Below are 119,881 nucleotides of genomic sequence, written 5' to 3'. Positions count from 1 at the left end.
GAAAAGTATCTAAAATATTAATTTGATTTATAAATAAGAAAAATTGATAGATTAAAAAAAAAAAACAATAAATATCATTAGCAGTCTGGGAAGAGGATAGAGAATTTTGCCAGAGAAACCTATTTATCCCTCTATTGTTGGATAAATTTCAATGAATAAAACTCAAGTTGCTTCCTATACTTATTGGAGGTTAGCTTAGCTTATTTTTAATTTTTAGTTCAATTGACATGCCATTTATTAAACATTTAATATTTTTATTTTTTAAAATCAACATATTATCTTTATAATTTTTAATTAAATTAAATTAAAATATAAAAATATGATTTTTATTGTTAAATATTACTAATAAAAATGAAATATGAAAAAATTATTTGTGTTTCCAATTAATTAATTAAAAATAAAAATTATGATTATAATAAATTTAATTATTTAAATTAAAAAAATTACTTTATATTTACATGATTTTAATTAAAATTATAATTAAATAAAATTAAATATATAAAAACATTATTTTTATATTTCCCTATAAATACTTAATATAAAAATAAAATATAATAAAATTAACTAATTATAATTATTAAATTAATATCAAAAAATAATTAATTATGTTAAAAAAATAAAATATAATTAATTAAGTAATTAATATTAAAAAATAATTAAAAAAAACAACTCACGGTGGCTGAGTGAGTTGCATATTCTTTAATTTTGGATTAAATTAAACTTATCTAATAACCATAAAGATTAAACTAAATTTTATTTTAAATTTTAACAATTATTATTAAATTTATATGATTATAACGCTCTAATTTATTAATTTAAAAATATAATATCAAATTTTTTTAATTTTTAAATTTTATATAATAAATATCAATATTTTAAAAGCCACCTGACAACTTGGCCAATCAAATATATGATATACCCATTAAGTCAAAAATTGACTATAAAACAATTTCAAGATCCAATTGTAGAAAGCATTTGTCAACTTGGGTCTGGCTAAGAGAATCATATTCACATCACATATACGAACTTGCTTCTCTACCGTTGGATTTCTTTTATTATAGAGACTAGTGCAGCCTCCTTTTTTAGCTTTAATATATTTCTTTTTCTTCTTTTACCCTCATTCAACCCATCTTTATTTCCTTTTCTCTTTATAATTTAAATTTTTCTTAATTTTAATATTATCATAAATTAATTTAAAATATAAAATTTTATTAAAAATATATCAAAATATTACTTAATATTTATTAAATAATTTAAACTAATAAGTATATTAAAATTTATAAATTAATTTGACTTGACGGCAACGTTTTACACTTTAATTAAAAGAAAACACGTTTAATTTGACCTGCCGAACTGTCCACCGCGTTTTACCATGCAAATCCAGAATGGACTGATTAAAAACCTGCCGACAATCACGGTTGTTGTCCCACCTGTCAGAAAGAGCCAAGTAGCAGATAACGCCACCTCCGCAGCAATAATTTTTCCCCTTTGTTCACGGTCTTCTACTGTTAATCCACCCTCTGGGTGGGCCCATCACATGACTGTCCCCCATATCACGGACTCCGATGGAACCACCGCTTCCTTCTTTAATTAATTATATTTTACTTGATACAAAAACCTTATTTAATTTTCAACGTACTCCCAACAGACAAACCTCTCCCTGTTCATAAAGCAGCCAAATATCATTATTCGTCCACTCACATCGCCACTTGTCACACATGCAAAGCCTTTACAGCTCATAATCAACCTTCATACCATCATTATCCTTGCATTTTCAAATAATTTACTATACATGCCATTATGCGGCTCAACATCCACCAGTACAATTATATTTAATTTAATGACCCTACCACACAAGAGTTACTTGTAATTTATTTAGATGGGCCTCACTTAAGCCCACCTTTCATTTTCGTTCCTTTTATAATTCATTCTAAGAATAAGAATTCTACTATAGCCAATCACCTTCTTTACCAGGGATAAAAAGGTCATTTTAATGACCAATCCAACACTACTATTAACACTTATTGCTCGAGAACCCGACTCGATTATTAGCCAGGTCAAAGCTCACACGTGTGCCCTGCTGTTGCACGTTTCCTATAATCGATAAAGACGACGTCGTTGGAGCAAATGCGAAACAGTATGTGCCGTCTGAGTCCACCGGGATCAGATAATTCGCCGCCGGTAAGTTCCACGACTTTCCTTCTGAGAAATGGAACGACACCGTAGGTACCTTGACACTGGTTTGCCCTGACAGATCATAACAAGTATCGAACAAAGCCACACCGCCAGTGGGTTTCAAGTTTTGTGTCATGCTCACGAACGCGTCTCGCAGTGAGTTGTATGCCTGGCTCTGCAACCGAGTTATTGCTGTTCCGCAGTCGACGATGATCCCGCCGTTACCCGAGTCGTCCATCTGGAAAACGGATTGTGGAATGGAAAGCAACCGGCCGCCGACACTCAACCCGGTGAGTCCAACATAGTAAAATGTGTCGATTTTGTTGCTTCTCAATAAGGGAGCTATGACTGCATCGCTGACTAGGCCCGAGTTAAAGTCCAGAGTGGAAGATCCAGTTGAGTCACGATTCACTAGACAATAAGAAAACGACGACGCTTTGAGCTGTGATGTGAGTGAGAGAGGGCCACCCCCCAGTCCGAGCAGCCCAGCAGCGCCGACAAATAATCCTTCATTGTCATGACCGCAGCCTAAAGCAACTTTGTTGACGGTCCCGGAGCTCCCAAACGACAACGTCTCGGTGACGAAGTCGCCCATGGTGAAGGATCCATCGCCGTAATTGACCTGGTAAAGACACTGGTCGCTCCGGCACATAGACATTTGAAGAGAGTTGCACTGCGCAGAATTACAAGATATTGGGGCGTAGCTAGACGACGCCGTTGGGTTAAAGATGGGATCCGCTTGCTGGTAGCAATCGGAGCAGGGCTGGCATTGAAGCCAGTTCACATCACTTCCAGTATCCAAAACCATGTAGTAGGACTTTGCCGGGTTCCCGACTCCGACCCGAGAGAAATACTCGCCACTTCCATGGCTGGTGCCGGAAGTAACCGGAGTTGATAAATCCTGGGGCTGGATCTCAGCGTCCAAGGGCTTGAGATCAGATTTGGATATACCATTGAGGGCGAGTTCTACCCTGGTGATGATGGCTTTCACTCGGGAAGAGTCTCGATCGAGTCGAGACATGACCAAGCTTTTATAGTCCTTGTGTTGGGTTTTATGGATGGTTTCACGAGATTGAAGCTGAAGCGAAAATGAAAATGTAGAATTGGCAAATGAGGGAACAGTCTGCTGCTGCTGAGAGAAGGGGTTTGTGGTTTGTGGGTCAAAAGAGAGGATGCTCAAAGCCTGTTGGAGAGATGACGACACATCGAGGATTGTGGTCACAGTGCGAGAAGCGGTAATCTCTGGTATGTCACGAGAGAGGGTGAAGGGAAAGAGATGGAAGGAAAAGGAAAGAAAAACAGTGAAGAACAAGAACAGGTTGGGAGCTGCCATTTTCTCTCTCACTCTCTCCTCTGGTTTACAAACGGTGTAGTGAGCTTTAAAAGAAGAAAAAAGATGTGGAAGTAAGGGAGTGTGGAATTGGCTTTATCTAGATAGGAGTGCTCGAGAGAGACAGAGTTAATGGGAAAGTAATAAAACGGAGAGGATAACGTCACGGTTGTTCAAAATAAAAGGAAAATTGAAAGCGTTACGAGCGGTGTCTAATCACTGTAGAGTTGTGGGGTCTGCGATTTCGGTCTTAGTTCGGGTCAATTGAAATTTTGGTATGTTTTTTCTTTTATTTTTTATTATTTTAATTTTTTAATTTTAATTTAATTTTTAATTTTTAAATAATTTTATTTTATAAAAAAATATATTATTAATATATAATATATGTACTTTTTAACTAAATAAAAACTTATTAAGAGTTAATGACTCAAATCATGGGATATATTTTAAATGTTTATGGAGACTTTGTGAATATTATTATATGTATATATAAAAAGGTATATTTTTAATTATTTTTAAATTATATAATTTTTTATTATAAAATATATATGGTAAATAATATTATATAATATATTTTTTAATTATTTTTAATTATAAAATATAAATATAATTATGAATTAAATATATATATTATAATAATAAATTATAATTAAAAATTATAAAGTAATTTAATATTTTTATAATTAAAATTATAAAAAAATAAATATAATTTTAGATTATATTTAATTTATTATTATATATATAATTACATTAAAAGTATTTATTTATAAATTTAATTTTTAATTTAATTTTAATTTAATATAATTTTGATATAATTTTTAATAAATGATTAAAATTAAATTAAAATATTAAAATAAATTTAATTTAGTGCGATTTTTTCAATCATTCGGCTCGAGTTATCAAAGAATCGCGTACAGTGATAGAGCAATTTGCAAACAAGTAGATGGGCTTTCATAAATAAAAGTGGTTCCATTTGTGGTTCTTGTAATTGGGGAGGTTGCTGAGAGCATTAACACCCATTTCAAAGTTTGGTGAAATAATTCAATTTTTGTGTGTATTCTCGTTCGCTTTGATTATTTATTTCTTAAATTAAATTTATCTAAAATTTCGTATAAATATAAGGGAAGTACGCTTAAACTTTGCATACATTTAGAAAATAGGCAAATATCTTCATTATTTTTTGTTCCATTGGGAGAGGTTGTAGAGAGCATTAAATTAAAAGTTTACTATTTCGACGCAGGGGAGAGCAGTTTTCGGTTTAAATCAAAAAATCAAACAGAATCGATTTGATTCGATTCAATCGTTTTGATTTTAAAATTCAATCGATTCAGTTCGGTTATTTTCATAAAAAATAAAAAAATCGAACCTAATAGAACTGAAATTATTAATATATATAGGAAATTAAAGAAAATCGAATCGAATCAAATTGAATCGAACCAAAATCAAAGAAAACCGAACCGAACCTTAAGATTTTTTAGTTTTGATTTCTTTTTTTTTTGTTTTTATGTTTTATTATTTAGATTTAATATTAAAAATATGAAATTTTATCAATTTCGGTTTGATTGATTTAAAACTGACTCAAACCTATATTTATCAATTCGATTCGGTTTGATTTTCTCTTATTAATCGATTTGGTTCAATTTTTAAAATTTTTTATTTTTAATTTTCGGTTTTATTGGTTCGGTTCGAAACAGAACTGACTATAAAAACTCCAACTCATATAATATAATTTTTTTTTTACCCTTTATGAAATTTATTGATCATTGAAGTCGATTTTGTAATTTAAATTTTAAATATTAAATTTAAAACTTAAAATTTATAAATTTAAAAATATATTATTTTGCTAAATAAAAAGAATTTCAAACTTAAATTTAAATTAGAGTTGAATATCCATTGAAAATTTATTAATTTAAATATAAATTTTAAATAATACTCCTATTTCAAATCTTTACTTTTTAATTTTTTATATTTATTTTGAATTTAACAAAATTTAAATTTATTTTTTAGAAATTTTTTAAAATAAAATAAATTTGATGCCATCCTCATTGCAGTATAGCACCAATTATGTTAGGGATTTTTTTAATTATTTTAATTTGAGTGTTTTTAATATAAATTTGAATTTATATAAAAATTGAGTATTAATAATAATAATAATAATAATAATAATAATAATAATAATTATTATTATTATTATTATTATTATTATTATTATTATTATTATTATTATTATTATTATTATTAAAGAATGGATAAGATTTTCGATAATAGGTAGATGTAAGGTCTATTTAATATTGTTCTTCAAATTATTATTAAAAAAATTATTATTTTTAATATATTAATTGAATATTATTAAAAAATAATTTAAAATAAAATTTAATAAGTTATAATTATAAAAATATTAAAATAATAAATAAAATTTTTTAAGTAATTTTTTTTAATAATATCTAAAATAATATTTTTATTCAAAAAAATAATTTAGATCATAAATTCAATGTCAAACAGACACATAATATTTTAAAGAAAATTCATATTTAAAAAAAAAATCATATGGCAAGAATAACGTAATCCTTTTGAAACCCGATCGATATATTTTATTATAAGTAAATTATAATTTAAGTTATGAGATTTTAGTAAAATTTATAAATTAATTTTTATTTTTTAAAATTTATTTATTTAGTTTTTTTTAACATTTTAATAAATTTGTAAATTAATTTATGCTGTTAAAATAATTATTAAAAAATTATTAATTTTAATAAAAATAATTAAAATACTCTTTATAATAATCTTTACCTTAAATAATTTAATCTTCAAAGTTTGGCCAAAAGCCTACGGATTAGTTTTTGATATTTTAAAAAACATATATATTACTCCACCATTCAATTTTTTATCCAAATTGCTGTTATTTTAAAAAAATCAAAATACCCTTTATTTATGAATTTTAATATGAAATAAAATAGCTTTAAGGCTTTGATTTAATAACAAAATAATTCTTTATGTGAAAATTAAAAAGTTGAATTGTTTTCATTTTTAATTTTGCATATTAAAAAATTGTTACATGTTTAAATTTTTAACATAATTAATACAAAATAACTATTAATTAATAGGATGAAATTTTACAAAATTAACAATTATATTATATTTATGTTTTATATTATATTGTTAAAATGTGAGGATGAATTTATAATAAATAAGGATCTCAAAGTAACTAATTCATACTTTAATACTTATAACTATTTACAAATTAATCCTTATATGTTAAATAATTACAAAAATATAAAGACTTATTTGTAAATAGTTATAATATATAGTAATCATTTTGTAAAATAAATTAATGTTTTTGTAATTAATCAAAATTTTAAGAAAATTAAAGTAATTAATTCATATTTTTATAATATACATAAATTAAATTATTTCATATAGAAAATATAATAAGTGATATTTTAGTTATGTTTACTAAAATTAATGGGACTTAATTGTAATTCTACCTGTACGAACTAATACGTAGATTTACTAAAATATAAAGGATTTAATAGGTAGATTTTAAAAATACAGGAACTAAATGTAGGTTTTACCAAATCTCATATATTAAATTGTAATTTATTTTTTATTAATTATAATATTCTAAATTTTTAGTTGGTTATATTTAAAAGTGTTATGATTATTAATTTATGAATAATATTTTTATTATTTAACTTGTTTTTAACGTTGATTTCATGTTATGCGCAATAAATATTCAATTATTGTTAATAATTAATCACGTAATAAATAACTAATAAGCTTTATTGAATTAATAATATAATGATTGAACACTAAATTACTATGACATAGAAAATTAAAACTTTAGTAGCTTATTTTAAAGGGTTAATTGCCAAAAAAATAATGTTAAAGTTTGTCAATTTTTATAATTAAATTATGAAGTTTGCATAATTATTAATTAAACATTCATATCAGATTGATCTCTCAAATCAAATTTAATTATCCAAAAAATAATGAAATTTGTTAATTTTTGCAATTAAATCTTAAAGTTTGCATAATTATCAATTAAATACTCATGTTTGATTAATGTTTCAAATTTACCTGACCATCAATTAACCATTAGTATATGATACTTAGCATGTAATTATAATAAACTATTTTGGTTGGGAGCTGTACTTTATAAATTTATTGATAACTGACGTTAGTGAATAATTGATTCAGGGGAATGATTATTTTTTCTTCTAGTGGTTTGACCCACATTGCAACGGTCAAAAGAAAATGATACTTACACATTTATTTCGACAAAAAATGCTTTTAAGAAAAAAGTTATAGAGTTATATGAGATTTACAATAAAATCACTAAAAAATAAATGTAACTCAGTAAAAAATGTAGTCAAAATGGTATATTAATTAATGATATACAAAGTAGAGTTGAAGTGTTTACAAATACCAAAAATAAAAAATAAAGGATGAAATTGTTTATTTAAAGAAATAGTTGACTGTGCATAGGAATAGTATTTTGATTTTGTTTTATTTTATTTTGTTTCTAAGATTGAACTATACTTATAATTTATTATCGGACAGGTTAATTTAAAATATCAAAAAAATATAAAAATTTAATTGGTAATTATGCAAACTTCAGAGTTTAATTGCAAAATTTGATAAACTTTATGGTTTTATTAGCAATTAATACAAATTTAAAATTTCTGATGTGACTTTTCTAATGATGATATGGCAGTTGAGATAGAACTTCGCTAAATATACTAATAAGTTTTTGACGGTCGGGGTCAATTTGAAATATCAATTAAAAATGAGAGCTTAATTGGTAATCATGTAAATGTCAGGGTTTAATTAGGGGTGAGCATTATTTGATTCAAACTGAATAAACCGAACCGAACTACTTTAATTCAGTAATTCGGTTTGATTTTTAAGATAATTTAGTTCGGTTCGATTTTATATTATAAAAATTTTAGTTATTTTGGTTCAGTTCAGTTTTGAAGAGAAAAAAATCGATTAAACTGAACTAAACTAAATAGTTTTATTAATTTTTGAATTGATTTTTTTTATGGAGAATTTATGAATTATATGTAATTTTATATACATAAATTGTTTAATTTTATTGATTAATGGTTATTAGGTTAAAACTAATGTCAAAATCAAACCAAATAACTTGAAAATCAAGTTTAAATTAAAAAAAATAAAAAATAAAACTGATCGATTTGAATCGAACCAAACTAAAATAGAGTGGTTTGATTCGATTCGATTTTTCATTCATTTCGGTTTGGTTCGGTTTCTAAAATATATAAATCGATTTTTATGAGTTGATTCGGTTCGGTTTGAATCAAATACTCAACCCTATGTTTAATTACAAAAATTACTAAACTTTAGAGTTTTTTTACAATTAACCCTATTTTAAAAAAGCAATGAGATTCAAAAATGCCAATATGAAGGGCTTTTTTGTATTCAAAAATATATTGGGATATAAATAAAATATTTATTTCACATTAAATAATAAAAATTTAATTTAGCATAAATTTAATTTTAAATATGTTTTAATTATTATATAAATAAAATATATTTTATAAATTTATTCAAATTTTGACAAATTATTATATAAATATATTGTAATGATTCAAACCCTAAATCAAACTAGAATTGATCCAATCAAATAAACCAATAAATTTGAAATTGAGTGTAATCCTTTTTCCTTCTCATCCATCCTAATTTTCCCTTTGTATTTAGCTTAAAATCAGGCTGACCTGGTGATAGGGAAAGAATTTGTTTGGATGGAGTAGTACTATTCCAAAGTAATCACTTTAAATATCTCGGCTCAATCCTTCAAGTAGATTGGGGATGTGAGAAGGTGTTAGTCATAGATTAAAGCCAGATGGTTGGAAGTGAAGAAGTGTTACAGGAGTTTTATGTGATCGCAATATTCCCAATAAGTTGAAAAGGAAAATTTTATCGTACAGTAATACGACCGGTCATATTATATGGTAGTAAGTGTTGGGCACTGAAAGAGTCGTATGTGTCTAAGATGAGAGTTGCGAAGATAAAAATGTTAAGGTGAATTAGTAGTCATACTATATTAGATAAAATTCGTAATTAGAGTCTTAGAGAAAAGGTAGGAGTGGTGCCAATTGAGGATAAGTTGAGAGAATGAAGATTAAAGTGGTTTGGTCATGTGAAGCGTAGATATATGGAGGCTCCAGTTAGACAAGTAGAGCACATTAGGTTAGATGATAGAAAGAAAAGAAGGGGTTGACATAAACTGACTTGGAGGAAAGTAGTGCAACATGATATATAAGTATTATATATTTTCGATGATTGAACCCAAAATCATATAGAATAGAGAAAGATAAATTATATAGCTGACCCCAAATTCATGGGATAAAAGTTTAATTGAGTTAAGTTGAGTTGATTTAGCTTAAAATCAATTATCCAAATAAAAAATTAAAAATTTCAATATTTTCAGGCAATTATTATCTACACATCATATTTATTAAGATCACAACTAATATAATATATAAATATTATATAAATTAATATATTATTTTTATAAACATTAGCCCTGTTCGGCAACATTATCTGTTACAGTAGCTATTAGTTATTCTAATAACTGTCACTTATTTTACTAGCTGTTGGATATTAATTGTTAATGGTTAACTATTTATATAGCGATTTAAAGCAGCTAAATATTCGGTAAAAATAATTGTTAGATTAATTGTTAAATGTAAAAATAATAGTATTATTTTATTGATCATAGTTAAAATGCTCCATCAACATTTAAAAATTATGAAGGGTAACTATTAATAAACCATTATCTTAATTTTTAAATACTAATATAAATATTATGCAATAAAGCAATGTAAATAAGGGATAGTATTTTAATCAAATGCTATCTTAAAAGTTATTACTGACCAGACCATTATCTCATATTTCATTTAAAAAATATTTCACATTTATAATAAGAAAAAAAAAGAAAAAAAAACACTTCAAACTTAAAAAGAAAAAAAAAAGACCCATCAAATAAGATAATCTCACTAAGGATTTTTCTTTCTATACCTGATCTATCATGTATTCAAAATATATAATATATAATGGAACCAACCAATTAAATATATGAGTGCACGTATTTGTATGTTAAATTCATGATGATCAGTCTAAATAAGAATTTTCCATCCCACCAAATCAATCAAACTTTCCATTCTAACTAATATCATTGCTCTCTTACCATTTTGGCGATGACTACTACAATGATTAGATTATCACGGGTAAGCAAATTTTACTTTTGATGTGTCTCCCATTCTTATCCTTAACTAGAGTTTCTTGCAATAGTCGGGTGAATTTTGATGGATATTCCACTCATCCAAATTCCAATAAAACCGGTTTAGGTAATTTTTAAACGAGTTTGGACATGCCATGGGCTTAAGTTGACCATTCGAATATTAGCTATTCGAATAAATTTAGTTGGTAGGATAATAAATTTAGCTAAGCGGGTGGATACCCAACATTTATTACCCATTAATAATGATTTTGTGAGTGATTTTAATGGGACTTAAACCTTATATATCAAAATGATTACAGCACAAAGTTTATCACTAGACTAGGAACTTGCTTTAAATATTATTGTACAATCAGAGTGTAAATGAACCAAACCACTCGTGACCCACTCGAGATTCGGCTCAATAAAAGTTCAACTCAGTTCAGTTCGATTTCTAAACGAGCCGAACTCGAGCACGAATTTTAAGTTCGTTTAATAAACGAGCCAAGTTCGAGCTCTGCAGTATTCGACTTGAATTCAAATTCGAGCTCGGCTTGTTTATAAGTTTGCAAGTTGGCTAGTCGAACAGGCTCGTGAGCTATTGAACAGGCTCGTGAGTAAACTCGTTTATAAAAATATTTATATTAATTATTATAATTTTATAATATTATAAATATATTTATTTTGTTTATAATTATTTTTAAAGTAATATATTATTTAAAAATATGATACAAACAATATATAAAATATATTTATAATTATATAGTTATTTATGCTTTAGATTTATTTAAAAAAAATAAGTTAATTTTTATATGAGAATAAATTTAGAATATTAGATAATAAACACATAAAAATTATTGTAAATTATTTTATCTATATTAAATTACTAAATAAATTAAAATTACATACTTTTGACGTTAGTGTGATTTCAAACATGAAACATATCTCTCTCCCTCTCTTCATTCTCTATTAAAATTTTCAACTTTTAAAAGATTAAGTTTCAAAATTAACATTAATATATCTAGCAATTATTATTAGTTTTTTTCTATATACAGTATAACTTTCAATCTCTGTGATTAGTTTTCTCTTATGTGAAATTTAAACTTTTAAAAGATTAATATTCAATTTTAATAATAAACTATTTATATTATTATTTTTATTCTCTCTCTCTAAGTACTTTTTTGTTATGCATCCTTTAAAAATTTCTCTCTCCTATATATTTTCCTACTTAATATTGTCCACTTATTCCCTAAAAATTAAATTGTTAATATGTTAAATTTAAATCACAATACTATTGAGTTTAGTTAAGAGCCATAAAATTAAATTATATGTGTGTGCGTTTGTGTATGTATATATGTATACATACACACACATTTATGTAATTGAGTTTATTATAATTATCATTAATATATTGATATCATATAATATATTGTATTTATATCACATGGTAATCTTTTAAATTAAATCATAATACTATTGAGTTTGGTTAGGTGTTATGAGATTAGAATGTGTGTGTATGCATATACACATGTAATTGAGTTGATTATAATTATAATTAATATATTGATACTATATAATATCTTAAATTTGTATCACATGGTAATTTTTTTAATTAAATCACAATACTATTGAGTTTAGTTAAGAGTCAATAAATTATATTAAATGTGTGTATAATGTAAATATGATTTTTAATTAAATTTAAATCTTAAAAATTTATAAATGTAATAATAAATATGATAAAATTTTAATTATACATTATGCTATTAGGCTTTTATTGTAATAAATTATTTATATAAAATAAAAGTAAGTTAAAATTTAGAAATAAAACCTAATAAATTAAAAAAAAATGCTCCTTAGTTTTTTTTAGTTTTAAATTTATTTTAATTAAGATTAAATATATTTTTAATTATAATTAATTTAATTTTTAATTTACTTTTATTTTAATTAAATTTTATGTTAATATAATAATATTAATGAGTTCGAGTCGAGCTCGAATTCAAGCTTAAGTTTAATTTATAAACGAGCTGAGCTCAAATTTGGTTCGTTTAAATTATAAATAAATTTGATACGAGTAGAGCTCGGGCTTGAATATTAAAGTTCGAATCGAGCTCGAGCTTGGAAAAAAATATAACGAGCTGAGCTTAAACTATTCAAAGCTCGGCTCAGTTCGGTTTGGTTACACTGCTATATACAATGTTTATATATTTAATTTTCATACTAATTATCAATTATTTATATATTTTGAACTTTAAATATTATATTTCTAATGTTAAAATATTACATTAAAATAAAAATTATTTTTATATTTTTACATATTAGTGATATTTTTAATATGATTTGAACTTTAATAAATTAAAATAAAATATTTAATCTATCATCCTTAACTTTTTTTTTAAAATTTCCTTTGTGATTTTTCTATCGGTGTTTAATATTTGAATGTTAATTGGCAAATAAATAATAAAAGAGATTTTGTTGCAAACAAAATAAATAAATAAATTATAAAAATTTAAAAACATGTCTATGAAATGTCTGTCAATTTGTCTTTATATATATATATATATATATATATATATATCTTTTTCTTCATATTTATTGAATTTTGAGATGAGGCTATGAGGGTGGGGGGAAGGGGACCATGAGATTAGGAAAGGAAGAGGAGAGGCGAGGCGATGGTAGTAGTTGGTGGTAATTGGCAAATGTAGGGTACAAAGGAGAAGGAGAAGGAGGGGTTGGGCAAATTATTCACAATAAATAGAAAACAGGGAATAAGAGGTGAGCGATAGAGAGAAGACAAGAGTACCTGATAGGGAGAAGGCGTGAGATGAGTTTATTAACAGTAATTGCTCAATTTATTTCATGAAAAATGATTTATATATGAAAAATATTTTTAAAAAATATAAAAAATAATTTTTAATTATTTTATTATAATATTAAATTAATAATATATATTTATTTCACATATATAAATATTTTTATATTTCAATAAAAAAAAATATTTTTTTAAAAGATAATTTAATTTTTCTTTTAATCAGAAAAATATTTTATATTGACTCTTTTTTTTTAGTGTCCTAAATGATAAAAAATACGAAAAAGTAAAATATTTTTTGAATTAAATGGATTCTAAATGTGAATATATATATATATATATATATATATATATATATATATATATATATATATATATGAACTACTTAATAAATGAAAAAAAATTAGTTGATGTAATTATCAAGATCCAAATATCCACTAATAATTATTTTAAAAAAATTTAGAAATGAGTGTAAATAAATACCTCAATTTTTTTATTGAGGTCAAAATAAATTCAATTTTATTTTTTTTTTAAAAACTTAGAATTTGCATTTAAGTTCAAATAAATTCTAACTCAATAAAATATTATTTTTAATAATAAATATTATTTTATGTAATTTTTAAATGTTAAAATTATATACTACTAATATTTTTAATTAAAATATAAATTAAAAAAAAATTAAGAACACCAAACCTAAAAATTTAAGAATACAATCTAGAAATTGAAACCCAAAAATTAACAACTATCAAGCCCATAAATTCAAGCTCTGAAATTCAGAAATTCAAACTCAAAAATTCAAACACAAACCCAACTCCTTCCCCTTCGTAGCCGCACGACAACTACCCGAAACTCATTTCCCCATCTAAATCCCGCTTCATAACCTTCTCTGCAGAGCCCACCGTGTTGGTGGCTGAAAACCTTGGAGAAGTGGGCCTTAAACTCATAAAAGAATTTGCTAAGATGGATTGCTCTAATAATTTCTCGCATGAGGAGCTTTGCACAAAGATCTCGCTTTTTGCAATGCTCTGATTGGTAGGACCGTGATGAAAGTGAAATTGCAAGGTGTTTGAATCTTCTGGCGGGAGATTGAAAGTTTTTAGAAGAGCTGGTGTGGGAATTGACGATGTGCATCTAGTTGTTTGCGATGGAGCATCGCCGCCTGCTTGGTCCAATACAGAAATATAAATAATTAATTAAATATAAAATATATATTTTATAAAATTATTAAAATTTTAAATTATAAATTATTAATAAAAATGTTTTTATGTAAATTTTTAATTAAAATATATAAAATTAAATAAATTTGTGTATTATTTAAATAATAATAATAATAATAATAATAATAAAATTTATAATGAATTCGGTTAATTAAATATAAATTTAAATTAAATTTGAGATTTTCCATTACTATTCATAAAAAAAGACGAGGGCTGTTGATATGTCTAATTTGGTTTTAGATTTTAAGCATTTTTTCTTATTTTTTTAAATAACAGATAATTGTTAATATTTAATGTTATAAAATTAATATTTAATTATTAAAAATAAGAAAAATCATTATTTTTTTTTACTAATTTTGAATTAATTTAAACTTAAATAAAAAATTTATGATTAATTTAGATAAAAGGGTTTAAAATTGCATTATTTGAATTTATTGGATCTTAGAGCAGTTAAGGTTGGCAGGCGCAGGGTTAATTTTTTTGTGGACAGTAAAATGGGACCCAAAAACTAATATGGGCCTCAAAAACCCGACCCAAAGTCCAAACTCCCGTACCTTGCAGTCACTGTGCTCAATCCCGCCAGTCCGAGACATCGTCTTCTAAAACCCTAACAACAGCTTTTGATTTCTGGAGAAACCTCTCTGAAAAAAAGGTGCAATCATGTACGGAGGTGGTGAGTGCAAAATCTTTCGAAGTCTCTCGCAACGATTTTTGAACTGTAATTTTGTTTCCTCGCGTGAGTAATTTGTGTAATCTTCTGTATCAAACGCAGATGAAGTGTCAGCTATAGTGATTGACCTGGGCTCCCACACTTGCAAAGCTGGTTACGCTGGCGAGGATGCACCTAAGGCCGTCTTTCCTTCGGTTAGTCTCTCTTATTTCACCTACATTTAGTTGCATTGTCAATTTCTCCTGCAATATTGTTGTTGCACAGTTGTTCTTTTGATTTTTCTGGGAAAAGGAAGTTAATTGGGTTTTGCTAACTTCAAATTTTGCTTAGTCTCATCTTTTCACTGATAAGAACTGTTAATTTGGCAAAAAGGGTGATTCTTGTTTGCTGAGTTTTACAATTCAAGTATTGTTGTGTAGATGGTCTACCTATGGAAATACAATTGTCTGCTAATATCATAAAAGAAGGATAATTTTTATTGGGTAGAGATATTTATACGGTTTGGTGTTACTGAAATTTGTTGGAGTCCCACATTGGAAAATAACAAGAAATTGAAAGTGAATATACATAGCAAAGGGGAGACAAGCCAAATTGGCTTAAGCCATTTTGGTAGAGGCAACTGGAGCTCAAATAACTAAACCATGCTAACAGTGTTCAGTACTCTCTGGGTCACACAAAATTTCACGAAATCTGGAAGGGTTGACTTTGGTTGGGTTCAAAAAGCCTTTTTCCAGACCAGAGGCACTCTGATGCCCAAGCCAGTGAAATGAGATAGTTAACAACTTCAGTGAATGTGCACATTGGTGTTTTAATGAGATTAGTGAATCTTAACTCTGCTGTTGATCAGTGGCAAAGCTAAGATTTTGAGTTAAAGGTGGGCAAAATAATAAAACTTTTCTATAAATAAAAACAAATGATGTGAATAAGCTTCATATGTAAAATGATTTCTAATAGCCATTTATCGATATTATTTGTAATATATACAAAAAAAAACAATTTTTTTCAATGAGTCTTTTTTATATGTTGATTGAAAATGAGACATGGTAGTTTTATTGTTAATTAAAATTAAATATATGTTTCTCAATACATGTGATAAAGCAATAAAAGTTTTAATTTTAATTCAAATGTTTGAACATTTTTATTATGTTGGAATGTTATAACATTACATAGAAAAAAAAAATAAATTTCACAATATCAGTATTTTTACGAAAAAGATATGACCTATAATAATTTTAAGAACAAAACATAACAAGAATAATCTACCAAATTATAGGAATTCTAAAATCTAAAGATTAGGATACAAATTGTCAATTTTTTGTTTCGTTAGTTTGCAATAAAAGTTATTATAAACCCTCTCAAAGCCCTAGAGGTTATAGGTTTGAGCCACGAAAACAGCCTCTATGCAAAAGTAGGGGGAAGGCTGGTACATCAACCCTTCCTAGAGCCACAAGTGTGGGGGTGCTTCGTGCATTGGGTCACCCTTTTTAGTTTATAATGAAAAAATTTAAATTAGGAGTAGATATTATGAAACAAAATATTGTATTATTCAGAAGATGGCAAAACTAAATTACTTATCTTATTCCTGAGTATCATAATTAAATTTTTTATTTTTTTCCTTGACTCTCTAACCATATTTCACAATTAAATTTGTATTTTGTTCATTTTTATTTGCCTTTCCTCCATTTTTTGTATGCATTTCATATTTTGTGATTCAAAAGGTCGGTATATATATTGTAGAAAGAGATGATTCTTATTGATTACAATTAATCTGTACATGGGTATATATATACAATTGATTCCTATAATTGTGTTCTACTAATTAGGAAGAAATCCTAAATAAGAAATCCTAAATAGGAATACAGAATACAAAATATACAGAAAAATAACATAGTGATTGACTTTCCATAACATAGTGATTGACTTTCCATAACACTCCCCTTCAAGTTGGAGCATAGATGTTAATCATGCCCAACTTGTTACAAATGTAGTCAATCCTAGCTCCATTCAGAGCTTTTGTGAAAATATCTCCTAACTGCTCTCCAGTTTTGATGTGTCCTGTTGAGATGATCTGTCGTTGAATATTTTCACGAATAAAGTGACAATCAATCTCAATATGTTTGGTTCGCTCATGAAACACCGGATTAGAAGCAATATGAAGACCAGCTTGATTATCACACTACAATTTCACAAGCAGGGAGGTCTTAAAACCTGTCTCATCTAGTAATTGAAGTATCCACATTACCTCACATACTGATTGTGCCATGGCTCTGTATTCGGATTCAGCACTAGATCGAGAAACTACACTCTGCTTCTTGCTTCTCCAAGACACCAAATTTCCTCCAATAAAAACGCAATATCCGATGGTTGACCTCCTGTCAACCTTAGATCCAGCCCAGTCGGCATCTGAAAAACATTCAACATTCAAATGCCCATGATTACCATATAGCAAACCTCTTCCTGGAGCGCCCTTCAGATAACACAAGATTTGTTCCAAGGCTTCCCAATGAGCAATAGTTGGGGAAGACATAAACTGACTTACCACACTAACGGCATAAGCAATGTCAGGACGAGTGACTGTAAGGTAGTTCAATTTTCCTACCAATTTCCTGTATCTCTCTGGATCTTCAAACAACTCACTATCCCCTGCTAACAGTTGTAAAGTTGGAGTCATTGGTGCGCTACAAGGCTTAGTACATTGGGAAGCCTTGGAACAAATCTTGTGTTATCTGAAGGGCGCTTCAGGAAGAGGTTTGCTATATGGTAATCTTGGGCATTTGAATGTTGAATGTTTTTCAGATGCCGACTGGGCTGGATCTAAGGTTGACAGGAGGTCAACTACTGGATATTGCGTTTTTATTGGAGGAAGGTTTTAAGAGATGAAATACCTGCAGAGTCACTCCCAGTGATGACAATGTCATCCACATAAACTACCAAGAGAATTATACCAGCCTCAGATTGCCTATAAAATACTGAGTGATCACACTTACTCTTTTGCATACCAAATTCCTGTACTGCTTCACTGAATCTCCCAAACCATGCCCTAGGACTTTGTTTCAAGCCATAAAGAGACTTTCGAAGCCTACAAACTTTACCCAACTCCCCCTGAGCAACAAACCCAGGTTGTTGCTCCATATACACCTCCTCCTGAAGATCACCATGAAGGAAAGCATTCTTGATATCCAATTGATGCAGGGGCCAATCATATGTAGCTGCTAAAGAGATAAACAAGCGAATAGAAGTAAGTTTAGCTACAGGAGAAAAAGTATCAGAGTAATCAACCCCATATGTCTGAGCATATCCTTTTGCTACAAGGCGTGCTTTTAACCTAGCCACAGAACCATCGATTTACCTCATCAGATATACCCATTTACAATCAATAGCTTTCTTACCAAGGGTAAAGGCAATAGTTCCCATGTACCATTAGCATCTAAAGCCTCCATTTCCTCTTTCATAGCATCACACCGGCCAGATGAGACAAAGGCCTCATTAATGTGATTAGGGATAGTAACAGAGTCTAAAGAAGTAACAAAACACCGAGAACAAGAAGACAATTGATTATAAGAAACAAAAGAAGAGATAGGGTAAGTACATGAACGCGTTTACCTTTACGAAGAGCAATGGGTAAGTCTAGATCGAATCATGATCGATGAGGTACAGGATCTCCCAACGAAGTAGCCGGTGGAGGATCCGAGTCGGGAATCTCCAATCTCCGGAATAAACATGAACAACGGGAGGTCGAGTAGGTCTAGAGACGAAGGAACAGTGTGGGAGAGTACTAGACATTGGTTGGACAAGATATATTAAGAGATCATCCTCCTCCCCGACTCTCATACAGATGATGGAGGAAAAAATGGAGTGGACTCAAAAATGTGACATCTGCAGAAACAAGATAACGATTAAGAGTAGGAGAGAAACAACTGCATTCTTTTGGGGTAGGAGTACCCAAGGAAGACACATTTGAGAGATTTTGGATCCAATTTAGTAACCTGTGGACGAACATCACGCACAAAACAGGTATAACAAAAAATACGGGGTTCAATAGGGAACAAAGATTTTGTAGGAAACAAAGTAGTATAAGGAATATCCCCATTAAGGATAGAAGACGGCATACGATTGATAAAAAAATATGCCGTGGAAACTGCATCCGCCCAAAAGTGTTTAGTTACTTTCATCTGAAAAAGAAGAGCACGAGTTACCTCAAGAAGATGACGATTTTTTCTTTCGGCCACGCCATTTTGGGATGGGGTATCCACACAGAAGATCGATGAAGAATGCCATTTTGTGTCATATAAAGGTGAAATTGTCTTTGAAAAGTATTCTTTGGCATTGTCACTTCTTAATATGCGCACAGAAATATTAAATTGAGTTTTGATTTCATTACAAAAGGCACAAAAGATAGAAAACAACTCAGAACGATTTTTCATTAAATATAACCAGGTAACACGAGAGTAATCATCAACAAAAGTAACAAAATAACGAAATCCAGTTTTAGATGTAACAAAACAAGGACCCCAAACATCAGAATGAACTACCTCAAAAGGAGATGAAGCCCGTTTATTGACTCTAGACACAGAAGGCAAACGATGATGTTTTGCAAACTGACACGACTCACATTCTAGTACTGATAAAGACTGAAATTGAGGACACAGCTTCTTCATGGTAGACAAAGAAGGATGACCCAATCTACAATGAGCTTCAAGAGTGTTAAGGTACTGGAGCAAACAAGCGACCGCGGTACATGATTTTCCAGAATGTAGAGACCACCTGTCTCGCGTCCTTTACCAATAATCTGCTTTGTCGTAAGATCCTGAAACAAACACTGGTCAGGAAAAAAGGAAACAGAACAATTTAAGGTACGAGTAAGTTTACTAACAGAAAGTAGATTAAAAGAGAATTTTGGTAGACACAAAACAGAAGACAAAGAAATTGACGAAGTCGGGTTCGCAGCCTGCAACCCATGACACAAGAAGTAGAACCATCACCTAAAGTAATGAGAGGAAGTGAGATTAGACCAAAAGCAGATAGAAGACTAGAATTACCTGTCATGTGATCTGTCGCACCAGAATTAATAACCCATTTGGATGAAGAAGACACAAGGCATGTAGTAGATTTACCTGACTTAGCGATCGCAGTGACAGGGGAACTGGTAGGCTTTAGAGATGCCTGATACTGGGAAAATTGTGCAAAATCCTCTGCAGATACCAAAATAGTTTTCTCAGAGGAAGATATCAGAGAATTCTCACGCCATATTTGCCATCTGTGATCGCCGATTTTTTCTCCGAAGTTGCGGACAATTATATTTTGTATGGCTGTGCTCATGGCAATAATAACAAATGACTCCTCTTGAGTCCCGATTAGAACTAGCCTCTCCATTACTGATTACATTTGCTGTAATTCCTCCTCTACTTCCTCTTCTATTACCCTGTTGTCCATTTGGATTACGGCTAATAAGAGCACTACTGACAGGTTGTGAAGGTTGAGTACTCTCTGTACGAAGGACCCGTGTGAACGTTTCATGCAAAGAGGAAATCTCAAGATCTTGGAGAGAATCGAGATTTAGCGCCTCATACTCAAGGAAGGCCTGCAAGAAAACTCATAATGACGATTGCTCCGTTGGGCTGCTGAACTTTCACATCGTGACTAAAAGGCAACAATACATTAAGTTCCTCATATACCCGCTTAAAATCCATAAAATAAGCCGTGAGAGACTTATCCTCTTTCTCAAAGACGGTAGAATGCCTTACAAACATCATAAATACGGGAGATATTCCCTTTACCAGAATACAGAAAATCTAAGTAATCCATCAATTCCTTAACAAATTCACAGCGATTAATTAAACTAATTACCTCACTATGAATCGAGTTCCGAAGTTGCAAAAACAATCGAGCATCCTCCCTTAGCCAAGTTTGTCGTGTATCATCAGTGGGTGGATTTTTAGTAAGGTGATCATCCTTATCAATGCTACGCAAATAGACCCTAATGATCTTACTCCACCTGTAATTCGAACCATTAAGTTTGTGTTCCGTGATCTTAGTCATCACCGGAATCACATCAGAAATAATATTCTTATTGTCGGCCATTTGTTGAGACAAAGAAAACTAACCGAAACGCTAATCCAAAGTGCTTATAGCAGCAAAATAACCCAAAATCACAAATCAAGCAAATACCGAAATAGGATCTGAGAGCCAAACCTCAGAAGTCCTTTAATGGTTATACTGGATCAGGCAACAGCACACGGTGGTGGAATGAGGGGGTTGAGACGACGCCGGCAATGTTGATCGGGGTTGAAACGGCCGGTCGGCAACCAAGGTCTCTCCTGAGCTGGGTAGTGAGAACAAATAGTCACCCTAGATTGATGACCTGCTCTGATACCATGTAGAAAGAGATGATTCTTATTGATTACAATTAATCTGTACATGGGTATATATATACAATTGATTCCTATAATTGTGTTCTACTAATTAGGAAGAAATCCTAAATAAGAAATCCTAAATAGGAATACAAAATACAAAATATACAGAAAAATAATATAGTGATTGACTTTCCATAACATAGTGATTGACTTTCCATAACATATATATAAGGGAAACATTTGATTTTTGATATAATATTTATTACTAATATTTTTATTTTTAGAAAACAAGGGCATGATTGCCCTTCTTCTCTTTGACATGGCTTTGCCACCATCGTTGATGGGAGTTCCTTTCATGTGGGAGGTTAGTTGCCTGGTTATGTTGAAAAGGATGTATCAGTTAATGAGCTTGAAAAGTTTGGTTTCCAGTCCTGTCTTACAGGGAAACATATTCATGTAGTGCTATTGCATTCACTGCTCATGGTATAACTGTTGGTTACAGATGGGCCAGACTGTTTCTTTTTTGAAGGTTGTGCTTAAGATAGGACTGGATGTGTGGTGCAGAAAGCGGTGATAACTGGGGTCCACTGTGCTGACATAGCATTCCTATATCACTATGCGTGACTTAATAAGGCTGCTGGAATTTTATATTGAGTGCAGATCCTTGGGCCCTTCTGGGACAGTTATAGAAATGATTCTTCAAGTATTGAGAATCTCCATTTTGGTCCTAAGTTGGTTCCCTTTCAGTTCAGTTTTTGGCCCAGCAGATATTTTAGATGTGATACTTTAGTTTTTATTTCAGAGCTTTTCCCTTGTATACTTTCAATTTACTAGTTATTTGCAATTGCGTTGCTATAGTCACAGTGATGTTTTCCTGATTGTCTGTGCACAATAAGAAGTTGCAGTTTTGGACTTATAAATAGAAGAATTATGGTGTGATATGCAATATTCTCTATTCAGTTTTGTGTAACTATAATTTGATTTCCATTGTTATTAATTGATAAATTTAATTGGGATCCCTTTTTTGGCTTTTGCTCTATGACAGAAAGGACAGTGATCAAACTTTTATTTTGATACATGCTTATGACTTCTCAGGTTGTTGGATCAATTGATCAAATGGATATTGATGACACTGCTAATAATGAGAAGAGCTCTTCCGTAGATTCTAAGAACAATATCAAAGATTCTGAAAAAGGCAAGGGCAAACGCAAATTATATGTAGGATCTCAAGCTGTAGGATTTCGTCGGGACTATATGGAGGTCAGTTTTCTAAATACTATGGGGAAGACTGTTCAGGAAATCTGTATACTGTAATATTCAGCATTTTACTTTGTTTTTCTGCTGGTTCACCAGGTTCTGTCACCCATAAAAGATGGAGTTGTTGTTGACTGGGATATTGTGGATAGCATTTGGGACCATGCTTTAAGGTAACAGCTGATTATCAAGATTGTAAATCTTTTTTTTTTTGGGTATCATTTAATAAAAAAATGTTACTATCTTTAGGGAATGTCTATTGGTTGATCCTAAGGAGCATCCAATGCTGCTTGCAGAACCTTCATCCAACGCTCAACAGCAGAGAGAAAGGTGATCTGTCAACATGCTACGTTTGTTAGTGGATGTAATAAATCTTTTTTTGTCAATGGCAATTGCCAGAATTTATATTTTTTGTGATTCATGATGTAACATAGATACTTGAAGGTCCTGAAGGATTGACTTAAAAGGTTGCTTTCTGATGCACTTGCACTACAGCTTATGTTACCTTGTTTTTCATTGGCATATTTTACTATTAGGCAAATAATGAAGTGTATAATATTTTTATTATAGTGGTTTGTTGTTAAGTATTCCTTCTGTGCTGCCACCTAGTCATGAGGGGCTCTTTGTTATCTTGTTTTTAGCCTAGTTGTTATACTTATGCAATATCTCTTTTTCCCCTCTCCTAGTAACTGGAAATTAAATTAAATAATTGAACTTGGATGTTCTTACCATGTGGCAATGACAATTGAAAATGCAATTCAGACTGAAAATATTCCATATGGTGTAGCAACTGTCTGTTTCAGGGGATGTTTTCTATTCATTATTTATTCACTTATTTAAGTTTTGTTCTTTTGTAATTTGGTTCGACATCATTTATTTGCTTAAATAGATCTTATAATTACTTAATTGGCAGAAGTTATGCTGGATAAAAGATAGCTACAAGCAATCCAAAAAATGGCCTTTTTGCTTTAATTGATGAAGAGTGTCTGAATGCATTCTTGAGTTACAGTGCTTTCATCCTATCTACAGGCTATGGCTCGGCATTTTTTTCTTTGCTTAAAAAAGAATAATTTTTAAGGTTTTGACTTCAAATTATTATACTTAAACTAGCTCAATTAAGTCTTTTCTTACATTGATAATAAACTTATATATTAGACCAACATATTTAAAAGAGATTTTTTTTTTTTTTGGGGGGTGGTGGTGGTGGTTTCTGTTGCATCATATGGCTGTAGTACTTGCTGATGATGTTTGACTTGTTACATTTCTGACAGGACAGCGGAGCTTATGTTTGAAAAGTACAATGTTCCAGCATTATTTTTGGCCAAGAATGCTGTATGCCCTTTGACCATCCAGTGCTTATATCTCCAACTTGTTTCACTATCTTTTAAACACAATTGATGAGAATCTTATTTAATTTTTGCTCTTACTCCTCTCCTTAAGATAGCATGGTATTTATTTGTCAAATTGAAGAGTTTCTCAATGTCAGGTTCTCACATCTTTTGCGTCAGGACGTCCAACCTCTCTAGTTGTTGACAGGTACAAATTTAAAATATATTTTTTTTCTTTTTTTGTATTTTCTTGGGCTTAATGTTATTTATGTTAGACATATCAAACCATCTATTCCAATGATGCTATATTGCTCATAATATTGGCTAAAGCTTTGAAGATTGCTTTTGGAGATTGGAACTATTTCGTTTTCAATAAAATGTCTTGTGCCATTGGTTTCACTTAGATCCTATTAGTGTATTAGATACTTTTTGTTAAATGATAAGTAACTTTGATAAATTGGTACTGTTTCTAGTGGTGGAGGATCAACTACAGTTGCTCCTGTGCATGATGGTTATGTTCTTCAAAAGGTATTTCATCTTTTACATTTTAGTGTAATATATGACTTGCCAAATAATTATAATTTGGATAATAGTGGTTAAGTTTAAAATTTTCAACAATAAGTTAAACTCAGTTTTAGACCTTGCCATTTTAACTTGTGTTCTTGATATTTGACTGAGCTGTACTCAACTCAACTCAATTCAACTCAACTAAGCCTTTATCCCAAAAATTTGGGGTCGGCTATATGGATTCGCTTTCTCCACTCTAAACGATTTTGGGTTAAATCCTCAGAAATTTGTAATACTTCTAGGTCATGTTGTACTACTGTCCTCCAAGTCAATTTAGGTCTATCCCTTTTTTCTTTCTATCCTCTAACCTAATGTGCTCTACTTGTCTAACTGAAGCCTCCGTATGTCTACGCTTCACATGACCAAACCACCTTAATCTCCCTTCTTTCAACTTATCCTCAATTGGTACCACTCCTACCTTTTCTCTAATACTCTCATTACGGACTTTATCTAGTCTAGTATGGTCACCCATTCACTTTAACATTCTCATCTCTGCAACTCTTATATTAGACGCATACGACTCCTTCAATGCCCAACACTCACTATCATATAACACAGCCGGTCGTATGGCTGTACGGTAAAATTTTTCCTTTCAACTTATTGGGAATCTTACGATCACATAAAACTCCCGTGGCACATCTTCATTTCAACAATCCGGCTTTAATCCTATGACTAACATCCTCCTCACATCCCCCATCTACTTGAAGGACTGAGCCAAGATATTTAAAGTGATTATTTTGGGACAGTACCACTCCATCCAAACTAACTTCTTCCCTATCACCAGTTTGGCCTTCACTTAACTTGCAATGCATGTATTCTGTCTTCATTCTACTTAACTTAAAGCTCTTTGACTCTAGAGTACTTCTCCAAACCTCTAGCTTTTTATTGACTCATTCTCGCATCTCATCTATCAGAACAATATCATCCGCAAACATCATGCACCAACTATGTAGCACGGAAACAGAAACGGAAACGCGGACACGGGGAAACGCGAAAATGGACACGGGGAAACGGCATTTTAAAAAACATAGGAAACGGAAACGTGGGGGAAACGTGTGAATATAAAAAATATAGGGGTATATTTATAAATAAATAAATAAATATATATATATATCATGAAAGATGTTTAATAATAAATAAAGTTCAAATCAACATTTAAATTCAACTATAAAAATACATATTTAGAAGTTTCATACTTATAAGAAATAAATATTAACTACAACACATTTAAATGTTAAAAAAGAAAAGATAATGAAATTTATAACATTTCCTCAACTTCACTGTCTTTCTCATTCTCCTTCTCCATGCTTGTAGTTGCATTTTCATCAAACAAAACAGACTCTAACTCTGGTTTATCCAATGAGAGGTTGGCAAATTCAAGAACTCCCACATCTTCCATACTCCCAAATTGATCACCACCAACATCCCACAATTTTGTCTTCTCATCATAATATTGGGAGGAGTTTCTCGACAGAAAACGAAGATTATTATGGATAAAAACCAAGTCCTCTGCACGTTTTGGAGTTAATTTATTCCTTCTGCATGAATGAATGAAGGAATAAATACTCCAATTTTTTTCACAACAAGAGGAGGAAGTAGGTTGTCCAAGCACCTTAAAAGCCAACCTTTGAAGTAAAGATGCATTAGAACCAAAACATGCCCACCATTTCCTAGGATCTGTAACATACATACTTCCAATAGAATCAGGATCAGCAAAAGGTCCACTTTTCAAAGAAAAATTTGCAAATTCATCATTTGCTCTAATTCGCTCATCTTCATTAGAAAAAAAATCCTCCTAAAGCATTTAATTCTCTCAGTTGATACTTCTCCATCCATATGAGGAGGCACTCTACCTTCTCCCTCTTGAAGCCATTTTTCACTATAAAATCTTCAAAAATAAGAAAACAAATTCAGAAAATAGTAATAAAAAAAAATTATAACAAGAAGATGAGTATGTAAGTTAGAAATTTACCTTGGATTTAATGAAAGGGCTAAACAATGAAGGGGAGTGTTGCTCTTTGCCCAACGATCAACAAGAATTCGATGAACCACATAATAAAAAGGAGAAAACTCATCTGCTTCCTTTCCTTCATGATCAAAAATAACTTGCTTCACCTTTTCAATCATAGAATACCACAACTCATAAACCAAATGAAGGCACGGTTTGTCTGTGTCACAAACTCTGATCATGTCATAAATGGGCCCAGTAAAAGCAATGATGTAATCAACCTTTTCCCACCAATTCTCATCTACCACTTTATCACGAACAAATCTAGCTTTGCCTTGGTCATCTTCTCGGTATTGTGCCCATTGATCACTCATAACCATTGCTTCTAAAGCACGCCTAATAAGTTTAAATCTTTTAAGTATCATGACAATAGAAGCAAAACTAGTGTCAGCAACTGAAAGCAATTTCAAAGGGCTAAACCGATTATAAATTGCAAGCCTCATGGAATGATTTATTATAAAATTCTTGATTTGCAAAGCATCCCCATGGATTCAGTGATCCAGTGACACACATCATAAGTTTCTTGATTAGTTTCCAAATTTTTTGCTGCACATATATTCTTCAAAGCAAGATTAAGAGTGTGCACAACACAAGGAGTCCAATAAATATGTGGAAACATTCCCTCAATGATTTCTCCAGCACCTTTATAATTTGAAGCATTATCAGTAATGACTTGTACCACTTTTTGATGACCCACCTCATCAATTACTTCTTTTAGCAAATTAGCAATAAATTGCTTATCTTTCACTTCACCAGAACAATCTACAGATTTGATAAACATGGGGCCAGACTCAGAAACAACCATAAAATTAATCAAAGGCCTCCTCTGGGGATCACTCCATCCATCACTCACAATACTAACACCCTTTTCTAACCAAGTGCTTTTAATTGGTTCAAGCAACCTCTCTACATTTGTTTTTTCTTGCTGAAGTAATGTGGTTCTCAATTTGTTATAACCAGGCGGCACATAACCACCCAAAACATGATTAGCAGCAAAAGAATAAGAACTCACATAATAAGGATTTCTAGCAAAATTAAAAGGTAGACCCCCCACTGTAGAACATTCTAGCAATCTCTGCATCTAATTGAGCTCTAGTTTGCAAGTCAAAAGCTCTACCAAGAGGAGAATCATTAACTCTTCTTTTCTTCAAAGCTGCTGAAATACTTGGTTTAGTTATATTCAATGAAGGAACATAAGTTATATTAATAGGCAAATAAACTCGCCTAGATTGTGAATTGGTAATTTTGTTTGTTGCCTCATCCTCCTGTTTTCTCATTTCAGAAATACTATCATTTATCACTTTTTTACACACACCAATCCCTTTTCCAGTGATTTTCAATAAATGAGCCCTCACTCTAGTATAAGTCCCTTGCTTTTTTTGTCCACAAAAATTGCATATCCATTTACAATTACCCTCTCCTTCTCCAGTTTTCTCTAGTTTAGTTACATATCTCCACAGAGGATTAAATTCTTCCTCCCTAGTTTTTGAAGAAGTGGCACTAGTGCTATTTGCTTGGGTAGAATTTGAGTTTGAAGAATCCATTCAAATATTGTCCTATCAAAATGACAAAAAGAAAATGCAATTTTATACAATTTACAAATTATTTAAACAAATTATATACTAAGGATTAAAGCACAATGTAAATTATATATTAAATGATTAAAGAATTAAATAATAGAATTGAATAAATTGACTATATTATGAAAAATTTTAATATATAATATAACGATACATGAAAATAAATTATATTAAACACATTATATATAAACTATTACAAAAATATAAAATATATTAATATAAAATACAAATTTTGAATGTTGGAATTTGTTTTATTTATCATTAATTAGAATTTAAACTTGAAATTTTATAATTTTAAAAATAACTTTAAAAATATATTTACATTAGTCCTTAATTTTCTTCAAAATGTTGATTGTAAAAATATGGTAAATTTTGAAAATTTTTAGTGAATTTGGGAAAATTTTTTTTATCTTTTTTTTTAAAAAAAATATATTTATGATAACTCCTCAAATTTAGTTTGAGAAAAATCTAATTATGGAATATACATTTAGAGAAAAAAAATTGATATTAAATATGATAAATTTATGATTAATTAATGGAATAAAATTGTAATTAATTAATAAAAATTACTTGATAAAATTATTTTACAAAAAAATTAGAAAAAGAAAATAATAAATTAATAATAAAGAAAATAATAAATTAAATAATAATAAATTAATAAAACCACCCCAATATAAACCTAGTTACCATCATTCACAATCGGGAAGGAAAAAAAAAGGGAAACGCCACTTACCTTTCGACGAAGGGAGAATTGGCTACTGCTGCTGCTTCTTCTTCTTCTTCTTCTTCTTCTTTTTCTTCTGTTGATAAAAGAGAAAAGAGTTAATATGGCAGATTAGAGAGAAAAGAAGAAAAAGGTGGTGTTGCGATTCTTACCCGCGTTGCGAACTGGACGGTGGACGCTGCCGACTGCCGTTGAAGCCTTGAAGGTACTCCTTTTTCTTTTTCTTCTTCTCCTTTTCTGTTGGTGAATGTTGTGAACTGTGAAGTAATCGATTTTAATCTACCCATTTTTTTTTTTTTTTAATTTTCTTTAAAGAAACGCGTTTTCGATTTTCAATATTTTCGGAAACGGCCCGGAAACGTTTCCCAGCCATGTCAGTTCGTTTCCTCGTCAGAAACGTTTCCGACACTGGGAAACGTGACTCCGTGCCGTTTCCGTGCTTCATAGTGCACCAATGAATACTCTCTTGTATATGTTTCGTCAATTCATCTAAAACTAATGTAAAAAGGTAAGGGCTTATAGCTGATCCGTGGTGTAATCCAATTGAGATCGGAAAATCTCGTGTCTCCTCCTACTGTGCGCACAATAGTAGTTGCTCTTTCATACATATCTTTTAACACTTGTATGTACTTAATAGATACATTCTTTTGTTCTAACACACTCTATAGGACATCTCTTGGAACACTATCATAAGCCTTCTCCAAATCAATAAAAACCATATGTAGATCTTTCTTCACATCTCTATATTTCTCCATCAAGCTTCTAATGAGAAAGATCGCTTTCATAGTTGAACGACCGGGCATGAAGCCAAATTGATTGAGAGAGATAGAAGTATCACGACGTAGTCGATGCTCCACAATTCTCTCCCACAACTTCATATTATGGCTCATGAGTTTAATTCCCCTATAGTTCGAGCAACTTTGTATGTCTCCCTTATTTTTAAAAATAGTACTAAAATACTCCTCCTCCATTCATCAGACATTTTCTTTGAGTTTAGAATCTTATTAAATAATTTAGTTAACCATGCCACTCCCATATCTTCCAAACACTTCCACACTTCAATTGGTATTCCATCGGGTCCACAGGCTTTACCCACTTTCATTCTCTTAAGTGCTTTCTTTACTTCTAAAGATCTAATTCTTCTAGTATAATTCACATTCTTTTCTATCGTTCTATAGTCTATATTCACGCTATTATCATTTTGACTATTATTAAAGAGATCATTAAAATAATTTCTTCATTTTTATTTAATATCCTTATCTTTCACCAACACTTTTCTTTCTTTATCCTTAATGCACCTAACTTGATTGAGATCTTGACATTTCCTTTCTCTCCTCCTTGCTAATCTATAAATATCTTTCTCTCATTCTTTAGATTCAAGTTTCTCATATAACTTTTCAAAGGCCTGTGCTCTTGCTTGACTAACTGCCTTTTTTGCCTCTTTCTTTGCTATCTTGTATTGTTCATATGCTTCATTATTATTTGACTGAGCTGTACTATAAGAAAAATATGTAACTCAACATTATGCTCTAGTTGACTTGAGATTGTTGGGTAGTTCCATTGAAAATTATCAAATTTGGTGGATTTTGATATCAATTTTCATTCTTTCCCTTTGAAAGTCAGCTGAAGATTCGCAAACCATTTTAATATCTATGTACAAGCATGTGTGCATGCTTGTTTTTGTATCAAAGTGATCTCCTTTGGTTATCTTGTGCCTTATGTTGTGCCCCTTCTGTTAGTGAACCAATGATTTGTGAAGTATCTTGAAATCTGCGTGTATGTGAAGGTATGCTTTGGCTATCTTGTGCTTTTATTATTGTTTCAGATGATTGCAGGTCTTTTCTCTATATCCTATGAACAATTATGAATCTAACCTGGCTGCAACATATGCAAGCATGAATTGTCCTAAACATGCATAGAGATAATGCTACTGATGTATTTTGTTGAATTTGTGTTGTGGTTGCTAAGCAGTAAAAAACGATGAAGTATTTTGTTGAACTTTTTACATCTGCTTCAACCTTGTTTTCCTCATTCTCTTCCCATGAACAACTTATGAGCACTTTTTCTTTGTCATGTCACCATGCTTTGGGAACAGGCTGTGAGCCTGTGAGAGACATTATTTGTGAGTTGTGACCGCAATGATGTTAATTTCATTTTTAGACTAGCAAATTACCTCGAATTCACAAATTTGCAAGACTCTCAACTAAAATTATACAAAACTAATGTTCACAATGAATTTAGACAATCTATATTCAAAGTAAGACTTGTTATTAGTAAAGCACTATCAAGTGATATCACATGCCTTCCATAAATAGAACTATCTATTCTCACAAGACTACATATAAAAGTTAATGAATACAATTGTAATATTGTCCTAGAGTGATGATTGTTGAGCTACTTTTATAGTAAATCCAAATAAAAATTAAAAAAAAAAACCTACTAAAGAAATGAAGCAGATTAGGGGGTGAATATGGTGGTGATTTTCAAAGGGGTATTATATAATGGCCTTCATTAACTGAAACAAAATCTATGGCTCTTTTTATTTTCTTATTTTTTTTACAACACACTTCCTTTCCTAATTAGTTGGAACTTATCTCCTATCGTACTTTCTTCTTCCTTTATTAATTATCAAGATTTTCTCATGACAATAAAAATCTGGTTAAGTTTGTGTTTTTTTAATGTTGGGAAAGGTTGAATACAAATTTATCATCTTGTGACAGACTGATGAACTTTTCCCCTTGTGATAATAGGCAGTGGTTTCTTCTCCTGTAGGAGGAGAGTTTCTTACTGATTGCTTGATGAAAAGCTTAAAGAGCAAAGGTATCACAGTAAGTGACTGCATCTTTGAATTTTACTTTGAAAGGCAAGTTAATTTAGTAAGACTCTGCAATTAATCTTTATTCTATCTCTTTAATATAAATATGTATCTTTTTTGGCTTTGCAGATAAAACCCAGGCACTCCTTTAAGAGAAAGGAAATCAGGCCAGGCGAGTTTCAGGTGCTTTAAAGTGCTACTGATAGTTATTTTGGGTACTGCAATTTTGTAATAATAAAGTGAGTTTAAGAATTGCTGGAAAAGGCAGATGCTGTGGGCTGTTATGGGATGTGAATAGTGAAAAGAACAGTAGCAGCCTAACAGGGGCTGTTAGTGAAGTTTTGAGTGTTATTCTTGAGTATTGATTTATAAACCAAGTCAAAGTTCTGCAACTTGCACAATTTGGAAGTTTTAAGAACCTTTGAAACAAAAACACATTAAACTTGCATGTGCTACGAATGATCAATTTCTTTGTAAATGTATTTACTACTGTTTTTACTTTTTACAATCTGGATGTTATACTGCTAGAAAATTCCACATCGTTCCTCTTGATAATGGTTGTTGCCCCTTTTAACTAAGGGCATGAAATCATGAAATTGACTCATACTGCTAAAACTCTAATACAATACAGCTTTTTAAGTTCCTAGAATTTGATTGGGACTGAGAGTTGCATCTTCTCTCATCCTTGCCACTGTGTTGTAAATGAGCAATGTTAACATATAAGATGAATTAACTAACTCTATGCTGAAAATATTAGTTTGTCCCTTGTTTTCTATGTGGAAAAAATATCAATTTTTTTCATTTCTTCATTGTGTTGTGTATTCTGACCTAAGTTTCACTGAGGTGCATTAAGTTGTCAACAAAATTATGTTATTATTTTTGGTATTTGCTTTTGACAGTGTGTCTGGCATTTTTTTGAACCTCACAGATTGTGGATCTTGATATTCCAAATACAAGTGAAAGCTACAGACTTTACTCTCAGGTCTATGATTGATCCCTGATTTTTGTCCTTGTGTATATGGCATCTTTTGTCATATATACTAAACTTTTCTTTGGAAACAGAGGGTCATTGCAAGTGATATCAAGGACTGTGTGTGTCGAGCCCCGGACACAACTTATGATGGTCTGTGTTCTTTTCATATTTCTATTTTCCACTACTTGTTTGCTGGTGGGTTTTGTTCATTGAGATTACTTGACTTATTCAAAATACCTTGCCTTCAAGTTATGTATTTATCATGTTAAGGTGGCAATGTGTCATGTCGCGTCTAAACAGGTCGTGTCTTGTTTTGACATGACACGATTATACTCAATTTGAAATGACACGATTATTAATCATCTCATAAACTTTCAACCCGAATGCAACCTAGTTACTACACAATTCTCACGACACAACCCATGTAATCCGTTTAATAAATAGGTCTGCTAATAGGTTATACGACATGACCTGTGTAACCTGTTTAATGACCCATGTGATTTGTTTACTTAAAAAAAATTTAAAGGTTGCAAAGGAGGAAACTCAAACCTGAGTCTATCTAATGCTCAAATAATTGGTTACCAACTGCCCTATATATATATATATATATAGAGTAAATTATTATATACTCAACTCAACTCAACTAAGCCTTTATCCAAAAAATTTGGGGTCGGCTGTATGGATTCGCTTTCTCCACTCTAAACGATTTTGGGTTAAATCCTCAGAAATGTGTAATGCTTCTAGGTCATGTTGTACTACTCTCCTTCAAGTCAATTTAGGTTTAAGAGTAAATTATTATATAAATTAAATAAAATTATATTAAACTAAATGAATAATTATTGATATTAATAATTTATTTTATTAGTGTATTCATAGAAACTATTTTTTAATCAATACTAAATTTTCATTAAACTTGTTCCTTCAAATTTATTCCTAAAGATAAATATTTTTTTTTCAAATATTAACATCATTCAAAAGAAATCTAGAATCACTTTGTAGTTTTATTTTCTTAATCTCATATAATTTAATCATATATAATTTGAGTAGTTAAAATGAAATCGACGATAATGTTTCAATCAAATGTTTCAATCAAATTTGTGTGTGTGTGAAGTAACATAATTGTTTTTTTTTAATGATAATTATGATATTGATGAAAAACTCATATTTTCTTTTATTGTCAAGTGTGCTATAAAAATAAAATGAAAGTAAAAATTGTAGGATAATAAGAGTAAAATTGTATTTTTAATCATAAACAAAACGGGTTGTAATAGGTTTAAATGGCTCAAAATAAAACAGGTTAATTTGTTAACCTGGTTAAATGAACGGGTTATTACTTGTTTTATTGGATTAAACGAGTCAACCCATTTAAATCCTTTTCGCATGCATAAATGGATTGACTTATTGATGACCCGAACCTGTTTATGCTAAATGCAAACCCAAAAATTGCCAGCTTTAATGTTAGTCTTTGTGTATCTTCTTTGGTTTATGTGGACATAATTTGCAGTACTCTCTATCTCTCTCTCTTTTTCTCTCGCACATGCGCACATGGGTTTGTGTTTGTGAATTTGCCAACATATGTTGTTGTAGAAGTTCAACTAATATATTGAAGGCTTGTTGTAGTCCTGGTCGATATTTGTTTTCACAGTTCTTTTGGTTTTTCATTTTTCCCTAGAGTAATCTTGTCAGAAGATATCCAGACTTAGGTTTGATGCTCTGATGCTTCAAATCAGTGGCATAATCTATGAAAAGTTGGAAACTTTTGGAGCTTGACCGCAGATTCCTTATTTATACTTGAGTTTGAGTGACATTGTGCTGTTGATTATCTCCATCGTTCAGTGGTTGATGGGGTGGTGACCCAGAATCAAGCAAAGCTGATGGAACTTTGGACATTGAGACCTGCACCAAATGTCCTATGACAGCTTATGCTTGCATCATCTGGTTGGCATGTGTTGAGATTTGTGTTCTTGTTTGAAAACATGTGGCATTTTCATGATCTTCAAATCCATGACCTCTTCTGCTGTGATGAATAATTCTGTTTTGTGGTTATATTGGTTGCATTATTGTTAGTAGTACATGTAAAGTTTTATGGGATTTTCCTCTCTTTGAAACTTACAAGTTCATTCAACATATGGAGACTTCAATTATGCTAACCTTGCTCTCTCTCTCCTCCCCACCTTTTTAACCATATAAATGCAGAAAGTGCATACTCAAATATTCCAATGACTCCGTATGAGCTCCCTGATGGCCAGTAAGTCTCTTGCAATATTTTATCTCTCAGCATGAATACTGGCTGAGTAGCTTTTGTTTTGCATTTCTATAATGCTTATTACTAGTTATTTTATCTGATTGGATTTTCGAATGCAAAATAGGACAATTGAAATAGGAGCTGATAGATTCAAGATTCCAGATGTTCTATTCAATCCGTCCTTGGCTCAGGTGTGTGGCACATGAACATTTAAGATGCCATTCTTTCATTTTCTGTCCATTCCAACTTTTTTGGCACTTTCACATGTACCTTTTTATGGGACTATCCATTATTCTATTCACATTTGTTAGAGAAATATGTAGATCCTTTTAATTTCCATAAATATACTATTTATTCATTTATCTACACAGACTACACTGATTGAGAGAAATTATCTAGAATTCACTAGAATATATATTGAAAGTAGACAAACATTTTCTGAAAATTCCAAAAACACAAATTGTACATAACACATAGGGTGAAAATGGCACATTTATCTTATTCTTATAATTCTCTTTTGGCACTGGTATCATCTGTTTTTTCTTATCTAATGCGAAGTGTTATGGCTCAGATGTATTTACTTGTTCATTAACATAAGAGCTAAATGGGTTCCTTTTCTATCCTACTTGTTATTGACGAAGGATCTTAATTTTCCTTTCCCCATTTCTCATTTGGTTTATTTTTTACTTGTAATTATTCAATTGTACTTTTGTGAATATCTTTAGGACCTAGTACATTTGTTGTTTATTTTTATTATCGAATTGGAGGTATTTCAGCCTCTGACAAGTTTTGAATCTTTTGCTCGTGAATTTTATGTAATTAATAAAAACCTTTGATTGCTTTTAGTTATTAAAAATTGTTGTTCCCTGTTCTTTCAACTTTATTTTTATTAGATGTTGTCACGTACAGTAGAAGGAAGCATAAGAATAAGTGAATTGATTAATTAGTTGTGATGGTAGTTGAAGTTGTTGTAGCTTTTTGTTAGAGGTTGTTGGAGAAATTGTAGCAAGTGGTTAGGCAATTGTTTTTGGAGGGAAAGTGGCAATAAATAGGGCTATGAGATATTGTAAAGATTCATTCTGATTCTCAATGAAATATTATCTTCTTCCTTACAATTCTCGACACTGTCTCTCTCTCTTTTTCTTCTAATTTTCTGTTCTCTTAATTTCAACTCTGAAATAACTGTTGTTAGGGTTTCTACCTTACATTTGGTGTCAGAGCTTGAAAACTGGGTGGGTTTCATCTGCAATTTGGTTCTTTGGAGTTGTAAACCATGACTAAATAAGCAGTGGTGGGTCAAGATGCTGTTAAGATGGCACAAATGGAAGAAAGGTTGGATATGTTCCAAGGGGAATCTCGGGAAACCAGGAAGGAAATGGAAATTCTGAAGCATGACTTCAAGAAGTTATAAGAGGGAATCAAGAAAGATGCTGCCAGGAATAAAATTGCAATTGAGACTGCTGTGGAAAGATTGGAAACCCTAATGTTAGGGTTTTTTGGGGAAAAAGGGAAAGAAATCATCAACTCTGATGAAAGGAATTCTAATGGAGTGACAAGTAAGAATTCTTTAACAGCTCCAAAGGAAATTCTAAATCTTCAGTCTAGAGATCAAGGTAGTTCTAATTTTGTTATGGAATCAGTGGGGTCAGAAAAGATTTTGCCTAAGATTGAATGAGTAACTTTTGATGGGAGTGAGCCAAAGGCTTGGGTTAGGAAGTGTTTCAAGTACTTTGAAGTTTTTGGGGTTCCTAAAGATAAGATGGTGGGAATAGCAAGCTTGTATATTGTAGGAAGAGCTGACTCTTGATTTCAAAGCTGGAATAAGTCTAAAATTAGTGGATCTTGGGAAGAATTTGAGATAGCAATATGTAATAGATTTGGAGAACAAGGTTTTGAGGATGTAGTTGAGGAGTTTATGAGATTAAGGCAAGAGGGTAGTGTTGGGGAATATCAAGATAGGTTCGAGGATCTTAGGGTGAGAATGGAGAGGTTTATGTCTGATTTAGGGGAAGCTTATTTTTTGTTTGGATTCATTGGAGGATTGAGGGATGAAATTAGGCCAATGGTGAGAATGGTGAGGCCTACAACCCTAGCTCATGCTTTTGAAGCAGCTAGACTACAAGAGCAGTGGATGCTATGTAATAGTAAAGCCTTTTCTCTACCAAGATCTAGGTACAATAGTGCTTATAAACCTAATTTTGCATCTTATTCTTCAAACCAATCCTACAAAATTTCTCAACAACTTTCTTATCCACCAAAACCTCCAAATGATAGCAACCACAACCAAAAACCTTCTGCAACCACTGCTAAGTCCTCTTCTGTTATCAATAGTAATTCACTACCTCAACCTTCATCTAAACCAGGTTTGCTTCCAACTCCAGCAGCAAGTAGACAATCCAAACCTTGTTATAGATGTGGGGAAAAGTTCTTCCCTGGTCATCAGTGTAAATCTAAGACTGCTATGGCCATTCAATTGGAGGAAAAAGGAGTGGAAAAATTGGAGGAAGAGTATTAGGAAGTGGTAGAAGGTGAGGAAATTGGGGAAGGACAACCAGAAATGACTCTATTAGTCCATGCTATGGAAGGCAGTCAAGGTGTAAACACAATTAAGGTGATGGGGAGACATAAGGATAGATAATTAGTTATATTGGTGGATAGTGGGAGCACTAACAGTTTCTTGGATGTAAAAGTGGCCAAAGATTTAAAACTTCCAGTGGTGCAAGCACCTGTGTTTGTTCATGTGAAGCGTAGACATACGGAGGTTCCAGTTAGACAAGTAGAGCACATTAGGTTAGAGGATAGAAAAAAAAAAGGGGGTAGACCTAAATTGACTTGGAGGAGAGTAGTATAACATGGCCTAGAAGTATTACACATTTCTGAGGATTTAACCCAAAATCTTTTAGAGTGAAGAAAGCGAATCCATATAGCCGACCTCAAATTTTTGGAATAAAGGCTTATTTGAGTTGAGTTGAGTTGATGGTAGTTGAAGTTGTTGTAGCTTTCTGTTAGAGGTTGTTGGAGAAATTGTAGCAAGTGGTTAGGCAGTTGTTTTTGGAGGGAAAGTGGCAATAAATAGGGCTATGAGATATTGTAAAGATTCATTCTGATTCTCAATGAAATATTATCTTCTTCCTTACAATTCTCTCTCTCTCTCCCTCTCTCTCTCTCTCTCTCTCTCTCTCTCTCTCTCCCTTTTTTTCTTCTAATTTTCTGCTCTCTTAATTTCAACTCTGAAATAACTGTTGTTAGGGTTTCTACCTAACAGATGTATATAGGCATTAATTGTCATTTGATTTGTTAATGATTACCAATTGCTATTTTGGGACTCCTTAATTATCATTCACTCCTTGTTAATTCTATGTGCAACTCATGATTCTGATATTTGCATGACGTATGTAATTATTGAGTTGGACTCAATCTTGAGGTGCAAATCGTTTTGTGAAAGTATACAGTTTGTTGGGTATTTCAATTGCTGTATTGTTTTTCAGTACATGCTCACATGCCATTATCTTGTTTTGTATTTGTCTATCAGACAATTCCTGGTATGGAGAGTTTTGCAGAGATTGCTCCTAATGTTCGTGGTTTGCCACAAATGGTAAATTCATGCTTTTCAACGGTTGAATGTTTGAACTTCAAACATCTAGTATCTTTCACTTGCCATCCTGTTAATTACTTTAATTTTTAATGTTTGCAGGTGATAGAGAGCATTAATAGATGTGATGTGGATATTCGAAGGGAACTTTTTAGCAGTATACTGGTAAAGTCATTATGATAGTTATCTTACCTTCATTTTGGATTATCTTGGTTGGAAATTGGATAGTCCTATAAGTTTTTGAGTTCTTTGTGCATTGATAATTTTTGCATGGATGTCTAGTTACATGCTGAGCCACCTTTGGTTATTCGGGACTCTTATTAAACTAAGAAGAAATCAAAAACTGTCCTTTATATCAAAAGTGACCCCTTCCTCTCTCTCTCTCTCTCTCTTTCTCTCTCTCCTGGAAAAGTTAAATGGCATAGTATAGCGGATATATGTGCTTGTGTTGTCTGCCATATAAAACATGTATGCAAGCTCGTATGCTTATATATTCTACCATATAATGCATTATGCAAGCTTGTATACTTACAGTCTGCCATATATGTAACATGTATGCAAGCTTTTATGCTTATATATTGTGTCATATAAAGCATTATGCCAGCTTGTATTCTTACATGATCTGCCATATAAAATGTATAAAGTGATTGCAAGATTATTCATTCTTTATTAAAATGCTTGCAAGTCACACTGAAAAGTACACCTGTTATCAGCTACATGAGCATTCTGGATTCAAAGGAGATAGCAAAATGTCTCAACGAAATCTGATTATTTTAAAGGTCATTGGGGTCTGGGGGAATTTTTTTTTTTTTGGCAGTTAATTTGTGTTTCCATTTCTTTTGTTTCTGGGATGGCCATGGGAGTGGTTAGGGCAGTGTTTCTAGTTTGTGAGCATCAGCAAATGGATCAGCCATATATTTTTTTTTTAAAACACAAAACTTTACTCGTTTAACAATTTCAAAAAGATTGAGGGCTTCTCTAATGTCTCTAGTTTTGGATATTAATCTCTAGGATGCTAGTCTGACATTTATGCTTCTACAAAAATGAAACTTGGTTCCAGCAAGGGACTGGGTGGTGATCACTAAACTAGTTCAAGCCAATCTCTCACTCTCTCTCTCTCTCTCTCTCTCTCTCTCTCTCTCTCTTCCATAGCATACTCTGTTGCAAATTTCATGGCAGATTATCTTGCTTATTGTCAAATAAGAAAAAAATAAACAGAAAAAAAATAAAGAAATTTATGGTGTTAGGTTCATCAGTTTATATTACTCGCTGGAAGCAACTTTGTTGTTTATGATTCATTGTAATATTAATTATTGATTTGGTCCCTCCTGTTTCCTTCTGATATAGCTTGCTGGTGGCACAGCATCAATGCAACAGTTGAAGGAACGTCTTGAGAAAGACTTGCTTGAGGTACCTGTTTGCTGCAATCCTTAATTTTTTTATTTTATTTTATTTTTTGTTTCATCTTGAATCTTTGGGACCTCTGTCTTTGCACTTTATTCCATGACCTCACTGGTTTTCATGTTCCAAACTACATCAACTTTACAAGCTATGTAACTGCTAGGATTTAGTAATTTAAAATAGTCATGGTAACTTGCTTGACTTGATATTGTTAATGAAATTGCTTTTATACGATTGTGGTATAGCACTGTCATTTTCAACTTCATTACTGAATTCTTAGTTGTGAGGGGAAACTATTTTCCTATGGTTCTGTCGCCGAGGAGCAATACTAAGTGTTGGGAAACTCCTGAAAAATGAACATCATTAGAATTATAAGAAAATATTGCACGTAATTTCTTATTTCAGCTAGATGTGAATATGTTTCTAATTAGTTAGTGCCATCACAATATAGAAGAATACATTTGAGATTCACTCCCAATTTAATGAAATGATCATTATTGATATGTAGGAGTCTCCTCAAGCTGCTAGAGTTAAAGTGCTGGCCAGTGGAAATGCAACAGAAAGGAGATTCAGGTTTGATTTGCCTAAGTGCATGTGCTTGTATCCAAATGCAGATGTGAGAGATTGGTTGGCTGCATTGTGTCCTGTTTTTCATTTTACTGATTGCCATTGCATTTTGGTTTGTTATGTAGATTTTGACCAGCAGACATTGATAAATCATACAATAGAGCTGTCTTATTTTTACCACAATTATGACCACTTGAAAAATGGCTATTTTAAAGACGTGGTGGATTAAAGTATTGGAAATTCTGAACAAAGACTATGTTTAAGCAAATAAAAGCTTGATGAGAAGTTTTGTGTTTAAGCCATGACCACTAGCTGCTGCAGATTTATGTGCTCTCATCATGACATATGATATATGGTAACATGATTTTTTGATTTTATGTCAGTGGACTTCCATTGGGTGGAAACTCTGCTTAAGTAGTTTGTGCTTAGTCGGTCTCAAGCCCGGATAAAGGAAGAGGGTTGCGGTAGGTGACTACCAGCGTAAAAATTTCGTCACACCTCATGATATGGATTCAAATGATATGAACGTTGGGGCGTCCTCTACTTACGACGCGCTACATCGGCGCCCGGGTGTAGTGAGAAATATGCAAGGGTGTAGGGCGTTCATCGAAAGTGACGTGCCATGCCGGCGCCCGGGTGTGGTGTTAAATGAGCAAGGATTCCCACATCATCGACGGGTGTGGGTAAAGAAGTTAGTCCATAGGGCAGATAGTAGAACAAATAGTGGAACAGAACACAAGATAGGCATAGAGAACAATAGAAGATATTATAGAAAAAGGAGATCAATTAGGAAGGCACAGGATAGGAGAAGAATCAGGGTTGATACTTGGAATGTTGGATCACTTACGGGAAAATTAATGTAGCTTGTGGATACCTTGGAAAGGAGAAGGGTGAATATTACTTGCATTTAGGAGACTAAATGGGTAGGAAAGAAAAAACAAGGAAGTGAGTAATTCATGGCACAAATTGTGGTTTACCAGAAAGGAGAGAAACAAGAACGGAGTGGGCATAATCATAGACATGACATTGAAAGATGCTGTAATAGCTATGAAAAGAGTAAGAGATAGAATTATACTAGTAAAGCTAGTGCTAGAATGAGAAACAATAAATTTAGTTAGTGCTTATGCCTCACAAATAGGACTAGATAGTGAGAGTAAACAAAGGTTTTGGGAAGATATGAATGATCTAATGTAAAGCATACCGAGTGAAGAGAATATTTTCACTCGGAAGTGATAGGCAATGTTATGAGAATATTCATGGAGGTTTTGGTTTTGGCAGCCGAAATGAGGAGGGAAAAAGCATCCTAGATTTAGCTATGGTATATGATCTAATACTAGCAAATACTTACTTTATAAAAAGAGAGTCATATTTAGTGACTTAAAAGTGGGCAATATATAAGCCAAATTGACTTCCTCTTAACCAGGAAGACAAATAGAGCTCTATGCAAAGATTGCAAAGTCATTTCGAGAGAGGCTTTAACAAGTTAACATTGGTTAGTGGTCTTGGATGTCAAGTTCAGGAACAATTCAAGTAAGGTTAGAAGAAATAGTGTGGCTCGAACAAAGTGGTGGGAGTTCAAGGGAGTAAAGCAAGTGAAGTTCAAAAATGAGCTTCTCGAGTCTGAAGCATGGAAGCTGGATGTGGAGGCCAATGGTATGTGGATACAGATGGCATCAAAGATTAGAGAGTAGCTAGAAAAGTACTTGGAGAGTCTAGAGGACATAGACCACCCTCAAAAGAGAGATGATGGTGGAATGAGGAAGTATAAAAGGCAGTGAAGAGAAAGAGAGAATGGTATGAGAAATTAACTAAGTATGATAATAATAAGGCATATGAATAGTACAAGATAGCAAAGAAAGAGGTAAAAAAGGCAGTTAGTCAAGTAAGAGCACAGGCCTTTGAAAAGTTATATAAGAAACTTGGAACTAAAGAAGGGGAGAGAGATATTTATATATTAGAAAGGATGAGAGAAAAGAAATGTCAAGATCTCAATAAAGTTAGGTGCATTAAGGATAAAGAAGGAAAAGTGTTGGTGAAAGATGAGGACATTAAAGAAAGATGGAGAAATTATTTTGATGATCTCTTTAATAATAGTCAAAATGGTAATAGCATGAATATAGACTATAGAGCAATAGAAAAGAATGTGAATTATACTAGAACGATTAGATATTTAGAAGTAAAGAAAACACTTAAGAGAATGAAAGTGGGTAAAGCCTGTGGACCCGATGGAATACCAATTGAAGTGTGGAAGTGTTGGAAGATATGGGAGTGGCATGGTTAACTAAATTGTTTAATAAGAATTCTAAACTCAAAGAAAATGCCTGATAAATGGAGGAGTATTTTAGTACCTATTTTTAAAAATAAGGGAGACATACAGAGTTGCTCAAACTATAGGAAAATTAAACTCATGAGTCATATTATGAAGTTGTGGGAGAGAGTTGTAGAACATCGATTATGTCATGACACTTCTATCTCTCCAAATCAATTTGGCTTCATGCCCGGTCGTTCAACTATGGAAGCGATCTTTCCATTAGAAGCTTGATGGAGAAATATAGAGATGTGAAGAAAGATCTACTCATGGTTTTTATCGATTTGGAGAAGGCTTATGATAGTGTTCTAAGAGATGTCTTATGGAGAGTGTTATAATAAAAGAGGGTATCTATTAGGTACATAGAAGTGTTGAAAGATATGTATGAAGGAGCAATTATTATTGTGCGTACAGTGGGAGGGAACACAAGAGATTTTCCTATCTCAGTGGGATTACACCAAGGTTCAGTTGTAAGCCCTTATCTTTTTACATTAGTTTTAGATGACTTGACGAAACATATACAAGAGAGTATCCCTTAGTGCATGATGTTTGCGGATGATATAGTTTTGATAGATGAGACGCTAGAAGGAGTCAATAGAAAGCTAGAGTATTGGAGAAGTACTCTAGAGTCAAAGGGCTTTAAGTTAAGTAGAACGAATACAGAATACATGCATTGTAAGTTCAATGACGGCCGAACTGGTGATAGGGAAGGAGTTAGTTTGGATGGAGTGGTACTGTCTCAAAGTAATCACTTTAAATATCTCGGCTTAATCCTTCAAGTAGATGAGGGATGTGAGGAGGATGTTAGTCATAGGATTAAAGCCGGATGGTTGAAGTGGAGACGTGCCACGGAAGTTTTATGTCAACGTAAGATTTTCAATAAGTTGAAAGGAAAATTTTACCGTACAGCCATACGACCAGGTATGTTATATAGTAATGAGTGTTGGGCACTAAAGGAGTCGTATGCTTCTAAGATAAGAGTTGCGGAGATGAGAATGTTAAGCTGGATGAGTGGCCATGCTAGACTAGATAAAATCCATTATGAGAGTATTAGAGAAAAGGTAGGAGTGGTGCCAATTGATGATAAGTTGAGAGAAGGAAGATTGTGGTGGTTTGGTAATGTGAAGCATAGACATACGGAGGCTCCAGTTAGACAAGTAGAGCACATTAGGTTAGAGAATAAAAAGAAAAGAAGGGGTAGATATAAACTGACTTGGAGGAGAGTAGTACAACATGACCTAGAAGCATTACACATTTTCGAGGATTTAACCCAAAATCGTTTAGAGTGGAGAAAGAGAATCTATATAGTCGATCCTAAATTTTTGGGATAAAAATTTAGTTTAGTTGAGTTTGAATTGGACTTCCATTGGGTGGAATAACAGTGTAAGCTTGACGGTTCAATTCTAATTTATTCCCACAAGCTTGAAGTTAAATCATGATTATCGTTTAAGGTGTTAGGTTCTCATGAGGGTACTCTAGCATGTGAATCCTTAAATTGAACGTACCCACACTTGGTGATAAAGATGGATAACCTAAGTGATAAGTTACTTCCCTTTATTTGGAAGCATCTTGAGTTTATTAGCTGTCATTCTGTTGCAGCTGACAAGTTCTTTTCTTTTTCTATTTTTCCTTGTAATTTCCTTCGTTCTTTTCTTCTTGCAAATTTAATACCACATTCTCACTAGCTTTCTAACCAGCAGTCCTGTGGTTATTCAGTGTATGGATAGGCGGGAGTATATTGGCATCTCTTGGTTCGTTCCAGCAGATGTGGTTCTCCAAGTCCGAGTAAGTGTCACCTTCTGGAACCTTCTGGTGTACAAATGCAGTTGGCTAATTTTGAAAGTGTGCTTTCCAAGTTTGCTTTCTAGTTTTTAAAATTTCTAGTTCAATTTCCTGAACTAAAATTAAATCAGTGTCTAGCAAATGTTTTTCACACATTATAAAACTTACAAATATTGACAGGTATGAAGAGCATGGGGCTTCTTATGTACAAAGAAAATGCCCTTGATACCTTATTATGAAGGCACAGAACATGAGGTTGTACGGTGGATAAATTATGGTCGGGGAAGCTGTCAAAAGATATCACCTTTCATGAACTCCCATTTTAGCATCTTAGGTATGAAAGTAATATGTGCCATGACACCAACCTTTTGGGGCTCATATTCACGTTGCTTCTAATCTGAACTTCTGGCATGGAACCCATCAAAAAGCATCAACTTTACAATCTGTTATTGCTTGCTAACTTGAATTACCTGCTATCTTGTTCCGTAATCAAATGTTTGTCCCTGTATCTTAGGTTGATACCCATTTAAAATGTATGAACTGCTGGACATTTTCAGGAATATATTGTTGGAATCATTGACATCATTTGTGAAGCCGCAGGGTGTTTCTACATAAAGATGATGGAAACTTCATAATCGAGACATTTCATAAGGTTGTTCAAAGTTTCAAACTACCTAGTGTAATCAAGTCGAGCTAAGTCAATACAACGCCAATCTCAAGCTCTACTTATTCTAAAATTCGACTCGAACTTTTGAACTCGATTTTAAAATCAGTAATTATGGATATATATATATATATATATATATATATTGTTACCGTATAAATAAAGTCATTTAAAGTTATTTTAATAAAAAATAATAATTAGTATAAATTGAATAATAAAATATTTAAATAAATAAAAATAAAATAAAATAATTATATAAGTCATGTTTAATGTAGAAAAATTAAAATAAATAGTTCAAACACATGTCTACTTGGCAATACAGTCTCAAAAGACTGATGGATATCCATGGGTTTGAAGAACGGTCCATGAGCAAACAGCATACAGTTAGATCCATGTTCATAATGCATAGGTCTTTCTTCAAAATGTCCGACGGACTATTATGGTCATAAAATTTCCACTATGAATGGAGAACTTATGATGGGATTGTCACAGACAAAGACATCATGCTACCTCTTAGGCGTCAACTTGGTAATTATCTTTGTGAAATCAATAATTACTAATTCACTGTGCCTCCACATATTTCTTGTACATCCCTTGAACTTATCCACTCTTTAAATGATGGACCCATAGGCTGGATCAATTCTCTCTGGCATGATTCCCAGGATTCTATGGAAATTGAAGCCTGTGAAGCAATTCAGAGTGCTATCCCCTCTCTCTTAAAGAACGTGGACCCTGATACCACTCTTTCTATGGAGACATTGATTCTAATGACTCAGACTATAGGAACTTTAATCTCTCTTTCTCACCATAAAGCAAGCATCCAATACAGTGTGCTTTAATAATTAAAGTCTGTATGAGTGTGAGCTGTCAAAATAAGTTTATTTGTAAGATAGTGCCTTTCCCTCACTATATAAGAGAGGCTTCTCTTGCCTGTAAGATAAGAGTTTTCATAAGTTTTTCAAGAAATAAGATTCTCTCTGTCTATGACTTTCTAAACTTTCTCCTTTCTCCTGAAAAAATGAAAAGGTGCACAATATCTGTATAATCAGTGGCACGTATGTTCTGCACTTGTCTCTTATGAGAATCATGTGTATCAGAAATGTTTCTGTTTTGATATTATTTGAGACGGTTCTCTTATTATATATTCTGATATCATGCAAAAGGGCTCTCAGCCTAAGAGTACCTATAGAGAGGGAAGCATCATTGAGCATGAGCATGATATTAGAGTGTATGGGAAGGGGCTTCCAACCCCACTAATAATTTTTAATAAATAAAATGTGGTTTGAATGTGTGGTGAAGTTATGGAAGGATTAGAGTAGAGGTGTGCAAACGGTCGGTTCGGTTTTGAACATAACCGAATCAATAAAATCAAAAATAAAAAATAAAAAATTTTAAAAATCGAATCAAACCGATTAATAAGAGGAAATCAAACCGAATCGAATCGATAAATATCGGTTCGGTTTCATTTTAAACCGATCAAATTGAAATTTATAAATTTTCATATTTTTAACATTAAATCTAAATAATAAAACATAAAAAAAAATTAGAAATCAAAACCCAAAAATCTTAAGGTTTGGTTCGGTTTTCTTTAATTTTGGTTTGCTTCGATTCGATTTGATCTGATTTTCTTTGATTTTTCAAATATATTAATAATTTCGGTTTGATTCGATTTTTTTTATAAAAATAATCGAACCGAACTGATTAATCGAAATTATCAAAATTATAAATTGAATTGAACTTATTGAATTTTAAAATCAAACCGAGTGGGCATCGTTTTAGTATAAATGAAAAATGTAGCGTTTATAGAGAATAGTAAAAGCAGATTCATTTTAGTATATATAATAAAATAATGAGAATATATTTTAATATATTATAAAAAGTACATAATTTTAAAAAGGATTTTTACCAAAAATATATTGTTCATCAAACGATAGAAATATATTTAAAAAAAAAAATCAAAAAGAGTAAATCCCTTTAGTCTTTGGTTTTTGTGTATTGACTAAGCAACGTGCTCTTTGGTTTCTCTTTATTTAATTTGCTTTTTGACTCTCTGTTCATATTTTAATTCTCTTATTCCCAACTTTAATTTATAAGTTAAGGTTTGTAATTTCAAATAATTAATTAGAGAAAAATTCAATCATTTTAACTGGAATTCATATATTTCCTAATTTTAAATATTAATCCTTCATATAAGATAACTTTTTTAATATATATATTTATTTTCATATGTTTAATAAAATATTTCAATGAATTTATGCTTAATTTAAAGTACGTACATCATTGAATTTAGATGGTGGCTCCTTAAAAAATTTGAGTGATGATTTATTTATTTATATGAACATTATTAAATTTGTATGGTTTAAATATTTTTTTAAATTAATTATCTAAATATTTATTGAAATTTATATTACTTATTTTAATAAATATTATTGATAATTATTTGATAAAAGTGTAATTTATAAGTTTTTATTAATTATAATAATCATATAATTATTTAAATTTTGACAAATTTAAAACGTTTAAAGCGAAATATTATTATCTTTCAAACATTAAAAGCATAAAACGTTGATAACACATTTATAACGTAAATTATATATTTCATGATTATTTGATATATTTGAATAATTAAATTAAAATTTTTAAATAATAATAAATTATTTTTTAATAATAAAACTGAATTTATTTGATAACCAAATATAATCGAATAATATGCAAAAAAAAATATCTTATATCACTTTTTTTTCCTCAAAATGAAAATATCTATTTCTTTTACAAGTAAATTTTTTATTTTTTTTTAATTTGACCTTTAATTTAAATTTATATATAAATTTAAATTATTAACTTATTTTAAAATCAATAAATTTAAATTATTCTTCTTATCTAAAATTTTTAATTTTAAATAATTTAATTATAATTAAAAAATTTTATCTAAAATCTATAATTTAATTTGAAAATTTTGATTTTTATCACTTGAAAAATATACCATAATAATGGTGTATATCACAAAAATAGTAAAAATAATATTATAAATTAAAATCACCCAGTTATAAGTATTGAAAGTTAAAATTTTCAAATAATATTATGATTAAATTATACAAAATTAAAAAATTTAGATAAAATAATAATAGATATAAAGCTTTAGATTTATTTTACAAATCAAGTTTATTTTAATTACATTTATCAACTTTATTTGCCTCTGAATAAGGTTTTATTTACTCAAAGTTATATTCAAAATTTTTTATTTTTATTTTTTTATTTAAATATATAATATTCTCATGATCAGATGGGAGGGTGTAGGAGACCAGCTGGAATTTCATTTTTATTTTTATTTTGTTTTTCCTTTTTTTAAATAAAGATAAAAATGGAAGTATCATTTCAATGGATAATGCTAAGACCAGATGGCTCTAAAAATTTAATTATTTATTACCGAGAAAGTCACTGCCTAGTTGGTGGTGGGCCCCACGTTTCATTGTACTGAAATTTCAAGTGGATTATTGATTTTTTTTTTTAATTTATAAATCATTAATAAAATTATTAAAAAAAAAAACACATTTGCTATCCATGACTTCAGTAGTATAATTTTTATGGAAAAAAATTATTTTTAAATAAATTTTAATCATCATTTTTTTATAAAAAATACAAAAATAATAAGAAAAATAATTTTTTTTAATTTAAAATTAAAAACTGTTTATATCTATTATAATTAAAAAATAAACCGTTATAAAATATAATTAAAAATTTATTTGTTGTTAAAATTTTTAATATAGGTTATTTATTTATTTTATAATAATATAATTATTTGAATGTTTTAAATAATTATTTAATTTTTATAACGTAATACAATGAAAATAATTTACTTTTCTAGTATTTTTAAATTATTATTATTATTATTATTTGTTTATGTTCAGAATATCTTAAGAACGATATATTCTCTTATTATCAGCTTTTTTTAATATTTTTAAAATAAATAATTTCAAAATGTGATCTATTTATCAATGAAATTAAACATTAAATTATAAAAGCTCTTACTCTGAATAATTGAAATACTGGCACATTTGTCATTGGCAAGTTTTTTTGGGATCTGTGTAAACGTGAATTATATAAAAATAAAATAAAAATAAAAATTGTGTTAAAATTATAATAATTTTAATGATGATTTATTTTTAATTTTTGAAAATATTTTTATTAAAAAAATTAATTTTTTTTATTATTCATATTTTTAAACCAAAAAATATTGATATGTAAAAAATTCAACAGACAAATTTAGAAAGAAAAAAATTCAAGAAATTATTAATCAATCATAGTAAAGTTCCTAGATCCTTCACTTTCCACTTTTCTCATCTCCTACATCCTTTGAATCTTTCTCTGCCATGTGTCTTACGTATTTTGGTTTCACATTGACTACTCTCTCTCTCTCTGTCCAAACTTTGGAGGCAGAAAACATTTAGCTCAAGTCTTCAAGCACAGGGGAGGGAGACACTGTTAGCAGTTGAGCAGAGTCCAAGAATAGCTCCCTCGCCTTCCTTTTATACAGATCTTTGCTTGTTTTGAGTGATTGATACATACCCTTTTTTGGGAGAGGAGGAGATATGGATTCTGATTACTCTCCCCAGATTAAAGGAGTGGTTATTATTTCACTTCCACCTCCAGATAATCCTTCTTTAGGCAAAACCATCACTGCTTTTACTCTCACTGATGATGATCACTATCCACTCTCTCACCAAACCCATCTCCAACAACCCTCCCAAACCCATCGAGATTATCAGCTTCCAGTCCAGTCTTCACCACCACCACCGCCGCCCCAAAACCCCCAAATCCAATACTCATCATCACAACTCTTTCTTAGTACCCCAAGAAAGCTCTTGGGCTTTGTGTGTATCTCTCTTTTTGCTCTTATTCTCTACAGCTCTGTATTTTCGAGTACCCTTCAGGAATTGAAGGCTTCTGAAGATGATGAAAAGCCCAAGTCTTTTATCTTTCCCTTGTATCATAAATTTGGTATCCGTGAGATTTCGCAGGGTGATCTTCAACATAAATTGGTGAGGTTTGTCTATAAGGAGAGTCTGTTGACGCCAGCTGATGATACTATTGGTCCACCAAAAAATAATAAGCTAGCTTCTTTAAATACTGCTGCTGTGGATTCATCTTCCATTTTTCCCGTTAGGGGCAATGTTTTTCCAGATGGGTATGTGCCAATTTTATTCCATTCTAATTGTGTATTTTGGATACGTAGCAATTGAGGGAGAGAGAGAGAGCAAAGTTTCACTTTATTTGGTTATTGCTTGTTACTGCTTAGATATGGAGGAGCAATTTTTAAGGACTCTGAAAAGTTCCTTTTGATGGACCTATTATATCTTTAACTTTAGAGAATTGTCTAATAAACATGGGTACATTTTAATGAGCACCCTTTTTAGGCTTTTTCAATTTACTTTTTAACAGGCAATAGTAGCAATATACACGCAACTATTGTTAATATTTATTATGGCATCTGATATTGGAATCCAACTTTAATAACCTTTTTTTTCTTCTGTATTATAATCTTGATTACTTAAAAATGATTTGTGCTTTCGCTGGAATTACTTGAAACCCCTCTCAATTTTCTGATCTGATGTTGTTGCACCATCCTTGGGAGGCCCCCTTTAAAAGCAAAACTTTATGCTCACCTTTATGTTTAGTATGAACACCTTTATAAAGGCATGCAACTGTATGAGGCATAACGCTATCATGTGCTGCAGCACAATCGTAAAAGCTGCAGAAGTGCTATAATTAAATGTGAAAAATCAATGAACCAAGTTGTGAATGGTACAATAAGTTAGCAAAAAATCTATGGTATTTAGCCAATGATTGACGCATAATTCTATCCCATGATTAGGAAGCTTCTTACATCAAGGGAAATTGAAGCAGAATCCTTGTCAATTTTTTTATCTATCATGCTCACTGCAGGCATCATTTTGATTTGCTTTTTCTAGGGTACTTAAGTGGAATTAATGTTTCTCTTGATCCACTTCCTCCCACTCCTAAACCTCTCCACACTTTCCGTCGTGCCTGCTTTAAACCAATCTTCCACAATGCAAGAGTAAAGGGCTAGGCGAACACGAGCTCTTAGAAATAATATTGTACCACTAATGGGGAAGCATATGTTGCTTGATGTTGCAGTGATGGCTTTGGAGGTGTTGGTTAAAGATGACGTTGTGGAGTGATGTTGTCTATCTTAAAGCTTTGGCTGTAAGTCGGCCTTTAACACAACTTAGCTAAGGAAATGACCTTAGTGTTTTTCACTGTGGAAGAGTGCATTTGAAGTTATATCCTATCATGAAGCCTTGGAAGTTGTTAATTCTAATGTTTTTACCCTAGAATTGATGGATATGATGGCAGCCTCTGTGGTTTGATGGTGTCTCATTGCAAAGATAAGTTGATGAAGATGGGTTAGGATAGCAAAATGGTGTTGAATGTGTATACTGGACTTTGCAATCTTGAACTATGTTTTGCTTTTTTGTTTTGTGGCCAGAATGTGATGATCCCTCGCATTTTCTTTGTTTGGAGTTTAGTGGGTGATGCTTGGGGTCCCTCTAGGATTATTAGGTGATTGGAGTTGGGATTGGGAGAAAGAAAGAATTTTTATTTTAAAGAATTTTTATTTTGGATCCTTTGGGACATTACTCCATTGTGTTTTATATGGAACCTGCGAGTAATCAATTAATTGAGGGTGTGCTGGTATAAGTGGACCTACTTGAGCAAGAATTTTATTGGGGTGGTTCACTGTGGATGTGTTTATTTTCTTTAATTTTGAGTTCTTTATCTGCTTAACCTTAGCAATTATTTTCCTGTTTCCTGTAATGCTTGTATCTTCTCTCTTTCTCTCTCTCTCTCTCTCAACTGTTACCTTGAGTACTTTCATGTATTGAGATTGAAACCCATATTACTATTCTGTTTTTGGTTAATTTTTATTACCTATTAAAAAAAAGTCAGATGCACTTTCACTAAGGTCTCTGTTGGACCTTTGATTTTATTTATTTATTGATTTATTTTATGCAGATTGTATTTCACATACATATTCGTTGGGAGTCCTCCAAGACCTTACTATCTTGATATTGATACTGCAAGTGATTTAACATGGGTTCAATGTGATGCTCCTTGCAGTAGCTGTGCCAAGGTAATGCCTTTTTGTTTTGGTTCTTCTGCTAGTGGGCTTAGCATGGGAACATGGATTACTATTTTCTTTATGAAATTAGTTATATCATCTAATTTTATGTTGAATCTGTATTTTATCTTTCTTATATTAGTGTTGCACAATTTTTCTTTTAATAATCTTTCACTTGGTTTATATATGTTTGGTAAATACATCAGTCTACCATGCCTTCTCTTGTTTTTATCCTAAACTTCTCCCCAATCCCACACCCCTCTTTGTTGAGCATCTTTCCTTAACAATGTTATAGAGAAAAAAAAAAAAAAGAAAGAAAAAAAAGAAGAAGAAGAAGAAGAAGAAAGAAGAGTTTGTGGATAAAGGGACATTTTCACTGGTTTTTCCTTAATTTTGTTCGGCTGCAATGAGAAATTTGAAAGATAAGTGGTTGTAGGCATGTAGCCGGTTTAGCCATCATGAGAAAAAAAAAAAATTGGACTATAGCTTTTATCATTTAATTTTTGGAATTGAGAATAAAGTATTTCTGAAACCCAGCACCTCACACCTTGGCTAGTTACCATATGAAGTATAGGCTGAATGTGTGGTATATATGAAAGGAAGTGAATGTACTGGTATATATGAATTTTAGGCTGTTGTTGAAGTGTTCAGAAAAGACACTTCTATTCCCCTCACGTATCAAACTAAAGATGCAGCTTTAACAAGAATTTGCTGTCATCTATATAAATTGACTACAATGGTTAAACCTCAAGTTTTCATTGAATTTATTGAGATGAAAATTATCTTGAGTTTAGTGTACATGGTTCATGTAGGGGGCAAATGCTTTGTACAAGCCAAAAAGAGACAACATTGTAACTCCCAAGGACTCATTATGCATGGAACTTAAAAGAAATCAGATGCCAGGGTATTGTGATACGTGCCAACAGTGCGACTATGAGATTGAATATGCAGATCATAGCTCCTCTATGGGAGTTCTTGCAAGAGATGAACTTCACCTAATGATGGCAAATGGATCTTCAACTAAGTTAAATTTTATTTTTGGGTATCTTCATTACCCACCAATTTTCAATTGTTATATTTATTTAATTTGATGCCAAAATGTTGATATGCTTATGTATATTTGTCTGGCAGGTGTGCATATGATCAGCAAGGCTTACTTCTAAACACTTTGGCAAAGACAGATGGGATACTTGGACTAAGCAATGCTAAAGTTAGTTTACCTTCTCAATTGGCAAGCCGGGGCATCATAAACAATGTGGTGGGTCATTGTCTTACCAATGATGTAGGTGGCGGTGGATATATGTTCTTAGGTGATGATTTTGTACCACGTTGGGGTATGGCATGGGTTCCTATGCTCAACGGCCCTATGTGAGTAATTTTTTTTTTTTCATTTTATGGTCTAGGATTTTGTTTGCTTTTCTACTTTATAGAGAATGTTTCAGGGCAGAATATACATGCTCAAATGGTTCAATTTGGGAGTAGCAATTGTTTTGGTTAAATATCCCACTGTGGCTGATTGAAATTTTTTTCTCAGAACATTTGTTGTGAGTTAATTCTATCTCTATGTTCTCTCTCAAGTTCATCTTCCATGATGGTTTCATCTCTCACCTGTCACTGCCTATCAATGTGCAAGTTTAGAGGAAAAAGAATAAATTCTCTGGGTCATTTTTCCTGTCGATCAATTAGAAGAAATGCAGTGTCTTAAGATCTGCTATGGAACTCACATAAGCGTCCTCCAGTTGCAAGATTTAAGAATTCAACCACCCATGTATCCATGTTTCTTCTGCTCTCCCAATCCCTCTCTTCCCCCCTTACCCTTTTATTTCTCATGTGTGCATGTGAAGTTGAGTGTGTTTGATTTTACACAAACACCTGCAATGGCCTTTCTACAATTTGTTCAGCTTCATTTTAATCTTATAATTCATTTTTAGCGTTTGTTCTTCTTTCTCAGAGAATCTTATCAGACAGAGATTATGAAGTTGAATTATGGTAGCAGCCCACTCAGTCTAGGTGGGCAGGATAGAAGAGTAAGACGGATAGTGTTTGATAGTGGCAGTTCTTATACATACTTCCCCAAAGAAGCTTACTCTGAATTGGTTTCATCTGTAAGTATTTTTCATCCACAACTACATGTTGTCATCAAACACTTCTTTCAAAGTTCTGATTCTACAGATTATATATATAGCTTAAAGAGGTGTCCGGGGAGGGGCTTATCCAAGATAAATCAGATCCAACACTGCCCTTCTGTTGGCGAGCCGAATTCCCTATCAGGTACAGCGGAAGTTTAACTATTTGTCTGGTGGGACTCTACTTGAAATAATTTTCACCTAGTCTTTTCTTAGCACAGCTATCAATAACATTTCAGCGGAATGATTACTTACTGGTATATTTTAAATGCCCCAAGGAGATTAGTACATCGGATTCCATGCCTAGCACAATTTAATTAAAAATTATAATGTGCTCGATATTTTCTTTCTTTAGTTTAACCTCACATTAAGGCTTCTTCCAACCACAACTTCTAAATCTGCAATCCTTTGCACACAGATCCATTACAGATGTTAAGCAGTTCTTCAAGACTTTAACCCTTCAGTTCGGAAGCAAATGGTGGATTATCTCCACAAAGTTTCGGATTCCTCCAGAAGGCTACTTGGTCATTAGTGTAAGAATTTCTGAACTTTAAAGCACAGATTTTATTCTATACAAGCTGGCGTTCATGTCACTGTCATCGTGTAATGAGACTTACATTCTGCAGAATAAAGGCAATGTGTGCTTGGGTATTCTTGATGGAAGCCAGGTGCATGATGGATCCACAATTATACTTGGAGGTATTGTGTTTGGTGCATTCAACTATCCTCTCACTCACTCTCTCTTTGTCGAAATTATATAGTTGTTAGCGTCCTAAACAGCCCATTGTTGGGTGCAATTATTTTTTCTTCTTCACCTCTGAACACTTGCACTCCTTTCTTTTACATATATGCTGCTAATTAAAATTCTTGCAGATATATCATTGCGTGGGCAATTGGTCATATATGATAATGTGAACAAGAAAATTGGGTGGGCGCCATCAAGTTGTGTGAAGCCAACAAGATTAGAGAGCCTGCCATTCTTTGAGGGATAGATCATTTTAAATGCTAGATATATATTGCACATTGCTTGTTCAGTTTCTACTGTTTTGTGAATCTTACATGAAAGGCTTATAGTATTTGTTTGATATATAACAGAATTAAACGTTATGTAATTAAGTGAATTTTTTAGTCTGTAATAGTTAAGTTTTTAATTAATTACTACTTTTTAAATGTAATAAATAATTTTGAATAAAAGAAAAACTCAAATACAATAGATAAAAATAAACGATTAAATTAATTTTAATTAAATTAATTCAATAAATCACTTTATAAAATATACCCATTAAATGTTAAAATTATATATTTCATAATGAATTTTTAATTTAAATATCTTTCTATAAAAATAAATTAAATAATTAAATAAAACTTTATTAATATATCTAATAATATTATATAAATTACGCGAGATCAACGTGTTGAATGATGTGCAGTAGTAGGAGCAGCAATATCTAAATTTCCATGCCGAGGGCGAGGCACTTCCGTGTTCCATCCCTGTTTCCAAAATCCAAACCCATCTCAAGTGCTCTGAAAAATTGACAAAAAGTTGAACAATTTCAAACCAAAGTTGTCCAAGTTCCCATTAATTTCATCTTGTTTAGCAGCAATTTTGGACATGAATATTAATTATCCTTGTTAAATGCCCTCATAATTTCTAACAATGTTTTAAGATTATGGCTCTGTTGCATTGCACTCAAATACAATGCAACTTCAATTTTTGCACAAAATGGTATCTCAGAAGCCAAACTAGTACAACCAGAAATGGCATTAGCACCACATGGCAGAAGCTATAACTAGTGATGTGTTTCACGACTCTAAAAAATATACCCAAGTGTCCAAGGGAAAAAGATTTGTCTCAAAGGAAGACACCTTAGGTATTACATATATCAGTAAGATGATAACTGAACTTGAATTGGAAAGGGAGAAGAATTCCTAATTAAAACATTCAATCTAGGTACTAGGTAGACATCATGACCTGATCACTCGACTGTAGTGCTTGAGTAGCAAAGAATCTGACATCAACATCTGGATCCTCGCTCAGCTCAACCAAACATGGACGAATTGTCTTCTCCACCACCTGCAAGGTTGAAGCAGTGTCAATTATCCTACCAATCAGCGCCCAGAATTTGCAGTTAAAAGAAAGAAAGAAATCAAGCCTTACCGAGTTTACATGCTCCTTAGTTTTGAACACCAAATTACAAGGTAAATGATGGATATGTGACAGAAACTTGTACTCGCATTAATAAAAAAATTCTTCATGACTGAAGCACAGTGCTTCCAGCCATAAATACCACATGAACAAATCAACAAAAATACTTACCGACTGATCAACTATGGGAATAAGTGACTGCAACACCTTAGCCACATTGAATTTGATATTGGGTACCCTGAAACATGCAACTCTCAGCTCTACAGCCCATGTTATGATAGAAAAACATGTTACTGCTTACAATCTTGCTTTAGAATCTAGCTACATACCTATCTTTTGATGCACTGACGACAACAGGAAGAAGTGTGGAACAAGTAATTTCTGAGCCCATAACAGGAGCAAGAAGAGAAATTGCATGTAGAATGGTCATTCGATACAGATAGTGTGGGTTATTAATCATGTCCAAAACCTGTTAACACATTACCAAGTAGTCAGCATGATATAACCAAAGAAAATGGGAAAGAAAACTTAACAATTCAATTCTACAGATGGTGGCCATGGAACTTCTCTATTTAGCTCAAACCACATTGAGTAACTTTAATCACAATATTTTCCCCTCATATGGGTGTCCCAGGGGGCATACATGAACTAAACTGATCCAACTTTTCAAACGTTCAAACTCAACTCAGTTTGTTTCCTGCCAGGATCAAACTTGGCTGCTTACTTATGAAGCCAAGCCCAAACCCAGCTACCTGAAGCCAGCCAAGTGGAACTTTTATATAAATTATTGAGTTCAGCTCATTATTTGGCTAGTCTGTACTCTGTAGGCTTGTGAACTGTGAACTTGTGACCCAGCTTGTACATAAATTAATTTATAACTTGATTTTAAATTAAGGATTTATATATTTTTATTTTTGGATTTTGTCAGAAATTATAACACTGACAATCACGAATTGAGTAAACCTACAATTAAGTGGGAGATGGCAACACAAACCTGAGGAACTATGTGCTGCATTGCCCAATCTGGGCCAAATTCTTCTGCGAGGCGCTTCACATTATTAGCTGCTGCATCCCGAATTGAGTAAACCTACAATTTAGCAATAAAGTTAGCTAAGCACATAATACAACACAAAAAATGCTAATTTCTGAGTTTTGAACGAATATGCTCTCAGTAATGCACAAAAGAAACAGCAAAAGTTAATCAAATGACAACATACAACCTTGTACCACACCAGAAGATCCATGATAAAACTTTATTGCAATCATGTAGAACAATGAACATGGGCTAAAAATTGTATATTAATAGACTCATGGAAGGGATGAAAAGAGGAGGGGGGAAGGGGGAGGGGAGGGGAGGGGAGGGGGGAGTAGAGTATCCCAATAATTAAAGGTCACATAGCTTCACAAACCTTATCGTTTAACCACTGCATGCAAAGAGCACCAAGCTTATCATCAAAAAATCCTACACCCAACTGACTAGCCAATAAAGGTATGTATTCTATTATTGCAAGCCGGACTCTCCAGTGCCTATCCTCTGCAAGCTCTACAATTGCTGGCAACAGGGACTGGGAAAGTAAATCAATTCCAATTACCTGCAATACCAGTAATATCATTAAAATAATAAATCAGAATAATGTGGAAATTAATAAAACTACCAGTTAGAATTGAAGGGTCTAGAGTAAACTTTTATATCAACCCCAAAATTTAGCCACTAGATCTCCTATAAGAAAGGGAACTGGTGCAATACATGGGTAATTATAAGTGTAAAATCAGAATTTAACAATCCTAGATTTATGTCTAATTTCCTAATGCATTTTGACACATCATTTTAGAATAGAAGTTAAGTTAATCAAAATGCTAATATGTAAAAGTACAAAGTTCAAGGAAACCCATATAAATCTTCTAGAGAATCACATTTTCAAGGGGTTTTTCAACATACGAAAATCATGGATCAGCTTATGATCTGGCATCAATTCCATTAACTAAGGCTTCATGAAAGAGAAAACTTATGAGAAAATAAAGAATGGCTTGAATTAGGGTTAGTCCTGTACCATTCTCCTGTTCCCCAATTCAATATGAAATGTCTAAAACCAGTTTGATATACTATTAAGATTTAAGAAACAAATGCAATATCAAGTTTTTCCTGATTAAATTAACTGAGTTTTCTACCAAATAAATGCTTTAATAATTCAATTCAAAGGATGAGAGACCGGACAACTTTTTGTCTAGCAAGACAGGAATACGAGTAAAACCCATCAAATTTGAAAGCACTAAAAGCTTGAACTTATGTTACCATTTGAATCCAGTAATTTGTCATAGTCTATGTGTCAGGAAGTCAAACTACATATCCAATATTTTCACTCTTCTCATTCATTGGTTCAGTGTATTGTTTCAAAAACTGTATTATAAAAAAGGAAAAGATGCAGCTGCATTCATCAGGATCTTTCATAAGAAATGAAGATAGAAGAAATAAGCTTAACAATTTGGATGAACCTGATTGACTTGATCAAGCTTGCTGATAATATTAAGGCGGACATCAGGAAATTCATCTTTCAGAAGAGAGAGAAAAATGGGCAGTAGTTGCTCTATTGTTGCATCCTAAAACCACCAAACATAATTTTGTCATATGCCAGGAAAGAGAAAAAAAAATCTCTACAAGGAACATGCAACTTAGATTGCAGTTAATAGTGATAACAAAAATAATGCTAAGTCAATAATAAAATAACAAAAAAAAAGGATTCGCTTTGTCTAAGATAAATATGATAAACAAGGACATAATATATATATATATATAGCTGAAGTGACAATTTAAATATAGGAACAGAATCCTTACCTTCCCCAAAACTGGTGCCATTCCCATTATAACTGAAGCCAAAGCAGAACGAACATGTTGGGATGAATCTGTGGACAATTCCTACAGTAGGCAAACTTAATTAAGTTCAATTATCAGCAGAGACACAGCACCTAAACCGTACCAAAATTGGATCACAACTGCATAACAAACAAGAAATTTGCTTGAAAGAGGTAAAAATTTCATGAGCATGTATACCTTTACACAAGGAAGAATCCTCTGGATTGCAAGTTCTGGATTCAAAATCCGACAAAATTTAGTTACTTTGCCTGCAGCAGCTATACGTACTTCAGCTTCATTATCACAAAGTAGCCGAACATATGCAGGAACCAGATCCGCCCTAAAATATACCAAACCAGCAAATTGAAATCCAAGCAACAAGTCCATTGTCAATCATAGAAGATCTGTAAAACCTTACAAAAAATAATAATAATAATAAAACAAGTAAAAAACAGAAATCATTTAAGAGCAGCTTTTAAAATGATTAAACTGAAAGGCCAAGATCTTGACCTCTGCATGCAACTTTTGGATAATATGAGACAAAAGAAGTACATCTGGAAAAAATTACACAATGTGCTGTTTATAGCTTACACAGACACACACACAAATTTAAAAAAAAAAAATCCGACACAAAAAGTAATTACCTGGTAGATTCAGGGCCAACAGCTTCACATAGCTCATATAATTGGTTTGCAACCATGTAACGAACACGCCAAGACTTATCCTGGTCAGATTTGCATCATGCATTATATTCAAATTTCAAATACCATATAATATTGCAACTTATCATTCTAAGGGTGATATAACTGAAAAGGGAGTTACTCCCCTTAGAACATTATTCACCTGGGGAGGAATAAACCTATATATTTTTTGGAAAAACAAGTGGTGCTCCAAAAATTTTGGACAAGTTCACAAACCAATAAGAAACCTGATGCCCACATTAAAAAAGTAAATAACTACAAGAAAATGAACAGATACAAAGATAAAAGCATGCCATACCTGTGAGAAATTAACTATGACAGGGAGAATATGTGCCACACAATCTTGGGGTTCCAACAACTTTCCAAGAGCTGCACAACCCTCAACAGCCAATAGTCGAACAGAATCTTGATCTAAAATGAAGATGAATGTGAGACAATTTATACTTTCAGCCTATGATAAAGAATTAATGTAACAATGTCAAATATGCTTAAGATAAACCTAGAAAGGCTTAAGCAGATATTGAAACCTATTATGCTTTACAAGCAATTAAAATTTTCTTAGCTTTTCATTCACTAAAACAATCAAATGTTGAATGGATTCTAGAAATTCAATTAAAATGTCCATCCTTTAACAATAAAACAAAGCACAAAAAGATGTGTGCCTATGCATATGCACGCAAGTGTAGTAATTTACGAGGAAAACAAACCAGCATGTATGAAATGCAATACCATCTTGTGTCAAATCCTCAAATATCGACATGATTTCAGTCTTTAAATAAGCAGGCTCAACAGTAGCAGCAAATTTTCCTAGATTTGTTGCTGCAGATCTTCGAACCATGGGCATGTCATCTTGACATAGCTGACTGTATATCGCCCGTAGTTCAGTTTTAAAAGTCTCAGAAGCACTAGGATAAGCAATATGAAACAAGCCACATGAGGAAACTCGAGCTGTAAACCATTCACCAGCCGCCAGTCTCTGAATGATGGAAATCATAAATAATCATCTTAGCAACAATAACATTATGACCATAAGACGTAAAAAAAGCTGCACTACTAACGACAGAATGGAGTAAGATCACAAATAGACAGATATTTAAAACAATCATACATTCCACATCACAGGAACCGAACAAAACAAAGTAGCATGTGAAAACCAGAAACCAACCTTAACTAGTGGTATAAAATACTCAACCAAGTCCTGCTCCCTCATCTGTGCCCCAATTCTAGATAAGGACTCCACAGCTTTGTCTCTGACGCAAGTTTCCTCAACAGTGCACAAAGTCTCAAGAGGTGGAAGCAACACATTGGCATGCTCGACACCACCAACATAGGGAATGAAGACCCCCAATTCTTCAGCCATTGCAAGAAGCACTTCATCATCATCATCATTATTCTCACTTAAGAAAGGAATCAATTCCTTCCGGGTCCTCTCCTCCCCAAGTGCACGTGCAATTGTAGAAAGCCTACGAATTGAGTTCAAACGGAGCTGAATGTCCTCGTTTTTGAGCTCATCAATAAGAACAGCAATTGGGTACAAAGGTTCATCGATTGTTGCCATTTTCCCTCTCTAGATCTAGCGAATTCAAGCGCAGGAACAAAATTACAGTGAAATGATAAATAATTCAACAAAAACCCAAAAAAAAAAAAAGTGGAAAGATCTGAAATTAAGGCTTGTGTTTGCACCTTAGAAATGTAGCAATAACAGATTGTTGTTTGAGCTCGATCTGTCAAGACACTGCTTCAAACGAACAGATCCTTTCTGGGAGAAAGAGAGAGATCCAAAGCTCCAGGAATTGGAATTTTTTTTTTTCCTGAATTAATTTTAATTTAAGGTTTGGATTTGGGTTTGCGACCGAAACGCCATGGAAGAATTACGGGAAATTCAAATCTTTGCCCGACCCGTGTTCTTAGCCCATTTTGTCGGGATTCTTCCTTGATTATTTTTTTGTTTATTTTAAAAAAAAAATTTATTTATTTATTTATTATTTTTTTAACGATTTTAAATTTATTTATATTTTTAATTAATTATTTCTCACTAAACTCATTTTTTACTTTGTATTTTTATTTTATTTACTTAAAATTTTTATTAATGAATTTTCAATTTAATGTTTACTTTTTTATGGGTGGAAGAAGAATAGATTATTAAACAAATAAGATAAAAAAAATGAGTGGATAAAAAGGGAAAGATAAAAGAAAAATTAAGAGAACTTTTTGATTTTTTTTTTAATTAAAAGAAAAGAAAAAAGATATAAAACAGGTACTAGCAAATCATTTTTTTTTTCTAAATTGAAGAGAAAGTGAGTTAAAAAAAATTACCTTTTATTTTTACAACATTTGTTTATAAAATAATTTTCTTTGAGAGGTAATTATGTGCGATGCATTTCATGTCCCTTCTCTCACAAGTCACAGAACATTTCACTAAATCAAATGTGAGTGACCAATTAGTTCAATTTTCAAAAAAATAAGGTCCTACTAATAATTATGACCTAATCTCAAGGGCAAATAGTTATTCATCCAATACATATATAACTTCGAACTAGCAAGGCCACTACCATGTTACCCTGCACAGTTCATGGCATGGCAATTACGGAAGGTTTGCTCGTAACATGGGAATAGCTTCTCTCCATGGGAACAAAGTTAATGGAGATGCTAACAGTTGCAGGCATAAAGCATCTTGACCAGAGAGAGAGAGTATTCTGTCATAAATACAAAATATATTTAGATGTCAAAACTTTTGCCCCAACATTCATATGTAGGGACCCATGAATGCATAATCTATGTCCAAGGTACATCTTCTATCGAGTCTGCTACATTCTCATTTTGCAGTTGCACTATAAGTTCATGAACTGCAAGCTGCTACCAATCCATATTAAGTCCTAAGAAGAGATTATCCAACACCTTAAGTGGCTGCATGACACATTCCTAAATTTCAGCATTCCTTGGACAGCAACTGGAATCAGACGATGAATTTGTTCCTGCAACTTAATCCCAAGTCAACATCAAAACTGAGTATTTATTGTGTTTCAGAGCATAGAATATACAAATTCCATAAGAGTGAGACTGAACTATGATCCAGACATCCAGTAATGATCCTTCTCAGAATTTCTGCCCTTCAAGATCTTTAACCAAGTTAACACTTAAATTAATTCCAGAACTTCATACTTCTGAGCAATCTAGTCCAGAACCCCATAGGCTCTGCCACTCCTGTGGATAGTAGCTCATCTGGTTCTTTAAAATTTGCTTTCTCACTTAATTCTTCAAATGAGTCCACAAGATTTTGCAACCTTGCAACAAACTCAATCAAAAGTGATGTAAATGTAGCCAGACTCAATGCGCTTGCACTTTCATATGTTTTTGATTCTTCCACCTGTGGCAGTGCATCAGCAGCAAATGAAATACGTGCAGGCCAGGAGATCTGTTTCTTAAACATGGAATCAGAGGAAAGACCTGGAGCTGGAGGCAAGGGGAGCTTTGAGTCCTTGACAGGTGGCTTCTGACCATCCCAACTTTTTGGTATGGTCAATGATCTGAGATTCAGCACAGCTTCACTGTGGGATTTGTGTTGCAGGACTTTATTCACACTCACCTCATCATCAAAGTTCAGCAAGTCTTGGGGCTCACCTAGATCCTTTGCTGACTTTCCAATTTCCCAGCTCTCTGAATTGACAAGAAGATATGATTTCCTGTCCACCTTGTTTTGCAACTCTTCCGCAGCCTCATGCACCTGATAAAGAATGTCTACTGAACCCAGTTTCTCCATCTTTTTCACTTTGTTCCCAAGTTCACGCAGCAGTTTAGCCCCTTCAGCTCCTACCCTTCGCAACTCCTGAGAAAATACTTGTCTTCTCTCAGCAGGAGCCTGCACATCCAAAACTTATAAAATTAATAATATATAAAATATAGTTGCACTAAGGGTGCATAAATGCTTACATTCAAATGACTACAGGTATATCCCATCACAGAAGCAGAGGCATGGTAGAAGATAAATTTGAACATTATATGGTTAGAGCTTTAACTCTGCCTATGTGTGCTTAGCAAAATAGCCAGTCCCAAGCCCGGATAAAGGAGGGTTGCAGTAGGTTGATGACGAGTGTAAAATTAAATCATCTCTTATGATATGGATCCTTATGATCTAATAGAACTGAATGGCAAAGAAGGATCATATAGCCGACCCCAACTTCTTTGGGATTAAGGCTTAGTTGTTGCTGTTGTATGGTTAGAGCTTTAATTGATGAACAAAAGAATAGCTGGGACAGTACATGAAATGCAGTTTCACATTTTAATAGTTTACTCCATATTATCTGTGATCACTGATCATGGATTAGGCAATAATACCAGTGATGGCTTGATATTCATATTTAAAAATGAGCCAGCTGGAGTTGAAATTCACTCAATGAAATTGAAAATAAGTAAACAATTGAATTGGATTGTTGGACTAGCAAGTTTAGGAACTGCACAAAACTCTGTTTACGTAGATGGATAAATCCAGCAAAGGTTTAAAGATAATTTCATCTATGTGTCATTCAAAGTTTGAAGAAATCCAACTGATACACCAGCTGTTTGAGCCCATGCTTGTTGGATAACTTGCCCCAACTGCTATGTCTTAGATATTTTCACAGATAACAATCTCTGAAAGGTACCATACTCACAGATTCGTTATGCGCTTAATGTATCCATCAAAAAAAGTAAACCCTAGGGCAGAAACAAGAATTTCAGCCCTTGAAATTTAAATTGTTCACAAATCTATTATGTAGTTTGAACCCAACAACCAACCACACCCACCTCCCCCCCAACCCACCCCCCCCCCCCCCCCACCACAACCCAACGTCCCTCAAAAAAAGGGAAAAAAATATCTTTGGTCCTCTCAGTATGATTCTCTTTCATTCTCAACTTGACATTGGCGCCTCCTAATTCAAATCTAGTCCCATCCTCGGCCAATCCAACATGGTAAGCACAAGAATTGGAGATAGTATTTCCATAAATCAGATATGTGGGTCAATATTTGACTGCTATGCAATAAGTTTATTTTTTGGCATATAAGATTTAATAAACTTGATTCCTGCATTCATCTTGCAGCAATATACAATAAACAGACAGAAGGGAAGAATAATAAAATTTTCAGGTGAAATATATAAATAGTTTTAAAATATTCCTAGAATATAATGCCAAAGCAAAAAGTTGTTGCAGAAAACTTATATTTGGGCATACAGGGCATTCAATTGTTTATGATAGAAAATCATTCTAGAATTATCTCTGGGGCTGTAAAGTTTGAACCCTAGTAAGAACCAAAAGAACAAAAGATCCTTTTATCCCCTGATTTTCAAATTCGCAAAATCGTTTCAAATCTTTATGCATTTTGGTATCTTGTGGATGAGGAAGGGTGGTTGGGGGGTGGGGGGCTTTGTGGTGGGGGGGGTGGGGGGTTGGGGTGGTGGGGGGATGTGCGGTTATTCAAGCCACGGTATTTCCACCTGATTAGGAGTCCTTAACAACATTTATCATCATATAAAAGCAGAAAATTATCTGACACCAAGTAAGATAATAAACAAAAAAATATATAATTAATAATTAAACAAACAAAAACACAATTTAGAAATAAGAAAAAATCTTCAAAAGTTTTAATTTCACATGCAGCATCATTTAATGACATTTTTTTTAAACTTTCTTTTGATTGATTGAACTAATAAGAATCAAATTCAAGGCTGCCTTTCTCATTCAAAAGCAAACTGTGCTTTGCTTCAGTTAGAAATGGAAAAGCATAGGCACCTATGCAGCATACATGTGCCTACTGCCAACATCAGGTGAGATTTGTCCAGGTAAGCAGGTTCATTTAAGAGAGAAAAGAAAAAATAAAGTGATAAAGGGCAGAATTTTTTACTACCTACTAACGGGGTCTTTATTAAAGGAAATACCTAATTGAAAAGAAAAAAAAAATTATGAACTAATGGTATCTAGTTAAGTTACAGTTGAATTTCCTTGAGAATAATTTTGAACATTTCTACTATAATAACACAAAAGCCTTCTTTTTGAATCATGAAAATTAATAATTTATGTAAATAAAAATTATTTGCAAAAAATAATTTAGAATAAATTGATAATTCTAACCTCATCATCAACTAAAATTAAGATGTCACTAACAAATAGTATGATTAAAAGATACAATTAATATGCATATGATATAATCAAAATCACAATTATTATGGAATATTTATTTTGCTATGGTTATCGATAGAGTTTATATGTGTATGAGTCCAAATATATACAAGCCAAAAATTTCAAAAAGGAAAATACAAATGATGTTATAGCTACAAAACAAACCAATTAAATGTTATAGATATGAAATAATCCAATTAATATTTGACTTAAAATTTGTAATTGTCTCGAATAATACCAATAGCATTAGAATTAGTCATCTCACAACCAATTCAAATATAGTTTTAAGTGGTATGATCTGCATACTGGTAATAAATAAGATGAGATTAATTATCTCATACTTTAAATTAATATAATTGTAAAATCTAACTAAATCAGAATAAAATAACAATGAATATAATAGCAAGTACTGATTTTAGTCATGTTGTCAAGCATACTTAAGTACCACAAAAGCGTATGGTATGTGGATACAGATAGCATCAAAGATTAGAGAAGTAGCTAGAAAAGTACTTGAAGAGTCTAGAGGACATGGACCACCCTCAAAAGAGAGATGGTGGTGGAATGAGGAAGTACAAAAGGCAGTGAAGAGAAAGAGAGAATGGTATAAGAAATTACCTAAGTGTAATAATAATGAGGCATATGAACAGTACAAGATAGCAAAAAAAGAAGCAAAAAAGACAGTTAGTCAAGCAAGAGCACAGGCCTTTGAAAAGTTATATGAGAAACTAAAGAAGGAGATAAAGATATTTATAGATTAGCAAAGAGGAGAGAAGAAATGTCAAGATCTCAATCAAGTTAGGTGCATTAAGGATAAAGAAGGAAAAATGTTGGTGAAAGAGGACATTAAAGAAAGATGAAAAAATTATTTTGATGATGTCTTTAATAATAGTCAAAATGGTAATAGTGTGAATATAAACTACAGAGCAATAGAAAAGAATGTGAATTATACTGAAAGGATTAGATCTTTAGAAGTAAAGGAAGCACTTAAGAGAATGAAAATGGGTAAAGCCTGTGGATTCGATGGAATACCAATTGAAGTATGAAGTGTTTGGGAGATATGAGAGTGGCATGGTTAACTAAATTGTTTAATAAGATTCTAAATTCAAAGAAAATACCTAAAAAATGGAGGAGGAGTATTTTAGTACCTATTTTTAAAAATAGGGGAGACATACAGAGTTGCTCAAATTATAGGAGAATTAAACTCATGAGCCGTACTATGAAGTTGTGGGAGAGAGTTGTGAAACATCGACTACGTAATGATACTTCTATCTCTCCCAATCAATTTGCTTCATACCTGGTCGTTCAACTATGGAAGCGATCATTCTCATTAGAAGTTTGATGGAGAAATATAGAGATGTGAGGAAAGATTTACACATGGTTTTTATCGATTTGGAGAAGGCTTATGATAGTGTTTCCAGAGATGTCTTATGAAAAGTGTTAGAACAAAATGGGATATCTATTAGGTACATACAAGTGTTAAAAGACATGTATAAAGGAGCAACTATTATTGTGCGCACAGTAGGAGGGGACACCAGAAATTTTCCTATCTCAGTTGAATTACACCAAGGTTCAGCTGTAAGCCCTTACCTTTTTACATTAGTTTTAGATGAATTAACGAAACATATACAAGAGAGTATCCCTTGGTGCATGATGTTTGCGGATGATATAATTCTGATAAATAAGATGCAAGAAGGAGTCAACAGAAAGCTAGAGTTTTGGAAAAATACTCTAGAATCAAAGGACTTTAAGTTAAGTAGAACGAAAACAGAATACATGCATTGCAAGTTCAGTGAAGGCCGAACTGGTGATAGGGAAGGAGTTAGTTTGGATGTAGTGATACTGTCCCAAAGTAATCACTTTAAATATCTCAGCTCAGTCCTTCAAGTAGATGGGGGATATAAGAAGTATGTTAGTCATAGGATTAAAGCCGGATGGTTGAAGTGGAGACGTGCCATGGCAGTTTTATGTGATCACAAGATTCTCAATAAATTGAAAGGAAAATTTTACCGTACAGCCATACGACCAGCCATATTATATGATAGTGAGTGTTGGGCACTAAAGGAGTCGTATGTGTCTAAGATAAGAGTTGCAGAGATAAGAATGTTAAGGTGGATTAGTGGCCATACTAGACTAGATAAAGTCCGTAATGAGAGTATTAGAAAAAAGGTAAGAGTGGTACCAATTGAAGATAAGTTGACAGAAGGAAGATTGAGGTGGTTTGATCATGTGAAGCGTAGACATACGGAGACTCTAGTTAGACAAGTAGAACACATTAGGGTAGAGTATATAAAGAAAAGAAGGGGTAGACCAAAACTGACTTGGAGGAGAGTAGTACAACATGACCTAGAAGCATTACACATTTCCGAGGATTTAACTCAAAATCGTTTAGAGTTGATAAAGAGAATCCATATAGCTGATCCCAAATTTTTGGGATAAAAGCTTAGTTGAGTTGAGTTGAGTTGAGTTGGTCCAACTTTCACCAATAATGCCTTCAAAATTAAGTTAGAGAAGGAAAAACTTGTATACCTGTATCTCCGAAAGTATACACCCATGAAGTGCCATGACCATGAATGCACAATGCCTTAGTGCACCACTTACTTTGACATAATTCTTCCATGGGTAGCTAAATGATTTATAAGGACCATGAGGTGGCTCCCAAATAGCAAAACCCATCTTCATGTATAAAAAAATAAAAAGAGATAGTTAACAAAGACAGTTAAATCCCTTGTGCATTCAGTTTCATATGCAGTACATTGCAATCAAGTACCAGTGTATCCTCTTGGCTTGTAGATTCCACAGCCGACCTGTAGCCACTGTAAAGTGGGTCATCAGAGGCTTGATAAGTAAGGATTTTGGAAGGGATCCTTTCATATTCAACACAATTCAGGTATCCATTAACACAGCCTGAATATAAAGTCATACAAATTAGTCAAGCATGAAAAATAAAGAAAAAATGACCAGACCTTTGAAATGAACTCTTCAAAATTCAATCATATGTATGATATAGTAAGTAAAAGAAAACATAGCAACTTAACCTTCCAAAGAAGTTGCCACATTCATGAAATTTTTTACCACCAAGTTGTGCAAATCCTCGCCAGCCCAGATAGGATAAATGCATATATTTATTGCCAAACAGACACCAGCACCCAGTGCAATAAGCACAAACCGTATAATGGCTGTATGGATAAATTCCCTGGTCCTATATCCAGACACCATGACCATACAATATGTCAACAAGAACACTCGAAATCCATATTCGTAAGGCTTCATTGTTGGGTACAGTTTTGCATAAGATGCACAAAACCCTAACAACCACAGAGCATATCAGATAAGGCAAAATTTATAACAAGTGACAGAAAATAGCATATGTTATTTATAATAATAACTGTGAAACCACACCTATCAAGAAGATACTAAGAATAATAAAAACTTCTTCCCATTTTCCAGCTAATTGAGCCAACTCTGCCATGCCTAGAGCAAGGCCTCCAGCTGATAATGTCCCAAGCCCACGATTCAAGCCTTTGCTAAGAGTAGCTCCTGAAAAATTAGAACAATGAATTTGAGCAAAAAGACAGAATAAAATCTCGCTCTCTGTGCTTTTGTGCCATGCCTTCATTAAAAGCAACACACAAGAATGCACAGCTATGATGAGAGAAACTTAGAAAAGAAGGTTTGGTTAAGTGCAATGATTACAAAGACAAGTCGAAACTTGAATGCCCTACAATACTAGAATTAAAACCATCGGAAATTTATTGAAGCTCCAAACAAAACATGATAGCTGAAATTACAAAATAAATTTGGAAACTTTTATAGGAACACACGCAAATTATTCTTCTGAATATCATAACATCACTCCCTAATATTTCATCCCAATTATACTTGCAACCTTGCCAAGAATAATGCAGTAGATATAAATTCTAACTCATAGCATCTTCTAGTGTTATACAGACCAAGGAATGATATCTTAGGAAAATGAATATGATTCTAAAAAATATGGCATCATGTATATGCCAGTAAACAGACAAATTAAACAAAAATCCACAAATGAACATTAGAAAGAGCATGGCATCCTGAATACGCCAGTAAACAGAAAAATTAAACAAAAATCCACAAATGAACACTAGGAGCTAAAGTTGAAACGGAGTAAAATTTACCAAAAACGCAACACACGTAGAAAACACATTCCTTTCAAAAACATGCCATTTAACTTTTGCAGTTTGTCTCCCCTTTTTTTGGCGTATTACATAACATTACAAGTAGTCTACAAGCTTCATCATTGTAAATACCCCATAATTTCGATATTGGATAGCTTGGGCAGCTATGATTAATGAGGAACCACAAGGGAAAAACCCATTAAAAAAACACCAATTATTCACACACACATATACTTAACCATGACCCAGATAAGAAAACCAAGAATTCAAACAAAATTACAAAAGCAAATTACCTATACTGAATTCGAAGACAACCACAACGGTAAGAACAGCCCACACGGAGTACCGACTGAGTTCTTTAATCGGCTCTTTCAAGAAAATCAGTAAAGAAATGAGCATCAAAGCCAAACCTATCTTTACCGCGAACACAATCTTTCTGGGATCAGACCTACCCATCTCGTAGGCCTTTTTGGCAACATCCTGCACGCTTTCACAGAATCCAACAATTTTATCGCATAAGAAGCGATAGCTACAGCAATTTCTGGGGGCATATTCTTCCTCATAAATATTGGGAAAGCCAATCTCTGAATAACCCTTTGTAGAAAGCAACCTCTCCCTCTTCTCTGCAAAAGTGTACCTGAAGGAACCCATTTTCGCAGCCATGGCCATGCTCAAACTCCTCCTTCTTCCTTCTTCCTTTTCTTAACCACAGAAACAAGAAAATGAGTCCAATATTCTGGTAAAACCAAATCTGAAAGGAAATGATTAAGAATTGATGAAATTTTGATAAAATAATAAGGCACTGAATCTGACACTGAAGAGAGAGAAAGCGAAAGAGGTGGAAGAAGAGGCCAATAGAGATGTTTGTGGGGTGGGGTGGTTGGCCCAGTTGGTTGATGAAACGACAGCGGATAAAGGGTAGCGACAGAGCTAATATTGGAACGTCATGGGTTGCAGTAATAGAACAGAGATCCAACCATTAGGGAAGGAGCCACGTGGCTCCATTAAATGAGCGTACGCGACTTAAACGTGCTTTCTATTATTTCCTTTGACCTCCAATAGCTTTTGGGTTAATTGCTAAAAAAGTTTTAAAATTTAATAATTTTTATGATTAAATTTTAAATTTTATATAATTATTAATTAAATCTTCACATATTATTAATATTTAAAATTACTTTGATCATTAAAAAATATTAATATGCTTTACGAGAATTTCTCTTCGGCTGTCATATTATTACTGTATAAGTCATATTAGAAATTTCAAATTAGAGTTAATTGTTAAAAAAATTATAAAGTTTATAAATTTTTATAATTAAACTGTAAAATTTACATAATTATTAATTAAATTCTCATATTTAATTGATATCTTTAATTAATCTGATTTTCAATAAATTAGTAGTATATTTCAACAAACACAAAATTACAAGTCAAATTCTATTATATATTTTATTTTTTTTAAATCTTTCAACTCTACTCTATAAATTATTAATTATTATATCATTTTAATCATACTATTTACTAAGCTGCATCAATTTTTCAGTAATTTTGTTATTAATTTTCTCTAACTCTGTAAATTTCTCTTTAAGAGTATTTATTTACTGAAATAAATGTGTTAGTAGTTCCTTCTCCAAACTATTGTAAGGTGGGTCAAATTACCTGAAATAAATAACAGACATTCCCCTTAATCAATTATCCATTAATATCAGCTATCAACAAACTTATAAAATACAACTCCCAATCAAAATAGTCAAAATAAAAACTATTACAATTAACTTTCAAGTATTACATACTAAACATTTTATTGACGATTGGATCAATTTGAGAAATCAATCAAAAGTGAGGTTTAATTGGTAATTATACAAACTTTAGGGTTTAATTACAAAAATTGACAAATTTTATAGTTTTTTTTTTTGCAATTAACCCTAATTTAGGATTTCTAATGTGGCTTCTACAGTGATGATATGACAGCTGTGTGAAACTCTTGTTAAGTGTACTAACGGTTTTTTAACGGTTAGGTTAATTTGAGACATCAATCAAACATAAGGGTTTAATTGGTAATTATATAAATTTCAAATTTTTATTAAAAAAATTACCAAATTTCAGGATTTTTTTTAATTAACCTTTGTAATAATTTGAATTTTAAAAATATAAATTTTATATTTTTTAATATGATATTTAAATATTATTTTAATATTATCTAACTAATTTATAATTTTTATAAATTTATATATTCTTAATATTACTTCTAAACATATTTTATAAATTATTTAATAGTCTAATTTAATTGAAATGATTAGTTTTAAATATTAACATTAAATCAATTAACAAGATATATTATTACATTATTATTAACCTTGGTTCTAAGATTTAATTCAATAATTATTAATTTGATTATAATTATTATTATCAATATTATTTTTTGTATTTTCTTTATTATTTATATATATATATATATATATATATATATATATATATATATATATATATATATATATATATATATATATTTTAAACCCATTTGAATATACCCAAAAAGTTAAGAGACTGAAAGTATAATTAATAGTTAAAAAAAAAAAAAAGAGGGAACAATCCCCCCCCCCAACTCTCTCTCTCTCTCTCTCTCTCTCTCTCTCTCTCTCTCTCTCTTTCTCTCTCTCTCTCTCTCTCTCCTCGACTCCTTCTTCCTCCCCTTCTTTTCTTTTGTTTTTTGGCCGCCACCCAAGCAACCCTTTATCGGCCAAGAGTCCAATTGCTTCCCCCAATAGCCCCAGCACCGACCAGCCATCCTCCAACAGCCATGGATGCTGGCAAGGATTCCCACAGCCATGGGAATGAAGAGAGAGAGAGGTGGAGGCGTGTGTGAGGCAACAATTTCCAAGCCTCATTCCGACGTCTTCCGGTGGTTGTTTCCAGCAAAGCAGGGCTCGTTCAACTCCTAGCGCAACAAGCTTCAAGACTCGACTAGCCTTGCCTCCAATGGTGGCCGGAGAGAGATGATCTGGTGAGAAAAAGATGAGAGAGAAAATATGGGTTTTGCCATTTTTTACTCATTTTTCTGGTGATTTGACCGTCGGATTAGTGATCCGAGACCACCGATGAACTCAGCATGGCGAAACCTTAAAAATGGGACCAACCCCGCTCCGATCGGGCATCGTTTGGTGATTATTGGACGGTCCATATCGCTTAGTAAGATTTTCAACCTTTGTTTATGCTTGTAAATTAAATATAATTATTATGGGCTTCATTTAGGTGCAATCAAATCGATTTTAGCTCACCGGCGCCAGGGGCTGAGTTTTTTACCTGATTCGGTTGCTCAGTGGCCCATCTCGGAACATAGTCAATATTACAGTCGATCCCAGCATTTTCAAATGTCTCGGACGCATTTCAGTGAGCAAAATTTGCAAAAATAGTCTCAAACTTAAGTTGTGTAATTTTTATCTTGGCTAAGCTAACTAATAAATCCGTAAAATATTTCTGGTTGAGTAAAATTAAGTAAAATAATTTTAATTAATACAAAGATAATATAGAAGACCTCCAATACCATTTTTATAATTTTTTTAAAGTGCTGAAAATAATTATTTGGACTGTAGAGGAGTTAGAGTCCTAAGCAGAAGTTTAGAAGATTGGACCTAGATTAGAATTTTTGTAGGCCCCGGATAGGCGTTATAGTTGTTGTTGTGGACCTAAGGCTCTCTATGTGTTGCTATTATTGTGTTTTTCTTGCATGGAGGTTAAGTCTAATTATAGGGGAGACTCTGCCGAAACTTCAGCCAGATCTTAGGATTTATTTTAATTCTACAGTTTGAATTAATTATTTAATTTTGTCAATCTTTTGATAGAAGTCAATATGTATATTTAGGTAATCGGTGCCCGCCATCTTCTCCTTCCAGCTGGACCAGTTATAGTTAAGTCGACTAGTCTGTGAGTTGGATATTGATTATTTTTGTAATTTCAATATTAATTATATATGTGGCATGCTCATACATTTTATAAATAATTTATTATGCACATGATTAGTTAATATATTAGGGGCATTTTGATTGCTGCATATTTAATTATTATTATTTATTAGTGATTGTCGTCCTGAAGATATTTTGGAGCTATGTGTGTGTGTTGGCTGAGTATGGTGTGGATATGGATATGGGTAGGACGGGTAGTCGCGGCTGGAGCTTGACTCATTGGGACTCGATCCTTATATATAAATAAGCCGGAGTGAGTATGACTTTTAGTTGATCTTGCTGACCCTCACAGTTGGATTATTAAGCGAAAGTCCATTTTGAGTTGACATCGCTGGCAGGTATTGGATTAAGAGAGCTGTATAGGAGACCAGCTCTCATATATATATATATATATATATATGTTGATGTGATACACTGGGTGTGTGAATAGCTCCAAATTAACTTCTTGAGTGAATATTAGGTGAATTAGTTGTTTTATATGTTGGATGTGCATTTTATAGTAGGATTGCATTAGTCTTAAATAGTTATAGAAATTACATCTATAATTAATATATAAACTCTCTAAGTTGAACGTTCATTCCTGTTTAAATATTTTTCCCAGATTGCAAGAGAAGCAAGTTTATTTTTTTGAGTCTAACTTGCATTTTTTCTCCATAGGTTGTGCTTCTTAGTTTAATAGTTCTTGTATTTATTTATTTATTTGTTTGTTTGTTTAATAACTAAAACTCCGCTATGACATTGAGTTATGTATTTATGGTATTAATTACTAAAAAATTTTTATGATATTAAATAGTTGTACATAATGGTATCAGAATTGAGCTGGACTCCCAGAGTTTCGGTTTCTGATGGTTATCAGGTTGGATTGGCCTAAATAAAAATATAATATTTTATTTTATTTTATTTGTAGGTTGGGCCTTAATTTTGGCCTTGGTTATGGGTTTGTGAATAGTGAGACTTACTATAGGCCTCAGGGGATTTATGCCGGCCCAAGTTCTAGTGTTAGTCCGGCCCGCGAAATTAGGTGGTGACAACCTTAGTTTTTTTTTTTTTTTTGAGTTTTTAGTGTTCAATTATGTGTTATTAAATGAAAAATATTAAAAATTTATATGACTAAATTATAATTTAGTTGCTAAGACTTAACAAAACTTAGGATTAGTCCCTATATTTTTTACAATCACTAATTTAGTCTTTAACATTTTAATAAAGTTACAGATTAGTCTTTATTATTAAAATCACATTTAAATCGCTATTAATTTTAGCAAAAATTACAAAAATACTTCACTATATTTTCTTTAAAAAATAATTTAGTCTCAATATTTGGCAAAACCTATAAATTAGTTCCTAAGGTTTAGTGAAATCTATAAATTAATCTATGCATTTTTAAAACCCACTTATTTAGTCCTTAACATTTAAAAAAAAGGAAAAAAACTACAATTTTGTAACACCCCCATTTGTATAGCCTGGTATATTTCACTGTTCCGGTGACCGGAGTCGGTCCGGATAATTAAGGAGATTAGAACCACACTTAAGACAACTAGAGAAGCTATAAACACAAATAATTAGTAATTGCCAATTGGTTAAGTATAAATAAGAAGAACAGAACATAAGAAGTTAAACGAGCCGAGAGTCACAGCGATTGGTGACCTTCTCGGGAAGGACTGCGAAGTCATTTTAAACTCAAATTTCGAACCGTAAAATGTGACGCTGCGGTCCTTAAGACCATTATAAACACAGTGGAAAAAAGAAAATCATGAAAAAGAACTGTTAAGTCAGTCAAATAATTAGGTCAGGGAGCCGGAAGAAATATTGAATTATTTGCAAACCGAGATGAACCGGCGAGGGGCAATTTGGTCAATTGACCTCGAGAGCTGACTCCTGACCTAACTGTCAAATAAAATTGGAGAAAAGAAAATTTCGGAATTGAGAATTAAATTAAAGAATTAATAAAAAAAAAGAAAGAAAATGAAAATGTTAAAAAGGTGATGACATCATGCATGACATCATGCATGATGCCATAAAAATAAGAATTTGTGAATTTAATTAATTAGATTTTTGGGTCTTCCTAAGACATAAAAAGACAAAAGAAAAGAAAAGAAAAAAAAAATCAAAAAGCCTTCTTCTTATCCCTTGCCGCCTCCCATCTCTCTCTGCCTCACCATTGCTAACTCCATTAAAGCTTGCACTCAAGCCTTGAAACCCTCACTAAATCTCAACTTCTTCCATACTTGCTTCACAAAAAATTGATTTAGTCACTTGAGAGGAAGATTTGTCATCAAAGAATTGAAGAAAATTTAGAGGAAGTGAAGATAAAAAACTTCACCTAAGGTTAGTAATGCAAACTTCAAATTTTTAGTTTAATTAGTGTATGTATAGCATCAAGAACATAGAAATAAAATTAAAATGAAAAGAAAAATTTATTGAGAGACTAAACTGAAATTTCATCCAGCATGAGGGGGAGGGTGATTTGCATGGTTTGATTTACTTGAATGGGTATATGAACCTTGAATTAGTGAGTGGTTATGATTAAAGAGTTTGAAAGTAGCTAAATGCAAGAAATTGGCAACTTAGGGTTTTGGACATTAGGGTTTAGAGACCAAAAATGTGAGGAAGTGGTAAATGGTGTCTTTGACCTAATGTGAAGTGAGAAATGGTCATTTGTGACCAAATGAAGTGTGTTGGAATGGTTGGAGTTAAAGCCAAATTCGGATTGAGTATGCAGCATGACCAAATTACCTTTGAGGGACCAAAAATGAAATTTTACAAGTCTAATTGGTATGAGACCAATTAAGAATGAAAATAGACACTAAATGACACAATTTTCATTTAGGAAGCATGCCCAAAAAGTGACCAAAACCTAGTGAACAAATTGACCAAAGTTAGAAAATTGCAGGCTGCCCTGTATAAACTGACCAAATGAACAGTGTTTGTTCATTTGGTCATAACTTGAGCTAGGCAGGTCAAAATGACATGAAATTGTACCAGTGATTAGATGGGATATAGATCTAAAACTTTTATGAAGAACACTAACCCAAATTATGCCATTAACCCAATCAAATCACTGAGCAAAATTGAATCACTGAATCTGTAGGACTGCAGATTCACTATATGAACAGTAAAGTTTCAATGGCTATAACTCTCTTTAGAAAACTCCGATTTAAGCGATTCTTGAACCGATGGAAACCTAAGACATAGCAGAACATTTCATATGAAGAAAATTAGACCAAATTATGGACTTAACTTGATCAAATTGCTAAACGAAGTTGGATCAATAAATCTGCTAGAACTAAAATCTATAGCATGAATAGTAACCGTATTTTGGACATAACTTGAGCTACAAAACTCCAATTGGAGTGATTCAAAAAGGAGAATAAACTTAAGACACTAGGGAACATTTTCTATGAAGAAAGTTTTGTCAAATTCTAACAGTAAAGTGACCAATGGAATAGTACAACCTAAGGCACCAAAACTGAAAATTGGCAATTTTGCCTAAAGGACTTAAGTTTTGAGAAAATGACCAAAACCAACAAGTTTGGTGACCAAAATGTGGTATGTGGGTGAAGTTGGAATTCTCATACCTATTAAGCCTTAGAAAGTCAACAAATTGACTTGAATAGTGTAGTAAATAGTAATCCCGAAATACAAAAATTATAAAACTTCGAGTTTAGCACATTAGAGCTAGATAAAAGTGAAGTTAAATTTATTTTTGGATTTATGCTAAGTTATGGTACTGAAACACTATGAAACTGTGTGTTTCAGCTGAAAAAGACTTGGAAGGTCTGAGAGACTAGGTCAAGGCCTAGAGGCGACTCACGTCAGGTTTGTGCACAATGAACCTTATTTGAGCATTTTGTCATTGAAAATTTGATTTGGTATGATTTATGAAAATTTGGTGTTAATCATGAATTGTGTTGCTACTTTGTGAATGAAACTATGAATTTGGAATTCTATTGGATTTCTCATGAATTATTTGAATAAAATGTTTGAAATAGATTTTTATTTCACACTTAGCATGACAGTGCCTTATTATTCCTCCTCCATTCAAGGGGTGAGATCGATTATTTTTCCTCCCTCTCTGGTTTACCAGTTGAGGTTGTAGATCGGATGAGTACTCATTAGCTAGCTAGCCACCTCCCTCATTGATTTTGATTAGTGGGGTTGTAGATTGCTTTGTCATGGTGTACAACACGGTATTGATCGAAAAATTTGTGTCATTGCTTAATTTGTATATGAATTGACAACACTGTGTTCTTAAATTATTTGACTAAATTGTGTTATTATGAGCTTTGATAATTTGTGAAATATGATTGAGAAATATTTAAATTGTGTTTTGGGCAATGAATGATTTATGTATTGTATTTTAAATTTTTATTGTGCACCACTGAGTATTTTTATACTCAGCGATAGCTTGTTTTGCTGTCACAGATAAGCGCAAGGAGAAAGGAGCAGAGTGAGCTGCTATCGATATTGAAGACTTCATTGACCTTTTCTGTACGGGTATTGTTTTGTACCATTGTAGTTATTTTGATGTAAATACTGTAATGTCATAAGTATCAATGTAAAGTGAGCAGTTGTATAATAAGTTGTAATAATATTATTTTTGGAACTTATTTTTGTAAATTAATATTTGTAGTTTGTGAATTTCATACTTTATGCACTGTGAATGAAGTTATTAAATATTTTGGGATGATAAATTTTGATTGGATTATGGAATTATTTTTGAAGTGGATTAAATTGAGTTGACTTGAAATTTTTTGGTGGTTGGGAGTTGTGAAAAATTTTTGGAGGTGTTTTTTTTCTAGGTATTTGAAGAACTGTTTTCTCCAAATACAAACGAAACTCTGTCGAAATTTTTATAAAATTTGCGGTAAAATTAAAATGGACAAAAATTCTTACTAGTTTATAAGCTTTGAATAAATGATTTTAATTTCTACCAAAATGCTCACCACTTCCAAAATGCAAGAAAATAGTTTTAAAATCCCTTGTAGTGTACTTAATGAATTATCGGTAGGTGAAGTTCGGTAGTTCATTAGGTATTCTACAGGATCATGTTATGCCTTACAGAGGGGTAAGGTGTGACAAAGTTAGTCCCTTTTTCCTTGTTTCCATCCAAATTACCATTAACTTTAAAACAAAAAATATATATCAAAATGCCCTCCATTTATGAATTTCAATGTGAAAGAAAATAATTCTTCATGTTTTGATTTACTAACAAAATAGTCCCCTAATGTGGCAAAATTAAAAATATGTAAATTACATAATAAAATTTTAACATAATTAATTGTTAACTATTAATTATAAAATCAACTATTAATTAAATGGGTGAAATTTTACAAAATTGTCTATTAAATTGTATTTATGTTTTATATTATATTATTAAAATGTAAGGATGAATTGGTAACTAATAAAGTTATAAGGATCTTAAAATAATTAACTCATACCTCAATAATTATATCTATTTACAGAGTAATCCTTATATGTTTATTAATTACAAAAATATAAATACTTATTTATAAATAATTATAATATTTAAGGATATTTTGTAAAATATATGGATGATTTTGTAATTAATCAAACTTTTTTAAGAACCTTAAAGTAATTAATTCATATTTTTAATAATTATAATTTATAAAGACTAATAGGGAATAAATTGTTTCAGAAAGAAAATATAATATAGGGCATTTTAATTATTTTTACTAAAATTAGTGATGATTTAATTATAATTCTAATGGCATGGACTAATTTATAAATTTACAAAAGTGTCAGTTACTAAATAGATGTGTTTTAAAAATACAGAGATTAATATGTTGATTTTGTAGGGATTAATTTTGTAATTTACTCAAATTTATTTAATAATATAAATTTCAAAATTACAATAATTTTAAAAATATATAAGAATAATTTTATAAATTTTAATTAATTTATCAATAATCTATATATATATATATATATATATATGAGAAGGGATGAGGAATAATAAAATAGATAAAAATATCTACTATAATTTGATATTATAATAATAAAGGATTATATTTAATTATTAAAAAATTAATATACTCTAATCAAAATATAAATACTTTAAAATTAAAAATATAAAGAAATTTTAAACAAATAAATTGACGAGGACTAAATTATACTTTTAATTTGTATTTTTTATGTTATAGATTAGCATAAAAACTTAAAAACCAACATTCATCCTTTAATAAATTACTTTAATTTAAAAAAAAAACATGTAAAAATAAAATGATTAGAATTTTATTATAATTAATATATTATATTAGGGGTTGTGATTATTATCTACTTACTAAGTTCAACCCAATTAAATAGAGTTCCTGAGAAAAAAAAATTCTTCACTTTTCTATTTTATCCTTGTTTTTTCTTTTTGCTTTCTTGGTTCTTGATTGCTCATATGCTGTTTCATTGATTCAATCTTGGTGGTCCTTACTAGGCAATACTTGTTTTTAGCAAGAATCTTCAAACATTTTAAAAAGGTGAATTTTTGTTTTATTTCTTTGAGTATTTTTTTTTAAAGTTTATATATATGATTATTATTTTTTTAATTAAATTTTTGTACAGTCAAGGAAATATAAGTCTTGATTTTGCAAGCAATTAATTAATATGGCCAATCAAACAAGCCATAATCTAATATATTCTGGAAACTTTAAGTTTATGAGTTAATTTATCCCAACCAAATTAATGAGCCTATATTATTGAGGACAATATTATACCATTATTCATTAAAAATATTTAAATTTTTATATTTAATCTATATATAATATAATTGTGAAGTTTTTAATAAATCAAATTGAAATGTATAAATTTAGTAAAGAGTTCTAAATCAGGTATGTTTCTCCCTTTTCTTATTTAATTTTTTAATTTTATTTGTGTATTTATTTATTTTTCAATTTTCATGCCTTTACTTTTTATAATGTGTGTGCTTTTATTAAAGTTGTAGAATGAAAGTAACAAAATTTACAAAATTATTTGAACAAATAAAAGTAAGAAAAAAGTTATTGAATTATGTTTGGACAAAAACATAATAATAATAATAATAATAATAATAATAATAATAATAATAATAATAATAATAATAATAATAATAATAATAATAATTATTATTATTATTATTATTATTATTATAAATGTTGTGTACCGCACAACCATCATTTTTATATAATATGAACCTAATGATATTGTAGTGACCTCTTTAGCCTCTAACTTTATAGGTTGCCATTATTTAAATTCTTTGGGGATTTGTAATATATTATAGTTTGGGTTCATTGATAAAAAAATAAAGCTTTATATAATTTTATTTAATTTTTTTTTAATTTTAGTAAAATCGATTAAAATTTTTAAAGTTAAAATTTTATCTATTTTCTGTTAATTAAATTTTGAATCCTATTTTTTTACTTATTTATAGCTAATATTGAAAATCTAATATTATCATATTTATTGATTCTTATATTTATCGATTCTTATATTTATTAATTATTTCATAATTTTATTTTAATAATCATTAAACATTTAATAGTGATTAGATTAGATGGTAGCAAGAAAAGAGAGTGTGTGAGTAAAAACATTTAATTTGATTAAACAGTTAATAATTTTACTGTACTATGAATATCAAAATGAAGTTTGAAAGTAGTTAATGGTATTATTAAAGTTGGACCAGACAAAAAAATAAAGTAAAAGAATATATAAAAAAGTTAAATAAAAATTTTAAAAATATTAAATTTTTTTTATATATTTTAAAATTTTAACCGATTTTATCAAGATAAAAAACATTGAATAAAATTACTAAAATGTGATAAGATTTTGCTTGCCTATAGTTTATCACTTATGTTTAGTATCTTAAATGTTTCATACTTAGTTTTCAAAACTGTTTTTAATATATTTATTTATATAAAATTTTATATTAACTATTAAATAAATTTTTAAAAATATTGACCTTTTGTTTATGTTTTTATCTTTCTTATTTTAAGTTCCATCATTCTCTTATTTGCCTTAAATTTATTTAAAAATGAAAGTTCATTCTTTTATGTACATAAACAGCTTTGTTTTTGTACAATATTTTTATTTACATAATACTTTATTTAATACATTTTTTTTTATCTACTGTATTACTCATCCTTTTTCACTTAACAATTTCCTTGCAAATATAAATTTTTAACAATATGAAAATTCACAGTATTAATATTTTCAAGATAAAGTTCTTTAATATTAATAAATTATATTACTTAAAATTTAAAAACATTTTCAAAATAAATCATCTAATACTAATAAATTCTATTACTTTGGTATTGGAATTATAATTTTTTATTATATAAAATATTAAAAAATAAAATATATAACAATCTGCTTCATGCGTGGATGTAAGATTAATTAATAATATAATATATAATTATTATTATTATTATTAATTTTTTTTTAATGTGCGTTGTGTACTTATACTCGTGTATAGTTATTTGATTTTTTATACACAATATATTATTAAATTATATATATATATTATAAAATTATCATAATAGGTTGATTTTTAATAGTCAATTAAATTTATTCATTTATTATCATAATATTTATTATGGTCAATAAAAATTCTTGCAAGTATAAGCTTACAAAAACATATAATAAATGAATTAGAGGTACATAAAGAATATTTTTGGTGAGAATCCTCTGGTGTTTAAATTAGATTCGGTATGAAAAAATAATGTGCAAGATTGAGGAGGGAAAAATGACCTATTTATGAATGATCTAATGTATTTATATAGGCTATAGATAGTTATTAGTTAGCATAATTATTGAGATATATTTTTATTTATAATATATAATTATAGACATTATTATCATTAATGATGTCATTAAAATAAAAATTATTATTTTTAATCAAGATTTTTCGAGTCTCACCGTGGTTAAGTCACGTATCTAGCCATGCTATGCTGAATCATCTTATGATTGAGCTATGTATGACCAAGCCATTCCAACCAAGCCAAGCCGAGCCAAGCCAAGCCGAGCCAAGCCAAACCATCTTCTAGGCGAACCGTATAACTATGACTAGATAATTAATACAATTTGGCCTATCGGGTGTTCAGGAACCCAAATTATTGGCTCAAGTGTCAAAAATTTGATAGTAAACGGTTTATAATCCAATGCAAAATTTGTCATCAAAGTTTTGTTTGTAATTTACCAATCAACATAAGTCTGTTTCTATTTTCTGTTAATGTAATGTATTAGATGATCAATGTGAATTATTATTTAAATTTTTACGTTAATTTTTAACATAAAATGTACAAATTAATTTTAGTTAAGAGGTAAAATACATTCCTTAGGACCACCTCAACTGATTAATTTAGAATTTCTTTATTTTTTTTTTAAATTTTAAAATATTCTTATTTTGCTTAATATACATTAATTTTTAATAACAAATATTCATTCATTATTATCCACTTTTTTATATATTAGTTGAATGGTCGAGCACTACACAATCTACTTATAATTTTTACCATATAATTTTAATTTTTTAAATAGTTTTATAATAATTCATGCATAAATTTTTATAATGAAATAAATATTAGAAGTTAGACTTAAAAAATTAAAAAAAAATTTATTAAAAGAAATTATTGAACACCAAGTAAAAATATGAAAACAATTATTAAAAAATTAAAATTAATATAATAATAGTATTAATAATGCTTTACAGGGTCTTCGCTGTTCTAGATTTGAGGTGGCTCATGTCTTCCGTGAGGCCAATTCAATAGCCCATGATAAGACCAAATTGCCTTTTCGGGTTGGTGATTCAGTGTTTATGGAGGAATTCCTCCAGCCTTTGCCGATCTCTTGTACCAAGATTTTCCAATTTGAGTTTTATGTTATTCCGCTGGTTTTTTCCCCAAAAGAAAATAATGCTTTACAGGGCAAAAATAATCATATAGAAACAATTACATTTTAATAAAAAATAACTACTAATTAGCAAGGCAATCTCTTTATGGAAAGTGTCACATGACAATATTGAGGGAAAACCAGTATGCTTTATTTATATAAGCAAATTCATATGCTTTGCACATATTTATTATTAATTTTTTATTTTTTATTTAATTTCTTAATTGTATATTGGTGTGTATGTATTAAAGAATCACTCAACTTAAAAATTTAAACTTATAAATAAGAGTTGCAATAATAGTTCTTGAGAGTACCATGATCTTTTATTGGAAACCAAGTGGCTAAATGATATTACAATAGCCAAAATAATGATAAGGGCCAAGTAATGGGTAATTGGGTAACGGATAATATGCAACCTTAATACTCCGACACTCGGAGAAGAAAATTACTCGCTGAAATTATACCAGCGATACTTAGGATCAACTTTGAAGATAAGGATCTCGAGATATCTACCGTGATTAGAATCCCATTCGGATAAGGACTTAGTCAAGCAAACCCCTAGCACTACTCAAGTACAGAACTCCTAATTCTAATAGAAGACAACATCAAAAACTTATATAAAGATCATCAGGTATGCATACTAATCACTTTTCTATTCATCCTATTGTCTAGTTTCTATTACTGACTTAAGCATCAGAGTGGTGATCATCTAACCCACCCAATGTTCTTTTTTCTTACATATTCAATTCCTACATCCAACATCCATAACTTACTAAAGAGGAGAACAACATTATTGGTGCCATCTGTGAGAAGTATTATTCTGATAATTCTTTCCATAAAAACAAAACTATGTGATCATTGTTTCTTCCTCCTCACTGTTACCGTTCCAAAACTTTTACTCGTGGAACCACTACCGATCCTGATTGACTTCTGTAACAGTATTGGCACCACTAATAGTGCCAATATCATTGAAGTTACCCCCACCCTCCCCCCCCCAGCCTCTCAACCTCTTATGACCTTGGAGTAGTTGACACAACATATTAAGGAACTAGAAGCAAAAAATGCTGGACTAAAAAACTACAATGCTCAACTGGAAAGTTCGAGTGCCACTGAGAATAATGCCATTCCAGTCCACAAAAACCGCAACAGTCGAAGGGCAAAGAGAAAGTAGGCTATTATGAGGCCAATTCCATAAGAGAAGGCATTGATTGGGGCAAAATTAAGACCCTGCCAAAATTCTAGAATAATTTTGACCTTGAGGAAGACTTTGGTGTGGCAGACTATTCTCCTTTAACGAATGAAATTCTGGCTAAACCTTTCTCCTCAAAGTTCAAGTTGCTCACCCTTGACAAATATGATGACATATTTGATCCAAGAAGTCACCTGGCAAATTTCAGAACTATAATACAACTATAGAATATTAATGGCTTATGCAGGGTCTTCCCGTCAACCTTGACAAGGCTTGCTTAGAAGTGGTATCAACGCCTTCATCATAGTTTAGTCCTGAGTTTCCAGCACCTAGCCTTAGAGTTCAAACAAAGATTCATCACCTGCATCCCACTAAAGAAGTTATCATTTGATTTGCAAAAGGTCAAGCAAAATCCGAGTGAGTCACTAAGAAGTTACATTGACCGTTTCAATGCAAAAGCCATACAGGTCAAGTAACCAAACCACGAAACTGCTTGTAAACCATTAAAAAAGGGTCTTCCAATGTCAAATTTATTGATTCCTTCATAAAAAACCTAGCTCTCTATAACGGTTGGGCTCCAACCACTAGAGAAATTGTCCGCTTTGGTTATAAGCCTCACAGTTTTGTCCCATAAGTGGAATGGAGAACTTCTCAGGAGGTTACCCATCCTAGGATTTTTCTCAAGCGAGCATGCTTAACCCTGGAGTTCTTCCAACTCTCCAGGCCATTCCACCAAAAGGCGCCTCTTAGCGATTAGTTCTCCCATTTTATATATCATTACTTTTTGAATCCAAGACCATCTCCGTGCTTTGCCGATGTGTTTGGGACCTTTATGTATTTATTAGAATAAATTACATATGTACATAATTTATCTAGTTTAATTATCCTTAGAGTAACTTGGTAAATAAATAAATTAATTAGTTACATAGAACTTTTTATAAATTAAAGTTATTTGTAAATTAAATTGTCAATAATAAATTAATTTTAGTCATTTAGTAAATTTTATTTAATTTAATTTAGCAATCTTAAAGATAGACAGTACTTGTGCATGAAAATTATTTGTAAACAACAATCTTTATGTGAATTACTTGCGTGTATAAGTTTACAAATTGCATTTTTAGGTAAGACGTTTGATAAATGAATAATAAATAAAACTTTTTCAAACATTACTAGAGGACTGGCACTCAAATTAATGAGGTTAGACTGGACTTAAAGGATGCCTAACACCTTCCCCTTACGTACCCACTATTCCAAACCTAGACATTAGGCTATGGTATGACGGTTGTGGAATCTCTACAAAGAGTAAGTTGCCATCAACGACCCTATCAGAAAATTAAGTGCATCAATCAAGTTCCTTTGCTTGTTCCTTCAGAAATTGATGCCTCAATAAGATGTTCCTTAGAAAAAATAATAAATATGTCTCGGTTATTACTCTGATGGTGACTTCTGTCTATTTATACCTTTATGGCTTAAATCTTTAGTACTATAGTAGTGTTATGGGAAGATAGTACTTACCAATGGACTCAATTCTATAAAGATTACATAAATTGCATGTCTATGAAATATTGTCTAAGGAAGTGGTACTTAAGTGAGACCGAAGTACCTCTACCATTTTTCCTGGGCATTACCTAGTGCACTTTATACAATCCTAGTAGATGATCTTTCGTTTTATGCCACGTGACCCCTCGCAACATTCAATAAAAAGTGAGAATAACTTTTGTAAATGTTCATGAAAATAGGAAGTAGCACAAGGCATATTAGTGCTGAAATTTTGGTGAACTTTTAATTCGAATTAATTGATTCATGTGTATAGTATTTCCTGTTCTATTTAATAGGAATCTAGGTTTAAACTAAGGTCATCATGATTTTTTTAGAATTTTAAAATACTTACACTAAGGAAAAGTTTAAATTGAAAGATACTTTTCATTATGCATGAAATAATGGGATCTAACAATACAAGCTAAATGAGGGATTATTACAAATAGCTTGTATGTTACATAGTAGAGAGAGATACAAGAAAGGGAAGAAGTGAAAAAAAAAATAGAATTATATATATTTAAATAAATATATATTATTCTATAATGGCACTTGGCATGTATATGTGTAAAATAAAATAATTATCTTATTTTAATTTTCGTAAATAAATTATGAATAGTATATTTTTTTAGCAAGTATACGTTTTTATTAATAAATAGACATATCTATTGTCCTACTTCTATTGACATATCTATTGTCCTACTTCTATTTCTCTTTCTTCTCTTTTAGTCTCTCTAAACTTTGTTTGTACACAAAATATTCACAAGAAATCTTCAGGAGTTATTATCTACAAATTTCAGGCTTTATTGTATCCTAGAGTTATATTGTCATAATCTTGTAGTAATCTAGTGAAAGCAATTAATATTTTAAAGATAGTGATTCATTACGCCTTAAAGCCTATTATACGCCCAGTGCCTCAACAGTATTAATATTCCACATTGATTTGTGACTTGAGCTAACTTTTGGAGTGAGTTGGGCTCAACTCATTTTCTTAAGATGATATCAGAGTCTTCCCAGTTACTTACTGTTATGCCTCTCATAAGTGTTTTGCGCTTTGAGTATTAATATCCCACATTGATTTAAGATAAGGATAATATGCTCTTATAAGGTTTTAGACACTCCCTTTTTTTTTTTTCTTAACTAACTTTTTATGGGTGAATTAGCTTCAACCCATTTTCTTAAAAAATCATTAGTAAAATGATTGATTATAACACAAATGTTATATATGAAATGATGGCTAATTTTACTCCTATGTTACATTCCTTGAAAATTTATTATGTCTTTCGTACATGTAATGTTAGGAATATTTAGTATATAAATCGAAAATTTTATTTCTATAAAAAATAAGTAATTCATGAGATTATATTCAATGTATTTTTATTGCAGACTTCAATATTTAAATTTACCTAAAATCTAGTGCCAATTTGGCTTCAAAATTAAGTCGTGAGCCTCCTTCACCAATAATAATAATAATAATAATAATAATAATAATATTTGTTTTTGAAGAATTTTAACCATCTTAAATACTAAAACCTTGGCATCTAATGCAATTTTTGCGATTATCAAACTTGTTCAAAATTCTAGTCAACTGATTTTAAGGGAAAGCTACGTTCAAATGCACACATATATGTAAAAGCTGAATATTAAGAAATAGTTTATAAAAATAAGCCACTTTAATAATAATTGTCATTACGTGACATATTAATATCAAAATTAATATAATAATAAAAATAATATATTAATCAATTTATTTTAAAATTTAAAATTAAATAATATATATTTTTTATCAATTATAAAATTATATTAATTCCTATTAAAAAATTTATCATTGCTAAAAAGTAAAAGTTATTAAAATAAAATTATGTCCGAAAAATAATGATTTTTGCCCTTAAATTTAGACGGACTCGTGCATAAATTCTGATAATTTTGGTCTACTCACCGACAAAATTTAGGTGTCGTTCTATTCTTTATAAGGAAAAATTAATTTTTAGTCCCTGAGGCATTTCATAATTAAAACATTTATTCCTTTATTTTTACTCAATAATTTTATCTCTGAGTTTTGAAACCGTAAAAAATGAGGTCTTTCCATTCAAAGTGTTGTCAATAAATTATGAAATGACCATATTACCCTTGATTAAATTGAAAATTTCCTAAAACTACCACCCTCTCTATACATCTCTCATCATTCAAAAATTTTCATTCCAATAATAATTTTTCTCTTAGTAATTTCATTGAACGAATTTTTCTTGGCTGAACTCTGTTCATCATAGATCTAAGACATAATATATATAGTGAAACCTATCTATTAAATACATAAATCTCATAAATTTAATGTCTTAAATCTATAGTGAATTGAGTGTAGATAAAAATTTTCCTTCATCAAATAAGAGAAAAAGCATTACACAAATCAATATGCATTTCTCATTTGCTTGTTGAACAAGCATATTCTTGTCTATCTACTACAATAATAGCAATAGAACCAAAGCTATCCGATCCAAACAAACAACGGAACGATTCATCCCTTCACACTTGACCGAACCAGAACAAATAAAAGTGTACTTCCAAATAGCAAAATCAAATAGCATCCCCTTGTGATCCTACAACAGGCCCCCACCCTTCTTAATTTCGTAAGTGTCTTTCTGCAAAAACAATATTGTTAATACAAATTTATCCACAAATGGCAGTGACACAACTACTAATTATTAGGATTTGAATCATGACCTTTGAGATAAATATTCAACTACTAATTATTCACCGATTAAAATGAGTAAAAATTAGGCTTAGTGGTAAAAGAATTTATATTCTTTGGACTTTTCATAATTTTAAGACTAGTTATTTTTATAGCTCAAAATCAAAATTGAAGAAATTAAATGGTTAAAATACAAAAATTAATTGAAAATAAATTTAATTTTGGTATATAGGAAAATAATTAATTTTTAAAATTAAACTAAAATTATAAAAGAAAATTAGCAATAATTATAAAAAGTCAAAGCTTAAAAATTATACAAAACTGGAATTGCACTTATGTAATATAAAATGAATATTCCACATTTTGAAAAATCATGTTAAAATTGTCCCCAAAGACATAAAATTTAAAATAAATATTTAATTATATAATTAAAGTAAAATAATAAATAATTTGCATAATGCAAGACTAAGACTGGTTGTTTATCTAAATTTGATTCAACTCAAGTGCTCAAACCTATTATTTTTTCCAAGATTAATTTAAAAGAAAATAAAGTTGTGTGGAATTGAAAGTTATGGATTTGGATCACATACCTTATTTGAGAGGTTTAAAAAATATGAATTTAGATTTGAAATAATAATATTACTTATTTTATTTGAAATATATATATATATATTAAAGCCAAATCTTAAAAAAAAGTTTTATAAGAGTGTGTCATGTAAACTAATAAGAATGCTTATAAAATTGCCTCATGACACCTTTTTTATTTTTGTTTTTATTTTTAAATTTATATATAAAAATTCATTTATCATATTAAATATTAATTTTTTATCTAAATAATTTTAAATTTAAATTATTAAAATTTTATCTCAATTATTAAAATTTAAAATTATTTTTAATCATTTTTTAAAAAATTTAAATTTTCTAATGTTTACAAATTCAAACATTGTAAAATTATATTCAACATATTATGTTTCCTTAAAATTAATTATTTTTTATATTAAATAAAAAGAATGAATTATTTATATATATATATATATATATATATATATATATATATTAAAGATAAACTTTGAAAATATTTAATTTAACTTATCATATTAAATATTAACTTTAATCTAAATATTTTTAAATTTCAATTATTAAAATATTAATTCATACAAAAAAATTAATTGTTATTTTAAAATTTTTTTACTACGTCATTTAAAATTTCTTAAATTTTTTCTCTGACCATTTTTTAATCAATTTTTTATTAAATTAAAAAATTAAATTTTTAAAAAATTTTTAATATATATTGAAATAATTATATTAAATATATGCAATAACCTTCGTTATTTTTTTATATTTTTTATAAAAAAATAATTTATCATATTCAATAGTAATTTTTAGATAAACATTTTTAAATTTTAACTATTAAAATCCCATCTCACACAAAAATATAAATAGTTATTTAAAATTCATTTTATTAAATCTTTTCAGAATTTTAAAATTCTTAAATTTCTATTCATCATAATATCTCAAAAAATTAACCAACTTTTTAATTAAACTTCTATTAAATTAGAAAAAGAGTAAATTATTTATAGATAATGATATTTCAAAAATGCCATGAGGCATATGTGTTTTTTTTCTCTTCTTTATTTATCTTTTGTTGCTATGTTAGAAATAATAAAAAATAATATATTAGTCATTTTATTTAACGCTTGAAATAAAATTATAATTAATTAAAAACTTTGTTATTAAAATTTTATAATAAAATCATGGATATATAAAATATAGAAAAACACATATTGAATAATATTAATAAAACAAAAAATAAATAATTCATATAACGTGGGCAAATCGATTAGTTGATAATAAATCTAATAATTTTTTTTTATATTTACCTTATTTTAAATTTAAAATTTGAAATTCTTTTTTATTATCCAAACAAAATATTTTTAAATTCTAAATTTCAAATATAATATTTAAAATCTAAATATATTAACCTAAATGCAATACAGAATATATTTTATATATGTAATTTATCAATAGAGTATTATGAAACTAAAATTGTATTTATAAATTATTTCAAAAAAGTAATTGAATTTGGGGTTGAGTTGAGTGTTGCGTCCTTATGAGTGAAATAAAAAAAAAAAAAAAAAGAAAATTGAAATTGATAGAAAAAAAAAAAGTTAGCCAATAGGCAGATACTTGGACGTATAATCCTCGATCATTTTTTTGTAACTTAATTTGCCATGTTAATTAATTGTATTGCTAATTTTACCAATTGTATAAGTATAGTATAATTTTATATAATTATAGTGCATATTATGAAATCCACTTATTTCTTAAAAAAATAATAATAAAAAAATAACAATTTGTCCAAAAATAAAGATGATTGGATCACTTTTTCTTTTTTTCCAACAATGACCTTTTCTTTCCAAATTTTCTTTTATAATTATTAGAGTGAGAGATAGGTATAATTTGGTAGGAAATAGTATTACAGTATTTATAAGTTCTGAATATGGAGGCGAATTTAGTGTTAATAAAATTATATGTTGAGGTGGTTTTAGTATTTAATAAAACTGTATGGTGAAAAAAAAAAAATTCATGTGACTGAGCCAACTAAAAGGGGATTGAGAGTTAATTTTTGTTGATGTTTTGGGGGGGTGGGGTGTGTGGGGGGTTGGGGTTAGGTAGAATATATGCATAAGATAAATGTTATTGAAATGGGTTCAGACAAATCTTGTATATCAGGAATATGAACTGATGAAGAATATAGCGGTACATGTATTAGTACCCTGTTCATCTGGTATGAAATCTACAGGTTTCCTTCTCATCGTGTTACAAAAGATGCTATCTGGGTTTTGTTTGGTAAAAGATTCCAAGAACTTGACCTGATGAGGATTCTATGCCCTTGATTGTTTTGGTGGTGGTGGCGGTGGTGACCAACTCTTGTATCTCCAATATCTCAGCGGTTAGTCCTGTTCCTGATTTTGATTGCCACATCCTGTGGGATGAATTTCCCAAACACACTTACCCTGCTTTGCTTCTGCTCTATCAAGTGTGTCTCCAACTCTGTAATAATTGCAGAAAAGGGTAAAAAAGATTGAAAAGAAATGCAATTTGGACTGAAAATATGTGTGAATATATATATATATATATATGCATATATATACCTTGTATATCAGTAAGGGCTCTCCTTACTTTTCTGTAACATCCATTGCAGTCGATGTTGATCCTCATCACCATGCAGTAGAACTGCATAGTGATAATTTTTTTGAAGATTTACTAATGGGTTGGAATGATAAAAGAGAAACTTCTCTAACCCAAGTTGTTCTCCAGCTTCAAATTGGCTGCTAGAGACGGAGGAAATGCTTTTGGAATAGAAAAAGCTAACTGTATTTGATTAATGAAAAGGCATCGAATTAGATTTATTGCAGTTGATTTTGTGGGAATTCTCCCTTTTTGATGTGGAATCTGATCTCAAAAATTTTTTATGTGTTGGTGGAGGGGAAAGGCATGGTTAGTGTTGTGGCTGTAGCGTAGCTTGCTCATTATTCTAGGCTTGTTCTGTTGACATTGTTCATGGAATGTGCAGTTCTAGAGGGGAGCATCTTTTTCTTGGGAATGTGCAGATCTCAAATGGGGAATTGCAACTGATGAGTTAGATATATTCGAAAGAAATTTTTCATGGGATATCCCAACATAAATTCTGAGTAGCAATTCTTGTTGAATAACAGAAACCATCCCTCTTGTTTTGTGTATAGAAATGGCCCATTGCTTGATTTATGTAATTATCTGCAGAATTATACTCGGCTGCTTATCAACATCATTAGCATAATAGGTTCTACAGCATGAAATTAACCAGAATGAACACCATCTCAGATGACATGCATACAAAAGATGCAAAACTTATGTATGGAATGGAAATAAAGCAACCCTGGAGGCTTTGGCAGAAGCAGCAGCAGAGGAACCTTTGGCACTAGATTTACGAGTAAGGGTCACTTTCTTCTCTGCAACATGCACCACAACAGATTCAATATCTGCAAACATATGTTCACAATGAGGACAATCATCAAGAATCGAGAATATATCATATGTATAGAATTGGTATTTACCATCAATTCTTGAAATTGCATCAGCCACCCTCTTTTGGCACATGGCACATCCTAAATCAGCTGCTAAACCAACTTCCTCAACCTACAATCAATTCAAAATTTGTCAGTGTAGGATGTCAGAAATTCAACAAATACTAAAAAATATAAGAAAGAAAACTAACAGAAGAAGTATCAAGGGGAGGAAGGAGTAGTCTATTATTGGATTTGTAGGTTGTGAGTTTAGCAAGCTTGTTCTTAGCCCAAGATGCCATAAGATCATATGTTTGATTTCAATGACTCATCATTATGGACTCCAAGGAATTAGAAATAGAAGGTGAGGTAGAGAACATAATATTGGACCATTTTTTATTGAGAAAACATAACTTTTGGTTGTTGGAACAGCAAAGAGATAGAGATAGAGCATGTGATGGTGTAACAAATTTGATACGGGTTTTTTTTTTTTTTTTTAATGTAGTTTAATGCACCAAATAAAAATTGATGGGCTATACAACAGTAACCATATTCTTCAGTGGCAGTCTCTCGGTAACCCTCCCGTCCTTTGGGCAAGGGAAGGTCTCTCCTCCCGTCCGAAGGTTGAATCCACCCTCATCCTCCTATCAGCTGAGTTACGAACACTTCCTTGTGTTACTAATGGCAATTAGTATTTTGATTTTTACTTTTTTACAGTCAATCGATCAAAGTACAAAATCATGAGTAGAGTAGACAAAGTGGTCAGTCCTCTACCCCATCTGCCATTATCATATCTGTTTTAGCAGAATGTCTTATTTAATTTTGTGGGGCGAACCCTCTTTTGTTAGTCAAATCTTAATAAAACTATACTATATAATGACAAGCCTATTAATCATGATAAGTGAAAATGCTAGTGAAGTCTAAAAATGCAATAAGAGTGACAAATTTATAATTCTTTCCAATATCTTTCATTAAGTATAAATGTTAGTCAATAAATCTTTTTTTTAATTCTACTTCCATGGATTCTAAGAGTTTTTATCCTTTTATACTTTGGAATTTTTTAAAATAAAAAATCAATTTAAATTAAAATTTTTAATTTTTTGCATTACAGTATTACCCTAATTATATATAATATTGTATATATAAGGTTTGAGATATGAATGGTTAGATTTTATAATTTAATACACAAAAGCAAAGTGCCTTTCATTTTCATATGCACATTCTCTCTTCAAGCTGTATCAGATTACCACAAGGAAATTATCAAGAGCTCTGATAAATATCCCAACTTTGGAAAAATTTCAAATTATTACAATTTATATCGTTAATGTTTAATTTTATATTGCACTTAATTATATAATTAATATTTTAAATAGTAAGAATATCAAATGCTCGAGTCCCCATTTTATAATATAAAAAAAATCCTAAATTCAAAATTTAATAACTCTCTTTTAAAACTTTCAGAAGCAAAATAAATATAGTGCTGTAATTTTTTCTGATAAGGAATTAGAGAAATGAAAACTCAAAATTGATATCTATCAGGTAAGTAATATATTCTTCACTATTAGACTAAATTAGATTAGACAAATGTTATTATTTTTTGAAACTTGATATTTCAAGGCACTTATTGTAACACCTATAATTTTTAAATTAATTATTTTATGGATAACTATTAATATTTTATTTTATTTAAATTTGGAGAAATTATTTGAAATTTTTCGAATTTTTGAAATCAGGTTCGATTTTTTAAAAATATAAAACTTTGATGATTTTTAAAAATTTATTTAAAGACTACGTGGTAAAACTAAAAATATATTTAGATCCTACGAATTTTTCTGAGTTTTCTAGAATTTTTTCGAAATTTGTGGGCCTCATTTTTTGTCCCAAAATAAAGTAAAAATTTAATTTCGAGTATCCTAAATCGAACCGGCAGAATCGAACTGAATTGAATTGGACCGATTGAATCGAAACGGTCCTTTCTTCTTCCTTTTTCCCTCTCCCTTTCTCCTCTAGACGCCATTTTTCTTCCTCTCATTTCTCTCTCCTCCCTCTCCCTCTGCGCCGGCCACCGCCTCCCCTCCCTCCTCGCAGCACCGGCAACCTCCCTTGCCCTTCCCCAGTCGCCGGCAAGCCTCCAGGCGGCCGGAAAATTGCGCCAAACTCCTCCTCTGTGCACGCGACTTTCCATTTTCCCGGGCTGATTTCGACCAATCCGGCCACTAATCGGACTTGGTCTTATTGCAAAACACATCTACACCTTGAGAGCTTTCTATAGACACCAAGAACACAAAAATCTATCGAGCGGTTTGTCCAATTTTTACTCAGAAAGTTTTAGCCTATTTTGATTTTTGAGCTAGATCTCTCGAAAATCGTAAAACCCACCAAAAATCCGAGAATACCGGAGTGCTACACTCGACGAGAGCTTCGCGGCAATACTCATTTAAAATTTTTCCGATACCGTTTTCCAGTGGATCCTGCGAAACTTCGCAGTGTTTTTCCGAGCATTAAATGAGTTCAGAAAATTCCGTAAAATTATATACTAACCCCCGTGTTGTGGGCTTCGCATAGGTACCTTTAATTCGAGAAAATTCAATAGTTACTCGGGTCTGTAATTTCGCACCGAGCAGGCAAGCTATCGAAAAAGTTTCAGAATTGGGTCGAAATTATAGGCTACCCCATCATTTTCAGATGTTTCAGGGGTGCATCCGAGGTCGGAATCAGCATAGGTAAACCCGAACTCTACTTTTTCTTAATTATCTAGTGCCTGATTTCGATTAAAAAATCTATAAAATATACGTGGTAGGTTAAAAATTTATAATTCCTTTTGCATTAGCTAAATAATATTGCTAAGGATCGTAAGGTAAAGTTTTAGAATTTTTAGAGCTCATTTGGGCAGTGGCTTGAGAGACACTCGCTGGGACCCGGTCCTTTATGGATAAGTCGGGATAGGCACAGCACGAGATTATCTTGCTGGCCCCCGCATTTGGTTTATCAAGGGAAAGTCCAGCTTGAGAGACACTTGCTAGCAGAAGTTTGATTAAGAGAGCTGTATAAGGGATCAGCTCCCAAATATGTACTGTTTGAACATTATTGGGTGTGTGAGTGCTCCAAATTGCCTTTTTGCTGTTATGATGTGATGTGTATGAAAATTTCGATGATAATGTATTCCACTCCTTAGGATGCATTAGCTCTAGGTAGCTATAGAAATTGTAGTTAAAATTGGTATTTTACTCTCTGAGTTGAACGCTCACTCCTGTTCACCTTATTATTTCAGGCTACAGGAGGATTACTTATTGTGACTAACTTGCTCCTCTTCTTCGCAGGTCAATTAGTAATATCTAATGTATTTTGAATAATTTAGCCAAACTTTTAGACTCTGCATGCGTTAGGAGTATTTTAATAAATTTGATACTGTTATATAATATTATGTTGAATTTGTAAGAACATTAAATGCAAGTATGTTTGAGTGTGATTGGATTGGATGAGGGAGCTGAGCTCCCATTTGATCTATGACATGATGAGTATGTGGAGGGTGAGCTAAGCTCCCCAAATTATTATATATACAGGTCGGACGAGTCAAAAACTTCCCATTATATGGTCCATATTATGGACGGACTCTGTCCGGTTGAATTCTTGAAATTGGGCTTAAAATGGGCCTTAGGATTGGGTTAAGGAATAGTTAGGCTTACTACGGGCCTCAGGGACTGGCCCAGGTTCTAGTGCCGGTCTGGCCTATAGGTTGGGTCGTCACAAAATGTGGTATCAGAGCTTAGGCTCCAGATTTATAGGGAATACATGTCTAAAGTTTTGAGAAGAGTCTAATAGGAGTCACATGCAGAGAATAGGGTCCACATTAATCATTGCATTGTCATCTTTGCTTCTAGTTTTTGCTTCATATAATTGTGTGTAAATATGAGTCTATAGAGCTGTGTAACATGCCATTCTAAATTTTGTGGGCTAATACTGCTGAATTTCAGAAAACTGCATAGAAGCAGAAGAGTTGCCACTATACCAGAGCGGGATGTGCCAGATGAGGTGTCGGCACAAGATGAGGTGCCTGCCCCGATGAGGCAGGGCAGGAGACCTAGAGCTGCACAAGCAGAAGAGTAGTCGCTCAAGCAAAAGAGCAGCTGCCACCAGTACAGGAATACTTTTTTATGGCCTAGGGTCCTATGGACCCAATGGCAGCTACCCTAGCCAGATTGCAAAGGACCATTGATATGATAGCACAATATATGGTCCACCCTCCACAACAGCAGCAGCCCACCGCACCAAGAGAGGAACTTTACAAACAAATAATAAATTTTAAGAAGTTGGTATCTGGTATCTATGATGTAACTGATGATACTTATCAGTTTTTGGACTCCTACAAATAGGCAGGGGTGGAACTATAGTTAACCAATAGGAGATTGGTAGAGTGTGTGCAGCATGTATTGGGGCAAATGCTAAGGCAGTGGATTATAGACTATGTACTACCTCGTATTGAGAGATTATCTTAGACCCAGTTTGTGGAACTGTTCGTCAACAGGTTTGTGCCATAAAGCTTCAGAGACCAAAAGCAATGGGCCTTTGAGGCCTTAAGGCAGAATGACAGATCCGTAGATGAATATGCTACATAATTTTTAGAACTGAGTAGGTATGCCTCTACAGCAGTGGCTATAGAAAGTATGAAGGTAAAGAGGTTCCTAAAGAGGCTGGACATGAAGTATGCAAACCTGGCTATGATGTTTGATCAATCTTTCGATGTAATAGTTGATCGAGCTCGACAGATTAAAATTAGCTATACAAGAGATGACAGCGGAAGGGAAAAGAAGAATAGAGCAGAGGGTTCTTCAGGTGTTTCCTAAATGGATACCTCGGATAGTGGAGGCCAAAGTCATTACAGAGGAAGAAGTAGAAATAATAAGAAGGGTGGTTTTAAACGCATATCTTGAGGATTCAGACCAGGATACGAATCCAATAGTGGTTACAGTTCGGGTTACAGCAGTTCTGGGTCTGGTTTAGGATCCTCCTTGACACCTTGCGCGCAGCGTGGAAGAGGACATTTAGGACCTTGTATGATGGGTTCAAGAGTATGTTTCTGGTGTGGCCAGTAGGGCCACTTTGGTAGAGAATGTCCCATGTTCGGTGAGCTACAGATGGGGTCACAAGGTTCTGCTGCAAATGTTCTTCGTCAATTGTATCCTGGTACTTCCAGCATGGCAGGCAGTCAGTTTAGTGGCCAACAGAGCCGAGGACAAGGAAGATATGGATTTAGAGGCAGGTCAGGAGGTAGAAGTCAACTTTAGGGTTATGCAATGCATGGTAGGGTTCAAGCTCGAGTTTTTACCATGACCCACTAGGATGCTCAGGCTTTCAATGCAGTTGTGGTAGGTATTCTTCTAGTCTGTTCCTATGAGGCTCGTGTTTTAATAGATCCAGGTGCTACGCACTCATTTGTCTCCCCCGTTTTTGCCATGAGATTGGGTAGGAGCCCTACAACTTTAGAATGCCCCTTGTCTGTAGCTACCCCTTTTAGTGACAACATAGATGTAAATATGATTTTTTCGGGTAGCCTAGTGGTAGTGGATGGAAGGATCCTCCCAGCAGACTTAGTTCTTTTACTAGTAATGGATTTCGATGTAATTTTGGGAATGGATTGGCTGGCAACTCATTATGCCACTTTAGACTGCAGGAACAAAAAGGTGTACTTTCATATACCTGGTGTGGAAGAGTTGAGCTTTGATGGTGACAGGAGCGTGGCTCCATATAACTTGGTGTCAGTAATTAGTGCTAGAAAGATGTTGAGGCATGGATGTCAGGGGTATTTGGCATTAGTGAGAGATACATCCGTGGAAAGTGTTGGCATCGAGAATGTTCTTATTGTCAGAGAATTTATGGATGTTTTCCCTGAGGAGCTTTCAGGGTTACCACCAGGAAGGGAAATAGAGTTCTACATTGATATTATGCCGGGTACAAACCTCATATCAATGCCGCCTTACAGAATGGCCCCAGTAGGAGCGTTGATGGTGGAAGAGGAAGAGTTTAGCTTTGATGGTGACAGGAGCGTGACTCCATATAACATGGTGTCAGTAATTAGTGCTAGAAAGATATTGAGGCATGGGTGTCAGGGGTATTTGGCATTAGTGAGAGATACATCCGTGAAAAGTGTTAGCATCAAGAATGTTCCTATTGTCAGAGAATTTATGGATGTCTTCCCTAAGGAGCTTACAAGGTTACTACCAGGAAGGAAAATAGAGTTCTGCATTGACATTTGTGTTGGGTACAAACCTCATATCAATACCGCTTTACAGAATGGCCCTAGCAGAATTGAAGGAATTGAAGGAGCAACTACAAGAGCTTTTGGACAAGGGTTTTATCCGTCCAAGTACCTCTCCCTGGGGCGCTCTCGTTCTATTTGTGAGGAAGAAAGATGGGTCCTTAAGGTTATGTATTAATTATAGATAGCTGAACAAGGTGACTGAAGAACAAGTATCCACTTCCTCGGATCGATGATCTGTTTGATCAGCTCCAAGGGGCTAGATTCTTTTCTTAAATAGATCTATGGTTAGGCTACTATCAGTTGAGAATCAAGAATGAGGATGTGCCCAAGACAGCGTTCAGGACAAGATATGGTCATTATGAGTTCTTGGTGATATCTTTTGGACTCACTAATGCACCAGCGGCCTTCATAGACTTAATGAACAGGGTGTTCAGGCCATTCCTGAACCGTTTTGTCATTGTATTCATAGATGACATTTTGGTATACTCTCGGACTGAGGAAGAACATGTGTGGCATTTGAGGATGGTGTTGCAGACTTTGAGGGGACACCAACTATAAGCTAAATTTTCAAAATGTGAATTTTGGCTAGAAAGCATCTCATTCTTGGGATACGTGATTTCTAGTGAAGGCATTCAAGTGGATCCCAAGAAAATTAAAGCGGTAACTGATTGGCTTAAGCCTATAATAGTCACTGAGATGTGAAGTTTTCTGGGCCTAGCTAGCTACTATAAGCATTTTGTACAGAATTTCTCCAGGATAGCAGCTCCCTTAACTAAATTAACTCAGAAGAATGTTCCTTTCATTTGGACAGATGATTATGAGGAGAGCTTCCAGAAGCTTAAGGAATGTCTAACTATAGGCCCTGTGTTGACATTACCGATGAGTGGTGAAGGATATACTGTGTACTGTGATGCCTCCAGAGTTAGTTTAGGGTGTGTTTTGATGCAGCATGGGAAAGTAGTGAGTTATGCTTCAAGGCAGATAAAGAGGCAAGAGCAGAACTACCCCACCCATTACTTGGAAATGGCGGCTGTAGTCTTTGCATTAAAGATCTAGAAACACTACCTGTATGGTGAAGTGTGTGAGATTTATACTGACCACAAGAGTTTAAAGTACATCTTCCAATAGAGGGATTTAAACTTGAGGCAGAGGAGATGGATGAAACTTCTGAAGGACTATGATTGTACCATCCAGTATCATCTTGGGAAGGCCAATGTAGTAGCAGATGCTTTGAGCAGAAAATCTTCTGATAGCTTCATGCGCATATCAGCAGTAAAGAGACTGTTAATTCAGGAAGTACACGAGTTGATAGATCAAGGTCTGCTCTTAGATATTTCAGATGAGGGGCTATTATTGGTCCATTTTTCAGTAAGACCAGACCTGCAAGATAAAATCAGAGTTTCTCAGCACAGAGACCTGCAATTAATGAAGATTATAGAAAGAGTACAGCAAGGTGAATGTTGCGAATTTGGATTTGCTAGTGATGGCGCTCTTATGCAAGGTTCCAGGATATGTGAGCCCAACGTGGACAACCTCAGGAATGAGATAATGCAAGAGGCACACTATACACCCTACAGTGTCCACCCAGGCTCCACCAAGATGTACCATGATGTGAAAGATAACCACTGGTGGAATGGCATGAAGAGAGACATAGCAGACTTTGTGTCCAAGTGTTTGACTTGTTAAAAGGTGAAGTTTGAATACCAGAGGCCGTCAGGGAAGCTGCAAGAGCTCCCTATCCCAGAATGGAAGTGGGAAATGATCACTATGGATTTTGTAACTGGGTTGCCTTGTACCATGCGGGGATATGATTCGATATGGATAATTGTAGATCATCTGACTAAATCAGCTCATTTCTTACCTGTGAGAATCACCTATTCTGTTGCACAATACGCCAGGCTCTATGTTCGAGAAATAATCAGATTGCATGGAGTTCCTGCTTCCATAATATCAAACAGAGGGCCCTAGTTCACTTCTAAGTTTTGGAGAAAGCTGCAAGAGGCACTTGGCATGCAGTTAAACTTTAGTACCGCCTTTCACCCTCAGACAGGCAAGCAGTCCGATAGGACAATTCAGACACTGAAAGACATGTTTCGTATGTGTGTTCTGGATTTTGGAGGTCAATGGGATAATCAGACACCCTTAGTGGAGTTTGCTTATAACAACAGTTATCATTCCAATATCGGGATGGCACCCTATGAGGCGCTACATGGCAGAAAGTGTAAGTCTCCTCTGTGTTGAACCAAAATGGGAGAAGCAAAGGTGCCTGATGTAGACCTAGTGCAATACACTTCAGAGATAGTTCCTTTAATCAGGGAGTGATTGAAAACAGCTTTCAGTAGGTAGAAGAGTTATGCAGATCCCAGACGGAGGGATATAGAGTTTTCAGTAGGTGATTACATATTCCTGAAGGTTTCTTCAATGAAGGGAGTCATGAGATTTGAAAAGAATGGCAAGTTGGCACCTCGGTATATTGGACCTTATGAGGTTACTGATAGAGTTGGAGCAGTTGTCTATCTGTTGGAGTTATCACCCAGCCTTTCTCATGTTCATCTTGTATTTCACATCTCCATGCTCAGGAAATACATACCAAATCCCTCTCAAGTGCTACAACCGGATACAATAGAGTTGAAAGAAGACTTGACGTTTGAGGAGTAGCCAGTAGCCATAGTGGACTACCAAGTGTGGCAACTAAGATCAAAATAGATCCCTATGATTAAGGTATTGTGGATGAGCCAATCAGTAGAATAATGTACCTGGGAGTCAGAGTGGGACATGCGTAGCAAGTATCCTTATTTGTTTAATGTGTAATTATGTTCTTTTATTTTGTCTTGTGTAAAAATTCAAGGATGAATTTTCTATAAGGGGGGAAGAATGTAACACCCATAATTTTTAAATTAATTATTTTATGAGTAGCTATTAATATTTTATTTTATTTAAATTTTGAAAAATTATTTGAAATTTTTCGAATTTTTGAAATGAAGTTCGATTTTTCGAAAATATAAAACTTTGATAATTTTTAAAAATTTATTTAAAAACTACGCGGCAAAACTAAAAATATATTTAGACCATATGAATTTTTTTGAGTTTTCTAGAATTTTTTTAAAATTTTTGAACCTCGTTTTTTGTCTCAAGGTAGAGTAAAAATTTAATTTTGGATATCTTAAATTGAACCGGCAGAATTGAATCGAACCAGTCCTTTCTTCTTCCTTTTCCCCTCTCCCTTTCTCCTCCTGACGCCATTTTTCTTCCTCTTGTTTCTCTCTCCTCCCTCTCCCTCCGCGCCGGCCACTGCCTCCCCTCCCCTCCTCGCAGCACCGGCGACCTCTCTAGCCCTTCCCCTGCCGCCGGCAGGCCTTTAGGCCGCCGAAAAATTGCGCCAAAATTCTCCCCTGTGCACGCGCAACTTTCCATTTTCCTTGGCTGATTTCGGCCAATCCGGCCACCAATCGGACTGGATCTTATCCCAAAATACATCTACACCTCGAGAGCTTTCCATAGACACTAAAAACACAAAAATCTATCGAGCAGTTTATCCAATTTTTTCTCGAAAAGTTTTAACCCATTTTGATCTTTGGGCTAGATTTCTTGAAAACCGTAAACCCCACAAAAAATTCAAGAATACCGGAGTGCTCCACTCGACTAGAGCTTCGCAGCAATACCTATTTCGAATTTTTCTGACACTGTTTTCTAGTGAGTCCAGTGAAACTTTGCAGTATTTTTTCGAGCATTAAATGAGTTTAAAAAATTTCGTAAAAATTATATACTAACCCCTGTGTTGTAGGCTTCACGTAGGTACCTTCAATTCGTGGAAATTCAACAGTTATTCAGGTTTGCAATTTCGGACTCGGCAGGTAGGCTACCGAAAAAGTTTCAGAATTGGATCGAAATTATAGGCTACCCCATCATTTTCAGACGTTCCGGGCACATCCTGAAGGTCGAAATTGGCACAGGTAAACCTGAACCCTACTTTTTCTTAATTATCTAGTACCTAATTTCGATTAAAAAATCTATAAAATATTCGTGGTAGGTTAGAAAATTATAATTCCTTTTGTATTAGCTAAATAATATTGCTAAGGACCGCGGGGCAAAGTTTTAGAAATTTTAGAGCTCATTTGGGCAGTTTTTGCAAAAGGGCTAATTGTAGGGACTAAATTGTAATTTTTTAAATTATGGTTGTTGACTGTTTGGATGGGCCCAAGAGGGGCCATGTGATGTGATTGAGTTGTGAATGTATGACTTGTGGATATAGAAGTGTATTTTGAACCTTTATGCAAGTTGAATAGGTCCTAGGTATAGGGGAGACTCTACGAGATTTTCGGTACGGCTTTGCGTTTCTTTGGTCCTTTCTAAACTTGTATTGAGTCAAATATATTAAATAATTACAATGAAATTATCAGGTGAGCCGGAACAGCCTTCCTCCTCTGCCCAGCTGCTGCAGTGACCTCAGTTCAAATCTGTAAATAAAATATTAATTTTAATTATAATTTCAATATTATTGTATGTTCAGGCATGCCCATGCATCACTTATAAATATGTATCTATATAGTTAAACACTAGGCATGTTTTATATTGCATTCTTAATTGATGAAGTGCTATAGATGTTGTTTATGGTAATTTGGAGCAGTGTGCGTGCGTTGGAGTGCGTGTGGTGTGTGGTATTGAATATGGATAGGACAGGTAGACGCTGCTTAAGAGACACTGGCTGGGACCCGATCCTTTATGGATAAGTCGGGGTGGGCATGACTCGAGATTATCCCGTTGGCCCCCGCATTTGGTTTATCAAGGGAAAGTCCGGCTTGAGAGACACTCGCTGACAGAAGTTAGATTAAGAGAGCTGTATAGGGGATTAGCTCCCATATATGTACTGTTTGAATATTATTAGGTGTGTGAGTGTTCTAAATTGCCTTTTTGCTGTTATAATGCGATGTGTATGAAAATTTCGATGATATTGTATTCCACTCCTCATTATGTATTAGCTCTAGGTAGCTATAGAAATTGTAGTTAAAATTAGTATTTTACTCTCTGAGTCGAACGCTCTCCTGTTCACCTTATTTTTTCAGGCTACAGAAGGATTACTTATTGTGACTAATTTACTCCTCTTATTCGCAGGACAATTAGTAATATCTAATGTATTTTGCACAATTTAGCCAAACTTTTAGACTCCACATCTATTAGGAGTATTTTAATAAATTTGGGACTGTAATATAATATTATGTTGAACTTGTAAGAATATTAAATGCATGTATGTGTGAGTGTGATTGGATTGGATGAGGAAGCTGAGCTCCCATTTGATCTATGACATGATGAGTATGTGGAGGATGAGCTGAGCTCTCCAAATTGTTATATATTATGTTTATAGGTCGGGGGAGTCAAAAACTCCCCGTTGTATGGTCTATATTATGGTCGAACTCTATCTGGTTGAATTCTTGAAATTGGGCTTAAAATGGGCCTTAGGATTGGGTTAAGGAATAATTAGGCTTACTATAGGCCTCGGAGGCTTTAGGCTGGCTCAGGTCTTAGTGCAGGTTCGGCTCATAGGTTGGGTCGTGACACTTATCAAAATTTAAATTTAAAAGAATAAAGTATTAGAAAAATTAAGGGATAATTGTATAAAAGAAAAATTTGTACTTTTCAAATTTTTGTAATTTTACCCATACTATAAAAATTACTAATTAAATTTTAAACTTTTTAAATATTACCAATCCTATCCTATCGTTAATAACATCGTTATCTCACTAACGGAGCTGCTAAGTCAGATGTCATGATAGGATACAATTAATAAGAATTAAAAAGCATAGAGTTTAATTGGCAATTTTTTAAAGTATGGGTATAATTGTAAAAAAATTTATAAGTATAGTATTTTTTTTTTGGCAATTTTTTCCATTTATTTTAATTTATACAAAATTTCAAATTATGTTTAAAATTATGAGTTTAAAATTATGAGTTAATTAACAATTCAGATTGACTTGAAAATACTTCAATATGAAAATATAATAAAATAGTAGTGAAAGAAATGAGAATAAAATATAAGATATCTAAAATGACATGAAGTAATATCAAAGAATTCATGATCGTTAATATTGATATGAAAATAATTTTGAATATAATTGAATAATAAAAAATAATTCATATAGCCAATTTTAATTGGTTTTGAAAACTTAATTGTTATTGTATATGTTTTAATTAATTATATATAAATTTTACCATAAATATTTAAGAAAATTTTATTTTTTTAGCCTTTAGATTAAACATATTTTTTTAGCCTTTATCTGTGTAATTATTTATATTTTAAAATTTAATAATTTTTAAAAGAAATTGTGAAAAAAAACTTTGCATTTTTTTTAAGTATACTCTATATTAATAAAATTACCAATTAAATTTTACATTTTTCAATTTTTATCAATTATAGCTATGTTATCATAGGCATGACGTAACATTTGACATGGTTTTTTTTTTTAACGAGACAATGATTTTATTAATAATATAATGGAATTTATAAAAATTAAAAAGTTAATGATTTAATTAGTAATTTTTATAATATAAGATAGAATTATAAAAATTTAAAAAGTACAAATTTTTTTTACAATTATCCCAAAAAACTATAAAATTTCACATTTTAACACATAATTTAATAAAAATATATCTTAAACTTTATTTCGTTAGTATTATAAAGATAAACACCCAAATTTCGTTCATTTTATTAATGTGACAGAGAAAGTTTAATAAAATATCGTTTTTTAAAAAAATAAGTCTCATAAATACTTTTAAAAAATGAAGAAAATATTTTAATCTCATTTATTATATACTATTAACAATATTAGAGTATTTTTCTTTAAAATGTCAATTGAATAAAGTTCAAAACACCATTTTATTGAAAATTAAATCCCACACACTCCACGACCAAGTATAAGAACATTTACATATACAAAATAAATAATAAAATATAAAAATTCGAACTAATAACTATTTTATAGAAATTAAAATCTAATCAAGAATTTTGGGGCTTCACCTAAACTTTTTTATATTAAAAAAAATCTGATTAGAAAATTAATTAAGAAACTTACATTTTAGCATGATTAAATGTTGATTTCTAGCTTCCAACAAGTGGCATTATCCTCTCCATAAGGGAAATTTTCAAAAATAAAGTTTGCTAGAATTAGAGTGGCAGATTATGGAAAATGAAAGAATTTTTGCACCCTATCATTAACCCGAGCTCGATAGAGGAACAGTTAGCTAGGTTGGCAGAGCGAGAGAGAGTGAACAAGAAGTACATGCAGATTGCAGAATAACACACACCATGCATGTAACAACTCATGCTCAAAATGCACTTTCATCTTATTTAACTAATCACCATCTTAACCATAAATTTCTGATTCCAATAGCCAACATACCATCGCTTTTCTTTATCCTCAATCTCCTATTGCCATTACTGTCCTTGTTCTGCTGTTCCTCATTTTTCTTCCATCCAAAGCTGTCTCACAGTCACAGGACACCCCCATCACCCCAGACCCAACAATAGCTAATTGCACCCCACAGCTGCTGCCACTGACCCCATGTGCACCATTTGTCCAAGGCGTAGCCCAGTCACCATCACCATCTTGCTGTTACAACCTTAAGCAAGTCTACTTGCAGCAACCTGATTGTCCTTGCATCTTACTCAATGACACCAACTTGAGTTCTTTCCCTATTAACAGTACTCTGGCCCTGCAGCTGCCTGCTCTGTGTCACATCCAAGTAAAGATATCTGCTTGTTCAGGTACCATGATCTACCTAAAATTGAATTGTCTATATCGTGGCATACATCTTTGTTAAAATGACACACTATTAATACGTAAGTAATGGGATATTAGATTATCTTATTGTTTTTTTTTTTTTTTTTTGTGCAATTCTTTCATGGTTTTCTTCAAGGGCTTCCTGAAGTGCCTTCAAGTTCACCTGCTTCTCAAGTTCCCCTAGGGGCAATACCAATTCTTCTAATGGGAAACACATCAATTCTTCTGTTGCTGGTATGCAAATATTGAACTTTTGTGCTTACAAATTCTAGGGACCTTGAAATTATAATCAGGTTCTTAAATTTTTGATATATTTCCCTAATAATACTCCCCTTTTCTGGAATTTCAGCTTCTCTAATGGTTCAAGTGACACCAAGACCTGTCATCATGGGATTAGGGCTTGGTCAGAATGCTGGTAGAAAGTTTAAGGCAGAAAGGCTCTTGGTGCTTTTGGTGACTCTGGCAGCTACTCTTCTGTAATGAATACTAGTAAGGAGAGTAAGGTTTGTAATTGTATGTGGAAGGAGTAAAATAGTGAGGGTGGTGTGTGGTAGTTGAGTAGTTGTAAAGATGTTACAGCTTTTTAGGAGAAAGTCAAAGCAGTTACAGTAGTTAGGAGTGTATAAATAAAGTATATCTATATTAGAATAGGTTATTCCAATAATCAATAAACAAGAATACTTTTCTCTCATCTTTGAATATTCTTTTCTCTTCTCATCCAATCTATTTTCTTTTCTCATCCAATCTATCTGTTTTCTCATCTATTTCTCTCTCTCTCTCCCTATTCCTCTGTTTCACTTGGTTGGCAGGCTGTTATGTAACATCTTCTTACAAAAGCAATACAGTGTTTCTAATTATGAGCAAGTTGTAGCTTTTGATGGTTGTTTATCCTGCATTGGTATACTTACATAGTCTAGTATTTAGAATCAGCATTAGTCATTATAAACTGGCTTTGATGTTCCTTCACTACATTTGTTTTCTGCTGCTACGCATTACCCTTCTACTGATTTAGAATAGTATTTAACAGTTTCTTGCAGATATTTTTACCTATATCAGAATCCTTAACCTTGTAAAACTGCCAATGATACCTCAATACTTGGGAGCATATGTATCAGGTTGCAAAGGAATTAAAGAAGACACATCAGAGAAGTCATGATTGCATATGCATATCTGAATCTCATGAAAATATTTGTAATTACTTTCTTTCTGAATGCCTTCTCTGTTTTACATCACAGATGGCTTATATTGCCACAAACTAACGATATCATCTATCCAGATTCCAGAATGAGTGGTTGAACCCATTTGAATATCTATATGCCAAATAAAGTTTATTTCCATTTGAATATCTCTTTCAAAATTTGTAGCAATTTGCAAGAATTACATAAGAGAAACTGAGCATCAGGAATCAAATAGCCTAACATCTGAACTTGCTAGTAAACCAAATTCATACTAGCAAATCTTATCTGTATGTTTGAGAAGAAACATTACCTTATCAACCAAGGACAATACCTTTGTAGGATTTGATTCGCTGAGAATTGTGATTACTGCAATTGCTTTTTTCACATTCACCTTCAGGCAACTAGTCCAAACTACGCACCAACTGAGTTGGATTGGATTCAAACACATCAGAATTAGATACTTCAGGTTCTTCTAAAAGCTCTCAAAATTGGATTGACTCTTTGTATACTGGAGTCTCCTCAAAATCTGTTGCGCCTTCATTTTATGTAACCACAGCAATCCCACATACAATTAGCTGTCAAAAGATGTGTAGAACATATCAGCCTTAAGAATTATAGAAAAACTGCTTTCTAAACCATCACAATTCACGAGCAGCATAAATGATTGGTATCATTTGAATCTACAGATTACACTATCGAGCTAACTCTCCCCCCATGATGTCTCAATATCATTTATTGTCCGCACAACAATAAAGCTTCTCACCATTGGCCTATTAGATCAGTATTTGAGTTCCTGTCTTATGGAGGATCTTTTAAAATTTCCAATGTGCCACCAAAAAAAAAAGTGTGAGGTTTTCAGCCATCACAAGCCTCATTATTACAGAGGTCAACTGAGGATTATTTCCAAGTTCTGCATGCTCCCACTTCTATTTCCTATTTTTCTTCTCTAGAAAAAGAAACAAATTGTTCTTCTTTCATAGCCGGATTAATGGAATTTAACTGAATCCATTTCAAATACAAATTGCTCTTCTTGTTTCATTATTCTGGATTACACTTATTTCCAATTGATTATTTGTATGATTTAAAGATCACCACAAGGCAAATCTTTCAATTCCCAATTCACGGATTACTGCTAATAAGCATTGATTTATGAAAAGCAGATATATGATTTCTAATTTATTCTCTCTCTCCAATCCAAGAGAACAACAAGTAACAAATGAGAAGCATAAATCAAAGGAAGGAGACAAAGAGATTACCGCGAAAACAATCACAAAAGCCCACAAATACTGCACAAAGAACACAAGAGCATCCCACTGTAGACCTCCCAGAAGTCCGGCTCGTCTCAGGGGAGCTTAGGCAAGAAATAGCCATCATCCTCCACATCAACAGTACTTTTATCCACATTTTGAATTTTGCTTGCACGAGCATCTTTACCATCACTGATCCTTTCAATAACAGCAATTCCTATTTCTTCTTCCTGGTCTCTGGTGGGGTTAGAGCTCCTCCTTTTCTTGCCAGAATTGTTGGGGGTAAATTTCATCGGCTATGTCTAAAATTATGTAGCGTAATACTAACTTTAAAATATAATATAAAATTTTTAAATTTTTAAATTTTATATGTAAAATTTTTTATACTTTTAATTATTAATTTTTCAGATAAAAAATTAACATAAATAACTTTCACATTGCTTTTAGTCTAATATTTTTTTTCTGCTCTTATGTAAAATTATTCTCTCTATATATAAAAAATTACTTTATCTACAGAGATGAAAATATTCAATTTATACATAGCTTGAAAAAAAAAAAAATACTGACTGAGCTTTATGTTGAAATTATCCAGGCTAGGTCTAATTGAAAAATCGATAATTGGATATTAGAAAGATTTTATTGTGCACAATTTAAAAGTTGATGGGATTTTATATTATATTTTTAAGTTGAGATACTATAATATTACAACTAGATAAGTTCATGAATAATTGTCAAAATTTATCTAAATTTTTGGTTAGTGGAGCAAAAATTATAAAATATTTGAATAAAGATATTTTTTATTTACAAAATAGTAAATAAATATATATATATATATATATTCAATAAAATATACAAAATTTTAATTTATTAAATTTTATTTTGAGATGAATTATACAATATTCAATTATATTATTCATTATATTTTATAAAAAAATAAACAAAAAATAATTATACATTTATTTTATATATTCTTAATTATATATTAAATATGAATGTTAATCAATTAAAATATATATTTAATTTATTTATATTAAATATGAATTTTTTTATATGAATTTTTTTTTTATACTTTAGCTCATGCTCTATAATTAGATAATTATTAAATGTAAGAATCACATTAAAGATTTTCAAGTTATTTTTTTAGTAAATAATTAAATAATTACTAAATTTTAATATACCCTAATTAAATGTTAACTCTTATATATCAAATCCTATATAATTAGGAGAAAACTTTCAATAGACACATTGAATAAAATTTAGTGGCATTAAGAATATATATATATATATATATATATATATATATATATATATATATATATATATATATATATATAATAAAAAGAATTTTAATAGAAATTATTAATATTTAAAAAAAAAAAAAAAAAGGTTTTAGTGGGAACAATTAACCCCACTTGTTGAGCTATAGCTCCGCCCTTGACTGTGAAAGCGGCCAGCTCAAGACGAGAGCTTCTTGGTAGAGACTATATGGGGAGCTTTTTTGGTTGAGAGTGAGAGACATATTTGGGGAGGATGGAGGAGGCGATGCTGGTGGGTATATGGCTAGCTTCAGATGGGGTTAGTGCACACCGTCGTTAATGTTGACCACAAAGAGAGTCATGAATTAGTGAATAAGAAAAAGTTGAGACACATCATTTCAGGAAATTTACAATACTTAAGCATATAATTTAGTGTTCTCACCCTCACAAAAATATGAATTTTTCTTATTATGTGAATGATGAATCACATATGATTATACTAATATCTTAGAGTGAGAAAATCCTCCCTAATTTCTTTCTTCTTTGATCTTTAGGAGCTCACAGCAAGTGCCGCAAGAGGCCTTCCTTACCCCTTTCAGATGAGGAAAGGCATTTCCCCAACCGAAGGGTGGGTTCTCCTCTCCACCTCTCGATTGGGTTGTATATACTTCATTTTGTTTGTTTTGTTTTCTTCCACAGATTCCTAGAGAGTAATAGCAAGGGATTTTGTAATTGATCTATGTAATTATTGTGTTGTTTGTTGTTGTGTTGTTTGTTGTGTCAATGTGTTCTTGCAAGATGGTTTTAGAGGTTCCTTTGAAGTTAGGTAAATGAGGGACTCTTTAATTGTCAAGACCCAAATTCTAGGCCAGACCAGCACTAGGACTTAGGTCAGCACAAGGTTCTCAAAGCTCGTAGTAAGCTTAACCATTTCTAACTCAACCATAAGGCCCATAACTATAGTCCAATTTTAAATAAAAAAAAAAAAACAAACAGACAGAATCCTACCATAAATTGAACTATCCAACAGGGTATATCAACTCATTCAACCTATAAACACAAAAATACACAATCTGGGAGCTCAACTCACTCTTACAATCCTCAATATGATAAATAATCCAATTGAAGCTCAGCTCCCCCATCCAAGAAAATACTTATCTCATACATCCAAGTATAATCATATAATAAGTTTACAACACCCAAATGATTAGGTTATTTCATTAATGCATTACTGGTACATGCGAAGTTCAAGAATATAAATCAAGAAAATAAAATACAATTAAGCTACTGCTAGTAAACCTGCGAGAAAAGGAGTAGGTTATTCACAAAAAGACTACCTATCACCTGAGAAAAAATAGTTGAATAGAGGTGAGTGTTCGATTCATAGAGTAAGATATTGATTTTAAATGTAACACTCCTAATTTTTTTAAATTTATTATTTTTGGGTAATTATTGATATTGTATTTTATTGAATTTTAGGAAATTATTTGAAATTTTTCGGATTTTAGAAATCGGGTTCGATTTTCCAAAAATAAAAACTTTGATGGTTTTAAAATTTAATTTAAAGACCACGTGGCAAAACTAAAAATATATTTGGAGTCTACAAATTTTTCTGAGTTTTTTAGAATTTTTTCAGAATTTTTGGGCCTCGTTTTCGGTCCCAAGGCAGAGTAAAAATTCAAAATTTTGTATCTTGAATTGAACCGGCCGAATCGAATCAGACCGGATAGGACCGACCGAATCGGGCCTGCTCCTTTTTCTTCTTCTTCTCCTCTTCCCATGCACGTTCTCCTTCCTCTCTCTCCCTCCCGTTTTCTCTCTCCTCTCACCTCCCCTCGCTGACCAGCCGCCTCCCCAGCCTCCCCACCTAGCCAGCGAGCCTCCCTAGCCACCCCAGCTCGCCGGCCGCCGCCTAGAACGCCAGGAAACGTCACGCGAAGCGATGCAACGGGCAGCGCGCCGCTTCGTCTTCCTGACTGAAATCCGGCCGATCCGGCCACCATTTGGGGCGAGTCTTGTGTCAAACACCATCTACACCTCGAGAGCTTTCCATAGACACCAAGAACACCAAAATCCATCAAGCGGTTTGTCCAATTTTTGTCCGGGAAGTTTTAGCCCATTTTGAATTTTGGGCTAGATTTTTCGCAAACCGTAAACCCCAAAAGAAAACTGAGAGTACCAGAGTGCTCCACTCGTTGAGAGCTTCGCGGGAATATAAATTTCAAAATTTTTTGACACCATTTTTCGATGGGTCCCACGGAACTTCATAGTGTTTTTCGAGCATTAAATGAGCTTAGAAAATTCAGTAAAATTTATGTACTAACCCCCGTGTTGTGGGCTTCGTGTAAGTATCTTCAATTCGCGGAAATTCGAAAATTGTCCGGGTCTGTGAATTTTCGGCCAGACAGATCGGCTACCGAAAAATTCTCCGAATTGGATCGAGATTTTGGCTACCCCACCATTTTCTGATGTCCCGAGCGCATATCCGAAGTCGGAATCAGCATAGGTAAACCCGAACCTTGCTTTTTCGTAATTTTATAGTGCTTAAATGGAATTAAAAATTCATAAAATATTCGTGGTAGCTCAGAAAATTATGATTCTTTTTGCATTAGCCTAGTAATATTGCTAAGGCCCACGGGGCAAAGTTTTAGAATTTTTAGAGTTTATTTGGGTGATTTTTGCAAAAAGGGTCAATTATAAAGACTAAACTGTAATTTTACATATTGTGATTGATGACTGTTTGGATGGGCCCAGGAGGGGCTGTGTAATATGATTGAGTTGTAGGTGTATGGTTGGTGGATATAGAAGTGTGTTTTAAACCCATTTACAGGTTGGGTAGGTCCTAGGTACAGGGGAGACTCTGCCGGATTTTCAGCACGACTTAGGACGTTTTTGGTCTTTTTGTAACACCCCCGTTGTATAGCCTGGTATATTTCACTGTTCCGGTGACCGGTGTCGGTCAGGACAATTAATGGGATTAGGGCCACACTTAAGACAATTTGAGAAGCCATAAACACAAATAATTAGTAATGTTTAATTAGTTAACTATAAATAAGAAAAACAGAACATAAGAGGTTAAACGATGAGAGTCACAATGATGAGTGACCTCCTGAACGCATCACAAGTCATTTTAAACTCAAATTTCGAACCGTAAAAGTGACGCTGCAGTCCTTAGGACCCTTATGAACACAAGTGGAAAAGAGAAAATCATGAAAAGAAGCTGTAAGCTACCAAATAATTAGGTCAGAGAGCTGGAAGAAATATTGAATTATTTGCAAACCGGGATGAACCGACGAGGGGCAATTTGGTCAATTGACCCCGAGAGCTGACTCCTGACCTAACTGTCAAAGAAAATCGGAGAAAAAAAAATTTCGGAATCAACAATTAAATTAAAGAGCTAATAGAAAAATAAAGAAAAAAAAAAAGAAGAGAAAATGAAAAAGTTGAAAAGTTGATGACATCATCATGATGATGTAACTATGACTTCATAATTAATTTTAATTTAATTAACTAATTGACTAAGTCAAATTAAAGACTAAAAACAAAATTGAAAAGCCAATTTTTTTACTTCTTCTTCTTTCTTTTTTCTCTCTTTCCCGTAGCTCTCTCCTCTCCCTCTCTTTTTATTTTGTTTCACCATTAAAACTTAGATTTAAGCTTCTTAAACTTTAGATTTTACCCCCTAATCCTTGAAATAATTATAGAAACCATTAAATTAACCCTCAAGAAGAAGATTTGGAGCAAGAAATTAAAAGAATTTGAAGATTTGAGGAAGATTGAAATTCAAAGTTTAAGGTTAGTGAATTTAAAATTGAAAATTATGTTTAATATTTGTGTTCTTGTTGTATGTAACTTAGATCTTAACTTAAAATAAAATGAAATTAATTGTAGGAGGACTAAACCTGGATTTTGATCAGCTAGGGTTTGATATGTAAGTGCATGAATTTGATTAGATTATAAGTGTAGGCAAGCTTATATGAAGGTAGATGTGATGTTGGTATGCTTAAATGTGATTAAATGAAACAATTTAGTGTGATTAGGGTTTCAATGCTAGGGTTAGTGAACCAAAAATTGGAGAAATGCATAAATGGCATGTTTGACCTATTATGAAGTGAAATAATGGTCAATTATGATCAAATGGATTGTGTGGGAATGGTAGGAAATTAAACCAAATTCGTAGGTTAATGGTCATGCTGCTAGCAGCATGACCAAACCCACTTTGAAGGACCAAAACTCAAATTTTACAAGTCCAATTGATATGCCACCAATTGGAGATGAAAATAGACATAAAAGAGCACAATTTTCATTAAGGAACCATAGCCAAAAACTGACCAAAACTTGGTGAAACAATTGACCAAAGTGAGTTGATAGCAGGCTGCCACTGCACTAAACTGACCAAATGAACAGTAACTGTTCATTTGGTCATAACTCGAGCTAGGTAGGTCAAATTGACCTGAAATTTTACCAGCAATTAGATATGATATAGACCTAAAACTTTCATGAAGAACACCAACCCAAATTAGGCCATTAACTCATTCAAATCATTGAGCAAAGTTAAATTTACTGTACTGAGATTCTGCAGAATTTTCATTGAGCAGCAATGTTTGGATGGCTATAACTCTATCTAGAAAACTCGGATTTAGGCGATTCTTGAACCGATGGAAACCTAAGACATAGTACAACATTTCATATGAAGAAAGTGAGACCAAATTATGAACTTAACTTGATCAAATTATTAACCAAAGTTGGACCAAAAATCTGCCAGCACCAAAATCTCAGTATGAACAGTACATGTGAACAGTAAATTTATTTTGGCCATAACTTGAGCTACAAAACTTCGATTGAGGTGATCCAAAAATGAGAATACACTTAAGACAATAAGGAACATTTTCTATGAAGGAAGTTTTGTCAAATTCCAACAGTAGATCGACCAATGGAACAGTGCAACTTCGGAGAACCAAAACCGAAAATTGGCAATTTTGCCAAAATGACCTAAGCTTTAAACAAATGACCAAAACCAACAAGTTTGGTGACCAAAATGTGGTATGTGGGTGAAGTTGGAGTTCCCATACCCATTAGCCTTAGAAAGTCAATAATTTGACTTGAATAGTGCAGTGAATAGTAACCCGAAACACAAAATTTCGAGAACGTCGAATTTAACACGTTAGAGCTAGGTAAATGTGAAGTTAAGTTTATTTTGGATTTATTTTAAGTTTTAGTACTGAAACATTGGAAAATTTCGTGTTTCAGTGGAAAAGAATACCGGGACAGAACCCGAGGAGTCGAGTCAAGGCCAACAGGCGACTCGTTTGAGGTTTGTGCACAACATATACTTTTATAATCATCTTTTGCATATCGTTTTGAATAATGTGAAATATTGGATTATGGCATTCTTATGATGTTTGATCTAAATTGTTGAAATTTATTATGTATATTTGAAATGATAATGTTTAGCAAATTGTTAAGATAAGTTTTGAAACCACAGTATCATGACCATATATTTGAACACCTCACTAGCACGACTAGTGGGGGTAATTTGTTTTGAATTTTGATTCCTTCTCTGGAGAAGTGTTGAGGTGTGCCAGTAGAAGAGGATGTGAATGGATATCCATATATTTGAGCTAGCTAGCCTGTGATATGATTTCTCTTTAGCCTCTGGCTATTGAGATTCTATTTGTTTCGAATGGCGTGATCTAACTGTGGGTTTTATGAAATGTGTTTTGATACTTTGAAATGAACTTGGTTTACATGTATAATCTTACAATGCATGATTGTATTAAATTTTCATGTTTAGCCAAATTTTTGAATGAATGTGCTTTAAGTTTTGCATAAAGATTATTTTAGTATATTGTGCACCACTGAGTCCTAGTACTCAGCGATAGCTTTTATTGCTGTCGCAGATACAGAAACTAGAGGAGCAGCAGACTGAGCTGCTGAGGTGTGAGAAGCTACCAGCCTAAAGTTTTCGGGTATAATTTATACCCTAACTGTAAATACTTCTTTTGATGTATATATTGCACATAAATGTATGGACATGTAAAAATGGGTCTTGAGCAGCTTGTATACAAATTTGTATGAAGTTTGTAATAAAGTTTAGTTTGTGTTTCTTTTGATATAAATTTGTAAGGTTGTGTATAAATTATTTTGTTTTTAATGAAATATGAATGATATTGATTGACAGTATTTTGAGAAATTGATTGAGTTTGATTGTGAAACCAAAGTAGGGGTTGAGAAAAACTTTTAGAAGTGCTTTTACAATTATTTGAAGAACGGTTTTCTCAAAATACAGAGGAAACTCACAAAATTTTTACAGAATTTGCGGAAAACTAAAATGGACCAAAAATATTAACTAGTTTTAATTTTAACTAAATGTTTTAAATACTTATTAGAAATGCTCACCACTTGTCAAAGATAAGAAAATTGTTTTAAAATCCCTTGTAGGGTACTTAATGAGTTATCGGTAGGTGAAGTTTGGTAGTTCATTAGGTATTCTACGAGATCATGTTATGCCTTACAGAGGGGTAAGGTGTGACATGTTTTAGTGGTATCAGAGCAAATTTTTGAATTATGTTTTAAATTGTGAATTTGTGTCTTTTCTTTGTTAAGTACAACTGCTCAATGTCCATAATTGTTACATACAGTGCATTACATCATGAATGTGAACTAACGGAGGGAAATCTCCTTATGTTACTTGTTCAGGAGATACCCTAGCTTCAGCCTGAAATGGAAGAAGGGGATCGCTCAGTTGAGCAGTCTGTTGAAGCTGAGGCACAAAGGGAAGCCCCAGCTTTACCGAATGTCAGTGGGTCAGTAGCACCAGCCCCACAAATGCCGCAGTTCCCTGCACAATTTGCACAGCAGATGGCTGCGATGTTTCAACAAATGGCTGGGGGTATGCCCGTTCAAACTCCACCACAACCACCTGTGGCACAACCATTGCCTCCAGCCAGACAATATGATAAATTACTGAAGTATGGGGCTGCAGAATTTAAGGGTACAGTGGACCCTTTAGAGGCAGAGCAATGGCTTGAAAGAATGGACAGAGTATTTAAGAAGCTGCACTGCCAAGATGAATTGAAGCTTGAGTATTCTGTGTCTCTATTGCAAGGGGATGCGTATGACTGGTGGAAGACCATCCCCCACAGCTTGGCTGAACCACCAGTGCTGACCTGGGATGACTTCATTAGAGAGTTCAGACAGAAATACATCCCAGACGCATATATTGATCAGAAATACATCCCATAGGTTGGGTCGTGACATTAAATATAATTTCTATAACTATCTAGAACTAATGCATTGTCTGGATATGAAATGCAGTATAGTGTAACACCCTCACTTTAGATAGTCCGTATGTTCTACTGTTCCAGTGACCAATGTCTGTCTGGATAGCCAAAATGTCTGGAACTATAATTAAACTAGAGTGAGGAGTCATAAATAATTTAAATAAGTGTAAGAAAAATTAAGGAAAAATTTTAGAAATGAAATACAACAAAGTTAAATGAGTCGTTGCCCATGTGATGGGTGACCCTAACGGAAAGTTGTTGTCTTTACAGCTAGTGGCTCTAAACCCGAGGGAAACCCAGTGAAATAATTTCTGGAATGCTAGAGAAGAGTTACGGAGCCCTAGATGGTATTAGAATGTCAAGAAAAGTTTAGGAGAATTTTTAAGATCGGTACAGACAGTTTTGGCTCAATAAGCCAAACGGAGGGCATTTTGGTCATTTCGTCTTCAGAGATGATTTTTGGCCGATTTGTCCAGTTAAGTAAATAATTATTATGACATAAAATATGAATAAATATTACTAAAAATTAAATTGAAAATGAGTAAAAAAGGAAAGGAAAGAAAAATGAAAGAAATTGGGAATTATGACATCACATAATGTCATTAAAGCACTCCCACCCAATCACATATTGACACCTCATTATAAACCAGTTAAAGGAGTTAAATGGGCTGAAAAATAAAAAGAACCATCTGCTCACTTCTTCCTCATTCTAGCCATAAC

At 32.1% G+C, this 119,881-nt stretch overlaps 6 protein-coding genes and 1 pseudogene across 8 annotated transcripts; 3 read left to right on the top strand and 4 right to left on the bottom strand.

Annotated features, from left to right (window-relative positions):
* Positions 1-1,728: 1,728 nt before the first annotated feature.
* Positions 1,729-3,650, bottom strand: LOC110649037 (protein ASPARTIC PROTEASE IN GUARD CELL 1). The gene has a single exon (XM_021803436.2). The coding sequence runs from the start codon at positions 3,506-3,508 to the stop codon at positions 2,015-2,017; it is 1,494 nt and encodes a 497-aa protein (XP_021659128.2). The 5' UTR covers positions 3,509-3,650; the 3' UTR covers positions 1,729-2,014.
* Positions 3,651-15,281: 11,631 nt separating this feature from the next.
* LOC110652659 (actin-related protein 4) lies at positions 15,282-45,520 on the top strand. The gene is made up of 20 exons (XM_058136710.1): positions 15,282-15,441; positions 15,541-15,632; positions 22,887-23,051; positions 23,145-23,218; positions 23,295-23,375; positions 24,317-24,377; positions 24,532-24,581; positions 24,847-24,901; positions 32,003-32,080; positions 32,197-32,250; positions 32,996-33,049; positions 33,130-33,190; positions 35,237-35,288; positions 35,410-35,476; positions 38,818-38,880; positions 38,980-39,042; positions 40,225-40,287; positions 40,787-40,851; positions 44,870-44,938; positions 45,116-45,520. Exons 1-20 carry the CDS (start codon positions 15,429-15,431, stop codon positions 45,159-45,161), a joined length of 1,326 nt encoding a protein of 441 aa, XP_057992693.1. The 5' UTR covers positions 15,282-15,428; the 3' UTR covers positions 45,162-45,520.
* Positions 45,521-49,923: 4,403 nt separating this feature from the next.
* LOC110635145 (aspartyl protease APCB1) lies at positions 49,924-56,021 on the top strand. Of its 2 annotated transcripts, none has more exons than XM_021784357.2 (9): positions 49,924-50,784; positions 52,635-52,752; positions 53,553-53,782; positions 53,872-54,108; positions 54,692-54,845; positions 54,926-55,011; positions 55,285-55,399; positions 55,493-55,565; positions 55,740-56,021. In XM_021784357.2, the coding sequence occupies exons 1-9, from the start codon at positions 50,189-50,191 to the stop codon at positions 55,856-55,858; spliced, it is 1,728 nt and encodes a 575-aa protein (XP_021640049.2). In that variant the 5' UTR covers positions 49,924-50,188; the 3' UTR covers positions 55,859-56,021. The 2 variants fall into 2 exon arrangements, with proteins under 2 accessions (XP_021640049.2, XP_021640050.2); XM_021784358.2 differs by having other exon boundaries at positions 49,939-50,784; positions 53,553-53,764.
* Positions 56,022-56,610: 589 nt separating this feature from the next.
* On the bottom strand, positions 56,611-62,487 carry LOC110635148 (serine/threonine-protein phosphatase 2A 65 kDa regulatory subunit A beta isoform). 2 transcript variants are annotated; one of them, XM_058136696.1, is made up of 13 exons: positions 62,248-62,487; positions 61,730-62,137; positions 61,294-61,540; positions 60,863-60,975; positions 60,508-60,587; positions 60,062-60,203; positions 59,846-59,926; positions 59,506-59,610; positions 58,422-58,604; positions 58,007-58,099; positions 57,342-57,481; positions 57,184-57,250; positions 56,611-56,940 (listed from the first exon to the last, which is right to left on the bottom strand). In XM_058136696.1, exons 2-13 carry the CDS (start codon positions 62,120-62,122, stop codon positions 56,821-56,823), a joined length of 1,764 nt encoding a protein of 587 aa, XP_057992679.1. In that variant the 5' UTR covers positions 62,123-62,137; positions 62,248-62,487; the 3' UTR covers positions 56,611-56,820. The 2 variants fall into 2 exon arrangements, with proteins under 2 accessions (XP_057992679.1, XP_057992681.1); XM_058136698.1 differs by having other exon boundaries at positions 61,730-62,487.
* Positions 62,488-62,983: 496 nt separating this feature from the next.
* Positions 62,984-71,741, bottom strand: LOC110635146 (aluminum-activated malate transporter 9). Its single transcript, XM_021784359.2, has 6 exons — positions 71,165-71,741; positions 70,117-70,254; positions 69,753-70,022; positions 69,485-69,621; positions 69,244-69,390; positions 62,984-64,423 (listed from the first exon to the last, which is right to left on the bottom strand). Exons 1-6 carry the CDS (start codon positions 71,538-71,540, stop codon positions 63,707-63,709), a joined length of 1,785 nt encoding a protein of 594 aa, XP_021640051.2. The 5' UTR covers positions 71,541-71,741; the 3' UTR covers positions 62,984-63,706.
* A 21,044-nt stretch (positions 71,742-92,785) lies between these two features.
* On the bottom strand, positions 92,786-94,595 carry LOC110635143 (uncharacterized). The gene is made up of 4 exons (XM_021784356.2): positions 94,376-94,595; positions 94,215-94,296; positions 93,273-94,139; positions 92,786-93,171 (listed from the first exon to the last, which is right to left on the bottom strand). The coding sequence occupies exons 1-3, from the start codon at positions 94,463-94,465 to the stop codon at positions 94,009-94,011; spliced, it is 303 nt and encodes a 100-aa protein (XP_021640048.1). The 5' UTR covers positions 94,466-94,595; the 3' UTR covers positions 92,786-93,171; positions 93,273-94,008.
* Positions 94,596-100,129: 5,534 nt separating this feature from the next.
* LOC110651690 (non-specific lipid transfer protein GPI-anchored 10-like) lies at positions 100,130-108,902 on the top strand (annotated as a pseudogene).
* Positions 108,903-119,881: the final 10,979 nt, after the last annotated feature.

Source organism: Hevea brasiliensis, chromosome 2, assembly GCF_030052815.1.
Source record: "Hevea brasiliensis isolate MT/VB/25A 57/8 chromosome 2, ASM3005281v1, whole genome shotgun sequence".
In the NCBI taxonomy this organism is placed as follows: Eukaryota; Viridiplantae; Streptophyta; class Magnoliopsida; order Malpighiales; family Euphorbiaceae; genus Hevea; species Hevea brasiliensis.
This window is presented reverse-complemented; position numbering and strand designations above follow the sequence as displayed.

Excerpts from the sequence above, each read along its gene's own strand:
- LOC110649037 (XM_021803436.2), bottom strand. The coding sequence starts at position 3,508 with ATGGCAGCTCCCAACCTGTTCTTGTTCTTCACTGTTTTTCTTTCCTTT.
- LOC110635143 (XM_021784356.2), bottom strand. The coding sequence starts at position 94,465 with ATGGCATCTTGGGCTAAGAACAAGCTTGCTAAACTCACAACCTACAAA. Across the intron at positions 94,297-94,375 it reads CTCCCCTTGATACTTCTTCT|GTTGAGGAAGTTGGTTTAGC; the intron begins GTTAGTTTTCTT and ends AATTGATTGTAG. Across the intron at positions 94,140-94,214 it reads TGCAATTTCAAGAATTGATG|ATATTGAATCTGTTGTGGTG; the intron begins GTAAATACCAAT and ends ATATGTTTGCAG.
- LOC110635146 (XM_021784359.2), bottom strand. The coding sequence starts at position 71,540 with ATGGCCATGGCTGCGAAAATGGGTTCCTTCAGGTACACTTTTGCAGAG. Across the intron at positions 69,391-69,484 it reads CAAGCCAAGAGGATACACTG|ATGGGTTTTGCTATTTGGGA; the intron begins GTACTTGATTGC and ends TTATACATGAAG. Across the intron at positions 64,424-69,243 it reads GTATACTTTCGGAGATACAG|GCTCCTGCTGAGAGAAGACA; the intron begins GTATACAAGTTT and ends TTGGATGTGCAG.
- LOC110652659 (XM_058136710.1), top strand. Across the intron at positions 24,378-24,531 it reads TATTTTTGGCCAAGAATGCT|GTTCTCACATCTTTTGCGTC; the intron begins GTATGCCCTTTG and ends TCTCAATGTCAG. Across the intron at positions 32,251-32,995 it reads TCAGGCCAGGCGAGTTTCAG|ATTGTGGATCTTGATATTCC; the intron begins GTGCTTTAAAGT and ends TGAACCTCACAG.
- LOC110635145 (XM_021784357.2), top strand. The coding sequence starts at position 50,189 with ATGGATTCTGATTACTCTCCCCAGATTAAAGGAGTGGTTATTATTTCA. Across the intron at positions 53,783-53,871 it reads AAGTTAAATTTTATTTTTGG|GTGTGCATATGATCAGCAAG; the intron begins GTATCTTCATTA and ends TTTGTCTGGCAG. Across the intron at positions 54,846-54,925 it reads ACTCTGAATTGGTTTCATCT|CTTAAAGAGGTGTCCGGGGA; the intron begins GTAAGTATTTTT and ends TTATATATATAG.
- LOC110635148 (XM_058136698.1), bottom strand. The coding sequence starts at position 62,122 with ATGGCAACAATCGATGAACCTTTGTACCCAATTGCTGTTCTTATTGAT. Across the intron at positions 61,541-61,729 it reads ATTTTATACCACTAGTTAAG|AGACTGGCGGCTGGTGAATG; the intron begins GTTGGTTTCTGG and ends TCCATCATTCAG. Across the intron at positions 57,251-57,341 it reads GTCAGTGCATCAAAAGATAG|GGTACCCAATATCAAATTCA; the intron begins GTATGTAGCTAG and ends TGCATGTTTCAG.